The sequence below is a fragment of the Dipodomys spectabilis genome, unplaced genomic scaffold, assembly GCF_019054845.1.
Source record: "Dipodomys spectabilis isolate Male_0828 unplaced genomic scaffold, ASM1905484v1 ptg000042l, whole genome shotgun sequence".
NCBI classification, from domain to species: domain Eukaryota; kingdom Metazoa; phylum Chordata; class Mammalia; order Rodentia; family Heteromyidae; genus Dipodomys; species Dipodomys spectabilis.
In genome coordinates this window covers 9,774,293-9,918,471 of record NW_024870719.1, presented here as the reverse complement: position 1 = coordinate 9,918,471, position 144,179 = coordinate 9,774,293, and positions in this window count along the sequence as shown.

Sequence of the window (144,179 nt, the reverse complement as noted above, 5' to 3'; positions counted from 1 at the left end):
AAACATTTCTGCTTATCTAAGAGTTAAACTAAATATAGCTTCAATTCTAAAAATGGTCTTTGAAAGTGGAGTAACATAATTAGAAGAGTTGAAGTTGATTTACCAAATAATGCAAGGTTGCCTTGAGTCTTGCTTGAGAACGTACCAGTATTTGTTACACAGAAGAGAATTATTAATTATTATTTATACTGCTACCGTGTAAGCTTACATATTCCTCAGACTTTATTTCTTTGAAGCTTAAGCTTTAGGAGATTAGATAGAAAATTTCACTTTTAAAATACACTTTCTTTTAGTGATTTTTGATAAGTTCTTTCTAAAGAGACTAAATTCTTCAAAACTGCTTATCTGAAAGCAGAAAGAAAGAAATACAATTTAATTGAAGGACAAATCTGTTTTTTCTGTTGTTATATCCTCCATTTGGAGCTCTGGAAATCTTAATACCTGACCAATGATAGATGCTTTCATAGAAAAGCCACTGAAGGAGGTCAGAAATAAAACAGAAGTGATACTATTAAACCCAGGAAAAATTACATTCCTCTCAGTATGTATTTAACATTTAAAATGACTAGTCAGTGTAAAAATCATTTGTACCATAAAGTGCAATTCTCTTAGTTATAATCTTAATGAAAAGGCTCTGTTCATCCTCTTTTTATGGAACAGAGGCTGAGAAAGAAGTCGTTATATCAGGGGCTCTCAGAACAGGACACCACCATATTTTCCATAAGGAAAAGATTTCCCAATCATTTGCTGAGATTCCAGAATTACAATTTGATTAAATATATAGTTTGAGTGATTAGTCTATGAGCATTTAGCTCACCAATACCTACTGCACGTATTGAGGTGATTTAAATTTATCATCTAACCAAGGTATCTAGACTGTAAAACAAATCACCAAATAAAGACAGAAAAAGCATGTTTTCCACTCAGATATCCTGTACTTAGGGAGACATTTACTTCTAGATAAACTTTCGCTATCACTATCAAAAAGACTTATGAGAAACGGGGTGCTGGTGGCTCACACCTGTAACCCTAGCTACTCAGGAGGCTGAGATCTGATGATCATGGTTTGAAGCTAGCCAGGCAGAAAAGTCTTTGAGAGACTCTTAATCTTAAAATAACCACACAAAAAACTGGAAGTGGTGCTGTGGTTTAAAGTGGTAGAGCACTAGCATTGAACACAAAGAGGCTCAGAGACAGAGCCCAGGCCCCACAACCAACAGGAAAAAAAAAAAAAGACATGAGAATTTTGATTGTCTCCCCTGAAGCCCAGATTCTCTCTTGTGAAGAAAAGTAAATAGAGAAGTCTGAGGTCTTGTGCTTCCAGACCTGATCCGTAGAAGTTTTACATCAAAACAACAGCAACTCAGGACATAGAATCATTAGATTGTCAAAACAAAATTGGTAAAAATGTAAAGGCTGGTGAAATACACTTCTTTAGCATTACACTTTGTTGCGTCAATGGGATCATGAAACACTGTAAATGGTCTCTGACTCATATTGTCTTGGGCATTTTGGTCTCAATAATTTAATCCAAGTTTTAATCTTTGCAAGAGATGAGAGGCTACCCTGGAGCAGAAATCGTTGGACCCTACATTAAAGAAGATAAGTAAGTGTATATTTTATTACCCCAAATACTTAATATAATAGAATTAGGATTAAAAAAAACAGCTACATGTTAATATTTGATGTCCAAGTCCAGGTTTTGTAAAAAAAGGGAAATAAAATTTTCTTATAAATTCAGAATAAAATTACTCAGGTTAAAATTACTCAGTTTATGGATGAAAGCAATAAAACCACAAGTCTGTTCCAAATGAGAAGTAGAGAAACCAAGTTAGGAAGTTTAGAAAAAATATATTAGGAAAGGAAGAATGAGATTTTTATAGAAAGAATGAGATTGCATATATGTATGTATAAGTGTATAAGACAATAAAACCATAATAGCTACCTTTGTATTTATTTTTATATGGAGCAGAAAAATATTTTAGCATATAAATTCCCAGAAATTTTTTCTGTAGTTAATAGGAAATAACAAAATTGAACAGAAGCACATTTTCTAACATTAGAGAAAAACTATGCCTACTGGACAATTGCTTGTCAGAAATAAAGTTGATTTCTACTGGGATTTGAACTCATGACCTCACTCTGGTTACCTGAGCCATGCTGCCCACATAGCTAGCATTACAGGAAAATGTACCATCATGTCTGGCTCCTTTGTTAAGATGAGGTCTTGCTAACTTTTTGTCTAAGCTTGCCTCAAGCCATGAGTCTCCCCATCTCTAACTCCTGAGAATCAAAGATCATAAATAAAGGTTTATTGGAAGACAGACACACCTATAAGTTGGAGTCCAATATTAGTGACAAAGACTATATGATCTGCAAAACCATCAATTGCCTTTTAAAGTTTGTCTTTTCCTCTGAGTTAAACAATATTAGACTAAAATAACATGCCTTTCCTTTATCAGTATGCTCATTTTTTAATGTTATCCAAAAAGTAATCTTGTTGCCAAGAAATTTGTTCTTTTTATGTACTAGCCTACTTATTTGCAAAGTGTAACAGAGGTGTTAATTGAACACATAATCCTTTATTAGAACATGATGTTAAGCGGCAACTGAGGCAGTAATAACTAACTTCTAAGAAATTTCATTTATGTGTTCTTTGTGATCTTTTAAAGCCTCTATAGTCTAATCTCCTCCCCCAAGCCTGGAAAGCAAGATAAGGAAAGTTCCTATCACCAGACATTGCAGATTTTTGTAACTTCTCTTCTCATTCTCTCCAGGCTTTGCAAAGGTCCTGGCCTGTCTGCAGTCACTTTCTCACCACCTGGAGGTTGAAATTCTTGGACGCCGTGAAACTAGCCTGTTCCCTTGAAGAGATTTCTTGGACGCCGTGAAACTAGCCTGTTCCCTTGAAGAGATAACTCTGTGGAGAATATCTGTGCAAATAAGGTACACTTTTTTCAAATTAACAATGAGTTGATTTATTACCAAACATGATACTCCAGGCATGGCTTTGATTGGAGCATAATAAATTTCCTTAATTATAATTTAGTCTAAAGAATACTAAGCTTTATTGTACTTACATGAATAATGTTACTATGAAAATAATGTTATCATGAAAAATAAAGAGACTGTAGAAACTAATTGTTATCAAATTCTATGGAACCAGTGAATGACACACTAATTTAAAAAATGACACAGTTTTAGAATATGTACTCACTAAGTTGAAGATTAAGAATGGATTAAGATAGACATCATATTTTACCAGAAAATGGAATATTTAAACAATTTCAACAATTTTACCAAATAACTAACAATGAATTTCCTCCAACCTCGTATTTAGTCTTTTATAATGAAATAAGACCTTGAGAAATTGCTCATCTAGATCAAGTAATAGCACTCTGATTTCTAGAAGTGAATGCTGAATTGGAAATAAGTTTTGGAGGTCCCACCTACTACTGTGGCATTGTTGGACATTCATCTACATAGTGGCAGCTTTCAGTTCTGAAACTTAGTCAGTGAGTCTATTTCTAAAATGTCTGTATTCCCTTGGTTTTGAAGAGTATACATGCTTGTGGGAAGGTTTTGTGTAGTTTCTGGTTCTAGTGGTTAGAATAGGGCCCCAGGCAAAGTAACAGAGGAAATGGTGGGCTGTGTGGCTTAGGTAAGGAGATGAGAAGAGAGAGAAATAAACTCCTCCTGGAGAAGATACAGTAAGAAATTAGGTCTGTGCAGGAAGAGGTCCATTGCCAGATGCTGAACTCACAGACACCTTGATCTTAGAATTTTTAGCCTCTGGAAAAGGAAAACAACTTGTTTCTTGTTTATGCTGTCCAGACTGTGGTGTTCTATAATAGCATCCCAAACACACATAAAAAAGTTCACTTCCCTCAAGCTTTCTTGTGGCTCAATGCTGATTCTAACTGAATGAAATGTGTGGATATTTCAAAGTTGCCGAGAGGAAGATTTTCAGTGGATACACTATGAGGGAATAATGATTTATGAATACTGGATATGCTGACCAGCTGGATTTTCTCCTCATTGTGGACATAGATCAAGAATAAGATTGTACACAATCAATATTTATGGCATTTTACTTGTCAAGTAAATTTACAAAGATCATAATATAAAATGAGAGTTCAGGCTTTTTGCTATCACCATAACCAAAACCAAAGCCAAATGTAGCAACAAACAGAGAAAGGAGGAGTTTTTTTTATCATTTCTATTATCTCTAAGAGCTAAAAGATTGTGGAGGGACATTTGTAGATTTAAAAATTTCAAAATAACACAATATTCCATACTTTCATATTTGAATTTTCTTGAATAACTTGAAGGAACCTTTGTAACTTTCACAAAATCATTTTTTAAGTAATTGGAAGAGGATGCATATGCAATGATGAAATGAATAAAAATCAAAACTCTGTTTATTTTACTTATTAAGGAGTATCATAGTGAAATGGTTAAAAAAGGTGCAAATGTTACTTTAAAAAACTATGTAGGAATGGAGCTGGGAAGGTGGCTCAGTGGTAGAAAGCTTGCCTTGCATGCATGAGCCCCTGGGTTTGATTCCTCAGCACCACATAAGCAAAAAGAAAAAAGCCAGAAGTGGCATTGTGGCTCACGTGGTAGAGCGCTAGCCTTGAGCTCAAGAGCTGAGGGACAGTGCCCAGGCTCAGAGTTCAGGCCCCACAACCGGACGCCCCCCCCCCAAAAAAAAAACACAAAAAAACTATGTAGGAATTTTAAATATTGGAATATATTTTAAGATTGCCATATAAATTAGATTAACCATCATGGATTAAGTCTCAAATTTTAAGGATTATTTTACTTTTGTGACAATAACCTGCCAATTACTGATTAATTTTAGTTTTGGGGCTACAATGAATAATAAATACCTAAACACATGTGAATTGTCCTCTGGGATTAGAGTCGTCAGACTGACTAGCTTGTTGAACAGGTTTCTCATATGATCATAATTGCTTCCTATTCCATTATTTTTAAATTTTGATGATCTTTTCATAGCATTTAGCAGAGAGAAGGAGTGTGTTCATTTCACAACAGTGGCTAAAGCAGACCTGGACTTTGTTCCTCTGGAAATTAAATTATTGTATTACAGGTAAATTTCTAATCAAGAAATAAGGGTGAGGACAAGGGATGATGATCACGAAAGACCTTTCTGATGGAGGAATTTTCCAGAAATGTACAGATAAAAGTCACTCAGATATAGAATAAGACAAGGGGAAGGTGTTCAAGATATAAGGATTAAAATATGCAGTGTATCGTTGAAGTGTTTGTTATTTGCAAGAATCTGATAAGGTATAATTTTAAAATGAGAGCATGTGAAATGATGTCTGGATTCAGGGGAGGTTAAAGCAGAAATAGGAGAGCTGAATGGGTGATCATTATTAGAATTGTATATGGATAAGTTATAAAGGAAGATCATGCATCGGGAGATCATAAACTTAATATGATCGAGCTGTGTGTAAGCAAACCAACGTAATTGAGATCTATCATGAAACAATGTCTTTATGGAAAAATGAAATAGCTAAATTGTCTCATTGTAGAAATGAATATGTATTGAGAAGAAGCATTCATGTAGCCTACTTCATATTTAAAATGCAAAACCAGAGGATAAATACAGAGAAAGAGAGACAGTGTGGTACAGATGTTATGGTTATTCATGAAAAGCAATGTAATGCAGGGAAATAAGATTTTTTTTCTGTTTTGTGATGTGGAATTCATGGAGAATGGATGAGGACAGAGAATACAGGAAAGCTTATAGCTTAGGACTAGTTCCACCACAAAAGCAATCTCTCTCAAGCTGTAGTAGGTAACTCATTACAAGTTGTTTTTTTATAACCAGGTTTATTGGAGAATAATTGACAAATAAATATGCATTTAAAGTATTTACATTATGTATGTTATAGGTATTTGAAGTACACAGGAAAATATTTTTTAAAGCCCATCATGAATAGCAAGAACAAAAAAACTCCACTTTCACAAAGTATGCATTATATACCATCCTTATATTGTTTCTTTGAAATGCATTTGTCTAGAGTTGTTGAAAATTCTGTTTTTAAAAAATTAAAGTATTTTACATAAACCTAAAGCATACAAATACTGTTTTGATATAAGTATGCCTTATATAGTGATGTTTTCTTGAAGTCAATTAAGTTCTCCATCAGCTCATGTAGTATCATTCTTCATGCCAGTTGCTGTTGGCTCATGCCTGTAATCCTAGCAATTTTTGAGGCTGAGATCTGAGGATTGCTGTTCAAAGCCAATCCAGGCAGAAAAGTCCCCTTGAGACTCTTATTTCCAATTAACCACTCAAAAACCAAAAGTGGTGCTGTGGCCCAAGTGGTAGAGCACTAGCCTTGAGCACAAAAAGGATTAAGGACAGCACCCAAGCCCTGAGTTCAAGCCACACAACTGAAAAAAAAAACCACCCACCAAAAACGTTATCTAAAAAATGTCACTATTAGAGTTCTTGATTCTAGCCATTCTAACTGGGGTGAGGTGGTATCACAATGTTGTTTTGATTTGCATTTCTTTTATGGCTAGGGAGGCTGACCATTTCTTCATGTGTCTATTGGCCATCCTTCTTTCCTCTTCAGAGAAGTTTCTCTTTAAGTCTTTACCCCACTTATTTATTGGGCAGTTGTTTCTTTGAAGATTTGTTGTTGGGGGATTAAATTTTTTGAGTTCCAGGTATATTTTAGATATGAGACCCTTGTCTGTTGTATGGCTAGTGAAGATCTTCTCCCAATCCGTGGGCTTTCTATTGATCTTGCTAGCTATGTCCTTTGCCATGCAGAAGCTCTGCAACTTCGTGCAATCCCATTTGTCCAACCTTTCTTTGATTTGTTGTGTTTCTGGGTCTCTATTAAGAAAAATTTCAGCCTGTGCCAAGGAGACCTAGGGTTTCTCATATACCTTCCTATAATTTTTTCAGAGTGTCTGCTTGGACTCCGAGGTCTTTGATCCATTTGGAGTTGATTCTGGTGCAGGGTGATATATAAGGATCTAGCTTTAGTTTTCTACAAGTAGCTAACCAATTTTGCCAGCACTATTTACTGAAGAGGCAGATGCCCCTCAGTAGATGAATGGATCAAGAAAATGTGATAAATATATATACAATGGAATTCTATGCCTCCATCAGAAAGAATGATATTGCCCCATTTGTTAGGAAATGGAAAGACTTGGAAAAAATTATATTAAGTGAAGTAAGCCAGGCCCAAAGAAACATAGGTTCCATGGTTTCCCTTATTTGCAATAATAAGTATATGTCTGAGTCAAGCAGAAAAGGTCAGATAAGTTGATGTTAGGGAAATGAACCCTAAGATATGTATTCAAATGTTTTTTTTCTTTCATGCGATTTTTTCTGACACATTTATAAGATTTTTTCTTTGTTGCTTTGTATGTCCCTCCCTCACAGTATAACCCCGGCTTTCAATGTATTTGATGTTGGCGTAATTTGTGGAGGGGAAGGGAAAAAACAAATTGGTTAAATAGGGATACAGGTGGACCCATTGCAACAATGAGATGTATAAGTCGTTATGTTGAAAACGAACTTTACAACTTTGGTGTGTGTGGGGGGGCGGGAGGAGGATGGGAAGGAGAAACAAAGGTGGAGGCTACAGTGCTTGATAAGAAATGTACTCATTATCTTTCCCATGTAATTGTAACCCCTCTGTGCAGTATTTTCACAATAAAATATATCAAACTAATAGAAACAGTTTTTTAAACTGAAATAGCATGGCAATGCATGTTTTCTGGGTGAAGAATTTGACGATAACATTGATTTCAGCACTGGTTTGATCAAGTTTATTATTGTTTTATTTCTTCATTCTCTGTTTTTCAACTTGATGCCCTACCCCTGACAATTTAAAATTTTTATTTCATTTTGCTTCTCCACATCTCTCTCTTGCTTACAATCTAATTTCTGCTCAGACAGTTCTATGAAGATGCTAATCATGAAGTATTATGGTTGAATGCAATCTAAAAAATGAAGATAAGGTATAATCTTCCAAATAGCTAATATTTGGTGGGGACCTGACGTTAAAATTCATGTCATCTTTATTTGTTCAGTTCATAATGCATCTATTGATTTTTAGTGTGTGGTTGGTATTCTTTAAGGCTCCAGGAAATAAAGAAGCAAAACTCTACAGCAGAACAGTATGTAAAAAAATCCTCTTTCAGAAGGAAACATCATTGGCTATGGATCTGACAGTATAAAACTTATGTGAAAAATGTAGATTTTAGGCTAATTATTATGCTCATTCTTAATATAAATAAATATGCTGATGTAGGCTTCTGACAGAAAATCAATAAATTTGTGCAGATTATATGTGGAGTTATGAAGTGGTCCAGTTGAAACTTTCATTATAGATAGCTTGAATTAGACTTGTGGTTGTGGAATTGGAAAGATGCAAGGATTCAACATGGTTCATTGGTCAAAACCAGACTTTTATGTATGTAAAAGTCAGTGTGTTTTCTCTCCTATATTTCTCCTTCCTTTCTTAACCTGTCACATTCTAGTTGATTTTTTTGGTGATTTGACTTCCTGTTGTCACCTCTAGCTTGTCTAGCACCTAAGAGTACAGAATTTATTCAGATTAATGCATTTTATTTTAATCTTGTCTCATCTGGACAACACATCAAAAGCTGACATTCTCTTAGGCTCCTAGTTTTGGCATCTATCTATGATAGACAGACAGACAGACAGATGGAGAATCAGAGAGCAGAATTCAAGACCAAAGTAGAAAGAAAACATATTACAAGAAAAGTATTTAAAAAGTTCCAACTAAGTAGTAATATTGATATCATTTTCTATAGATTGCAAATTTTTGTCCAGTTTCATTGGGGTTGATTATTCATGAATAGATTTCAAAATGAAGATTGGCCTGCAGGGAACATACTGGGTGGTGATTTCTTTGAAGTCATGATAGAGACAATGAAGGAATCAGGATTATGCAACAGAAGGGGTTCTACTAGAATACCATAGTTCTGCAGCTGGAATACCTCTTGTGTTTTGGCATAGAAACTACTTGTCCAGTTTTACATTTCTATCCTTCACTTTTTAGTATATGTGAAATGTTAAGGAGTTTCACCATGGTATTTCATGCAAAAGTATATAATATTTAAACCAGATCCTCTGCTCCAAATTTAATCTCTCTCTCTCATCCCTACCATCCTCTACTATTCAACAGCTTTCATTGACTTTCATTTTGTTATCTTAGTTCAGATACCATGTATGTTGGTATGGTTTATCCTTGGGAGTTCAATTTGTTTTGTTCATTTTTAAAACAGATTTTGGCCTTTTTATGAATGATTTCATTCTTCTCAGATATGAGAGGCCTCTGTTTTATTAAATTTATTTTACCAACTGAAATCCTTGTTTACTTATAAAGTATTTCAGATGAACAGAACACATGTAAAATGTACTTACCTAAAGCTCATCATCCTCTGAATTAAAATAAAGAATGAATATCTATCCAGTTAATAACCAGGTCTTCAGTTAAGTGTAGTTGTGAGAGGGGGGAAAGATAGAAAATGGGAAGGTGAAGTGTGTGTGTTTGATCCAAGTTTTTCTATTTACACATATAAAAATGAAGCTTGTACAGACTGGTTTGAGGAGGTGTATGGGAAAAATGAGGGGCAATTACAGACTGAGTGAGTTTGATCAAGGTGCATTGTATATGTTTATAAACCTCTTGTACAACTTAATGATGCTAACAAAATGTAAGAGACAAAACAAACAAAACCAAAAGAAACTAGTTTTCCATTTGTGGGAACTGGAAGAAAGCTTAACCTCTGGGAAAGAATTCCCTTGCTATTCTATAGTAGGTATTAACTTGTCCTGGTGGCAAGAATAATCCCACCAACCAAGGGAAAGAATGCCTTAATCTAAAAGGATAGAGAGATATAGGCAACAGCTTAACCTTTGCTACTAAATGCTAACCTAGTATCTGCTTGTAATATTTGAATCTTTAAATTACTTTTCTAATTATCAGAAAATCCAATGGCCCTTTATCATACTTACCAATGATTAAAGGTGATACTTGTCTAATGATGTTATAAACAATATGAAAAAAAGAACAATATGATAAAACAGAAGCTATTCACAATTTTCCCTAAAAAAATTGATCACAAAAGTTAACTGTGCCATCAATAAAATTCAGAGATATATTTAAAATTTCAATACAGTGGAAGCAAATTTTCCTCCACTATATTTAAATTAAGTTTTCAAAAAAATGCAAAATTTCTTAGTTTCCTTGATTTTTATTTTTTGAGTGATTTTTTCTCTTTTCCTTAGACTTAACCATTTCTTGCCAATGATTATATGTTATAATAACAAACAAGAATTTAAAAATAATTAATAATAACTGAGAAATAGCATATATGAATACTTAAAAGAAACATAGGAATTATGATGTTATTAAATGCAAAATAGGTAGGAAAATTCATGGTGTATGTAGACTGTTCTTAATGATGTTGTAAGCCCTGGAGTTCTTTTTGTATGTGTGTGGGGGGGGGGGAGTCCGGTCGTGGGCCTGAACTCTGGGCCTGGGCACTGTCCCTCAGCTCTTGAGCTCAAGGCTAGAGCTCTACCACAGCACCACTTCCGGCTTTTTTCTTTTTGCTTATATGGTGCTAAGGAATCGAACCCAGGGCCTCATGCATGCAAGGCAAATGCTCTACCACTGAGCCACCTCCACAACCCCAAGCCCTGGAGTTCTTGACATTGATTTACTTTGAGTGTGACCACTTGTCATTTCAAGCTCTGTTGTTTTGACCCATGTGTTGTATATTATTTCAGCTGAATTAAGACAACATCATCCTCAACAAGATTATACTAGTATATAAATGTATGGTTTTGGTGACACTAACTACTTTCAACTCTATTTCTTTTTCCTGCATCATCATGAGATTTATTTGGATCTCTGAGTGGTTATGTGATCTTTCTGGTCATTTATTCAATATAATTAGATATCTGATTCTTAGATGACAGTCCACCTACCTCCTCTTGAACTTTTCTTATATAAGTACAGCAAACAATAACACTATGCTCTGAAAGAGGGAGACATGTTAAGTTCTTATATGGGTGTGGACAGGGAGAAAGAAGAGAGCATAAATGAAAAGAGAGATGTAAAGAAAACAAAATAGAATGCTGAGGAAAAATGAAGCATTATTTCCAGTTGACGTCTTGTTACAATAGCATTATAAATGACTCTTGTCATCTCTGGTTGAAAGGCTAACACCATTTCTATTAGTATGGATTGTGTGGCTTTAATTCCAGCTAGAACATCTGTGTGCTCAAAATTTATGTACTGATATGGTTAACCTTTTTATTCAGATATCTGATATCAGATGCGCCATTGTATTAAGTGTATTTTTGTGACATACTTAGTAGGCTGCAGCTCAAACAGTGATAAGTGAATGTGTATGTTTGAATTATTTAATATGATAATTATGCTTTCTGGTTTCAAAACAACTGCTGATGGCTTTTCAAGAATGACTTATTCTTTATCATTAGAATGTGTTATTTCTGAAAGCTACCATTGTGTGACCTATACAAACTTTTCCTGATCAGTTTCTTGCCTAACAGAATCATGAAATAGATGTAATATTTTATGAAATAGCATAGCTCCAAACAGTATCTACTGTAACATAGTATTATTTTCACTGCCATATCTACATAACACAGCTAATATTATTCCCCTTAATGATAGATGATTAAGGTTTGTCCATATCATACAAAAAGAAATAAATTGGGAAATTGCAGGCTCATAAAGAAAATGTTAATCAAACCTTGAAATCTTAAGTGCTTATAACTTCATCAAAGTCTATAAAACTAATATATTATTTTGGTTGAATACCAATAATATTTTAGTGGTATACAGAACAGTCTGCCTATTTATTACAGGATATTTAAGTACATGGATCTGTGAGACATATTCTGTAGGTAGAAAGTCTGTGTTAGGATCCACAGTGGTCAGTGGTCATTACTCATTAGTCATTACTTAAGAAAGTGACAGGAAACATAAAGGAAAAGTTAAGAAGAGTTTAAAAGTTGGATGAGAATATATCAACATGCAAGTTCCCAATCATTTTGGCTTCTGTGTCCATGCTGTCCTCACTGAACCATGAAAGTCTTGACTGGAAATTTCAGTGTAATATGAATGATTGGACTCTAACCATAAGATTAATATGTGTAATTTGTGCAGTAATAGAAGTGTCAGCTTGGCAGCTCTTTTGATCCAAGGGCAGTATAGTTGTTTTTCTTTCCTTTTTCTCTCCCTCCTATATTACATTGTTCTGGTCTAAGAGATACTCTTCTGAGATATACCTAGACAATGGAGCTGGACAAAGAGAAGTGTTGATAAAATGCAAATTTAATGCCATGGAATTGTGTTTTTCCACAGAGGGGTATGGATTAAAAGAGTTCTGGTAACAGCAGGACAATGGGTGGTTCCCAGCAAAACTGAACAGGGAAAGGAAGACACTTTTTGCCAGAAAAAAAAGAGAACAATATATTAAAATGACAACGTCAAACAATCATGACATTTTTCTCCTATGGGAATTATGGGAAGGCTTAAACTTAAAGGTTAAACTTAGTTGATTACTTAAGTGTTCACAGAATGTGAAGTATCATTATTTTTATCCATCCTATACTATTCTTATTTAAAAAAAATCAAACAAATTTCTATTGATATTTGTTTTTAAGTGGATGGGTATGGCCAGATTAGAATAATAATTTTCATGAATTACCTCACTTATTATTTATTATCCAAAGTTCAGGAATCCTTTGGATGGAATACTTCCTATGTGTCTACCACTACCTTTTGTGTGCGAGATTTATCACAAACAACGCAGGTTATTTGTTCAGATATTTCCTTAGATTATAAAGGATGTTCTGTCTAGTAAAAGTAAGCATTAAGTCAGATGCTGGTGGTTCATACCTATAATTAATTCTAGTTATTCAGAAGACTGAGATTTGAAGGTTACAGCCTGAAACCCGGCAAGGAAGTCCATGACACTTACCTCAACTTAATACCAAAAAAGTGGACCTGTGATTCTGTTATATGGTGAGAAAATAGAGAGGACACATTTTGAGAGGTCAAATTGGGAGTCTATTAGGCACCAGCGGTCTGGGGATGGACTCCTGGTGTAAAGATCTGCAGCCCAGCACAGAGTTAACACAGAGCTTTTAAAGACCAAAACCACATGCTTGGAGTGGAGAGCAAGCCATCACCAGCTTAATAAGAGTGTTACACATAATACAAAGTAAGCCATCACCACCTAATAAAAGGGTCATACATAGGCAAAACCAACTATCCAGGGGAACATCCAGAAGCCATCAGGATCCCAGTTATCTAGGGGAAGCATGCCTTTCCTGAATCTCAACAACTCATGACTCATCACCAATCCAAAGAATGCCCTCTGTCACCTCTAGAGTTCTCAGAAAGTTCCCATCTTCTATGGAGATACAAGATGGCATTACTTAGATACAGTATCCTTATTTCAATTCAACAGTACCTAGGCTGTGAGTACAAGCCCCAGGACAAGAAAAAAATCAACAGTATTGTACAACTGGGGAGAGGAAAAGTGGGAAAAAATGAGGGAGCTGGTACCAAGTTCGACAAGAAATGTACTCACTACCTTACTTATATATCTGTAAACCCTCTGTTTATCACCTTGACAATGTAATTTAAAAAAACTTAAAAATACTAAGTGTGTATTAAGATTTTATATTCCTCTGGCTACATAATCAGTTTGAAGGTGTTTGTACAGTCAAATGTATCATCACTTTTTTGTTGTAAAGTAAAATTGGGCCATGTGTACTGTCAATCTCTCTCTCCCTCACTTCCTCAACCTTCCTCTCCTTCTCTTTCCCTCCCTCTTACTCTCTCTCTTTCTTTCTCTCTGTCTCTCTCACACACACATACTGCTAAGATTTCTCCTCACCAGATCCCATTTTATGTGTTTTTTTCCCTTATTCACTTTATTTTATGCACGTGAGCATTAATATTATGCTGAACATTTTTCTTATAAACTATTTTTGAAATAATTAGTCTCTATATTAATGAGTTGGGTAAAAGTATTTTATTTTGTTTAAAATTATAGCTTGTGGTAAATCCCAATATACACTTTTAAACTTCTAAGGCATGTATCGAATACATTTTACTCATACAGAATTAGTGATGTTATGCAGTAGAAGGTGGATTAAAACTAAAGTATTAAAAAAAATGACCTGAATTCTGAACATTCTTTTCAGTCTTTCTTCTGAATGTATAAAAGGATAAGTTATGTTCTAAATTATTTTTTAAAAGGAAAAGTGGAGAACCACTTTTAACTATCTCACTTCTATTTACTTTAATCAAAAGCATTAGTTCTCCCGTGGAGATAATTAACATTCATAAGATACATTAAATATTCTGTCTGTTTAATCATCTCTGGAAAAGTGTAACTTATTTTTCTATTTTTTTGCATAAATCAAATAGTCAAGACTATTTTAAATGTATTTTGTATTAGTTTCCATTGCACCTTTACTTCTTATTGTGTATTTTTTTCTGGATACTATAGCCTTAATTTTTTGTAATTAAAAAGAAATATATATAGGAGAAGAGCATACAAAAGAGACAAAAAATCACATAGTACATTAAAAACAACAACAACAATAAAAAGACCTCTGGTGTCCATATCTTGGGGTTTATTTTGCTTAGCATCATCTTATATGGTCATATGTACATAGCTTTTGAGCTTTTCTGTTCATCTGATAAGATTATACTAGACATAAACTAATTATTACAAATAAGGCAAATCATGAGACCTATGTTTCTTTGGGTATGGTTTATTTCACTTAATATGATTTTTTCCAAGTCTTCCGATTTCCTAACAAATGGGGTGGTGTCATTCTTTCTGATGAAAGCATAGCCTGTTGTCACTGTATTTGATTTTGGTACCCTGCATCTTGTATATACATTTATCTAAGTTGGGGAAAGGAAGGGGAATAACAACATACTGAAACAATGACACAGGACGGCCCATTGCAACAATGATACTCACAAGGCACTATGTTGGAAATGAACTTTACAACTTCAAGGGGTGAGGGGAAGTAGTGGTGGGGGGGGGGAAGGTAAGGGATAGTAGGAGTAAAACAAAGGAGGAGGTAACAATGCTCAAGAAGAAATGTGCTCATTACCTTACCTAATTGTAACCCCTCTGTACAGCATCTTTACAATAAAGTAAAATTTTAAGGAAGAAATATTAAATTATTCTACACTCTAGCTTTCCAGCTCTTTCGATCAATTTTGACAGTATAGAAAATACTTCACAGATGTAATTTCATATAGCTAGTAAATATTTAAAAATTATTTTGAAATTAATTTGGACCTCATTGTCAGTTTTTAATCTAAACATGAGTAAATAATTGTTATTGTCACTATTATTTTCTTAGTATTTATTTTTGAATATTTTATAAAAGTGGTGAGTAGCCAGGTGCCACTCACTGGCTCATGCCTGTAGCATTAGCTACTTAGGATGCTGAGATTTGAGGATCGCAGTTTGAAGCCAGGTTGAGCAATAAAGTCTGTAACACCCTTATCTACAATTAACTACCAATCCCCCATCCCCAAAATGTAGCTCCAATGGTAGAGCACTAACTACCCTTGAACACAAAAGCTCAGGGACAGTTCCCAGGCCCAGAATTTAAGCTTTAGGATTGGCAAACACACACACACACACACACACACACACACACACACAAACACACACACACACACACACACACACACACACACACACACACGGTAGAGTAGTTAACATTGTGGAGGATGTATATCGTATATGTATATGGAGAGGAAAAATAGAGGAACTATTCATTCAAATAATGTATAAGGAAAATGCTTTGGGAGGACTTAAGATTTACACTTTTAGTGGTATTAGAATATTTTCTTCTTGAATATATATAAATTCATGTTTATTTTGCTAATCACATGTCATCTAAAATACATATAAGAAATATATTCTATACATACAGTATATTACATATGCATATTTTCTTTTATATACACATTAGTGGTAATATATAACAAAATTATAATAATACAATATTTTATTTTATTTTTAATTTTATTGGAAAGGTGATGTAAAGAAGGGTTACAGCTACATAAATAAAGTAATGAGTACATTTCTTTTTGAACAGTGTTACCCCATCCATCATTTTCTCTGGCTTTCCTCTTCCCCCAACTTCCCTCCAACTTAAGTTGTAAAGTTCATTTCCAACAGTGTCTTGTGAGTGTCACTGTTGCATTGGTTCACCCTCTGTCCCACCATTTCTGTGATTCCTCTTCCCTTCCCCAAATCAGATAAAGCTATATAAAGACAAGAGGTACAGAAATCAAAAGCAGTGTCAACAGGGAATAAATCAAAGGCGGAAAAAAGAAAGAAAAAGAAATAACTGCACACAGTACACTAAGAAAAAAACACCTCTTGTTTAAATATTTTGGAATTCATATCTATAGCATCATTTTTATAATCTTATGCACGTAGCTATTGAGCCATTGTGATCCACTACTAAGAATATCCTAGACATATTCTAGTTATTACAATTGAGGGAAACTATGCAGTCTATGTTTCTTTCGCTTAGTGTATTTTTCCAAGTCTTTCCATTTCTTTGCAAATTAATATGCAACTTTATATATCCAATTTAATAATTGTTATGTTTAGTGCTCATGTGTTTTCTATTACAAATTAAAAACAAAAATATCTCACATGAACACATATCATGTTTTCTTGACAAAATTTCTAGATAATTTTTTGGGGGAGGGTCAGTTGTGAGGCTTGAACTCTGGGTCTGAGCGTTATCCCTCACCTCTTCAGCTCAAGGCTTTACCCCTTGAGCCACAGCATCACTTCCTGTTTTCTGAGTGGTTTATTGGAGATATGAGTCTCAGAGACTTTCCTGCTTGGGCTGGGTTTGAACCGTGATCCTCAGATCTCAGCCTCCTGAGTAGCTAGGATTACAGGTGTGAGCACATCATCCAGTCTCGAAGTACTTTTTAAATGAGATTTTACAGAAATAAGTGGCTAAAATATCAAATGGAGTATAAAAATATTGATCTAAAATAGTGCAACATTGTGCTCTCTCCTCTATGCAACAAGAGAAGCCAAAGAAAGAACTTGCCATGAACGCCAATCATCAGGTGTAAAACAGTATAATCAACAGAGATACACTACATTCATAGCAGATAGATAGGAATAGGAGAGGAGTGGGGCATAACATTATAAATACTGCTGTGTAATACTTATCAGTGATTCTTTGCCAAATAGTAGAGTATTATGTCACAAAAGTTAGAGAATAAGAGTAAATTGAGAATCCACTTATAGTACCAACATAAAATTAAGACCATATATACACATATGTGCACACACACATACATTGCTTAAACTATAGAAAAAATTTAAGGACATCAAGCAATATGAAAAAATTGATGATGGTGTTTAACAGAAGCTAGCAATCGCGCTGAGGCTCAGCTTACTCAAATTGCTTCCATCCTATGTTACTTTTTAAGACTCCATACCAGTTGCTTTTTCAGAAATGTGTTTGCAAAACATTTTTGCCTTGAGCTCTGCTACTTGCACATGTCAAACGCTTTAAGAGCAGATTGAAAATCCCTTAGAATTATGTCCTGATGGCAAACCCATAAATGGTTGACTCCTGTTGGTACTTGATACATTAACATTTATTTTGAAGCTACAATAGATCCTTAGTATGCTACAGGTATATGCTACAGTATGCTACAGCATACATTGGCAGATTTTTATTTTATTGGTTGGTAAAAGTGGGAGAAAGTGAATCTTGATAAAATGCATTTTTAATACTGATTGTATCAGTGCAAAGAAAGTGAAATGCTTAAATTTATTTTTATTGAATAAGTGATATTTATATGTATTTATTTCTCATTTTTAGCTTATATGAGTTTTATGGGGTGGATTTCATTGTTACATCTCCAGTCATATTTGAACATTGTTCCAATCAATCTTATACCCTCTATCACACTCCCTGACAGAAAATTTTATGTAAGTGAAATTAAATAGTTTTTTGTTCAAAATCCTTAGAGTATTAATATTTCCTTAAATAAAAATCAACACATGAAACCTTCTGATGGTCATCTTAATAAACTAAATGCTGACACCTTTGAAAACAGAGAAACATAAAAACTTTCCCTTAAGTCTAAATGAATGTTTTCAATTCTACCACATATATCTCTATCTCTAGCTATCCATCAATTGATCTGTCTATCATCTATCTATTATCTATCAATCAATCTATCTATTTCTTACTTTCATTTACCAAAATTATGATGAGTTAAAAATGTGTTCTTGAATAAGTTTCTTGGCCTCAAAGATGAAATAACATTTAAACAAATACTCTTTTTAATCATTCTTGCATTGAAAAGATTTGTCTTCTCTTTTTGAGATAAACAGAACCAAATTATATTCTTTTACTCTTATGCAAGTTGAATGGGTCCCCAACAATGGGTTATTAAGATTATAGATAAAAGCAGCAAGACTCATCTTAGAATATTTTAAACTAATTAACTTCTTATTGATCATACAATAAAGAGTGACACAAAAAAGCCAAGATTATCTGGTCTCTTTTGAGCTCACTTCAGTTAACTCCTATTAAATAGATAAGACTAAGATACTGGACTCCTAATTTAATTGGTATAATGAAAGAGACATTGAACATTATACTTTATTATATCACTGTATTTGTAGCCTTTTTGGAAATCATAGCAAAAGATTTGAAAGATATAGTTTTCTTAAATCATTATTTTCTGGTGACTATATATAATACAATTTAAGCTAAGTATATTAGTTGAGTCTACTTTTCTATGTGCTCATAACTCAGGTTAATAGAGATTTAAAGATTAGTCATAGACAAGGCATCATCTCAATAAAATGGGCAAGTACCCAAGTATTTTATATTTGAAGAAGAAATAATTAGTACATTTTTTCAGCTTTATGAATCTAGATGCTAGCATGTTATGTTCTGAACAACAGAATAACAGAGGTAAGTAAGCGAGGTGGTTTTTGAGTCAAATCATTTGCATTAATTTTACTTGGGGAAGTTACTTAATGTCATTATTCTGCTTAATTATGTTATTCTCTTTATTTCACTTTATTTTATACACTGTCTCCTCAGTCCCCAAAATTAGTTTCTAATGATTTTTAATTGAACTTCTTGTTTAACTTATATCTTCCTTTTCTCGTTTCATTGATTAGTCCATATGATTTTTGTTGCAGCTTAATGAGCCCACTTAAAACAATGACTCAAATTATTTTGTCAGACAAAGCATAAATCTCCATTTCTTTAGTGGAATATTGTTGTGTTCTTGGAGTATTGTCATCTTTTCTGGATTTTTAATGTCCTTCATAGTAGTTTTGCATTGCTGCTTTTACAAATGCAGGAATAATCTTTCTAGTTTTTAATGGCTGGTTTCAAAAGAAAAATGCACTCATTAATCATACTGGCTAGGGAATCTGAGCCTTAACTAGACCTTCCTGTGAGTATGGCTGCTTCATAGTTTCTATTTTCTTTTGTAGAGAGTCTTCCAGTTCTATAACTTCCCTCCTTCTTTTTTTTTAAAGATTTTAAATGTTTTTTTGAAAAGGTGATGTACAGAGGAATTACAGTTACATAAGTCAGGTAATGAATACATTTCCTATTGAACAGTGTCATTCCTTGCCTCATGTTTTTTCCGTTTTTCCCCTTCTAGCTTCCCTCAAGCTGTGTAGTTCATTTCCAACATAGTGTCTAGTGTGTTTCACTGTTGAATTGGTTCACGTTTTGTCCCAAGATTTCTATGCTTCCCTTTCCCCTCTCCAAATCTGATAAACTTATATACAAGACAAATGATACATAAATGAAAAACAGGGACAGAAGGGAATAAACCAAGCAAGAAAAGGAAAGAAGGAAAAAAAGAGAATGAACCACAAACACTATAATAAAAAACCTCTTGCTTTCATTTCTTAGAGCTCATTTTGATAAGCATCATTTTATGTATCCATTATGACCATGTTCACTGCAATATTGTTTACCATAGCCAAGATATGGAATCAATCTAGATTCTTCTCAATGGATCAAGAAAATGTGGTATATTACACACATTGGAATTCAATGCTTCCATCAGAAAGATTGACATTGCTCCATTCATAAGGAAATGGGAAGACTTGAAAAAGAAATATAAGAAGTGAAATAAGTCAGACTCAAAGACACATATGTTGCATGATTTCCCTCATTGTTAAAATTACAATTTTCCTATAAATGTACAAATGAACCCAATGGATGGTAAAAGACAAATAATTACACCTGGACATGATTAATTAAAACAGCATTCTAAACATTCACACAATGAGAACAAAAGAGGATATTATTACTTAGGATAGGATCACAAGGGCTCAATTGCTATGTGCTCATGACATATACCTTCTGTTTACCCAGAAAAACCAGACCAGTTGCCTCAAATCTTCCATTTATTTTCCCAGAGGTGGTATCTTAAGAGTCTGAATTGTGTGTATCTCCTCCCAGTCTTCCTGGGTTGTGTTAGAAAACCCAAGTGTGTGTGCTTTCTGCCAGATACCTAAGGATGAATTAGCTCTTTGCAGAAGATGCCACCATTTCTTCCATGGCTATGTGCTTGAAGGGCAGGGTAGGGTTGGAAGAAGATTGGAGTTAGTGGAAAGTTTGCAGGAAAGAATTGAAAAAAAATTGTTAAGTAAGATTAAACCCAAAGAAATGTAGGTTGTATGGTTTCCCTCATTTGCGGTAACTAGAATGTGCCTATAAATCTACAAGTAAACCAATTGGATGATAAAAAACAGAAAGATATACACTGGACCATGATAAATTATATAGGTCTCTAGGCATTCACAGGGAGTGAGACCAAAGGAGGATAATATTAGGAGAAGAACACAAGGCACAATAGCTATGTGTATCAATTAAAATAATATTTATCTAAATGAACTCCAAGGAATGTAAATAAAAGGGTTTATTTTTCCCTTTGGTGCTGTTTTTGTTTTCTTTTCCTTTGATCTTATTTCTTAGTTTATCTGTCTTTATGAGGGAAAGGGTGAATGAAATAAAGGGTGAACGTTGGTGCTCATTAGATACTATGTTGGAAATGAACCATACAACTTGTGGGTGGGGGTCGGAAGGAAAAAGTGGGAGAGAACAAGAGAAGGGGTGACATTGTTCAAAAAAGAAATGTACTCTTTGTCTGACTTACATTAATGTACCCCCTCCCTACAATAACAATAGAAAATGCAATTTTTTTAAAAAAGAGCTGGTTGTTGGGGAGTCCACAGGTGGGGGAATATTACCCAGTTGTGGGTAGACTTCCTGATGACATTTGGTACTGTTTTTGGCTTCTCTTTTCAGAAATCTAGGTAAGATAGGGCACACGGAGGCAAGATCCACAGCAAGGTAACAGGCAGTCCTTCGCCATTTACTTTACCTCACTAAAGGTACTCTCTCTAGGTCCTGAGCCACACTGCCTCATACAACAGGTGTTATGAGTAAAGAAGAAATACCCTTATTTTTCTCGTTCCCTTCAATAAACCTACTGGAGGGTATTGAATTTTTTTCTCCAGTCCTTTGAAGCAACTTTTTCGCCAACACTTCCAATCTGCCACAAGGTGCTCTTGTCAGTGGATAGTTGTACAAATGTCTGTTTTTGTTTTTTTTTTTTTGAGGTCAGGGAGTAACAACTGAAAAATCATTGTGCTGTATAGACTACCCCATACTTTTATCTTTCGAATTGTAGATTGTTATTATAGTTATTTTTAAAAAATTCTTTGAAGAAGTAGCTCCTAATATGACTGTGTATCAGGAGAGGATATTTTGGGGAATAGTTAGAGGTTCTTGAGTTAGGGAATCTGATCCTTGGATGGGCATCTTTACAAGAAAGATATATGAATGATGTCACTTCACATCACATGCAGGAGAGTATATGCCACACGAAGGTTGTCTGAAAGAGGGATGCCTGATCAAAAATTGAGCTTGACAGAGCCTCTCTGATTTTGAGCTTGACAGAGCCCCTCTGATTTTAACTTATACCCTCTGGTACTGGGGTAATAAATTTCTTTTGCTTAGGTTACACGGTCTCCAACATTTTCTTATGGCAACACTAGCATACTATTACATACATGATATAAAAGAGAGTCATCACTGTTAACATCTAATACTTGTACTTTTATAAAGAATATAGTGTAATATGAAATGTAAAGGGCATGTCAGATCAAATGAGAGTATTTTTTTGTTTACTGTAAGTCTGAAATATGTGGTGATACTACATATAATTGATAAATTGACCAGAAGTTTTGAAGTTCTTAATAATTTGTTTAAAATAGGATTGTTGCATTTTCTTTCTTAGGAAATTAAATAATATTTACTCAGAAGTCTGGTGTTTGTACTCAAAGTAGGGATAGAATGAATATACACATTCTGGCTAGATTCTGGTTTTGATAACTGATAAAATATAAATAATTTAGTTTCACAAGATGTTCCTTTATTTGAACCTTGAATGTTCTATATATTAGAAACAGCACACATAAAAGTCTTAGCTTTCCTTCCTTCAATATTTAACACATATGATAATCACAATACTCAGTATATGTTTTTATGTATTTAGTCACATTCTTTAGCTCAACACCCTATGTAATTAGTTTCAATCTATGATAAAATTTCTAAAAATAATTGTTATAGGGCTGAGGTACAACTCAGAATTAGCCTTAGGCCCAATATGACTGTCTTGGTAGATAGACTTCAATGCTAATTAGGTCACATGTGGGACCTTAATTGTACTGGTACCCTTACAAGTAAAGGACCAGGTATCAGAGGGCTCTGCTAATCCTCACACACACCACAGGCCATATGACATACAGTGAAGTGGGATAGTAGCTACTTGCAAGTCAAGAAACATAGCTTTTGAGTTTTTCTGCTCATCTGATAAAATTATCCTAGTTGTTGCAAATGAGGGAAACCATGGGACCTTTATTTCTTTGGGTCTGGTGTACTTAGTATGATTTTTTTCTAAGTCTTTCCGTTTCCTAGCAAATAGGGTGGTGTCATTCTTTCTGATGGAGGCATAAAGTTACATTGTATGTATTTTTTTTGTTTCCTTTGTATGTTCTTCTCCTATGGTATATCCCCTGTTGTCACTGTACTTGATTTTGGTACTCTGAATCTTGTATATACATTTGTCTAATTTGGGGAGTGGGAGGGGGCTAACAAAATGCTGAAACAAGGACACAGGATGACCCATTGCAACAATGATACCCACAAAGCAGTGTATTAAAAATGAACTTTACAACTTTGGGAAGGGTAGGGGGAAGGTGGGGAAGGGAATGGATAGGAGGAGAACAACAAGGGAAGGGGTAATAATGCTCTACAAGAAATGTACTCATTACCTTACTCATGTAACTGTAACCCCTCTGTACGGCATCTTTACAATAAAATAAAATTAAACAAAAAAAAGAATGAGAGCTACCTGGCTGCTACCCAATCTTAGACCACGAGAAAGAAACTTCAAGGGGAAGGGGTAGTTGCATAGAGAAATTGTAGGGTGGATGCAGTCATAATATTCAATGTATATCCTATGAAACTGAGAAAATAGAGGGAAGGTGTAAGGTTGGGGAGAATGGGGGAGAATTATATAATTTGAATTATTATTTTCATATGATTTTATCACCTTCTAAACTAAATTTTAGAATGTGAGGGCAGTCAAAACCCCATGATGTTTAGACACAAATCAGAGGGATTATTACAAAAGCAGGACAGTGAGAGTCCTTGTAATTTTATTCCTCTGGATTTGGGAAACTCTGAAGGCTGAGACACTTATTTGAAAAGTTTTGCTTCTTTTCACTGCTGGGTTAAAGTTTTAATGTAGTGACTTCATATCTCAAAAATGTTATACAAAATATTCTTGTGCTGAATACATAGCTCATTTGATAGAGTGCTTGGATAGCTTACATATGTTTACATATACATGTGTATATATATATATATACAGTTATATATATGCATTTATTTGGCAGTACTGGGGTTTGAACTCAGGGTCTTGCATTTGCTAGTAATATTTTCTACCATTCGGCCACAATCCCATTTCTTTTTAGGTTTGATTATTTTTCAGACATCTTGGAGTAAGATTTTTGCCCATCACTGGCCTCTAACCATGAGTCCTTCTTACTGTACCACTCCAGCATTATGGGAGTTCATTTAGGATAGATTCTCCTTTTTTTCCAGGCTGACCTAAAATTGTGATCCTCTCAATTTCTACCTCCTAAGTAACTGGTGATTTGTATAACCATGCACAGTCCTAAAAATTGTAATTTTTATTTGAGACATTTATGGTTTGATGATTAATTTCAAAATAGATGAAAAGTTATATATGACTATAATAATCACAATACAGAAATGTAGATAAATAAATGTATTTTAATTTCTTGGATGGAAAAGTCATCAGTGAACAGAACAACAAAAACTTAAATTATATATAAAACCTATTTTTACACAAAATCTATTTAAATTGTGCAGAGGTATTCATTATTAAACTAGTAATTGCATAAAAGCTGCCTCTGTATTTTGAGAAAATAATTATTTATGATTAGTCATCTTCACTCTATCAGCCTAGCCTCTATATCTGTTATAAGTTAATACAAATAGGATTTTGAATATATAAATAAATAATAAAGAAAAATTAAGCATATTTTCCATGGACAAAATAATGATAAAATTTCCATGCTATTATAACATTGCATTCATCTTGTTGGTTTTGCACATACATTTTTTTTACTGCTGATTTGAAAATTGATGTTGACAGGCAAAAAGAAAGTGATTCCATTTCAATAGTACAACTAAATACTAATTTTAAAAAGTAGAGTTAAAGTTACCAGGGCAACATTCTTCACCAGCCTTATGAAAAGAGCTGCTAGACAATACTCAATTAATTAAGATGTCATCATAGGTCGTTTCTTCCTTCATCCTATTAGCTCAAAATTAGTCATAGAGGAGGAAAGTCCATAAAATTAAATTCTCATTAGCTTCATCACTATTTTTTGCCTTGGTAAAATGGATAGCACTTTTGTTCCAGACTAATTGCTGAGTATTTTGAGCATGTTTCCCCAGCTGTTGAGTAAGAAACAACATGGGAAAATAGAGGGAGAATATTTATATTGTTAAATTATAGGTCTAATTATCTAAGCCAAGAACTGATATGTTTATGCTTCAAATATCATACACTTAATTGAAAATTATTCAAAAATTAGCAGGTACCTACTTGATTTCATAAGTGATGTATCTTATAAGGAAAAAATCATATTAAATGAAGCAAGCCAGACCCAAAGAAACATAGATCCCATGGTTTCCCTCATTTGTAATAATTATTATATGTCTAGAACCATCTTAGCAAATGACCAGAATAGCTCAATGGCTATGTACATATGACCATATAAGATGATGTTAAGAAATGAGATCTAAGACATGGAAATATGAGGTTTTTCTTTGCTATTATTGTTTTTAATATTTTTTATTGTGAACATACTGTACAGAGGGGTTACAATTACATGGGCAAGATAATGAGTACATTTCTTATCAAGCTTTGCAGCCTCCTCCTTTGTTTACCCTTCACATCCCTTTCCTTGTTTTTAATATATTATGTGATTTCTTTTTTCTTTTTTCTTTTCCCTATGGTTTATCCTCTGTTGTCACTATATTTGATTTTGGTGCCCTGGGTATTGTATATATGTTCATCTGGATTAGGGAAGGGAATGGGAACAACAAAATGAGACAAAAGTCAAAGGGTGAACTAAGGCAACAGTGATACTCACAAGACAATACAATGGAAATGAACTGTAAAACTTGGGGGTGTTGGGGGTAGGGAAAATGGGAGAAAAATGAGGGAGGAGGTAACAAGTTCAACAAGAAATGTACCCATTCCCTTATGTATGTAACTGTAACCCCTCCGTACATCACTTTGACAATCCAATTAAAAAGAAAAAGAAATATGTTTTTTGAAAACATTACCGGCTAAAAACTTAGCAGTCATACAAAGTCTTCATGTGCTTATTTATCTGTCATTGCTATAACCTTTGCATTTAAATTGTCAAATTTGGATTCTCTCAATACTCCCATTTGTATTGCTGATAGGTTACTAAAATTATAATCATAATCCCACAAATATTTTAAACATTGGTATAACTTTGTGCATCAATTTATTATATTTGTTGCCATTTCTAAAATTTTAGCAAGTAAAATCAATCCCAGGTTGAAGGCCATCTTTTGGGATGAATTTTTCTTGATTTCTGTCCTTACAGAATATATAGTGAAGAAAACTTACAAAGGCCACAAATGGAAGAGAACAAATAGCACATCACTAAGAATTTTGAAAAGTATATATATATATATATATAATATATGTGTGTTTCTCATTCAATCAAAGTCTTTGAATTTTAAACACAAATCTTTCCTACTATGATGCAATTGAAATGGAGAATGGATTATATTCTTTTCTTTTTCTCAGGAGGAGGCCAGTTAGTGGTAAAAAACTCATACAGTTTTTAATTATTTATTTAGGGCAAAGTCTATTGAAAAAATTTAAATTAATATTACAGCCACTTAGGAAAATTTTTGAGAGAGAAATTAGATTGAATGGCCTGTGTTACTTTATCAAAGTGCAGGCAAGAACAAAAGATCCCTAGGGAATCATGGTCTTGGGGACATCCCACAGTTCCCTTTCAACATGAAATACCGGGGCACAAATGTGAACAACTCTGAAAGACTTGCTCACAGAATATAAATTACTTTTTCTTAGGTAAAACAGAAGAAACAAAAAAAAAGACTTCTAAGAATTTCCCATATGAAAAGAATATGATAGCAAAAGTTGAAGAATTAGGATTTCAATTCACTAAATAGTGATAGTAGAATTTTACATTTTATGAGATAAAAATATTGACAGTACTTTGATGGTGAGAAAAGTCAACAGATTAGCCTTTATTTACAATGTAATGGAAGATGGATTCATAGCTGGCTTCATTAGAAGAAAGGTCAATGCATCTGCATGAGAGAGGAAGCCAGGTTAAAATGCAGGATGCTCTTACCTGAGACCATCATGGAAGGACTACAAGATGAACCATAGACCCACAATTATGTTGGGAGTTCAAACACAAGGAGAAAAGTATGCTGAACTGCTTCCAAGATAATAAGGATGTACAATTGTACATCCAACTTAGGTGAAACAGGAAGTAACACTTGGACTACATTCTTCCAAAACCACATAAGAACAACTAAGCACATTAGAAAATCATCCAGCTTACTAGCTGTGAAGCCATTTATGCAACCAAAGCCAGATTCAACCTCTAGACACTAAGGACAATTCAAATGAATCTGTTTCCTTAGTCAACTTGTTCTGTTGTTGGTATTTGCAATATTTTGAGAGCAGATGCAGCAAAACTAACACTGAGGACAGTGGATGACAAAATGACAAGGCAGTAGAATGAAACAAATTAGATGACTATAGTCTTTATGTTAAAGGACCTGTGTTTACAAGGTTTGTAGTTGTGTCCAGATTATTTTTCCCCAGAGGTTAAATCTGTTCATCTTCTCAATAGCAATGTATGATAACATTCACTTCCTGGCACCTGATCTGATTGGATGTTAAAAACCATTCCATTTTGTCCAATCTGAAAGATATAGAAAGTATCTCATTTTAATTTAGTTTACATTTTCAACAGTAACAGTAAGATAAATTGCTTATTAATGTAACTTGCTCAGATTTCTATTGTTATTTTTCACTCCTTTTCAGTTTTTTAAATCTCTTTGTATGTTAGCAAATAGCTAATTTTTCTATCCCTTATATTGTAATATTTCCTGACATTTTATCTTGTTTGTTGACAATTTTCCTCTTGTTATATATAAATCAATGTGTTATCTGATTATATTAATAAATATTTTTCATATGACTTCTGTACATTTCATTTTGTGTAAGAAATTCATCTCTATCACAAAATCAAAAGAATTATCTGAAGCCTTACCACTTCAAAGATATTAGTTCTTTCTATTAGCACTAATTATACAACAATTTCATTGTGGTATTTCCATATGAGCATATAATGTAATTTGCTCAAATTCATCACCTCTATCATACTTTCTTATCACAATCCCCATCTTTTAAAAATAAATTGTTTCATTATTTTATTTTTAAACATTCATACAAAGTACTTTGATCATATCCATGACTACTCACTCTCTTCTTTTATCCTTCATTTTCCTATTAGCACCCAGCCCCAAACAACCTAAGTTTTACTCATACCATTCATTTTCCTTCAGTCTTAGATATCACATATAAGAAAAAAATGTGATATTTGTAATTGGATGTTAATATGATCATCTTTCACTTAGTATGATAATCTTAAATTTTACCCATTTTTCTGAAAATGACATAATTTCAGTCTTCTTTGGTGAACAAACAATACTGTATTTTGTATCTTAGAACACAGTTTCTTTATCCACTAATAGAAACTTAGGCTCATTCCATAGTTTGGCTATTGGAGATGGTGTTGCCATAAATATGGATATGTAGGTATCTCTATTTTATGCTGATTTACATTTCTTCAGATGTATGCCTGGGCATCCTTCAGAATGATTATATGGAAATTCAATATTAATTTCTGCACTAATTTACATTCCCACCAATAATATATTTAAATTCATTTTCCCTTGTATCCTTACCAACATTTGTTGATATTATTTTCACAATGACAGTTATTATGATTTGGATGAGATAAAATCTCATTTAGATTTTGTATTTATAATGTACTATGTGATTTTTTTTGTTTCTTTGGTATGTTACTACCCCATGGTATAACCCCTGTTTTCACTGTATTTGATTATGGTGCCCTGCATCTTGTATATACATTTTTCTGACTTGGGGAAGGGAAAGGGAATAAACTGCTAAAATAAGGATACAGGATGGCCTATTGTAATAATGAGATGTACAAGGCAGTATGTTGAAAATGAACTTTATAACTTTGGGGTGGGGGGAGGGAGGAGTTAGGGAGGTGGAGAGGAAAGGGATAGTAGGGGAAAAACAAAGGAGGGGGTACAATGCTCAATAGGAAATGTACTCATTACCTTACTCATGTAATTGTAACTCCTCTGTACAGTATCTTAATAAAAATATATATTAAAATTGTTTATATTTGCATTTTTTTATCCATAATGTTTTAAAAAATGTTTTCATGTATTTATTAGCCATTTTGCTCTTTTTCATTTGTAGTACTGAAAATTGTACTTCTTTTGAGAATTTTCTGTTCAGTGCCATTGCCCATTTATTGATTGGATTATTTGTTTTTGATGTCTAATTTTTGGAGTTCTTCTGTATCAGTCTATCTGATAAATGGAAAAGATTTTGTTTCATTGTATAGGTGATCTTTTGGTTCTGGTAATTGGTTTCTTTGCTCTACAGAATTTTCTTAATTTACTATAATTCTACTTGACAATTCTTGCTCTTATTTTCAAGTATTTAGCCTCATATTCATGAAGGCATCATATATGTTATGTCATCAAGGATTTACTCTATGTTTTCCAGTTGTAGTTTCAAAGTATTAGAGCTTCAATTACAAATTATGATGCATTTCAAATTATTTTTTTGCTTAGGATGAGATAGAGGGATCTAGATTCATCTTCTATGTGTGTTTGTTCAACAGTTTTCATTGAAATAGCTTTTTACCTAAATAGGTATTTTGGGTCCCATTGTCAAAAATCAGAGGGCTAGGGCTATGTGGATTCTTTCTGGATCTCCTGTTATGTTCCGTTGGTCTATGTATCTGTTTCTGTTATTGTGACTCAATCATACAACTTGAATTTGTGGTACCTCTAGTAATGTTCATTTTAATCAGGATTACTTTGGATATTCTTTTCAATTCCCTTTTGGTGGAAGTAGACTGTGAAAATCATGTGATCCAGAAGGCTTGAGATTAAAGCTCTCAACCCACAAGCAAATACATGCTAGATTTAGTTCTAAGATTTTCCCACCACTTTTCTTAGCTGTGGAGTTGGGGTGGCTGTAAAAATCATGTAATTTGAAGGATCTGGGATTGAGAACCTCATACCTATTCTGGTCAGGTCAAGAAGCCATAACCCAAAGCCAACCACTGGCTCAGTGCTGTTTTAACCAAGACCCTCAGGCAGTGAGTCTCTCCTCACTAGTTCAGGAGAGGCCTCCACTCACCGTGACCGTCACTGCTGGAGTTCCCTGCTACTTAAACTTCACTGCTGCTCCACATTACAGCCACTCACACTCATAACCACTTCCCATGGGCATTTTACCCCCAGACACCTTGGCAGCTTGTTTGTGATGATTTCTTCTTGCTTTCAAGAATGCTCCCTAGAACATTACAATTTCAAACAATGGGCATCCTTCACGATAGCCTCTTGCTATATATCTTTCAAAGATAAAGGGAGTGACAAAATAAATGTCTTTGTAAACTTAAAGCTAGCCTTCTACAGTGAGGCAGTTACTATTTTTCTAAGTCTTCACACTAGTTTGAGGCTGGCAGAAGGCATGGAATTATCTTGTTTGTCTGTCTCCAGGGCCATCTGGCTCACCTTCTTATTGCTTTATTCTTTGTTCAGGGGGCTGGGGATGGCTCTTGGAATTGTTTTCTGTGTTTCTCATTCTGCTCAGTCTTTCATAATTCCCAAATGCTCTTTGTTTCTTTCTCTCTTCAGAATAGTGTCTCCTTTCAAACTGGACTCTCATTCACAGAGTCAGAACAGAGGATATGTCTAATTCTCTAACTTAAGGAACCCATGGCTAATTCTTGGGAAATTAATTTAAGTTTCATCCTTCTATGTTTAACATTCAAAAAATACTATCATTGTTAAATTTCTACTTTTCTATTGAATTGTTTTTAAGATCATCAATTTTATTTTACATAAAGATTTGTATGGTTTATCTCAATTAATTTTTTTTCTTCTAAATAGGCATTTGCATTTACTACCTTAAATGCTAATGTAATTTCAGGCACACAGCAAAATTTTACAGCAGATACAGAGATTTCCCATTTACTCTCTCTCCTCTCTACCAGAGTGATACATTCTGTAATAACAGACAGACACATTATCACCCCTGCAAAGTTTACTCTACAGCCTACATATTCTGACAATGGTATACCATTATAGTACAGCAAAAAATAGTTTTACTACCCTAAAAGTCCTGTCTGTTTCGCCTTCTTTTCTTCCAGACCCTGGAAGCTAATGATCTTTTACTATCTCCACATTTTTGACTTTTCCAAAATGTTACATAGTTTGAATTATACATTGTACATCCTTTTAGAATTAATAAATGCAGTAAATTCAAGTAAACTTTCTCCAGTCCTTTTATGTCATTATATTTTATTTATCTATTTATTTACTTATTTATTTAGTGTGTGGTGGGGGTGGTGTCTTGGGGCTTGGACTCAGGGCCTGGGCACTGTCCTTGAACTTTTGTGCTTCAGGTTAGTGATGTACTACTGGAGCCACAGCTCCACTTCTGGCTTTTTGGGGGGGGTGGAAAGACAGTGTTAATTGGAGATAAGAGTCTCACAAAGTTTCGTTTGTGGGCTGGCTTTGAACTAAAATCTTTAGAATTCAGCCACCTGAGTAGCTAGGATTATAGCATGAGCCATGAGCACTTGTAATTCTTTCCTCCTTTTTATTTTGTTGTTGACAAGCAAATTCAGGGCCTCATGCATGCCTGGCAAGTGCTCTGCCACTGAGCTAACTCTCATTTCTTTACAATGCCATCACATTGTCTAGACTTTCCACAGTTATCCATTTGCTTAGGGAGGACATCTTACTTGTTTTTGTATGATTGTGAATAAACCACTTCACCGTTTATGTTAAGAATAGTTGTGTGCATCTATGTTTCAGATAATTGATATTTAAAAACTGAACAAGGCAAGAACTCTATCACTGAACCACCTTCAATAGCGCTCCATTTGTTAGGAAATGGAAAGACTTGGAAAAAAATTGTATTAAGTGAAGTAAGCCAGACCCAAAGAAACATAGGTCCCATGGTTTCCCTTATCTGCAATAACTAGTATATGTCTAGGACAAGCAGAAAAGGTCAAAAGCTATGTACATATGACCATATAAGATGATGCTAAGCAAAATGAATCCCAAGGTAGGGACACAAGAAGTTTTATCTTTCTGTAGTTTTATCTTGTTTTATCTTATCAAGTTTTATCTTGCTGTAGTTTTTAATGTATTTATAATGTACTATGTGATTTTTTTTGTTTCTTGGGTATGTTCTTCCCCCATGATATAACCCCTGTTTTCATTGTACTTGATTTTAGTGTCCCGCATCTTGTATATACATTTTTCTGATTTGGGGAGGGGAAGGGAAATTTTAGAAAGCTGAAATAAAGATATAGGTTGACCCATTTTAGTAATGTTGAAAACGAACTTTGCAACTTTGCAGGAGGAGGGAGGAGTTGGGGAGGTGGGGAGGGAAGGGATGGTAGGGGGGAAAGAAAGGAGGGGATAACAATGCTGGATAGGAAATGTACTCATTATATTACTCATGTAACTATAACCCTTGTGTACAGTATCTTTACAATAAAAATATATATAATTAATAAAACACTGAACAAAATTGCTTGATCATATGGTCAAAATAGTATATGTTTTCTAAGAAACCATTGAACTTTTTTCCAAAGCAGCGCTAACAATTAATGATAATATGAGCAATAAATGGGATTTCCTGCTTTACATCTGAGCTAGTATTTAATGTTGCCAGTGCTCTGAGTAGTGTGTAGGATATTTTATTGCTTTCATTTGCATTTCCAAAATGAAAAGATGAAGAGTAATTTCATACATTTGTCATTTGTAAAACTTTGGTAAGGTATCTGTTTAGTTTTAATTAGGTTGTTAAATCTTCTGTTAAATTTTAAGATGTATTTTTCTTTTTTTAGTAGCAGTCATTTCTAAGTAGTCTCTTTAAATTAATTTCTCTCGGTCTACAGATTGCCTCTTTTCTTGGCTGCAACTCCAGTAAACAAGTTTCTATTGTTTATTGTTTGTTTCAGTGCTGGTGAGAAAAACCAAGATGTCTCCCATACTAACAAGAACTCTATCACTGAATTATATCCCAAGCCAATCAGATACTTTTAAAATTTTAATTAAGTCCATCTTGCCAATTATTGCTCTTGTAGTTCTGTTTTGGTGTTACATCTAAAAGGTCATCACTTTTTTCAAAGTTATCTAGATTTTCTTCTACACTTTTTTTCTAAGAATTTTATATTTATATCATTAGTCCATTCTGAGTTAATTCTGGAAGAGTATATGTCTAATCTTGGATTTATTTTTTTCTGTATAAGATTTCTACTTGTTCCAGCACCATTTGAATCATTTCCCTATTTTATTGTCCTTACTTCCTTATAAAAGATCTTTGGATTATATTTATGCAAATAAATATTCTCTATTCTTGTGTATTTTTTATGTAAAATGTTATTTATTCTACTAAATATGCCTAAATTAATTTTCTCTAATATTCAGGTAATTTCTACTTATTCTCAAAGTCTCAGATTCCATTTTGTATTATTTAGCTAATGGTATCAATTGCTTACCTTTAAACAATTCATTATACTTTACGTTTAAACAATTCATTATAATTGCAATTGCTAAATTATTTTGAATATTTGTTTTTTATTCTAAAATAATCTGGATTATTTATTATTTATTATTATTTATTCTAAAATGATCTGGATCATAAATATACTAGGGAGAAAATATAATTTATTGCTACCATAATTGTGTTTTTAACAAGTTTATTTCTTTAGTATACAATAAAAAACAACTGATATATGTGGGCATATATGGTAAAAGTCAGGGTGAAAAGATAACAAACACTGTAGTAGGTTCTAGAAATGGCAAAGTCATAAGGATTATGGGCTAATTTGGAAGTAGTGTATAAAATGAGCAATAGAAGAAATTCTTCAGATAGATGAATGTATTGTTGGAAAAAGATGAAATCTGTACTGATGACATATATTTGTCAAAATTTGAGCATCAGTACCTAAGGATATGGATGCATTTCAAAGAATCTTTGAAATTTTAAGACAAAAGTTATATGTTTTCAACTGATATTCTACATTTTTTTTCTTGAATTAGTAAAACTTATCTCATAATATCACTTTAATAATTCTCTTTCCATTTTCCAAAAATGTTGGTGCCTGTATGTAAAATCTTATCACTAGCCTGAGAACACAATTTTAGTTCCACTGTTTCTTATTTCTGGAGATTTTCATAATCTATATTTTTAAAAAATTATATATATATTATAGTAAAGATACTGTACAGAAGGGTCATAATCTTGTCTTGGTAAATTCTGATGGCTTTCCAAGCAATAGTTAATAGCTCAGTAGAAATTGATCTCCCTGTATAGCATATTAGTCCAGTTGAAATATTTTCTCATTGGTTAACTGGAAAAAAATGTGTGTTTCTGTCTTGATTATACATGGATTTTCCCTTTTTAATATCTACTTAAAATTTAGCATCATTTATATAGACCCTATTTGATGTAGGAAACAGAAGGTGTTAAGCATCCTTTTATATAATTTTATGATTTTTAACATGGATAACATACCCTACTCTTTCTAGAAGGTATTATAGTTCTTAATTTCTAAAAATAATGACATAAAATTCATTAAAATGTCATTGAAGGAAAACGTCTTCTGTAAATTTTTGCCATTTTCAAGCTTGCTTTAAATAACCTTAGAAAATCTGCACTAGAGACAGAATTAACTTTTCTGCTCACATTAGGATGGTGTTCCTTTCCAAACAAACTTATTTCAATATTGTTTAATCCCTAACATCAAATTTGGCACACTTTATGCCCAAGATGTGTCTCTGTGCACTTCAGTGACAAGACATGCATGTGTCATGCTGAGGAGATTGTTCCTATCAGCTAGTTTGCTTAATACTTTCAGCTTTGTTGCATTGTTTATTTCACAGCACTGTTGAATTTTTAATGGCATGGTTTAATAATTAATAGTAAATGTTTCTAGGGTGGAAGACTTAATGATTCTGGTTCTATAAGAAACACTTGAGCATATAAACTTCCACTTGGACTTCTTATGAAATATACCTGATTCTCTTAATTATAACAAGGATATCTTCCTCATTGTGATTATACTGGTACTTTCAAATATTAACTCATTTTAACTTTTTGTCTGTCATAGGATTTGAACTCAGGGTCTGGGTGCTGTCTCTGAGCTCTTTCACTCAAGGCTAGATAGAGCTCTACCACTTTGAGCCACAGTGCCATTTCTGGTTTTTTGAGTGGTTAATTGGAGATAAGAGTCTCACAGACTTTTGCCTGGGCTGGCTTTGGACCATGATTCTCAGATTTCAGCCTTCTGAGTTAGGATTACAGGCCTGAACTACCCGCACCTTGTAATACTGTATCAACTCTTTTGATAGGACTTGTTACCCTAGTATTAGTAGATGACATAATGCTTACAGGAATTTTTTGCAAGTACAAGGGTTTGAACTAAGAGCTTTTCACTTACTAGTTGTGCTCTCTAACTCTTTAGCCACGCATCTAGCCCATTTTGCTATGATTATAACATTTATGTTTATTTTTTCCTTTTCTGGTACTGAAGATTGTCTTGAGAGCCAGGGAATTGCTAGGCAGGCCCTCTAACATTTAAGATCTGCTTCCAGTCAATTTATTCAATTGACTGTTTTCTAAGTCAGATCTCATATCTTGTTACCTGGGCTTCAGTGTTCCTACTTGTACTTCCTTATGTCACTGAAAATGACAGCCATGCACTGCTACACCTAGCCATAGAATTTCCTCAATAAATGGGTTAGCAGTTTTGTGACACTGCTCATTCTTTGATTGAGATGGAGTCGCACAAGCTTTTGATGAGCAGGTTACTCCTTGATTTCCCAAATTCTGCATTCTAAGTACCTGGAAATTATTGGCTTATTGATGATGCCAAGCTTTGTTGTATTGATTTTTAAGATGGGGTATCATATTCTTTTAGGCCAGCCTATGTTTCCTCTGTAGCTTGATAATGAACATAAATCACAATGCTCAGGTATTGGTTGATATGAGGTAAATGCTCAGGTATTGGTTGATATGGGGTCATTCTGGCCTTGAGGATTGAATCCCCCAATCTCTACCTTCCCAATATATTATAGATATGAACCACCAGTGCCTGGAAAGTATTCAAACTCTGGTTTTGTCCCATAACCAAAAAGTATGCTTTTCTTATGGCTACATGGGATTGTAGTAGATAGATCCAGACAGAATAATTCATTTCAATGAACAAAAGCATATTGCAAAGTACTGTGACTGAGAGACAATTTATCAGACACACACATACACATACATAGGTATGACAAATTTATCAGACACACATTCATATATATGTATGATAAATGATCATGTATCAAATTTCAAATATATATCTGAGATATATATAATGCATATTTATTTTATATTTTTATTATATAAAATGTAAATATATAAATATAATAATGTCTAACACATGTTAGTATATAATTAATAGTATAATTAATTATGGTATAATATAAACTATATAGTTATATAAATTATAATATACCATAAATATATAATGTAGTTGTACTTCTAATTAATTACATATTGATATAATTATATAACAAAATAATTTCACATATTATATTGCATATAATATATTATTATAAATAAACATAAATATATGTTTTATTATATATATATATATAAAAAGGTGTAAGAGATCATGATGTAAACACACAAATTTTAAAGCATACACTGCCATCTTTCCTCATTTTCGTCTAAGAGGAAATGAGGAAAATTAACCTTTGTCTCCCAAAGGTGAATTTACTCATAATTCTAGTCATTTTGCAAGAAGAGTTTTCTTACTTGCCCAGGGTATCAGAGCTAGAGTGTAGCACAGCTGGCATTTACACCTGTTTACAAGAGAACATGCATAGGTAGAACTAATACAGTCATGAATTAAAGAAGTATTGATTGCAACCATCTGTGTGTCTGGTACTTCTCTGCCCTCAGCTATAGTGAATTGGTAATCTTGCTGTTTGCTAGGAATTTACTGATAAATTGTGGTAGGCAATATTAAACTGATAAATATGCCAAACATTTTCAGTTCAGTGTAAATGTTATGAAGTTTAATAACAAATGAAACCTTTAGTAATAAAGGAAAAGTATGTAATGTATCCATTAATTGAGAACTCATGGTGTAAAAAGAGTTTTCTGAGGAGGTGCCATCCAAACAGAGCTCCAAATGCTGTGTAAGATGACCTATGTAGATACCTGCAGGAAGAGAATTCCAGGAAGAATTAGTTTCCATGCTGTAGGCAGGTATGTGGTTGGTATAGTAATGAATACAACACAACCAAAGGATGGTCACAACATGAGACAGGAAGTGAATCATTGCAGATGGTCCCTGCAGTAAACTAGGGATGAGATCATGTGTATTGAGTGAGGAACATGGTATTTAGTGCTGAGTGAAAGAGAATAATCAGAGAATTGAGACTAGGAGAATGACCTGCTTTCTGTTTTGCAAGGAATGTTCTGAATTCTGCATGGAACACATAGTTTGGCAGGAGTGGGGCAAGGCAGAGCCTTTTTTTCTGCCTTAGCTCCAATGAGAAACGGTGAGGGCTCCCATGAGAAACGGTGAGGGCTACACGTTAACATGGTGGTGGAAGTAATTCTGGACAGTAATGATTGATCAGTGAGCTCAGTACCATCCTTTATAATACTTATGACCATATAAATCTGCTGCTGTTTTAGCTTTTTATTTCTCTAGAAGTAAACACTAGAGACAATTCACTACGTACTGTTGAATAAATGAATGGCAGAAATGCAACTCTTTCCTATTGTGCAGAACTATTTTCCTTTGTAGTATTGCATAATTTGTCATCTCTTTATATTCTGGCTTGTTCAGCATATTCTGTAGTTCAAGGTCATTTATTTTCTGGGCTTACCAAGGGATCTTAAAATGTGACATGGAACATTGGGTTTAAAAGCAAATAATCTTTCCTTGAAAAGAAAAGTGAATATTATATCTTTGAAATGTCACCAATGCCAACCTTTACTGTTGTATACTGGCCAAATACAATGCAGAAAAATTGTTACATCAGTCTTTATGAGGTGTGGTATGAGGTACAAAGAATTGTAAGGAAAAGAAATAGGACCTCACAGAGCCACATGCCCCAGTCCCCCCAAAAAATTCCAATGATGATATTAACTTTTACCATTTTTAAATTTTAAAGCAGAAACACTTTTCTTGATCCATATATATATATATGCATATACCTCTCTCTCTCTCTCTCTCTCTCTCTATATATATATATATACACACACACTTAGGCAATGTAGGAAGAAAATGAAAAAAAAAGTCTTAAGAGAATCAAATCAGTATTGAAAACTATGCTATTTTTTTCAGTAACATTCCCTCTTTCTGCTTTTTCTATAAGTCAGAGAATCCATAAGGTCAGAAGATGAAGTGTTGTTGATGAACACATTTTCTTCCACATGGGAAAATCTTGCCCGCATGAAAGAAGAACACAATGTAGCAGACCTACAATGAGTAGCCACAGGCCCAACCCATACATTCTCTTAGGCTTCCAGACAATAATATAATCTTATAAAGACTCTGCTTAGTATGAACTTGATTCATAACAGAGAAATTCTTAGAATACATATGATATCTCACATATAAATATGTGATTTAGCAAGCACATTTAAAATGTAAACATTGTACAGTTTTATGCCTTTACAAATAACATGTATATATGTTGAGTTCTGAATTTACAGCCTGAGATTAGACTTCCCCACATTGAATTCATACTCGTCTAGTTCATAAACTCTTATACTCCACATCTATACTTAAATCTGTAATATGCTTTTGAAGTTCATCATTAACATCGAAAATTCATCTTCAATTCCTTTTGCATTCACCATCAAATTCTCCATAATCTGAGCAGTCCTTTCGGAGTGAGAAAATACCATTGATATTTTCTTGCCACACTAATCTCTCATTCCTCACAAATAGAATACTGTACATTATTTTTACTTTTCTGCTAGTACTAGGGTTTGAACACAGAGCCTTGTTCTTGCTTGCTCTACAGGAGCCACAACCCCAGCTCTTTTTTTGTTTTATTTTACAAATAGAGTCTCATGGTTTTACCCTGGAGCCAGCTATTTGTTCCTATCTTTCTATGTCTGTCTCTCCTATGGCTTGGATTATAGATATACTACCACAAAGCACCCATTAGTTCAATACATTGTAAGCCACTTTCCCGGCTTCTGCCATTATCCCTCCCAAAGAATGATAGCATAAAACAAATGTTTCATCATCCTGCCTCTCAGCTTAAAAGCCTTTGATAACTTTCCATTTCTTTCAGAGTAATAGCCAAAGTCAGAAGGATAGATTACAAAGGTTCTGGAAGATTTGCTCTATCCGCAGTCCCTCCTTTTCTGACCATCTCTGGACTTATCCCTTCCCTCTTGGTGGCAGGCATGCTGTCCTCTTCACTGTGTCTGAACAACCTATTCACCAATCACTGCCAGGCTTGTTATTCCCATGATCCAGAATGACATTGACCTACCCAGCCATAAATCTTGCTCTCTCACCTCTATATGTGTCAGGGTCCAAATACTGATTTACGCATTTCTTTTTGGAATTCTGGATATCCATACATCACATAATGAAACTATTAAATCCTGGGAAGAGACAGTGGTTGCATTGTTATCATATCCTGGGGCTTCAGATCAAGGGAAGAGATAAGGAACCACAGACAGTGAATCTAACAGACGTGATAACCACAGACAAGGTAGCTACTGAAGACAGTGTCTTGTACAGTGTCCTGTACCTCCATACTCCCTTTTAGGATGTAGATATCATTGGTTCCAGTAGGTTAGAATGCTTAAAACATAAAGCCAAGGGAGAAAGGATTAGAGTACTGCTCCTGAGGACGAACATACTTGTCTCAGCATGTCTTTATTCACTCTTACTCAGATCTCTGCCTTCACTCTGGCCTTCTCTGATGTATCCATTCAGAATTACATTTTCCTACCCTTGTGGAATTCTGTATTCCTCTTTATTATCCACTTTTCCTTCATGGTATTTGTCATGAGTATTTAGGAAGATGTTACAGTATTAGCTATGCTTGCTCTTTCAATAGACCATGAGGTTCTAAGAACATAGACTGTGGCCTACTTTACTGACTACTGACTGCCAAGCACTGTGGGTTTTCTAGCACTTCATAATTGCTCATTGAATATTTGCAAATGAATAGGTAAAACAAATGTGAAAACAGCTTTCATTAAATTGAATAGCTTGAGCTGGAGACATTTTGTTTAAGAGATGCTTAAATCCTAATCCAGAGCTAATTTATATTTTAGATGCAATTTAAAAAATGTTATGTGAAATTACATTCTGTATCTCCCAAATTCTGGAGAACCAAGTGTACTGATGAAAATGAATCGTCCTCTCAATGTAACATACTTACAGAATAAAGAAACAACCATTCATGTTACTAAAAGTGAAAAATTAAGCCAAAGCCCATTCTGGAAGCACGGTTGAAGTGTATGAGGCCCTAGGTTCAATCCTTAGTAGTGCAAGACAATAAATCCACAATAGTCTGGGTTCACTAGAGAAAGAACCAACAGACTTTCAATGTCATTTATTGCATGATATTGTTAATATTCTCTCAAAAATTGTGTTGCTATGTGATACATATTTATCATTATATATTTATCAAAAATAGGGAATATTACATGATGTTAGTCATTGTATTATCTTTAAGTAGGTTTATGAAGAGGTTTCAGTTCAACATGTCAGTTAGTGAGTATAATGCATCTTGATTAATGCCATTTCTTTCATCATTCCACCCTCTCTATACATAGACTTGCTGTAAGGATTAAATTAAATGACACATATTTCTTTAATTACCTAGAACACTACCTAGCCCAGAGCAAACTGTCATTTTAAAGCTCTTGAACACACTTTTACATAAACCCAAGTACATTTTAATGAGGATAAACACTTGGAAATCATATTTGGTGGGTTAGGATTTTCATAATCAGTATTATATATATTTGGAGGAGGGTCAAGGGTGGTCCTGGGGCTTGAACTCAAGGCTTGGGTGCTATCTCTGAGCTTTATTTTGTTTAAGGCTAGTGCCTTAAACACTAGCTGGAGACACAGTGTCATTTTTTACTTTTTTCTGAATAGTTTATTGGGAGAAAGTCTCACTGACTTTTCTGCCTGGGCTGGCTTTGAATCTTGATTCTCAGATCTTAGTTTCCTGAGTAGCTAGTATCACAGGCATGAGCCACCAGCACCCAGCTATAAAGTATTTTTTTGTGCTGGTCATGGGTCTTGAACTCTGGGCCTGAGCACTGTCCCTCAGCTCTTCAGCTCAAGGCTAGCCCTCTACCACTTGAGCTACAGTGCCACTTCTGGCTATTTCTGTTTATGTGGTGCTGAAGAGTCGAACCCAGGGCCTCATGAATGCAAGGCAAGCACTCTACCATTGAGCCACCTTCCCAGCCCTATAAAATATTCTTGAAGATGCATTATTACAAAATATTTTCATTTCAGATTTTAGTTACTATTTAGGATATAGCTAACTATTTGGGATATAATGGCACATAACATTTTTATTTTTAATATTTCTTTTTTAATATATATTTTATTGTAAAGATACTATACAGAGGGGTTACAGTTACAAGAGCTAGGTAATGAATCCATTTCCTATCAAGCATTGTTATTCCCCTCCTTTGTTTTTTCCTTACCATCCCTTTCTTTCCTACCTCAACAACTCTTCCCTCTCCCCCTCCAAAGTTATAAAGTTCGTTTTCAACATAGTGTCTTATACATCTTGTTGTTATAATGAGTCATCCTGGAATATTATTTCAGCATTATGTTATTTCCCTTCTCCTCCCCAAATTAGAAAAATGTATCTACAAGATGTAGGACACTGGAATCAAATATGGTGACAACAGGGGTTACACTATGGGGCATGAACATACAAAAGAAACAAAAAACAATAACATAGTACATTATAAGTACATTAAAAAGAACAGCAAGGAAGATAAAATATCTTGTGTCCCTATCTTGGGGTTCGTTTCACTTAGCATTAGCTTATATGGTCATATGTACATAGCTTTTGACATTTTCTGCTGTCCTAGAAATACACTAGTTAATTTAAAATAAGAGAAACCATAGGACCGATTTTTCTTTGGGCCTGGCTTGCTTCACTTGCTTCACGAGCTCAAGTCTAGCACTCTACATTGGAGCCACAGCACCACTTCCACTTTTTAGTATTTCCTTAGTGTTATAGATTGCTGATGTACCAAAGAGTATCTCTTCTCTAAATTTTTAAAGATTTTTCCTACTACCTGGGTTCACAAATAAATCTCTGTTATATCTCATGATGACCATTTTGACGTAATTATCTTAAACAAAATCAGTCAAATGCTAATGCGTTACTCTTTTAAAAGTATATGGTTTGGGAATATAGCAATTAACTGGCCTACTTATTTCCCCAAATGTAAGCTTAAAGGAAAATTAAGATACCATTTTGATATAAGACATTAACTTTTTAAAATTTTTATTTTGTTGTAAGGATGCTATACAGAGGATTACAGTTACATGAGTAAGATATTGAGTACATTTCTTGTCAAGCATTGTTACCCCCTCCATGTTGTTCTCCTACTATTCCTTTCTTCCCCATCCCTCTGCCTTTATTCTCCCCCTAAATATGTGAAGTTCATTTCCAATATAGTGTCTAAGACATTAACTATTTTAATGAAGGGTTAACTACATTTTCCATAATGTCTGATTTTATTGCTTGGCATTCCATCATATGAACGTATGAAAGATGTTAAAATGAAAAATCTGCAGGCCTTTCTCAAAATAGAGTGGATTCCATTATTTTCTTGCTTTTTTGGTGGTGGGGATTGAAGCCAGGTCCTCTTGCTTTCCACAGTTTTTCAATTTGTGGAAGAAGAGTGTACCTAAAACAAGTTAAACTAATATATCATTTATTCACAAATGTATCAATGTACTGACCATGAGAAATGAATAACCTGGGTGACATGAATTAGAATGAGAAATGTCTGAGTGTCAAATTGAAACAGAGTAGGGGGAAATAGATTTTAATAGATTATAGTACTAGTTATGCTAAAAAGTAAATAAGACAAGTGTGTTGGTTTGACTGACTTTGTACATTAACAGAAGTGGCCCAGTGCAGAACTACAATTGAACAGCATGACACATGTTAATTACTGCAACAAAGTCTTTAGGAGAGGGGAAGGAAAGAGAAGGAGGGTAGGAGAGCCAATGGCATCCCCTCATTCAATCATGTTAGTTCTTTAATCATATTGGACACCAACAGATATACAAAGTTACTTTGTCTATCCAGGCATCATGGCTTCATATTCTACTTTGTCTTTAATCCTCTTCCACAGCTGTCTACCTGTGCATGTTTTGTTTCATCCTTCAAAACTTCAGCTCAAGCAACACCTTTCATAACACAGAAACACATAGCAGATTCTTTCATTGACACTCCAGGGTTCATGAGCACATGTCTATTGAAATCAATTGTCTATTGAAATAAAATTTCATATTATATTTTTTTTAAAAATAAATATAAAAAATTCACTTACTTTTTTTTTTTGCTTTTCCTGCCAGTACTAGGGCTGGAACTCTAGGCTTCTACTCAGCTTTTGTGATTACTGCTGGTGTTTTACCACTTCAGATACACCTTTAGTCTAGCTTTCAGTTGGTTAATTAAAGAGAGAATCTATTGGACCATTCTGACTAGAATGGTTTCAAACCAAGATTCTAAGGATATTATTTTTTAGGTAGAATTTTTCTTTGTAGTTCAGGCTGATTTCTTTCATGTTATTATGTCTCAGTCATTTGAGTGCTGGGATTACAGGTATGTTTCACCATGCCCTAATTAAATAAAAGATTTTCCTCCATTATAATCTTGGCTGACTTTTTGGAATACAATGTTCTTTCTACTTGAGTGTACAAAATAGCTAAATTTCTACTTGAGTTTATAAAATAAATTTCTATTTAAGTTTAATCAGAGAAAATTCTAAAAACATATGATTATCTTTTTAAGAAACAAAAACCCATTGCCTCCTCCTATTTCCTCTCTTTTGAGTGAAGTAAATCATTGTAATTTTATTTCTAAAATACAGAAATTCATTTATCTTTGTGCCTTATCTTTTTTTTCTGATAATACACATAGTTCTAACAGGAACACAAAGCATTCTCAGAGTGAAACTACAAATAATTTTAAAGGTTAACCACCAAAATGTGAGAAGAATTTAGAGAAACCAGCAATAGATAGTGTTATTCCTGGGCCAGCAAAAGAAGTTTAGATGTTGTGGAATCCATGAATAATTGTTCAGCATCCTTAACCATATAGCTAATGCAAGTTCAAATGTTGAAATTCCAATACACCTCAGTCAGAATGGGATCAGCAGGAAAACAAATGGGGTAAAAGAAACCCTTCTACACTGTTTGTGGAAATGTAAACTAGTGCAGCCACCGTGAAAATCAGTATAAAGGATCCTTAAAAATTAAGAGAACTACCAGGTTATGTGAGCTTGCTATACTACTCCTGGGCACATACCTGAAGGGATGTAAATTAGCATGCAGCAGAGACACATGCATTCTCATGTAGCACTATTCACAATAGTCAAAAAATGGTATCTGCCTAGTGGAAAAAAATGTGCAATACATGCACATGCATCATTATCCAGTCATAAAGAAGAAAGAAGTTATGACATTTCAAGGAAAATGGGTAACACTGGAAATCATTGTGTTGGAAAAACAAACCAGACTGAGAAAATCATATATTATGTTCCATCTTATATGGAGAAGATGGTCCTTAAAAAGAAATGATGGAAGTCTTAAACAGGTCCAAATTGTGGATTGGTACCAGCAGAATAGAAGGCAAAAAGAGAGGGTATTGGGAGGAATGTTGAATGTGGTCAAAATATTATATGTACATGTAAGAAAACAAAACAGTGAAATTTGTTTAAATCATTCCAAGAAAGTGGATGAGAGGAATCACAGAGGGAATAGATTTGAAATGGGTGCAACTCCTCTGTACAGCAAATAATGGTATTAGAACAGGAATAATGAAATAGAATAGTGACAACTATGAAAAGAAAAATAAGAGTTGGCCACCAAAAATAAGGCCAAACTTAGGGAAACCAACAAGAGACAATGTCACTCCTGGGCTAGCAAAAATAAGAAGCCTGTTGATGTCCTAAGCTTACTATCTAACCTGATATTTATCCTGATCCTGCCCCACCCCATCTGATTCCACAGCTAATCAGAAGACACAGAGGAGAGAATGCTCTGATACATTAATGTTCTTCAAGATGTCAGCAGACCCAAAGCACAGACTGTAACAGAAAATAGTATTTAAAAACGCCACAGGAATGAAAAATATCCACAAAGCTCTATTGTTTTATGTATTGTATTGTATTTCATTACATTTACTACACATATGCCAGATAACTTCAGAAAAATGAAGTTTTGATAAAGTAAATAAAATGGTAAAAAAAACTAACCAAATAAATAATTTGGCATTCAAATATATTATATAGTTGACTTCATTAAAATAAGTATTTATTGCAGGCATAATTAAAATAGTCCTAATAACTCAAAGTAGCTTTTAAATAATACTTTATCATTAATTATTCTGCAGAAAATTCTATTATAATTTTTCTGATTGTGCAGTTCTTTGTATTTTACAAAGGAGCTTTGTAACTATTATCTTATTACTAAGAATAACTCAATAGGATGAATGCCAATTTTCTAGATAATACTTCAACTATTTCAATGGAAGAAAATGTCCTAATTGAGTTTCATAGCACACATGCAAGGTTGAATACAAATAGAACATTTTATTGCAAAAAAATTTATTGTATAGAAAAGAATTATGAGGAAAATAAAAAAAAGTCATTTAAAAATCAATAGTGTATATTGTGAAGGATAAAATATATATGTGTGTGTGTATGTATAATTTCAGCAGAGCTATTTTGGGATACTGCTGATTCTAACCAAGAGAAGAATAAAGAAGACATATAAATACTTTTTAGCCATAGTACTATCTTTTTCAAATATAAGACTGCTAATGTCTAAGAACAATCATTTCACATTAAAAGTTGAAGACAATCAGAATTTTCTGCTCAATGGAACATTTTATCCCAGTGGATAAATTATTTTTTTCTAACAGAGACTATTTTTTCAATAGAAATCTTATTGTATCATTAAAATATCACAATTTGATTTTATAATCCTGAACAGTATTTTTTTGTCTGGGTATTTTATATCTTGTTCATCAGTGTGCTGAAGTGTTCTTTAAAAAAATAGAAACATAGAGACTATCCAAAACTTTTCTGATATCCTGGTTCTAAAGTGTTGTAACTCTGAGTCAAAGCAGATGAACTCGATGTTAATCCCTTCAAGATGAGCTCATTTGTCTGAGCTTGGAATACTGAATAAACAATACCTGACCTCATCAATATTCTAAGGATATATTACTCACCCAAGCAATTTTGCTTTTCATCAAGAGACCCATCTTCTGAATATTGCTATATATGGAGACATGAATAGACACATCATCTTGTGTCTTGAGGATAAGGGAATTTCAGAAAGACAGATTTGATAAGGGTGCATCATAGAGAAATGTCACAATGGCCCCGAGTAATTTGACTGCAGATAGTGTGAATGGTAGCAAGGTCCTTTCTATTTGCCACCAATTGTCAGCTTAAGGCCTCTTCTTTTTCTTTCCAAAGAGACTATCCTACACTGCTGTGATTGAAGTCCATTACAAGAGGACCGCTAGGCCCTTCACAATAACTGAGTCCCCTCCAGAGTGGTGTGGTCATTTTCTGGAATGAAAATGGTACTAGTGCTGAGACTGTGTTCATTTGGAAATTTGACAAAGAAGATCTAATAAAGGATTTAAATATTCTTTCCTCATCTTTTAATAAATTGGTAGTGAAGTACTTACTTCCAAATTAAGCATTATAAGAAAACTGAAAACTGCTATCAGTCACATGGATTTATAACTTTTTAAATGAAGAACAATTCATGCTTTTTGAGTTACATCACATTTTAAAACAATCAATAGAGATTGCATAAGCTTTTACGATTGATTATAAACTATGTATAAATTATAGCTTCTAAAAAAATCTCTCCTTGTTCTAGAAGTAATTGTCAAAATATCACACAATCTCAAACTCTTGCTTTAAAAATGTGGTTATATGTGATTAAAGGCTAAATAATATTCAGCATAATCTATAAAGTATTTAATAAAAGTAAACACTTCATGGGAAGAAAATTTTTAAAAAGTTATCTGAATTTCATAAACTATGGTTTCAAAATTGACTGCAAATAATATGGTAACGTATGTTTCTTTGCCAGGGCACATGTGCTTTGAACTGTGCTGTAGTGACACATTCAATAAAACATATTTTTAAATATGCCATTTTCATTTCTGTACTATAATACCCTTGAGTCTAATACCAAGACACTACGTTGAACAACGAACTTTACAATTTAGGTGGGGGGGGGGGAGTTAGACAGGAATGCAGGATTAGAGTGTAGTTGTGGAGGTGGGAGGGAAGGGATGGTAGGGGAAAAACAAAGGAAGAGGTAACAATGCTTGATAGGAAATGTACTCATTACCTTGCTCATGTAACTGTAACCCCTCTGTACAGTATTTTTACAATAAAAAACTTTAAAAAAATTCCATGGTGATCTTTAAGGGACAGATACATGGTTTTATTATTGGAATAGTTCTCTAATAATTTCTTTTTTGATGGGTTGATTAAATACTATAAATGATATTTTCTCTATTCACAATGCTCTTGAAAGCTTAAAAGTGAATTTATGCACAGAATTACATACATGGATATTTATTCTTGATATTCTCTTGAATTCTTCATTCATAGTATTCTGACTTAGCTTAATTTATTCATTTTTTGTAAATATTTATACTTTTTATTTAAACTTGAATATAAGTAAATAGGTAAAATATGTGTCATGCTACAGAATTTGACTGAATGAATGATGATAGCTTCCCAAAGTGGCAGATATAACACATTGTTGTTTATTGTTCATTAAGTTATCACATAGATCTGTGAAAAACCTTCTCAGTATAACGTTACAGATGAGACCACTGAAATACAAATTTTATACCACATATTTGAAGTTATCATGAATAGTAAAGATAAGCCCGAAATCAAAATAGCTATCTGCAGTGATTAAAGAGAATGCTGGAGTGAGAGTAATTGGGCTCAGCTTTTTGGAGATATTTCCATTTGTGGAATGTGTGTCAGTTACACATTGATAAAATAATACTGTGAAACTGACTGCCCCAACACAATAATTTGCACCATTTATTGATCCTTAGAGATCTGGGTTTCTATGAAGGATCACTAATTAAGGCTGGCCTAATCAGGTTTCTCTTGCATGTTTAGGGGCAGCTGATCTGGCTGGACTTGTGGCGGTGGCACAGTTCCATTTCTGTTTCATTTTACTCCAGAATGAACACACTACCTAGGTTTATTTTTCTCCCAACAATATCAAAAGTTCACGAGATCAACAGAAAACCTATATGGTTTCTGGAGAATTAATTTAGACTTTCATTTTATCTGATCTTCCTGACTAAAACAAGCCATAGTCTATACCAGAGTTAGGGTAGTAAAAAATTGGAACCAGAAAAGCTATTTACTTCAGATCTTCCTTTAACAAAACTAATAGTCTTAGCTAGATGTCAGTGGCTCTCAACTATAATCCTATTTATTTAGGATGCTGAGATCTGAGAATAGATGTTTGAGCCAGCTTGGGCAGAAAAGTCTGTAAGATTATTATCTCCAGTTGCAGTGGACCTGTGGCTCACAGTGGTAGAGTGCTAGCCTTGAACAGAAAAGCTCTGGGACGATACCCAGGCCCTGCATTCAAGCCTCATAACCAACAAAAAAATAGATGAATAAAAAATAAGATTCATAGTCTTGTTGAACATCACTGTAGGTTTGCATACATTTAGTGACTAGATAGTGAAGGATATGTAGATAAGTGGACAATCTTATATCTATGGGCAGAAAGAAAGACTGGTGAAATCAGTATAGGATCACTTAAGCTAAAATCTAAAATTATTTTAGGAATAAACAATTCTTTAGAAATTGGGAGAAGGTAAGTTGTGGCAAATAACCTCATCAAGTTTGTTGCATTTATCCAGTCTGGCTGCAGTCTGATTTGAGGGTCCTCTGTGTTTGATGACATCCAACTTGTCCTTTATTTGTTCGATTTTTCTTTTACTCTGATGCTTTGTCTTTCACTTCCTTTCCTAGAAATCTTTTCTGTCAATAAGCTCAGAAATCAGAAATGTAAGAGAAGAAGAATACTGTTAGAAATCCTAGCAAGAGGAAATCAGTCTATCTTTCAATAGACAGATTGAAAAATATGTCAATCGATCTATCTAGTATGTTGCAAGGGAAAGGTAGTGCTGGTGGAAGATCGAAAATATGCCTATTGATCTATCTAGCATGTTGAAAGGGAAAGGTGGTGCTGGTGGAAAGCAGTAAAGGCATTGTGCTGAAAATTACCTGCACGTTTGCCAAATTATTAAACAATCAACCCACAGAAGGTCATTGTAATGTAGTTACTGTGGTCTAGTTCTCAGCTATTTCAAACCAGACTCTGGGTGACATCATGCTCAACAAACACTATTGCCTGCCAAATGTCAGAAGGATCTGATTAAACAGGTTACCCAAGTCCTCATTTTCAAAATTAAAATAAAAAGTACAGAAAAATCTTCCAAAACTTTTAGCTATATTCAGCAGATAATAATCAGAAGTATGCTGTTTTTTATTAAAAGAGAGGCTGCCAGGTAGAAGTTTCTAGACCATTGCCAAATCAAACAAGTCCAGATTTAGGTCAGGAGAGTTTGTTCCAAAGACCATCCAATAAAGAGAATGCTTTAGTTGGCAGATTTGCAAGCATCTATAGGGCAGGCAAAATAATTTCCTTTTGTAGAAAGGAACAAAGAATGCTAGAATATAATATGTATGAAGGAGTGGGAAAAGTAGGCAATGAAAGAACTTGAGCACAAATTGTTCACAAAATCTTGTTTTCAAGAAGTAACTAATCAGCATATTCCATATACATAAAAGCAGAATCCAATATTTAAAAAGAATAATCATCTTTTTCCTAAATATTCCTCTGGTATCTCAAATCTTTTGTTATTTCTCATAGACAGCAAGCAATTTAGTAATTGTGTTCTTATGTATGCAATTACACATGTGGAAAACAACCTATCATGTGATTCATTACTCTACTGCCCTTTGCTTTTAGTTTTTTTTTGAGATGATTAATTTCTAATTTCTTTTGACTGGGGGGGGGTCTTAAATTGTGGTTTTCTATCTCTGCCTCCTGAGTAACTAGCTTTGTAGGTTTATACCACCACACCTTGCCATGAATTATGCTTTGATCAAATAATCTAATTTGCTAAGACAATTTATATTATTGAATTAATATTTGTACCCTACCAATGCCCATGTTTTAATTTGTTGTCTTTGCATGTGTGTCGTGTGTGTGTGTGTGTGTGTGTGTGTGTGTGTGTGTGTGTGTGCATGCGTGCACATGCGTGTGAGTGTGCCAGTCCTGGGATTTAAACTTAGAGCCTGGGCACTGTTCCTGGACATTTTTGTTCAAAGCTCTCATTCTACCACTTGAGCCACAACTTCACTTCCAGTTTTTTGGTGCTGAATTGGAGATGAGTCTCATGGATTTTCCTGCTTAGGTTGGCTTCGAACCCCAAGCTCTGAGTAGCTGGGATTATAGGCACCCAGATGTGTCTCTATATTTCTTTTAACTTTTTCAAAAAATATTAAAGTTTTAAAATTTTTGTGTCTATAAATATCTGTTAAAAAATCTTTAAAATGATGATCCCTTGGTCAGTCCCTAGATAGTTTGACTTGAAAGATAGATAGAGAGAGAGAGAGAAAGAGAGAGAACTTTATATACAAATCATATATTTATAAATATATATGTATATGTGCATATATACATGTATATATATATATATATATATATACATAAAACATAGAGCTGGGTGTCTAATTTTGCAACCTGTGCTACACCTTCATGACATCTTTGAGGACAAATTAAGATCATCATTTAAGAATAAATAAATTGACTAAAATGTGTGGAGCAACACTTCAAATTTGAATGATTTGAGATGAAGAAATGAAGACTGGTAATACCATTCAAAACTATCTTGTTTCTTCCAGAATTTCTCTGTAATTCAGTTACAACACTAAAGAGGCTACTTTGCAGAATTGAGTCAGAGACGGCTACTGGACATTTGAAACTGAGGTTCAATTCCTTAGCACCACATAAGCAGAAAACACCAGAAGTGGCACTGTGGCCAGCCTTGAGCTGAATTGCTGAGAGACAGTGCCCAGGCTAAGAGTTCAGGCCCCATGACCGACAATAATAATAATAATAAGATTGGAGTAATTAGAGTGAGTATATCTAGAAGTATGTCAGTGGAAAGGAAACATAGGAAAAGTCTAATGATCTGTAAAAATGTGAACTAGACATCACTGTTGTCAGGAAAACACCTGTTTCAATAATAAGAAGAATGTGTAGACTGAATGAAAAACCTTGAAATTAACAGTTAGTCCTTTGTGTGTATTCTTTTAAATATAGAAGACAGCTTATAATTACTTAGCATAAACTATATAAAGGTACATAGTAAAGATATTTAACATTTTCTAGTAGTTCACACACATGCATCTAGTTTAGTAAATGAGAAGCAAATCCTCTGCTTACAATAGTTCTGTGATGGTTATTATTGCCTTTTGTGAAACTGTAATGAGAAAAAGTAGACTTACAGCTATTTCAATTTGTGTGAGATCGTATGCCAATTTAATCTGAAATACTATTGTTTAAAAGATAATGCCATCAATATCATGAAACATTTCTTCAATATTCTAGCATAACCAAAAATAATTCAAGTAACAATGAATGAATCACAATTTTTACTGTACTTTTCTTTTTGAATTCAACCTGAATTTAATCTACCATGGGAGAAAATAAGGTTTCAAAAGATGAATTTATGAGGGAAGGAAGGGCATTATTAGAGTGTAATAAGGTGGATAACACAACTCTCAGATTTCTTTTGAAATCATAGATGAGAGCTGTAGAGTTTCAACCTTACAACCAGCTGAATGAGAGGAGAGCCCTTGTAGCAGGAAAATGAATAAATAAGATGCTGGTCACTCCTGAGGGTAAATCAATCAGCAGCATGGAAAGATAGGGACCTGGCATTTTGCTCAGGTCAGACCTGTGTTGTGAATATGTACGTAAGGGTGCGTGACTGTATCAAATAAAGTTTATAAAATTATGGTTTCATTACTTGTGAGTGAAAAAATACTTTTTAATAGCTTGAGTGAATGTAAATTTAACTCATTAAGATAAATTGTATGTAATTTAAAGTGGAATACAGAATTAGGCCATTTCATTCCATAGATAGGTACAAGAGTTGGATAAGATGTCTATGAACTTGGTATTGGTGGTTGAACTAAGCATATACTTTAATACTAAAATGGATGTAGTGAGTAGATTGACTGTTACTCTGTATTTTAAGTTTATCCAGAGATGTGAATATTATCCATTGAACTCATAAATAATTTTGGTAATTTGTGTGATTTGGTGTGTGTGTGTGTGTGTGTGTGTGTGTGTGTGTGTGTGTGTGTGTGTGCACATGTGCATGTGTGGTCCTGGGTCTTGAACTCCGGATTTAGGCACTGTCTCTGAGCTTCTTTTGCTCCAAGCTAGCACTCTACTGTTTGAGCCACAGCTCTACTTCTGGATTTTTTTTATAGTTTATTGGATATAAGAGTCAAAAACTTTCCTGTCCAAACTGAATTACAGGCATTTGAGTTAATTTTGTTAATCTTAATAATTTATTTTTATTGTAATGTCACTTTTAGTATTTATTTTTCCATTATGTAAGCTACCGTGTGGGGGCAGGGCAGAGAGGGGTGTGCTGTCTGATTTGACTCCCTAATTGAAAACTTCCAAATCATCCCTTGAATTCCTGGCTGCCTTTCATGAAAGACTGTCCACCAAGCAGTTGTCTATTCTGCATTCATGCCGGCATCACTTCTTTGAACACTTCAAGGACTCCTTGAGGAAGCAACATCGCAGCTACTTGCTGCTGATGCACAGCTCAAGCTCTGAAAAGCATTTGACACTGTTGCAGAGAGCCAACCCAGGCCTGTTTGGCCATTACAAACCCATATAAACTGTTGCAGCAATTTTCCCTCATGTGAGGATCACTTCCGCTGGAGGCATCCTGTAGGCCTGAGATTGGTGAAAAGAGCCTTGGTATACCCATTTTCTGGCTAGAAAAGCAGGTTGTTCTGGTTCCTTTCTGAAGCTGTTGTGCTTAGACCCATATAATGCTTTTTGTTTTTATTGTGCTGCTACTTGAACTCAGGGTCTGGGTGCTGCCTTAGCTTGTTTTTCAAGGATAGTGCTCTAGACATTTGAGCCTCTACTTCCAACATTATGTGGGTTCATTGGAGATAACAGTCTCGAGGCTGAGTTTCAGACTGAAATCTTAGCTACCTGAGTAGCTAGGCTTACAGACATGAAACACAAGTGTCTGACAAAGGCTTTTCTTTTTAAATTTAATTTAATTTTTTTATTGTGAGAATACTGTACAGAGGAGTTACAGTTACATGGGCAAGATAATGAGTACATTTCTTATCAAGCATTGTTGCCTCCTCTTTGTTTCCCCTTCCCATCCCTTCCCATACATCCTCCTCCCTCCACCCGATCCCCGCCCCCAGCAAAAGTTGTAAACTTCATTTTTCGACATAACCACTTGTTCATCTCGTTGCAATGGGTCCACCTGTATCCCTATTTAAACGATTTTTTTTCCCTTCCCCTCCACAAATTATACCAACATCAAATACAGTGAAAGCAGGGGTTATACCTCTTTTTTAGATATTTTTCTTGCCAATGTCTGTTCTTTGTCTTTGGTAGAGTAAGCTGAGTTGATAACAGGAAGAGCAGATGGCACAAACTGCAGGGGAGCCCTATCTGTGGTGGACACAGCAGTAGCAATGGTAATGGCAGCAGTAGCAATGGTAATGACGCCAGTAGCAATGGTAATGGCGCCAGTAGCAATGAGAGAGTGGGTGAAGAGTTTGTGAGAGTGGCCAGGACAGAAATGACAGAGAGAGTGGACATGGCCGGGACAAGTTTGAGGGAAGAAAAGAGAAGAAAAAGAAACTTTGTATGTCCCTCCCCCATGGTATAACCCCTGTTTTCACTGTATTTGATGTTGGTATAATTTGGGGAGGGGAAGGGAAAAAACAGGTGGACCCATTGCAGCAATGAGATGTACAAGACACTATGTTGCAAAACGAACTTTACAATTTAGGGGGGGAGGGGATAGAGAGGAGGGAGTGTAGTTGAGGAGGTGGGAGGGAAGGGATGGTAGGGGAAAAACAAAGGAGGAGGCCACAGTGCTTGATAAGAAACGTACTCATTACCTTGCTCATGTAACTGTAACCCCTCTGTACATTATTTTCACAAGAAAAAACATTAAAAAATAGAGAAACTGGAGAGCCATAGCTGAAGTGAAAACATGGGCTATGAAGATTAGACACTGGTCCCAGAGAGAGTTCAAGAATGCTGCCAAGACTAAGGGCCAAAGGTCTCAGAAACCTTACACCTGAGAGTTGTAACAGTAGTGGGAGAAAGAGGAGATGAACATTTCAGTATCTGAGGCCTGGTCAAGAGATACATCACTAGCAGGCAAAGTGTGCTGCTGTCTGTCTCTGAGGGTGCAGTCGGTTTTTGTAATAGAGATCTCATGCTGGTTAAAGCCTAGAGCAACGAGCCTCCAAGCTAATGAAATTGTAAATTATTAGAGAGGAAAAAAACACGTTCTTGAATTGATTGGAATAACTATTTTAAGTTCTTGATTCTGATGTTTTATTACTCAAATGACAAAATGGCAAGGACATAAAACTGATGAATATAAAACTTGCACACAGATAGAAGCTTTCTCTGTAGGAGTCAAGATGAAAGTGTCTTATATAAGAGCAAATTGGGGAGCCAATGATTCAAAGGGAAAAATACTGTACAAAGAACCATCCTTCTTTTCAAAGTACTAGGTGACTTTGTTAGCAACACTGGAAAAATTGGCTGAGGTTCCAGATAGCTCACTTCAAAACTGCCTTTTGTTCAGAATAATATTAATAAAATTATTAAATGTTTTTGAGAACTAAAGATACCTTTAACAGATGCTATTCCCTGCAAATACACTGAGATTGAAACAAGTTTTAACCTCACATATTTTGCCCTGAAATATACCAAGGGGGCTTCTAAGAACTTTCAGCTTCAATTACTTCCATGATCCTATTTCTCATTCCTCTCAAGCATTTATCGTCATAGTTTTATTATTCAATCACTTTAAAGGAGTTTTATGAACATAACTCAGCAGTTACAAAGTCACACATAAAAACAATGGTGAAGATGTATAGATTTTTGAGAGATAGAAAAGAATAGAAGAATATAATAAATCGAATCAAATTTACAAGAGACTGTTATATTGCTTACAAATTCATGTTTTAGTGTGTGAAATTTGTATAGTGCTATTTCACACAATTGTCATAAAGATGAAAAATTAGTTCTCATGTTTTATGTATGAAATTGAAAAACAGAAGAAAATAGAGATTTACAATAACAGATGAGTTGAGGGGTGGGTTGGTTTGGGAGAGAATGAAGAAATAGATGATCACCATCAAGATGTATTGTGCTCACAAATTACATGTTCAATTGAAACTCCAATGTACTACTTCTTAGTAGTAAAACATTTAAAAAATAAAGACTATCATGAAGAGCAGGTGAGAAAAGGTACATGTTCAGTCTGTCATATCTGATCTGGGATATTATCCTTAACACTGAGATCCCATGTCATTCCTTTGCCTGCACATTCATCTGATGTTTTCCAAAATCAGCAATTTTCATTTAATGGTGTTTTATTTTATTTATTTTTTTAGGTCCGGTCCTGGGGCTTGATCTCTGGGCCTGGGCACTGTCCCTCAGCTCTTCAGCTCAAGGCTAGCGCTCTACCACTTGAGCCACAGCGCCACTTCCGGCTTTTTTCTTTTTGCTTATGTGGTGCTGAGGAATCGAACCCAGGGCCTCAGGCATGCAAGGCAAGCACTCTACCACTGAGCCTTCTTCCCAGTCCCATAATGGTGTTTTATTTTTTAATATATTTTTATTGTGAAAATATAGTACAGAGGGGTTACAGTTACATGAGCAAGATAACGAGTACATTTCTTATCAAGCATTGTTGCCTCCTCTTTTGTTTTTCCCCTACATCCCTTCCCTCCCACCTCCACAATTACACTCCCCCGCCCCCTCCCCTCCCCTGCCTAAATTGTAAAGTTCATTTTACAACATAGTGTCTTGTACATCTCATTGTTACTGTGGGTCAACCTAGTTTTTCCCTTCCCCTCCCCAAATCATACCGATATCAAATACAATGAAAACAGGGATTATACCATGGGGGAGTGGGGGAGGAACATACAAAACACCAAAACTCACATCGTACCTTATAACTACGTTATAAACAATACCAAGAAAGAACAAACCACTTGTGTCCCTGTCTTGGGGTTCATTTTGCTAACTTCATCTTATCTGGGCATATGTACATAGCTTTTGACCTTTCCTGCTTGTCCTAGACATATAATAGTTATTGCAAATTAGGCAAATCATGGGACTTACGTTTCTTTGGGCCTGGCTTACTTCACTTAATATAATTTTTTCCAAGTCTTTCCATTTCCCAACCAATGGGGAGATGTAATTATTTCTGATGGAGGCACATAATTCCGTTGTGTTGATCCATTCATCTACTGAGGGGCATCTGGGTTGGTTCCATATCTTATCTGTGGTAAACAGTGGTGCAATAAACATAGGTGTGCTGGTAGCTTTAGTGTGGTCTTGTTTGTGATCATTTGGGTAAATGCCCAAAAGTGGGATTGCTGGGTCATAGGGGAGCTCTATGTGGAGTCTTTTGAGGAACTTCCATACTGCTTTCCAAAGTGGTTCAACAAGTTTATAGTCCCACCAACAATGCAGTAGGATTCCCTTCTTTTCACATACCCTCCAGAATCTGTTGTTATTAGGGTTCTTGATTCTAGTCATTCTAACTGGGGTGAGGTGGAGTCTCAATGTTGTTTTGATTTGCATTTCTTTTATGGCTAGAGAGGTTCAGGATTTCTTCATGTGTCTATTGGTCATTTTTATTTTCTCTTCAGAGAAGTTTCTTTAATGGCGTTTTAATACTGATGCTTCTCTTCTTACCTCTTCTTGATATGGCAAGTTATCATCTTTGGTTGACCTGTGTTACAACTTTATCTTCTTCCCCCTCTACTACAAGTTATTTTTCTAGTTCCTCCAGACATTAATTCTCAAACCAACAGTGGCAATAACAAAAAAACATGCAAAACTAATCTAACCAATTATTGATCTCCCCCTAAATACCAGTTTATCTGAAGAGGTTGCTGTGTTTCTTTGAAGTTTTATTTTTCTTTCCTCTTTCATTTGTGTGTGTGTGTGTGTTTCTTTTTGCCATTCTTAAAATACAGCAAACTACTCTTAAAGTATAAATGAAATAGATGTCCATGTGTTTTCACTTATGAAGTCATCACTAAGTTCAGGATAACGAACATCATCCTCTACTGTTGGCTCATGGACTTTGAGATCTGACTCATTTGCTCCTTTGCACTGTGCTGCTATCTCCTGTATTGGAACTGGTTTAAAGAGACAAGAAATAAAGCCTAATGAGAGACACAGAGTAGATAATCTGTATAATAAATCCAGGGTTGTAAATGTAGTGCTACAGCTTTTCTGGCAGGTACAAAACCCTAAGTTCTTTTGAAAGAAAAACTAATTTTAAAATTCCTTTAATTGTCCTGGCAAAATTGATACTATCAATTTGGGGGAGAGGTTAAGAGATTTTTGAGTAATTGGTTCTCAAAGTTCTTTTTTTTTAAATTGTGAAAATACCATACAGAGGGGTTACAATTACATGGGCAAGGTAATGAGTACATTTCTTATCAAGCATTGTTGCCTCCTCCTTTGTTTTCCCTTCCCATCCCTTCCCATCTCCCCCTCCCCCCCCCCCAGCAATTGTGAAGTTCGTTTTTCAACATAGCGATTTGTGCATCTCATTGTTGTAATGGGTCCACCTGTATCCCTATTTAAACGATTTGTTTTTTCCCTTCCCCTCCACAAATTATACCAACATCAAATACAGTGAAAGCAGGGGTTATACCATGGGAGAGGAACATACAAAGCAACAAAGAAATCATCTTATAAATATGTTAGAAACAATCGCAAAAAAGAAAAAATAATGAATCCTTACCTTGGGGTTCATTTCACCTAACATCAACTTATGTGACCTTTTCTGTTTGTCTCAGGCATATACTAGTTCTTGCAAATAAGGGAAACCATGGGACCTATGTTTCTTTGGGCCTGGCTTACTTTATTTAATATAATTTTTTCCAAGTCTTTCCATTTCTAACAAATGGGGCAATGCCATTCTTTCTGATAGAGGCATAGAATTCCATTGCGTATATACACCACATTTTGTTGATCCATTCATCTACTGAGGGGCATCTGGGTTGGTTCCATATCTTAGCTATGGTAAATAATGCTGCAATAAACATAGTTATGTTGGTAGAAAATATGTATTTTGGTTTGTGTCAAAGAAAAATACACTCTACGCTGGGTGCCACTGGCGTACACCTGTAATCATAGCAACTCAGAAAGCTGAGATCTGAAGATCACAGTTTGAAGCCAGCCTGGGCAGGAAGTCTGTGAGACTCTTATCTCCAATAAACTACTCAGAAAAACTTGAAAGTAGCTATTTGGCTCAAGTGATAGAGTATTAGCATAGAGCTAAGGAAAGTGCCTAGGCCCTGAATTCAAGCCCCAGGACTGGCACAAAAAAGGAAAGAAGAAAATACACAAATACATTCTAAGGTCTAAAGGGAGCTAAGCAGTCAAAAGTATATTGAAGAGGAATGGAAAGTGTGGACATCCTTGTCTCCTTTATGATTTTAGAGGAAATGGCTTTAGCTTTTCACCATTAAGTGTAATGCTGGCTGTAGGTTTGTCATATTTACCTTAATTATATTGAGAATGTTTCAGGGATCCCTAGTTTCTCTAGAGCTTTCATCATAAAAGCGTGTTGGATCTTATCAAGTGCTTTTTCTGCATCAATGGAGATGATCATATGGTTCTTGTCCTTGCTCCTATTGATTACATTAATTGACTTGCATGTATTTAACCAGTTTTGCATCCTTGGAATGAATCTTGTTTGATCATAGTGTATAATTTTTATCGATTAGTTGTTGAAGTAGGTTGTCCAGAATTTTATTGAGAAAGTTTGCATTGATGTTCATCAAAGAAATGGGTCTATAGTTCTCTTTCTTTGATGAGTCCCTATCTGGTTTGAGGATGAGGGTTATAATGACTTCATAGAAGGAGTTTGGTAGTGAACTTTCACTTTCAATTTCATTGAAGAGTTGGAGGACTATTGGTTTGAGTTCTGCATTGAAGGCCTTGTAGAATTCAGCAGTGAATCCATCTGGTCTTGGGCTTTTCTTAGATGGGAGGGATATGGGTCTGTTAAGTTGATTTAAATCTTCTTTAGATTTAGTTTTGGCTAACTAGATTTAGTTTGGGCATATCAATATTTGCTAATTTCTAATTCCTCTGTTTCTTCCATATTCTCAAACTTTTAGCATAAAAGTTTGTGAAATATTACCTTATAATGTTCTGTATCTTTGTTGTTTCTACGGTGATGTTTCTGTTCTCATCTCTTCAGCTTGTTTATTTGGGTGTGCTGTCTTCTTTTTCTAGTAGGATTTGCTAAGGGTCTGTCCATTTTGTTAACTTTTTCAAAGAATCAACTTGTTATTTTGTTGATTCTTTCTATGGTTTTTTGGACTCTAATTTATTTAATTCTATTTAATTTTAATTATTTGTTTCTGCTGACTGGGTTGGGGTTTGGCTTGTTCCTTTTTTTCAAGGAGGTTAAGGGCATCATTAAATTGTTGGTTTGAGATTTCTCCAATTTGTCGATGTAGGCACTTAAAGCTATGCATTTTTCTCTGAGAATTGTATTTGCTATTTGCCAGAGGAGCTGGCATTTTGTATGTTTGTTTTTGTTAAATATAATAAATGTTTGAATTTCCATTCTGATCTCTTCAATGACCCAGTGATGATTTACTAGCCATACAACAGACAAGGTCCTCATATCTAAAATATCCTTAAAGCTCAAAAAATTGAATCCCCTCAAAACAAATCCTCAAACAACCATCCCATTAACAGGTGTGTTAAAGATATAAAGAGAGAATTCTCTGAAGAGGAAATAATAATGGCCAATACACATGAAAAAAGTGGTAATAAAAATGTACATCAAAACATCATTGAGCTGGGTGGTGGTGGCTCATTCCTGTAATCCTAGCTACTCAGGAGACTGAGATCTGAGGATCAGAGTTCAAAGCCAACCCAGGCAGGAAAGTATGTGAGACTCTTGTCTCCAGTAAACCACCAAAAAACCAGAAGAGGTGCTGTGGCTCAAGTGATAGAGCACTCACATTGAGTTGAAGAGCTGAGGGACAGTGCCTGGGCCCAACAAAAAAAATCATTGAGATTCTACCTTACCCAGTGAGAATGACCATTATCAAGAAATCTAATAACAACAGATGCTGGTGGGGATCAAAAGGAGATGCCAAATGAGATGTTTACTACAGTACTGATGGGAGTGTAAATTTGTTCCACCACTCTGGAAAGAAGTATGGAGATTCCTCAAAAGACTACACATAGAGCTTCTGTATGAACCAGCAATCCTACTCCTGGGCATTTATCCAAATGACCACAAACAAGGTCATACTAAAGTTAACCATGCCTATTGTAGCATTATTTTCCATAGCTAGAATATGGAGCCAACCCAGATGCCCCTCAGTAGATGAATGGATCAATGAATGGATACACACACACATATACATACATACATACATACATACATACATACATACGTACTTACACATACACACACACACACACACACACACACAATGGAGTTCTATGCTTTCATCAGAAAGAATGACAGTGGCCCATTCATAAGGAGATGGAAAGACCTGGAAAAAATTATATTAAATTAAGCAAAGTATGCCAGGCCCAAAAGGAATGCAGGTTGCATAGTTTCCCTCATTTGTCATAGCTAGAATATATCTATGATATTCTTAGCAGTGAATCACAATAGCCCAATTGCTAAGTTCATGGGACCATATATAATGAAGCATATCAAAATGAAATCCAAGAATTGGAAACAAGAGGTTCTTATGCTCTGTTTGCAGTTATTTCTATTTTTTTTTAGTTTTCTGAACCCTTTGTCTTGTGTATAAGTTTATCTGATTGATGGAAGGGAAAAGGGAATCAGAGAAACAGCAGGACAAAGGATATAATAATGCAAGAATGATACTCACTAGACACTCTGTTGGAAATGAACTTTACAGCTTGAGGGGGAGTGAATGTAGAGGGGAAAGTGGGGAAAATGAGGGAGGAGGTAACAGTGTTTAAAAAAATGTAGTCATTGCCTTACATATGTAGCTGTAACCTTATTTATACCTTTAGAATAAAGTTTTTTTAAAAAAACTAATTGAATATAGAGGTCAACAAAAAGAGAGGGAGAGAGATGATTTTTAATTCTGCAAAAGACAAGAGAATTTTTAGTTCTTAATTAATTTGGTGGAACAATTCTGCAGCATATCAGGGGGTGGTTGATCAATGTACTTAGATCATTTGTGTTTGGTATATCAAGTCACATTCCTACCTATCTTCAAAACAGATATTTAGAGATTAGAAGAAAGAGATTCCTGGAGAGAGAGCTTGTTCTATTAATTCTTCTTTTTTTCTCTCTCTTGCTTCTTCTCTCCCATTTTCCTTCTCTCTTTCCTTTCTTCCTTTTCTGTATTTCTTTCCTCTCATTTGTTTTGTATGGAACAAATACAAAATCATAAATATTCCTGGCATATGACTAGATCTTTTCAAATATGTAAACATTATGGAATGCCTCGGATGTATTACCTGCATACTACTATTTACAGTGAGAACACTTAAAATGAACAATAAGCTTAAAATGTGCCTAGAGTTATTTACTGTAGTCACTGACTACTATGGTCTGGATATGGTTTGTCTTCCAGGATTCAAACATTGGGGTTTGGGTCCATAGGGAGTTGGTGCTAGAGATAGTGAAAGCTCTATGGGGCTGTGGCACACTGGAAAAAGATTAAAGTAGCTTTGTAGATTTCTAAGTTTTGGTAGGAAAGAGTGTTATTGTAAAGTGATGCCAGCTCTCTCATTGACTCTCTCATTGACTTCTTGCGTGGAGATGTGGTCTCTCAGTCTTTTAGGCACTCTTACTGTGGTGATGCCACCAGCTGTGAGGACCTTATCAGGGTTGAGCTGATGCCCGGTCCATATCTTTGAACCACATAATGTGAGCTTTCTTTAGAAATTAGCTTGTCACAATCATTTACTTATATTATATAGAATGAACAAATATACCAATGTGTCATTCCAAAAAAGTTATCAGGAAACAGCTCTATATAACCTGATTGTAAAACAAATAAAATGCTAGGCAAAAATGTATGTATAAATGTGAAAGATATGTACATGGAAACTATAAACAGCAATAAAAGAAATGGAAAGTGACACATAAATGGAATGTTATCCTGATCCTAAATCAGAGCAACTAATATTGTTAGGTTTTATGATATACTGTATAATGTGATCTACATATACAGTGAAATCTTGATCAAAACTCCTGAGTCATATGAAGTGACTTACATTTGTAATCCCAGCTACTCAGGAAGCAGAGATCAGGAAAATTGGCCTTTAAAGCCATCTCAGACCAAAAGAAATTAGAAATACTCCATCTCAAAAAACAGGCCACACATTTTTTGACTAACTGTCCTCTCAATTGCTGAGAGGCATAGAGGTATAAGGTAAGGGGCTCATAGATAGAGATAGGACCAAGGCAAAACAGTGAATCCTATTTTAAAAATAATTAAAGAAAAAATTGACTGGGGGCCATGGCTAAAGTTGTAGAGTCTTCCTAGCATCTATAAGGCCTTGAGTATTAACTCTAGTAGTGACAAAAATAATTTCAATGAGTTTTTTCCAGCAAAATAGAAATGCAATCTCCAGATTTTTATATGATGGAAAAATACTCAAATAATTAAAACAATTATGAGAAAGAACAAAGCTAGAGGCACTACATCTCCAAATTCTGAATTATATTACAAAAGATAGTAATAAAGATATCATGTTACTACCATAAAGAAATACAAATGAATGAAACAGAAAGAAGTCTAGAAGTAAATTCAAATGTTTATTATAGCTGATTGATTTTTTTTGCAAGTTTTCAAGATCATTCAATGGGAAAAGGACCGTCTTTTCAAAAGTGTTGGGAAAACTGCACATTTATAAGCAGATACTGTATAACACATAAAAATCAACTCTAAATACGAAATCTGAATTTGTAAAACAACTGAAAGAAAATAAAGTATACAAACCCATAGCTTGACTAGACTCTCTCTCTCTCTCTCTCTCTCTCTCTCTCTCTCTCTATATATATATATATATATATATATATATATATATAAAATCATCTCAAACTGGATCAAAAATCTAAACATAAAGTCTGTAATTGTAAAACAAGTAGGAGAAAATATAGGGATACAAAGCCATAGCTTGACTAGAAACTATTTCAGAGGAGTGACTCTTAGATCCATGGGTAAGATGTTGTAAAAGGAGCAAAAAGACTGAGAGAGATTTATATTTCAAAAAAGCAGAGAATAGATTTATAATAACAAGTTTTTATAAAACAAACAAACAAATGCTTTAAAAAAGCCTGACTGAAAGCAAGAATTAAGCAAATAATATTCACATAACAAATGACTGCAGGGCTGGGAAGGTGGCTTAGTGGTAGAGCGCTTGCCTTGCATGCATGAGGCCCTGGGTTCGATTCCTCAGCACCACATAAGCAAAAAGAAAAAAACCAGAAGTGGTGCTGTGGCTCAAGTGGTAGAGCGCTAGCCTTGAGCTGAAGAGCTGAGGGACAGTGCCCAGGCCCAGAGTTCAGGCCCCATGACCAGACCCCCTCACCCCCCCAAAAAAGACTGCAATGGGAAAAAAAGAGGAATAAACATCATAAAAATTAATCAACACTAGAAAAGCCAAACAATGTTTTATTCAATTAAAGGAGCTATAAACCATAGTTAAAATAATTGAACTATGAAATCTATATTGATATGGATCAATCTCCCACACTTTATATTTAGTGAACCTAAGTAAGCTTCAGAATATGTAAAAGGTGGTATATTACATGCAAATACATAGATTTTAAAAATGAAAATGGCAATTATAAAGACTGTAGAAATATGTCAAGTAATGTATACAAGTCTCTAAATGCTAAAATCAAGATGTAATATACATTTATTTTTATTTTTTTGCCGATCCCTGGGCTTTTACACAAGGCCTGGGTACTGTCCCTGAGCCTCTTTGTACTCAAGGCTAGCAATCTATCACTTGAGCCACTGAGCCACTATCATTTTGTTTTTCTTTTTCTTTGTCCCCCACTTTTTCCCCTGTTTTTGATCTCTGAACCCTTTTTCTTGTATATAAGTTTATCTGATTTGGGGAGGAGAAGGTAAAGCACTGAAACAGTGGGATAAAAGTTGAACTAATTCAGCAGTGATACTCACTAGATACTATGTAGGAAATGAACTTTGGGTTGAAAGTGGTCAGGAGGGAAAAACCAAAGAAAATGAGGGAGGAAATGACACTGTTCAAAAGGAAATGTACTCATTACCTGACTATGTAACTATAACCCCTCTGTACATCACCTTAAGTATTTTTTAAAAGATGTAATATACCCACATCTGCAGAAAGAGAGAAAGCAAAATGGTTTTCAGAAGGAGTAGGTGGTACCTCTGACTACACCAGCTTATCAGTTCATCAGTCATTGATTTCAATCCCAGTCACTTTGAATTGGTTTGAAATAAGTTTAATGTAAATTTTAAGTGAAAAAAACAAACAAATTGGAGTACTAAAATATATTCTTAAATGACATTTATCAATATACATTACACCCATAAATTGACATGTTAAATTGAAATCCCTTTATACACCTGAGGATGATTAAAAGCAGAAAATTAACTATATATATATATATATATATATATATATATATATATATATATATATATATATGTATGTATATATGTGCAGTTGAATGTTTATTCTCTAATTTGGGAAGGGGAAGGGAAAAAACAAAACGCTTAAATAGGGATACATGCTGACCCATTGTAACAATGAAATGTACAAGACACTATGTTGAAAAATGAATTCTACAATTTAGGTGTGGGGGGGAGTTGAGTGGGGGGGTGTAGTCTTGGAGGTGGGAGGGAAGGGATAGGGGAAGATAGGGGAAAAACAAAGAAGGAGGTAACAATGCTGGATAGGAAATGTACTCATTACTTTGCTCATGTAACTGTAACCCTTCTGTACAGTATTTTTACAATAAAACATATTTTAAAAGGACTCAGACTACATAGCAAAGAGTTGTACCAAGATAATTCTAGAAATAAAAATACAAAAACTAAATAACAGAAGAAGAAAGCACTTGAATAACAATAAAAATAATCAGCACTAGTTAAAATAAAAGTATCTAGTTGTAATATTGAATTACTTAACCTTGTTAATTAGCATACAATTTCCTACCAATAAAAAAGAGAATGTAAGGTAGCATGTACTAAGCTGTTATAATAGTAAGTTAGTTTAAACCTTTAAGATGTAGCTAGCAAGCATGTAGACAGAGATATGAATTTTCATTTTTTCTCCTTGGACTCTGGTTTCAATCTTAATTTTATTATAAAGAAATAATCTAAATAAAATTAAACTCTACAAGTATATATGGCTATGTATGTGTGGTTATCTCTATACATTTTTTCCTTGTTTCAGCATTTGTTGTACCCCTTCCCCTCCCCAGATTAGACAAATGTATATAAAAGGTGTAGGATAACAAAATTAATTACAGTGACAACAGGGGATATGACATAGGAGAAAGAATATACAAAGGAAACAACAACCACATGATAAATTTAAAACAATCACAATAAAGACTGAACTCTTGTCTCCATATCTTGGGGTTCATTTCACTTAGCATCATCTTATATGGTCATATTGTACACGCTTTTGAGCTTTTCAGCTCATCTGATAAGATAATCCTATATGTATACTAATTATTTCCCTTAATTTCTTTTTTTTTCCTTAGGTCTTTATGGCTTGTCTTTTTTTATACTTTTTATTGCAAAAATACTGTACAGAAGGATTACAGTTACATGAACAAGGTAATGAGTACATTTTTTATTGAGCATTGTTGCCTCTTCTTTTGTTTTCCCCCTACCACTCCTTCCTTCCCCACCTCCCAAACTATTCCCCGCCATCCCCTCCAAAGTTGTAAAGTTCTTTTTCAACATAGTGTCTTGTACATCTCATTGTTACAATGGGTCAACCTGTATCCCTATTTAAGCATTTGTTTTTCCCTTCCCCTCCTCAAATTGGAAAACTATATATACAAGATGCAGGGCACCAGAATCAAATACAGTGAAAAAAGGAATTATACCATGCAGGAGGACCATACCAAAGAAACAAAAAAAAACACATAGTACATTATAGATACATTAAAAACAATAGCAAGAAAGAAAAAAAATCCATTTGTGTCCCTATGTTGGGGTTCATTTCATTTAAAATCATCTTATATGGTCATATGTATATAGCTTTTGATTTTTCTGCTTGTCCTAAACTAATACTAGTTATTGCAAATAAGGGAAAACATGGGACCTAGGTTTCTTCGGGCCTGGCTTACTTCATTTAATACAATTTTTCCAAGTCTCATATATATATATATATATATATATATATATATATATATATATCTTTATACTTACAAGATATATTTTCCTAAACAGGTGAAAACATAAGCTCAATTTCATGGCTTTCAGTATGTTGCAGAAAAAGAAAATCTAATATTACTTACATTTTCTTGGAAGAGTTTTTCTCTAGGCAGAGTAGCTTCAGATTTTTGAGCTGCTACATGTAAATTGCTAATGATCAAATAAAGTTTCTTGCATGATTTTTATACCTGATGTCTTATATACACTATTAATGTGGATAGTGAATATTTGGAGACATGTTTCCAGTTAATGAAGATTTATTTGACACTATTAATTCCTAGCTTCTATATCTTCTGGCTTGGTAAATGTTACATGAAGTTAACTATGATCATAGACAAAATGGATGAAGTCTTAGGCATGGAAAGAACAAAACTTACTTGCCAACTAATTAAGAAATATGCTACAGATACTGTCTTCTTCTAACAGAACCATATGGGATCATTTGAAGTAGATTAGTTTTAGGCTTTTATCTACCTATGTATTACAACAAATAGTTCAAAGTAATATGTCATCAAAGTATAATGGTGATATAATATAGAGGATTTTTGTTGCTTTTATTTTTTAAACTAGTCCTTGTGACACAGGCTTAGGTGTACAGAGTTGGGATTTGACCCCGGGAAATTCTTGCTAGAACAGAAGAGTGCAATATTAAGTAGAAAATTGAAAAAGAATACTTCATTATTTTCTTCCACTAAAGAATACTTGAGATTTTCTAAAATTAAGGGAAAGTATGACTTTCAGTGTTCAACTGGTTTCTTTATGTGTAAAGGACATTAAAACAATAATGCTTCAACTAGGAACCTGTTTTTATAATATAATAGCTTTTCTATTTTTTTCTCTCATCTTTTGTTCTTATTTCTTTTTCTTACTGTGGAACTTGATTGGAGAAAAATCTCACTTCGGTAGTCTGCTCTCAAATGAATACCTACGAAAGGAAAAGAACCTTTAGAAGAATAAATCCTTTTGTTCCCTGTTTGACAAAATACAGAAATATAGCACAATGAAACCCCTCAAATGAATACTCAGCAAACAGGGACGAGAAATCTGTTAAAAAGTAATCATTATTTGAATTTTTCCCAAGATTAATGAACTGCCTTTCTTTTAAGTCAGAACCCTCTTTCACAGGAGATGTTGGAAGTTTGTGTAATTCTGGAATTGGTGGAAAGCTTCACATATTATGCTGACAAGCCATGACACAAAACACATGTCCCAGCTGCACATATGTTCTATCAAGTCTGTCCTTCACCAACGCATTCAAAGCTAATTCATGAGAATGTACATTTATTTAGTAACCTAGGGGTGATGTCTACAGATTTTTAGGGATCAGTTTAATCACATAGGCAAAGAAGAAAAATGGAAAGAAATACAAACTTAATCCCCTGAAATTAACACAGCTAATATTTTCATGTTTATCTTTTGTACTTTGCAAGTACTACATTCCCTCATGAAGGGAACAAAAAGAAATTACACTAAGTTTCAGCCACATTTATTATCTAAAACTCCTGTTTCCAATGTTGTGCTTGGTATGCAGTAGTAATAAGATTGCTTTTGCAGGGGTATGTGAGGACTTCAACATGTTTGGTGAAGGACACAATTTAATCAGTAATAAACAACTATGGAAACCTAGAGTAAAATAAAATGTAGTCTTCTGAGCTCAGGAATAAGTCAAGAGAAAGTTCTCATTGTAAATGTCTACTCTGCTTTTTTGAGATATAAACATTCTTTCTCTTTTTATTTTTGGTCGGTAGTAGAGCTTGAACTCTGGGCTTAGGCCCTGTCCCTGCTCTTGCTTCAGCTCAAGGCTAGCGCTCTACCGCTTGAGCCACAGTGCCACTTCTGGTTTTCTATTGGTTTATTGGAGATGAATCTTATGGACTTTCCTGCCTGGGCTGGCTTTGAACCGTGATTCCCCAGATCTCAGTCTCCTAGGTATCCAGGATTACAGGGGTGAGCCACTGATGCTCGGAAAATTCTTTGTCTTTTGCTAGCTTTACAATATGGCAACAGCTAACCCGTGGCCCTGAGAGTCACTCTTCTGAAATATTATCAAAAATGACCGTGTCTACGAAAGCCTATGAGTTGTATCCCTGTATTTTCTTCTAGTTGTTTCAGTTTCAGGTTTTCTGCTTGGATCTTTAATCTACTTGGTGGTAATTTTTTAATATATCATGAAATAAGGATTTCCTTATTTTGCATATGAGTGTACAGCTTTCCCAACACTATTTACTAAAGAGATTGTCCTTTCCCCATTGTACCATCTGACATCTTTAAATTAGCTGTGCATTGATGCTTTAGTAAGAATATAAGAGAAGACAAATACATGAATCAAAACATTTCTTATGTTAAGAATAACATTAAAAACACTGGGATATGATAAACTATACAAGACTCCAGGCATTCACACGCAGTGAGACCAAAGGAAGATACTCTTAAGGGAGGAACACAAAGAAGTAATGGCTATGTGACTGTGATCATATATAAAATAATATTTATTGAAGTGAACTCCAGGAAATGTAAATAAGAGGTTTTTGTCTTTGTTTTAAAAAAAAGAGTAACATTATACCTCTTTAAAATCTAGTTGTATGTACACACATTGGGCGAAGCCTCCATCAGGTGGCTCTCTAAAGCATATTCCCTTCAGCTTTAAACACATATATTATAAGGATGATTCCAATGTTCTTTCTTTCTAGTAACAAACGTGTGGGTCTAGATTACTTTGTTTAATTGGATCTTATCATCCTGGTCCACATTTGCTTGATTTTTCCCAACTGGTTATCGTTGTTTAATGCTATCGCATTCTTAATGTTCTCTTCCGTTGTCTAGTCTTGTATTCTGCTAGATACTTTTGAATGTTGTTCAGAGAAGCAGTTAAATTACTTGAAAATGCTTTATCACTCAGATTCATTTTCAAGTGGATTTGTTAGAATGAGGGCAGCATTTAGATTTCATTTGAGTCTGTCTTAATAATTTGTCAAGATACCTTATCCCTGTGAGTTGGAATGTTTTATTGTCTGACTTGCCCTTTGTAAACACCGGTCCCAATTTCCTCACTGTTTTGGATTTATCAATAGAATACTTTAGAGGTGCTGAATACTTTAGAGGTAGCAAAGCAGATATTTGGAGCTTGTCTTTTAATTGTGATCTTCTCTCTGTAGTTCTCTGAGGTTATCTCCCTGTACTTAGATTCTCAACGCGGGAATCTCATTGCCTTCCAATGGGTTCTTCCCATCTGTGCCCTAGTCTGAAAACTCTGAAAACAACGTACTGTGAAGATCATAAGGCTGCTTATTTGTGCCAGGTTTTCAGAGACCATTATTCTCTAGGACTGATCTCCATTATGTTAAAAATAATTGTTCATATATGCCATCAATTTTGTTTTGGTTTCAGGTAGAAGAGGAACTGATATCCATGTTACAGGAAGTTGTCTTAGAGTGGCATCATGGGCTTACAAAAAAGTTATACATGGTTTGTATTTCATAGTTTACATGTACTTTGGCATAGGAAATTGATCCCAGTGGCTGGTAGACTGACAATAAAAAGAGCCCTGAGAGTAATGGTTTATAATCTGTAGAAAGACACTTGAGAGTGAGCTTTGTCAATACAGAGAAATATTTGAAGTTTTAGAAATTCTTTTCACAGCGATTACCCAGGTCTTAGACTTCAGAATACTAAAAGGTTAAAAACTAGGATTGTTTTCATCACTGTTCAACATTTACCTAAAGAGAAACCAAATCAGCTGTTACATGTCTGAAAAAAGGCCTCAAAGAGAAAATATACATAATTCATACTCATATACATGCACAGACATGTACACACACACTTTGGTTGGAATATATTTTAGACAAAATCTGTAACGAAGTGCAAATGTCAGATCATTTGAGATTTGTGTTCATTTAAAAAAATCTCTAATTTGCTCACATGATGCTTTTGTCTTTTATCAATAAAAGACCACTGGGTCAGTACACACATTAAAATATAGTAGAACCAACTTTTAACATCATTAAAGAAACCATGTGGAACTTTCTTCCTTGTTCTCAGTTGGAGAAACAAGATTTCCATATACTATTTAAAAAAACCATAAAATTCATATAACCTATGGATTTAATCAATAGGTAAAAAGATCTCTCATTGAGTAAGTTCTATGTATGGAACATTATTTTAGACTGTAATATTTAAAGATAATTAGGTTTCTGATTTTAAGGAGTTTTGATAATGGAGAGGAAGGAAGTACTTTAACATATCTATAAAATAACACATGATAGCCAGGCACACTGGTGCACATCTCTCACTATAACTATTCAGAAGATAGAGTTTAGGAAGATCATATTTTGAGGGAAGTCCATGCAAAATGTTAGCCAGCTCAATAAAAAGTTGGTGTGGTATCCTCCTGTCATCCCAGATACAGAAAGGTGTGAGTAGGAGGATCAAAATCTAGGCCAGTTCAGGCAAAAAACTCAAGACCATCCCTGAAAAAGAACTGAAGTAAAAAGGGCTGAAGTTGGGGCTGAAGTAGTAGTAGAGTGGGAGCCAAGCAGATGTGAGGCCCTGTCTTCCGTCTCTAGCACCTTGAAAATGTAAATAACATATAACATTTGCTCTGAAGAAAGATGGAGTCCAAAGAGAAAATGATTCCTGTGCTGAATCTTCAAGGCATAAAGAGTAGTAAAGTGATTTTTAAGGAATGGGTATGTAAAAGGTGTCAGTAGAGTAACTTGTATAACAACCCTACCTTTACCTTCATGTGGAAGGAGACATGTTTAGTTTCTTATACATCTGTATTAGGATGATTTTCAAAACATACTTTTATATAGAAATTTTTAGATTTACATAAAATTAGATAACTTCTACTTTCATGTTTAATTCATTATTCATATTGTACATAGAATATACTTGTAAATATAATATGTGTCCTGGCAGCTATGTTTTTTTTATTGTATAAATATATTTTTTATTGCAAAAATATTTTTATTGTAAAAATACTGTACAGAGGGGTTACAGTTACATGAATAAGGTAATGAGTACATTTCCTATTGAGCATTGTTACTTCCTCCTTTGTTTTTCCCCAACCATCCCTTCCCTCCCCACCTCGCCAACTGCTCCCTCTCCCACTGAAGTTGTAAAGTTTGTTTTCAACATAGTGTCTTGTACATCTCATTGTTACAATGGGTCAACCTGTATCCTTATTTGCATAAAGCTTGCCAATTGCTGAACTCTGACATTTATAAGAAAAAAAACCTAAAGTTTTAAAAATCATGCTCCAAGTTTTTCCATATTCTTTTCATTGATTGCCACATTTTATCTCAAATTTATGTTACTTTCCACATTAAGTTCATCACTAGATTGTCATTATTAAGTTTCTGGCTTTCTCTTATACATAAGCATTTTGATGATACTTGACATCTCCTCCTGGCATTTAAGACTCCATGAGGAACGCTTGCCAAGAATGCGGCATGTTTGAAATTTACCTGGCTCAACCCTTTTTTGTTTTAAAATAAGTGTTTAAAAAAATTTTTTTGTGAAAATACTGTATGTCGGGGTTACAGTTACATGAACAAGGTAATGAGTACAATTCTTGTCTAGCATTGTTGCCTCCTCTTTGTTTTTCCCCTACCATCCTGTCCCTCCCACCTCAACTACACCCCCACTCCCCTCATCCCACTAACCCCCTCCTAAATTTAAAGTTCGTTTGGTGATATAGTGTCTTGTACATCTCATTGTTGCAATGGGTCAATCTGTATCTTATTTAGACATTTTTTTCCCTTCCTCTCCCTAAATTATACCAGCATCAAATACAGTGAAAACAAATGTTTTTTTTTTCTTCCTTGCTATTGTTTCTAATGTATTTAAAAGGTACCATGTGAATTTTTTGTTGCTTTGTATGTCCCTCCCCCATGGTATAACCCCAGCTGTCTCAACTTAACCTCCAAATTTCTACCAAATATTTTTAAAATAAGGTACATCACATTCAAAGCTCACCACCCTAGCTTTCCTCAAGTTCTCTCTACCTTTACTTACTTGTAAAAGTAGATACACTATTTCCAGACTTAGCCATTGCAGTATTCATTGGGTTGCTACTCCTGCAGCATTACCACTGATCCTAACATGTACTTAAGCCCTATCTACCTATGTTACCCATCAGGAGAGCTTTAGTTCATCTCAAGTTTTATTTTCTACTAAGTAAAAATTCTCTATTTGATTACTAGATCTCTTTCATTTTTTAAGATGAGATTAAAAAATATTGTAAAGTGTATGAATAGGGCGATTACAGTTACATAAGTAAGGTAATGGGTATAATTCATTTTAAAGACTGCTATCCCTCCTTCATTTTCTCCCAATTATGACTCCTTACTTCCCTCCCCACCCTAGGTTATAAAGTTCATTTCCAACATAGTATCTAGTAAGTATCATTATTAAATTAGTTCATGCTTTATTCTGCTGTTTCTGTGATTCCCTTTTCCATTCCATCAATCAGATAAACTTATATACAAGACAAAGGGTACAGAAGACTAAAGCAGAAAGGATAGAAATAACTACATACATATAATAAGAAGCCCTTGTTTCTAATTCTTGGAGTTGATTTTGATCTGCTTTATTATATATGGTTCTATGCACTTAGCAATTGGGCTATTGTGATCCTCTGCTAAGAATATCATAGACATATTCTAGTTATTACAAATGAGGGAAACCGAAAGCATTCTTCAAGTTCTGGGAAGATGGCGGAGGAGAAGCTGGAATCTAAACAAGCTCTCGCATAGAAAGCAGTTTTAGAGTTCCAGTGAACAGTCCTAAGCCAGAGAATCACACCAAGTGTGCCATCACAGGACAGAGAGCCAGGACAGAGAGGGAAAATCCAGGCAAGGAGACACATCTGAGCTCTTGCCAGCAGCCGCCAAGGTGGTGGCAGTGGTGGCTGCGGTGGCCACAGCCGCGGCCATACCTGAGCCACAAAGAGTCCTGGACGAAGGAGCCAGACGCAGTGGGCGAGCGGATTCTACTCAACACCAGCAAGAACCGACAAGGAGCAGACATCTTCATCCTGCAGTTCGCAGACCAGAGACGACCCAGGAACCAAGACTCGGTGTGAGTAGAAGCCTGACGTCCTCGCTCCTTCTCAGGGAGCAGAGGAGGGAAGGCCACACCTCCCCCGCCAATACCGGAGATCTCCATCTTGGATACCGACAAAGCTCGGCAGAGCTGCTAGCTCCAACTCAAGCCTTGGAATAAAACGAATCATTTAGCAGGTCACAAGAACTTAACGGCGGCGTGACCTGCCAGACTCAGCTCCACCCAGGGAAAAGTCACCCAGCTCAGGCGCCAGCCCTAGGAGTGGCTTTCTTCACTGGGTAATCAGAGCCAGAGGCTGCCCCTCCCTCTAGCAGCCTTGACAATCAATTGAAATTCAGTAAGCAGAAACCCTGAGAATGGCTCCAGGCTGGGCTCTGTGACCTTTCACAGACTAGTTTCCAGGAAAAGCTACCAGAACCTAGCCTCATCACTGCACCCCCCTCTTTGGTGATACTCAAAGCAGATCTGCTTCTCATTGAACTAGCCTGGGAGGAGGATCGCAAAACCCTGGGTAAAGCAGAGCATTTTTCTGCCTGTTCAAACAAACTGACTTAAGAAACCAATCAAGCCACAAGACCACAAGCAGACCAGAGACTCCAACAAGAGGCTGGTTACGGACACAAGGGAGATACAGGATTTTTCCCACTCCTCCAAAAAAATCAAAGAACTTCTTTTTTCTTCTTCTTCTTCTTCTTCTTTTTTTTTTTTTTTGGTACCTTATATAAAAAAATTTTTTTTCTTTTCTAAAACTTTTTTTAATCTTTAATTTTTGCCTTTTTGAAAAAAAATTGTTTTCCGGTAACTTTTTTTTTCCTCTTATAATTTTTATTTTAGGGATACATGAGTGTGTGTTTTTCTTTCTTTTTCTGTTTTCTTTCTCTTTTTTTCTTTTTTAATTATCTTTTTGTTTTTTGTTTAGCTCTACTGAACGTCTGATCTTTTTTCTTCCTCTCTTATCCTTTCTACCTTTTCCTCTCCTTCGTTCTTCTTTATGTGACTTAATTCTTGTCCTGCACATCCTCACATAAACCCATAGTTGATTATTAGACCCTATCCCCCATTGTGTACACATTTAATCCACAAACTTATTACTCAATTCAAAACCTCTGAGACTTAAATTCCTTAATAGCAGTACTACCTCTTTATAGCTATATAATATTTTAAGGATTTTTATGTTTAAGTTTTTCACATCTCCTTTATATCCCTCCCCTTCTCTCAATATATTCACGTTCTTCTCTAAATAGATTGTTCACGATTCTATATAATATTATTAATTTTTACTTTTCTATTTTTTCTGGTCTCTTTTCTTTTCCCTTTCCCTTTCTTCTTTTTTTCTCTCCCTCTACTTTCATCCTACCCAACCTATTTCCTGCTTTGAGATTAGGACTTAGTTAACTCTCCCTGTGCCTCCCCACATCAATCTATTCCTATTTTTTACACACATCTCTCCCTAACCCTAATAATTTCTGATTTTCCAAATTCTTCTTTGCGGTTCATAGCCCATTAACATATAGTTGTTTGATGATGAATAGATGTATCTGTTGAACTAGATTGTATCTGTAGACTATAGACTGTGCAAATTCAGACTTTGGTTGATGCTTGCTGGTGCTATTTTCATCTCAAATGGGCAGAGTAAGCCAGAAAACCACAAGAAAAATGGCAAGTCCAGGTATCTCAATTCCCAATCTTGATAATCAGGGGACAGAACAGATAATGAATAATCCAGAGGAGAGTTCCCAAATAGTTCTACAAACACTGCTGGCACACATGATAAACGAAAAGATGGAAAACATACAAAGGACTCTGTATGAGCATGATAGGGACAGAGAGGAGGCAATCCAAAAGTTTATACAGGAATATCATAAGCGTGAGGAAGCTACTCAAAAACTGATACAGGATTTGCATGAGCAGCTTGAGAATACTCAAAGAGAAAGGCAGGAATGGTGTGAGCAGGCTGAGAACACTCAAAGAGAACTACAGGAATCCCACGAACGGGAGGAAGCTAATCAAAGAGTAATACAGGAATTGAGAGAGCAGGAAGAGAATACACAAAGATCACTAAAGGCATTCATGGAATACATTAACAAAGAGCTGAAGGAAGTCAGGGAGATCACAAAGGGAATGCTGAATGGAACCCAACAGAAGGAATGGGAGCCCAAGGAAACCATAACAAATCAACTAAATGATTTGAGAATAAACACTGAACACCAAATTAAGGAAGTAAAGAAGTTCATACAAGATCTAAAACAAAGCTTCAACAAAGAATTTGAAGCCATCAAAGCTGACCAATTAGAAGGAAAAGAGATAAAAAACAAAGTAGAAAGTTTTGACAGCAGGTTAGACCATGCAGAAGATCGAATCTCAGGGATTGAAGACAGCCAAGATATATAGAGAAAGAACATACAACCATCCAAGACAAGTCCAAGAAATATGATAGATCTATCCAACCCTTGGAAGACACCATCAGAAGGCCTAATCTAAGGATAATGTGTGTAGAGGAGCACCTTGAAACAGAAGTTAATGGTCTAGGAAATTTGTTCAACAGGATCCTAGCAGAGAACTTCCCAAACATGCAAAAAGATAGGCCTATTGAGATACAAGAAGCTTTTAGAACCCCAAATAGACCAGACCAGAATAGGACATCCCACCTTCACATTATAATCCACACAGGATCAACTCAGACCAAGGAAAAGATCCTTAAAGCTGTCAAGGAGAAAAGCTTAATCACCCATAAAGGGAAACCAATTAGAATCACCTCAGATTTCTCAGCAGAGACAATCAAAGCAAGAAGAGCCTGGAATGATGTATGCCATGCCCTAAAAATGAACAACTATCAACCAAGAATACTGTACCCAGCTAAACTCTCCTTCATAACTGAAGGCCAAATAAAAACCTTCCATAGCAAAGAAAAATTGAAACAATACATCTCCACCAAACCAGCCATACAAAAGATTCTTAAAGATGTCCTACACATAGAAAACCAACAAGACCACAATAAAGGCCAAGAAACAGCACCCAAACTGAGAATTCAAGAACCATAGGAAGAACCCAGTTTTTGCAACCCCCAAGAAGGTGGAAAACATGGCAAGAACTCCCAAATACCTCTCAGTCTTATCTCTTAACATTAACGGACTTAACTCTCCAATTAAGCGACATAGACTGTTTAGTTGGATTAAAAAACAAGACCCTTCTATCTGCTGCCTTCAGGAGTCACATTTTGCCCGTAAAAACAAACACATTTTCAATGTGAAATGCTGGAGCAAACAGCCTCTATAAACAGGCTGGAGTTGCAATCCTAATATCAGATAAAATAGACTTCAAATTAAAATTTGTGAGCAGAGATAAAGAAGTTCGCTACATACTAATTAAGGGATCTCTCCTTCAGGAGGATATTACAATTCTAAATATCTATTCGCCAAACAATGAAGCATCCAAATTTATCCAAGAAACACTACTTTCCCTGAAATCCCATATAGATCCAAAGACATTAATTGTTGGGGATTTTAACACACCACTCTCCCCACTAGATAGATCAACCTGGCAAAAACTCAACAGAGAAACTGCAGATCTAAACAGCTGCATAGATCAACTAGATTTTACAGATATCTACTGAACATTTCACCCAGCAGCATCAGAATACACATTCTTCTCAGCAGCATATGGAACATTTTTTAAAATAGACCAAATTTTAGGCCACAAAACAAGCTTGTCTAAATTCAGAAACATTGGAGTTATACCTTGCATTCTCTCTGACCACAAGGGAATAAAATTAGAACTCAACACCAAAAGCCACCAAAGAAAGTCTGGTATCACATGGAGGCTAAACAACACACTGCTGAATCATGAGTGGGTTATGGAAGAGATTAGAAAGGAAATGCAAATGTTCATGCTATTCAACAAAAATGAACACACAAATTACCACCTCCTCTGGGACACAGCAAAGGCAGTGCTCAGAGGCAAGTTTATAGCTCTCAGCTCCTACATCAACAAATTGGAGAGATCTGAAACCAACAATTTAATGACACAGCTAAACCTCCTTGAAAAAGAGCAGCAAGATAAACCCCAATCCAGTAGATGGAAAGAAATAATTAAAATTAAATCAGAATTAAATGAATTAGAATCCAAAAAAACTATAGAAAGAATCAACAAAACAAAGAGTTGGTTCTTCGAAAAAATTAACAAAATTGACAGACCCTTAGCAAATCTTATCAGAAAAAGAAGAGAACACACCCAAATAAATAAACTCAAAGATGAGAATGGAAACATCACCACGGAAACAATCAAGATTCAGAACATTATAAGGGAATACTTCTCAAAACTTTATGCTAATAAGTTTGAGAACTTGACAGAAATGGACGTTTTCCTAGCAAATATTGACATGCCAAAACTAAACCAAGATGAGTTAAACCAGCTTAACAGGCCCATACCAAGCATTGAAATAGAAATAGCAATAAGAGACCACCCAGCTAAGAAAAGTCCAGGACCAGATGGTTTCACAGTGGAATTTTACAAGGCCTTAAAGCAGAGCTCACACCAATACTCCTCCAACTCTTCAATGAAATTGAAAGAGAAAGTTCACTACGGAGCATATTCTATGAAGCCATCATAACCCTCATCCCAAAACCAGGCAGGGAGTCATCAAAGAAAGAGAACTATAGACCCATTTCTTTGATGAACATTGATGCAAAACTTCTCAACAAAATTTTGGCCAACCAACTTCAACAATTCATTCAAAAAATCATACACCACGGTCAAACAGGATTCATTTCAGGGATGCAAAGCTGGTTCAATATACGCAAATCAATTAATATTATTCATCACATCAACAGGAGCAAGAATAAGAACCACATGGTTATCTCAATAGATGCAGAAAAAGCATTCAATAAGATCCAACACCCCTTTATGATGAAGGTTTTGGAAAATTTAGGAATCCATGGAACATTCCTCAATACAATAAAGGCTGTATATGACAAACCTACAGCCAGAATTATACTTAATGGTGAAAAACTAAAGCCATTTCCTCTTAACTCAGGAACAAGACAAGGATGTCCACTCTCTCCATTTCTCTTCAATCTAGTATTAGAATGCCTAGCTACAGCAATAAGACAAGATGCAGACATAAAGGGGATCCAAATAGAGAAAGAAGATATAAAACTCTCCCTCTTTGCAGATGACATGATCTTGTATTTAAAGAATCCCATAGACTCCACTTCCAAATTACTCAAGCTGATTCAAAACTTTGGCAAAGTAGCAGGGTATAAAATTAACCCCCCAAAATCAATGGCTTTTCTGTATGCCAACAATGAGAAAATTGGGGCTGAAATTAGGAATGCAACTCCATTTGTAATAGCCCCACAAAAAATAAAATACCTAGGAATTAACTTAACCAAAGAAGTGAAGGACCTCTATGATGAAAACTTTAAAATCTTGAGAAAGGAAATCAAAACAGAACTTAGAAAATGGCAAAACCTCCCATGCTCCTGGATTGGAAAGATTAACATCGTGAAAATGGCAATACTTCCCAAGGCTATCTCCAAATTCAACGTGATACCTATCAAACTTCCAACCTCATTATTCAAGGAAATAGAAGAGGCAATCCAAAATTCCTCTGGAATAATAAAAGACCCTGAATAACAAAAACGCTCCTCAACGGAAAGAACACTGCTGGAGGAATATCAATACCAAATTTCAAACTCTAATATAAAGCCATAGTAATCAAAACAGCTTGGTATTGGCATAAGAACAGACCCCAGGACCAATGGAATAGAATTGAAAATCCAGAAATGAACCCACAGACCTATAGACATCTAATCTTTGATAAGGGAGCTAAAACAATAGAATAGAAGAAAGACAGCCTCTTCAGGAAATGGTGCTGGCAAAATTGGTTAACTATTGTAGAATACTAAAGCTAGATCCTTATATATCACCCTGCACCAGAATCAACTCCAAATGGATCAAAGACCTCGAAGTCAAAGCAGCCACTCTGAAAACATTACAGGATGGAATAGGAGAAACCTTAGGTCTCCTTGGCTCAGGCCGAAATTTTCTGAATAGAGACCCGGAAACACAACAAATCAAAGAAAGGTTGGACAAATGGGATTGCATAAAGTTGCAGAGCTTCTGCATGGCAAAGGACATAGCTAGCAAGATCAATAGAAAGCCCACTGATTGGGAGAAGATCTTCACTAGCCATACAACAGACAAAGGTCTCATATCTAAAATATACTTGGAACTCAAAAAATTAAATCCCCCAACAACAAATCCTCAAAGAAACAACTGCCCAATAAATAAGTGGGCTAAAGACTTACAGAGAAACTTCTCTGAAGAAGAAAGAAGGATGGTCAGTAGACATATGAAGAAATGCTCAACATCCCTAGCCATAAAAGAAATGCAAATCAAAACAACATTGAGATACCACCTCACCCCAGTTAGAATGGGTATAATCAAGAACTCTAACAACAACAGACTGTGGAGGGGATGTGGACAGAAGGGAACTTTACTTCATTTTTGGTGGGAGTGTAAACTTGTTCAACTACTTTGGAAAGCAGTATGGAGGTTCCTCAAAAGACTTCACATAGAGCTCCCCTATGGCCCAGCAATCCCACTTTTGGGCATTTACCCAAATGTTTACAAACAAGACCACACTAAAGCTACCAGCACAACTATGTTTATTGCAGCATTATTTACCATAGCTAAGATATGGAACCAACCCAGATGCCCCTCAGTAGATGAATGGATCAAGAAAATGTGGTATATATACACAATGGAATTCTATGCCTCCACCAGAAAGAATGACACTGCCCCATTTGTTAGGAAATGGAAAAACTTGGAAAAAATTATATTAAGTGAAGTAAGCCAGGCTCAAAGAATCATAGGTCCAATGGTTTCCTTTATTTGCAATATCTAGTATATGTATGAGTCAAGTGGAAATGGTCAGATTATGTGATGTTAGGAAAATGAATCCTTAGATATGTATTTTAATGCCTTTTTATTTCATGCATTTGTTTCTAACGCATTTATAAGATTATCTCTTTGTTGCTTTTTATGTCCCTCCCCCACAGTATAACCCCTGCTTTCACTATATTTGATGTCAGTATAACTTGTGGAGGAGATGGGGAAAAACAAGTCGTTTAAGGATACAGGTGGACCTGTTGCAACAATGAGAAGTACAAGGTCATGTCGAAAACGAGCTTTACAACGTTGGTGGGGGGGGTGGGGCAGTGGGGGAGGAGGGAGGATTGGGTGGTTGGGCGGTAGGGGGGAGGTAGGGAAGGGATGTGAAGGGTAAACAAAGGAGGAGGCTGCAATGCTTGATAAGAAATATATCTATTATCCTGCCCATGTAATTGTAACCCCTCTGTACAGTGTGTTCACAAAAAAAATAAAATTAAATTAAATTAAAAAAAACAAATGAGGGAAACCATGCAATGCACATTTCTTTCTCCTGGCTTGCTTCACTTAATATATTTTTTCATGTCTTTCCATTTCTTTACAAATGGGACATGTCATTATTTCTGATGGAAGCATAGAACTCCATTGTGTATGTATACCACATTTTCTTGATCCATTCATCTATTGAGGGCCATCGGGGTTGGTTCCATATCTTAGCTATGGTAAATAATGTTGCAATGAAAATGGTTGTGTTGGTAGCTTTAGAATGGTCTTGTTCGTTGTCATTTGGGTAAGTGCCCAGGAGTGTGATTGCTGGGAGCTCTATTTAACATTATTTTTAAGGGAAATTCCTCTAGCAAATCTCACTTCTACCTGATGGATTAATTTCGCTTTTCTTCTTCTTAAAGCTTTTCAAAAATTTAGCCATCAACCTTGACTACCATTACCCTTTCAAATATTTCCCAAGCACATGTTCCCCTTGACATTTGATCTCCCACAGAAAGATACCCCAGCTTCCCTCTCATATCTATATTATGTTACCACCTTTTTTCTAATTTCAAACTTCTTTCTGCCAATGGTCTCCAAATTGCAAAATTTTAGTGGTCAATACTCAGCGCAAATCATTCTATCTTTTCAGTACAATTCATCAAGTTTGTCATTTCCATTCTTTGGAGCACATTCTTCATTAACTTAAAGTAAAAGGCATCTCCCTCATTTTCTTTCCATATTATCCTTAGCAAAATATCTCCCATATCCTTAAATGCATTAGTACAGCAATACTGAAGGCTTAGGCCCTCTTCTGATATTAAATCCCTTGATGATCAAACTCTTGCAAATTAATATTCTCATCTTCTTCAGCCCGACATGATTGCTTTCCATATTTCTTCACTTATCTTCTGTGTTCCTATGTACTTTCCCCCTTAATGGCACTGGAAATCTGATAGGAATGCTCCAACCTTCATAATGTAGCCTGTGTTCTTCCTTCTGTGTGGACTGCTGTCTTGTGGTTAATTTTATAGTTTCTGCCTCACCTTATGAAAGTACATGTTCACTTGCATCTCACCCAATCAGAAGTTTTCTTTACAGTTGGTTTAAAATTGGTCCCTGGAAGAGTCTAGAGGACGATGGCAGAAGAGAAGCTGGGGGCTAAACAAGCTCTCACTAAACCAGTTTTAGTGTTCCAGTGGAAAATCTAAGGCTAGAGAGTCACACCAAGTGTGTCATCATAGTACAGAGAGTGTGGCCAGAGAGGAAAAATTCAGGCAGTGTGGTTAAGGAGACAGATTTAAGCACTCACCAGTGTCCACAGCAGTGGCAGTGGCTGCTGCTGCAGCCTCTAGATCAATAGAGAGACCCCAGGATAAAGGTGCCAGAGCAGTGTGCAAGCTGATTCTACTCACCACCAGCAGGAACTAACAAGGAGCGGACATCTTCATCTGGCTGACCACAGACAATCAAAGACCATGGATGGCCCGGAAAATAAAGGAAAAGTGTGAGTAGGTCACAGACATCCTTACTCCTTCTCACTGAGCAGTGGTGGAAAGGTAGCTCCTCCCCCACAACTGGAGAAGAACTCTAGCTTTGATACTGACAAAGACTGGGCCAGAGCAGGTAGTACATACATAATTCAGGCCTTGGAAGAAGATAATAGGAGCCTTCCAACAGGTCTAATGAACCTGACCTGTGGGGCTCAGCTCCACTCCTGGAGAAAGTTGCCCTTACCAGGCAGAAGAACCTCCTCAATGGTGGGGTGACTGTCCTCAGTGAGTAAACAGAGCCACAGGATGCCCCACTCCTCTGCAGCCAGGGCAGAAACTCCAGCTGCTAGAGGGTAAAAGAAAAACAATTGGAAACTCATTACACATAAATCCTGAAAATTGCTCCAAGGCTGGGCTACTTGAACCTCTCAGGAGGTACCCTCAGGGTAAAGCTACTGATTGCTGACTGGCCACAGCACTACCTACAACCTAGCTCCCTCACAGCAACAACAAACTAGAAGAAACAGCCATTTCCTTCTTTTGTGATACTCAAAGCAGATCACCCTTACACTGAACTAGCCTAGCAGGAGGGTCATAAAGTCCCTGGTAAGGCAGAGGTTCATTGGGCCTGATCAAACAAACTGAGTTAAGAAATCAATCAAGCCTCAGGAAAACCAAACATCACAAGCAAACCAGAGACTCTACCAAGAGACTGGATATGGGCACAAGGGAAACACAAAACCATGCCCCACCAAAAAACAAAACAAAACAAAACAAAACCCAAAACCCAAAGAACTGATTTTTCTACAAGTTTTTTTTAAATTAAATAATTGTTTTTTTTCATCATTTTTATTTTAGGTTTGTTTTTTTATTTTGTTTTATTTTGTTTTGCTTTTTCATTATCATTATACTCTTTTTCCTTTTGGTCCTTTTATGTTGTTGTTGTTTTGTTTTTGTTTTACTTTACTTAATTGTTGTTCTGTTCATCCACAGATATACACCCGTCTTCGATTATTATACCTTATCCATCATTGTGTGCATATTTTACTCAGGTATCAATTACTCAATTCACAAACTCTCAGCCTTAGCTCCTTTAATTGTAGCATTATTTCTTTATACTTATAAAATTTTTTAAGTGTTTCATTTTAAAATATTTTACTTTTCCTTTTTCCTTTTTATCTCTCTACTCCTTTCCTTCTCACACTTCCCTCTCTCTGAATTTAGGTCTTGGTTATATTCCCTCTCTCACTTTCCCTCCCTACATTCCTCTAATCTTACTTTCTCCTCACAATTTTCCCGAAACCTATTAATTTCTGATCTGCTGTTTCCTTCTTTGATTTTTCTTAGTCCATTGATTCCTCATTATTTGTTGTTGAACTAGATTGTACTGGTTGAGCAAGATTTTATTGTATTCATTTTGACTGTGTCAAGCAATCTGCCCATTACAGGGCTCTGGTTGATGCTTGCTTTAAAATAGTGATCTGGCACAGAATTAGTTTTGCATTCATACCCAAATGTGCAGAACAAGCTGGAGAAATACAAGAAAAATGACAAGTCTGGGTCTGGTATCTCAACTCCCGGTCATTATAATCAGGCAACAGACAGGTGAATGAATAATCCAGAGGACAGTTCCCAAAATGCTATCCAAATACTAATGGTAAACATGATGAATGAAAATATTGAAAGCCTGCAAAGGACTCTGTGTGAGCATAATAGGGAAATGTGTGAGCATGATGAGCCTAACCAAAGATTAAGACAGGAATTTAATGAGCATAAGGAGGCTAATCAAAGATTAATAGAGGAATTTCATGAGCAGGATGAGAATAAACAAAGATTAATAGAGGAAATCATGGAATCCACAAATAGAAAGCTGGAGGAATCCATGGGGGCTACAAAAGTAATGCTGAATGCAGCCAAACAGAAGTAAAGGGAATACAATGAAACTATAACCAATCAACTAAGGGACTTGAGAATGAACACTGAAAACCAAGTTAAGGCGTTAAAGAAGTCCATACAAGATCTAAAACAAAGTTCCAACAAAGAATTTGAAGGCACCAAATCTGATCAATTAGAAGGAAAGGAAACAAAAAAAAAAGTAGAAAGTCTTATCAGTAGGATAGATCATGCAGAAGATCAAATCTCTGAGATTGAAGACAGCCTAGACAATGAACAGACAGTGAAAAGACAAGTATTCAAGATAAATCCAACAAATATGACAGGTCTATTCAACATTTACATGATACCATCAGAAGGTCTAATTTAGCGCTAATAAGTATAGAGGAGGGCCTAGAGACAGAAATGAAAGGATTAGATTTATTTAACAGTATCCTCGCAGAGGACTTCCCAAATATAAAAAAGGTAGGCCAAGTCACATACGAGAAAGCTTTATAACCCCAAATAGACCAACCAAAACAGGACATCCCACCATCACATTGTAATATGCACAGGATTCAATTGAGACCAAGGAAAGATTCTTAAAGCTGTCAAGGAAAAAAGATCAATACCTATAAAGGGAAAACAATCAGAATAACTTTAGATTTAACAGCAGAGAAAATTAAATTAAGAATAGTTTGGAATGATGTATGCCACACCCTCAAGACAAACAACTGTCAACCAAGAATACTGTAGCCAGTTAAACCCTCCTTCATAATGGAAGGTCAAATACAAACCTTCCAAGCAAAGAAAAATTTAAACAATATATCTCCACCAAACCAGCCCTACAAAAGACACTTAAAGATGTTCTATACATAGAAAGCCAACAAGAGCATGATAAATGCCAATAAAGAGCACCCAAACACAGAGTCCAAGAATCATAGGAATAACCCAATTAGCACAGCCCCCAAGAAGGTGGATAACATGGAAGGAACTACCAAACACCTCTCAATCCTAATTCTCAATATAAATAGCCTTAATTATCCAATTAAGCAACATAGACTGCTTAGTTGGATCAAAATGCAAGATTCTTCTATCTGCTGCCTTCAAGAGACACACCTTGCCCACAAAAACAAACATATTCTGAAATTGAAATGCTGAAATAAAATTTACCAAGCAAATGGCCCCTTTAAACAGGTGAGAGTTGCAATCCTAATATCAGATAAAATAAACTTCAAGTTAAAATTAGCCAGAAGAGATAAGGTCATTACATACTAATTAAAGGATCTCTTCTTCAGGAGGATATTACAATTCTAAATATGTATTCACCAAATAAGAGAGCACCCAAATTTATCCAAGAAGCACTGCTTTCTGTAAAATCTCACATACATCCAAAGACATTAATTGTTGGGGCATTTAACACACCACTATCCTCACAGAATAGATAAACCAGGCAAACAGTCAACAGAGAAAACTCAGATCTAAACAACTGCATAGACCAGTTACACTTAACAGAAAGCTACAGAATATTTTATGAGGCAGCATCAGAATACACGTTCTTCTCAGCAGCACACAGAACATTCTCCAAAATAGACCACATTTTAGGTCACAAGCAAAATTTGTCCAAACTCAGAAACATTGAAATTATGACCTGCATTCTCTCAGAAAACAAAGGAATAAAGGTAGATTTCCACACCAAATGCTATCAAAGAAAATCCTGTAACACATGGAGGCTGAACAACACACTGTTGAACCACCAGTGGGGTCATGGAATCGATTAGAAAGGATATTCAAATGTTCAAGGTATTTAACATCAATGAACACACAAATTACCAGTTCCTCTGGGACACAGCAAAGGCAGTACTCAGAGGCAAGTTTATAGCTCTGAGCTCCTACATTCACAAATTAGAGAGATCTGAAACCAACAATTTAATGAGGAACCTGAAGCTCCTTGAAAAAGAGAAGCAAGCTAATCCCCAATCTAGTTGATGGAAACAAGTAATTACAATTAAATCAGAATTAAAAGAATTAGAATCCAAAAACCATAGAAAGAAAAAGAATTTTTTTTCAAAAAAATTAGCAAAATTGACAAATCCTTAGCAAATCTTATCAAAAACTAAGAGAACTTACCAAAATAAACAAGCTCAGAGATGAGAATGGAAACATCACCACAGAAATAACCAAAATATAGAACATTATAAGGGAATACTGATCAAACCTTTATGCTAATAAGTCTGAGAATCTGGAAGAAATGGAAAATTTTCTAGCAAATATTGAGAGTCCCAAACTAAACCAAGATGACTTAAACCAACTTAACAGATCCGTTTCAAGAACTGAAATAGAAATAGAAATATGAGCCCTCCATCTAAGAAAAGCCCAGGTCTGACTGGATGTATTTCCAGCTACAAGGCCTTCAAAGCAGAACTCAAACCAATACTCCTCCAATTCTTTAATGAATTTGAAAGTGAAAGTTCACTACCCAAACTCTTTCTGTGAATCCAGAAGAACCCTCCTCTCCAAATCAGACAGGGACTCATCAAAGAAAGAGAATTATAGACCCATTTCTTTGATGAACATTGATGCAAAACTTCTCAAAAAATTTGGTCAATCGATTTCAACAAGTCATCAAAAAATTATACACCAAGATCAAACAGGATTCATTTCAGGGATGCAAAGCTGGTTCAATGTACACAAATTGATTAATATAATTAATCACAACAACAAGAACAAGGATAAGAAACACATGGTTATCTTAATAGATACTTAAAAAGCATTTGACTAGATCCAACACCCTTTATGATGAAAGCTCTGGAAAACTAGAAATCCATGGAGCATTCTGCAATATAATAAAAGCTGTGTATGACAAACTTACAACCAGCATTATAGTTAACGGTGAAAAGTTAAGCCAGTTCCTCTAAATTCAGTATTGAGACAACGATGTCTATTCTCTCCACTTCTCTTCAGTCTAGTATTAGAATGTCTAACTAAAGCATTAAGACAAGATACAAACATAAAGGGGATCCAAATAGGGAAAGATGAAGTAAAGCTCTCCCTTTTTGCAGATCACATCATCCTATATTTAAAGAACCGCATGGACTCCACTCCCAAGTTACTGATTTGTAATTTTGGCAAAGTAGCAGGATACAAAATTCACCCTCAAAAATCAGTGGCTTTTCTACATGCCAATAATGAGAAGAACATCACTGAAAGCAGGAAAGCAATTCCTTCTGTAATAAGCCCACAAAATTAACTAAAGAAGTGAAGGACCTCTATGATCAAAACTTTTAAAAAACTGATAAAGGAAATTAAGGCAGAACTAAGGAAGTGGAAAAACCTACCATGGGAGAATCAACATAGTAAAAATGGCCAAAGGCTATCTACAAATTCAATGCAATACCCATCAATATCCCAACCTTATTCTTCAATGAAATAGAATAAGCAACCCAAAAATTCATATGAAACAACAAAAGACCCCTGAATAGCAAAAATAACCCTTGGCAGAAAGAACAGTGCTGGAGGAATATCATTACCAAATTTCAAACTTTACTACAAAGTCATAGTAATCAAAACTGCTTGGTACTGGCACAAGAATAGACCTGAGGACTAATGGAATAGAACTGAAAACCCAGAAATAAATCCACAGACCTATGCCCCCTAATCTTTGATGAGAGAATTTAAAAAAATAGAATGGAAGAAAGACAGCCTCTTCAGTAAATGGTGACGGCAAAATTGGTTAAACACCTGTAGAAAACTAAAGCTAGATCCACATATATCACTTTGCACAAGAGTCAACTCCAAATAGATCAAAGATCTCAAAGTCAATGCAGACACCCTGAAAACAAAACCCTAGGACTCCTGGATACAGGCTGAAAATTTCTTAATAGAGACCCAGAAACAAAACAAATCAAAGAAAGGTTGGACAAATGGGATTGCATGGAACTGCAGAGCTTCTGCATGGCAAAGGACATAGGTAGCAAGATCAATAGAAAGCCCACGGATTGGGAGAAGATCTTCACTAGCCATACAACGGACAAGGGTCTCATATCTAAAACATACCTGGTACTCAAAAAATTAAAGCCCCCAACTACAAATCCTCAAAGAAACAACTGCCCAATAAATAAGTGGGCTAAAGACTTAAAGAGAGATTTCTCTGAAGAGGAAATAAGAATAGCCAATAGACACATGAAGAAATGCTCAACTTTTCTAGCCATAAAAGAAATGCAAATCAAAACAACATTGAAATACCACCTCACCCCAGTTAGAATGGCTATAACCAAGAAATTTAATATCAAAAGATGCTGGAGAGGATATGGCTTAAAGAGAACCCTATTGCATTGTTTGTGCGAGTGTGAATTTCTTCAACTACTCTGAAAAGCAGTATGGAAGTTCCTCAAAAGTCTTCCTATGACCCAGCCATCCTGCTTTTGGCTATTTACCCAAACAATCACAAACAAGGCCATACTAAAGCTACTGAAACAACTATGTTTATTGCAGGATTATTCTCCATAGCAAAGATATTGAACCAACCCAAATGCCCCTCAGTAGATGAATGGATCAATAAAATCTGGTATGTATGTGTGTGTGTGTATATATATATATATATATATATATATATATATATATACGTATTTATGTATACCTATACATATATATGCATATATGTATATATGCATATATACATATATGCATATATAAGCGTATATACATATGCATATATGTGTGTATACATATGTGTGTGTGTGTATATATATATATATATATATATATATATATATATGCAGTGGAATTCTTTGCCTCCATCAGAAAGAATGACACCATCCTATTTTTTTAGGAAATGGAAAGACTTGGAAAAAAATTATATTAAGTAAGCCAGGCCCAAAGAAACATAGGTCCCATGATTTCCCTTATTTGCAATAACTAGTATTTGTCTAGGACAAGCAGAAGAGGTCAAAAGCTATGTGCATATGACCATATAAGGTGATGTTAAGTGAAATGAATCCCAAGATAGGCACACAAGAGGTTTTATCTTTCTTGGGTTTTTTAAAATGTACTTATAATGGACTATGTGATTTGTTTTGTATGTTCTTCATGGTATAACCCCTGTTTTCACTGTTTTTGATTCCAGTTCCCTGTATCTTTTTTTAATCATGTTTTTATTGTAAAAATACTGTACAGAGGGGTTACAGTTACATGAGTAAGGTAATAAGTACATTTCCTATTGAGCATTGTTACCTCCTCCTTTGTTTTTCCCCTACCATCCCTTCCCTCCCCACCTTTCCAACTCTGCACTCCCCACCCCCCACCAAGTTGTAAAGTTCGTTTTGCCCTGCATCTTGTATATACATTTTTCTAATTTGGGAAGGGGAATGGAAACAACAAAATGCTGAAATAAGGATACAAATTGACCAATTGTAACAATGAGATGTACAGGACACTATGTTGAAAAAGAATTTTACAACTTTGGAGGGGTGAGGGAGTTGTTGGGGATGTGGGAAGGGAAGGGATTGTAGGGGAAAAACAAAGGATAAGGTAACAATGCTCAATAGGAAATGTTCTCACTACCTTACTTATGTAACTGTAAGTCCTCCATGCAGTATCTTTACAAGAAAAATATACATTAAAAGAAATAAAATAAAATTGGTCCCTTTCACTCTGCCACTTAATGATCTGCTGTCCTTGGTTTCAATATATAACATGAATCAACTAAGTTGCAATGCAGTTTATAAATTTATTTTTAATTTCTGTGTGCACCTAATAGAATGTACACTCTGTGATCAAATGGATTCCTCTATTGTCTTATTTGTTCACTGATTTCTAATGCTTAGAAAAATGCTTGGTAAATGGTAAACACTTAGAAATACTTGATGAATAATTAATTACTGTCTTCTGTCAACTTGCCTTAGTTTTTCTTTCATAGTCTGTAGAGGTAGTACAATTTCTAGAAAGCTTTATCTTAACCTTGTCTTATTATCATGTGTTTTTCTTTCATGAAATAGTAAGAATTTGTGTTGCTTTTGACTTTGTCCATCTTTATCACTGAATTTGATTTATAGGCCAAGAAAGTGTTAGGGCCTGAGTCTTTCTCTTTTTTCTCATCTTTGTCTCTAAGACTTTAGTAGTATTTCTGTGAAAATTAATTACTCAATTATATACATTTTCCAAGATACTTGGCACACTGGAGGAAGTTCAGAAAAGTACTTTCAAACTTGATCAGGATGCGCTGCAATTTATATAACATTTGAAAAACATCCATTTGTTAAAAGTCATGAAAGAAAGGATTTGTTTCCTTATCTATCTTCTCAGACCTTTCAAAAATCCATTCAGGAATGCAGTTCTCATGCCTTAGCAAACATTACTTTTGAGGGTTGAATGGGGACACCAAAGCTGCCAGATGCCCCACCAGGAAAGCTAGAAGTGGATACTCTGAAGATTCGTTCTGACAACAAGGGAGACAGAGCCAGAGGATTGTGGGAAAAGAAAGCCTGGGTGATGATATCATGCTGGAGACTAGTAAATCATGCTCCATTTTAAAAGCCAATTTTGGGGGAAACTAAAAATCACAAGCTTTTTTAGAAAATGTATTTACTTTTTATTATTTTTATGTAGTTGTACAAAGGAGTCTTAATTCAGCATGTTGGTATGTGAGGACAATGCATCTCTATTAGTGTTACCTTTTTCATCATAAAACAGCAACTTTGACATTAAACTTAGATTTTATTTCTAGTATTGAGTTCAACCAATTATAACAGGGAAATGACAAATCAAAAGGGCTATAATAGTCATATGAAATCACTGAGAAAAAAACTGGTTACATTTGAAAATACTCAGAGGTTTGAGTATTGTTGGTTAGTGACTATATAAATTGCTTTGTAATTTGTATAACTATTACAATGAATACATTTACCATAAAACAGGGAAAGAATGAAGCTGTGAGAACATGCCAGTTCATTAAAATTAATGATAATGAGACAACTCATTATTATTTGAGTATATTTTATTTTCTTTATTCTACCTTACATAGGATTATAACATAAACAGACATGCTCTCAAATCATGAACATTCTCCTTTAGTATAATTGTTATTTGAATCATGTCTTAACAGAATATTTCTAATTTGACATTCGTATTATTTTAACAATTTCATAATTATATAAAAGATTTGTGCCTAAGTCTTTGTATAATCTAAGGAAGTATTATATATATAATGATTGTATTAAGAAAATTGAATTTCCTTCAGTATCTTGATTTAAACTGTTAAAATGACATTACCATTAAAATTTATTACTAACATTCCTATTAGTGGTTTAGAGTATTACTTTTCATTATAGGTTGATGGAAGATACACTCATTTTTATAAATCTGCATTTGTTGCTGTTTTTATTTATTTATTTATTTTACTCAGAGTCACCTAGGAAATACTCACATTCTAGGTGGTTAGGTTAAGTATATTTGAAAATCAACCAATAATTTATAATACTCTTTGTGAATTACTTGATTTTCATCCATTGGCTTTGTGGTAATCTTTTTCTTGTCATTCGAAAATTTATGTTAAGGATACTATCCATTTTATTTATTTATTTATTTATCGTGGGGCTTGAACTCTGGTCCTGGCCGTTATCCCTCAGCTCTTCAGCTCAAGGATAACTCTCTACTACTTGAGCCACAGCATCACTTTCAGTTTTCTGGTGGTTTATTGAAGAGTCTCATGCACTTTCCTCCCTGGGCTGGCATAGAACAGTTATCCTCAGCTCTCAGCCTCTGGAGTCGTCAGTGTTACAGGCTTGAGCCACCAGTGCCCAGCAGAAATCCATAAATCATGAGCTGTGAAACCAGCTGGGGACATTTGACAGAGCCTTTTCTTTTCAGATTCATCTACCCCCATGAGAGAAAATGGAACCCAGCTGGGGAGCTGACACTGCTGGAACCCCCCCTCTCCTCCCCTCCCCTGTGAATAAACTAGAGACCTCCCCTCCTCTCCTAAGATGGGCATCTGGGAGTGGGACTCTGTGGTCCTTTATAGGCAGGGGTGTTCTGTTTGTGATTTTTGCCTCCCTTGGGGTTTCTTAGGGAGTAGAGCTCTGTTTCAGGTTCTACAAACAAAATAAATAAAAATAACCAAGACTCCCTGAGATGAGACCCACCAGTGTGGCCAGGAGCTGGCCACCAGGCAGCAGCTGTGGGCTTCAGAGCTCCTTGTCCTCCATTGCTTGGAGATTTTGGGCCTCATAAAAAATTCAAAGCATCATGGCGCTGGTGGCTCACACCTGTAATCCGAGTTACTCAGGGGTCTGAGATTTGAGGATCCCTGTTTGAAGCCAGCCTTGGCAGGAATGTCTGTAAGACCTTTTATTGCTAGTTGAACCAGCAAAAAGCCAGAAGTAGAGAAATAACTGAAGTGGTAGAGTACCAGGCCTTTAACAAAAAAGCTGATAGTGCCCAAGCCATTGAGTTCAAGCCACATTACAAAGCACACACTTTACTGGCTGCATGAAAATTGGGTGCTTCATGTGTTTTATCTCATTCCATTCTTCTCACCTGAAAGAATTATCCACATTCTACAAACTATGAAAGGACGACACAGAGAAGTTAAATGAGTTGTCCAGGAACACACAGGTATTAAAAGTGGTAGAACTAGGGTCTGAACCCAGAGCAAACACTCTTTAGTCACTAGATCCTCCATAGGGGACTGACTTCCTGAGACTGAACCCTGGGAGTTGAATCAAGGAATATGAGAGGACATGATGGAGAAACCCCTGAAAGGGCTGGGAAGGTGGCTCAGTGGTAGAGCGCTTGCCTTGCATGCATGAGGCCCTGGGTTTGATTCCTCAGCACCACATAAGCAGAAAAAAAAAGCCGGAAGTGGTACTGTGGCTCAAGTGCTAAAGCGCTAGCCCTGAGCTGAAGAGCTGAGGGACAACATCCAGGCCCAGAATTCAGGTCCCACGACTGACAAAAACAAACAAACAAAAATCCCTGGAAGGAAACATGCAGCTGAATAAATTATAGATCCTGAAAAAAATGCTTGCGAATTGAACTTAAAGAAGAAAACACATTTTCTCCCCTTTGGGCTGCAGTGAGAAGTGGTTGCAGCTACCTGGGTTTGGAATGACCTCTTTCTTTGGGTACTTTGTGTGATATTTACCCTCATGGCTGCATGAATTCTGCTAATGAATCCAGACTCCTGGGCCTGGAGGAAGGGGGCAGCCAGCCACCAGGCCTGTAACCACCCGCCATCTAATCAGATGCCGGTTCTCTTGAGCACTCTGTCAATGTCCCTTTATTGCCGGGGGTCAGGGTTTCCCTCCCTCTGGGGTGGAAGTGGTGGCTTTGTGTAGGTATGTGTTGTGTGCTGATTCTCACTGGGAAGCATGGGGGAAGGAAGGAGAAGTGAGATTGTTATTAGTATCTAAGAAATATCATCTTCACAGGCATGTCATTTGCATCCCGTTTGTCACTCACATGTCACATGTGACACATATAAACTATGTGTCATATATCACACATGTCACAATACCACATGCATGTCACATTCATGCACATGTGTCACAAATATATGGGTCACATAAGGCATATGCCACATGTGTCATATTTATCATGCATGTTACGTGTCACTTGCACATCACATACATGTCATGTGTGCCTTACATTGTGCTTAGATACCTAAAATCTTTGCTTAAGTTTTGCTGGAGATGGTGGTGGTAGTGGTGGTGGTGGTGTGGTGTGTGTGTGCGTGTGTGTGTATGCGTGTGCACTCCAGCACTGGGATTTGAACTCAGGCATTTTGAACAGCTATTTCAGTACCTTGAGAGTCACATCAGAGCCTAGAATCATCAAAGAGCTCTTTAAAAAAATCTTGTCAAGTCGCTATGTTGAAAAACGAACTTTACAACTTTGTGGTGGGGGGGAGGAGACGCCCCCCCCCATTCCCTCCCGTGGGGGAATGAGAAGGGATAGGAAGGAGAAACAAAGGAGGAGGCAACAATGCTTGATAAGAAATGTACTCATTATCTTGCCCATGTAATTGTAACTCCTCTGTACAGTATTTTCACACACAAAAAAAATTAATGAGAAAAAAATATCTTGTCAGCTCTAATGATTTCTGATCTACTGAGAGGCACATGTTTAGACAATGAAAGACCTGGACACCCTAAAGCAAAATCCAGAACAGGGATTCTTGTTTGTCCATGCACCTATGCTTTTCTCCTACTGTTTTATTAATTTACTGATTTATACTTACTAATTCATATCTTTTAACAGCTAAATGCTCCTCTAATGAGGATGAATAAGAATGTATTTATAAGAATAAACTTAAAAATATAAAATAAACAAATAATAAAATAAAAATAAACAATAAAAAATAAATTATTAAATACTTTAACAAAATTTTATACTCCTATCAAAATTTAAAGCTTAAAAAATCTATAAGAAAATCTGTTGAGTATTCATAAAATGATTATAAATCCCTTGATAGTATTTATGAGTTGATAGGAAAAAGTATAATCGATCAAATCAATCTCTAAGCATTGGCTTATGGTCAAGACATGATTTTCAATGGAGTTACACTTCATTTTTCCTTTTTGCAGTGATAGATGAGAAAATAGATATTATCATTTCTTATAATTCCCTCAACTATGTAATTTTTTAAAGTTCATCTCATTTTATTTTGAATTTGTTTGTTGCCTAAAATTGTTCATTTTTGCTTTATCTGAACACCCAGAAATATTACCAGCATCTCCTTTACTTCTTCAATTTCAGCTTTTGCATCCAAATGTAGATATTTCATTGATGTAAATCATTTTGTAATATTGACAGCTTAATGTTTTACTGACATATAACTCCACATCTTTATTAGACACAGCACAAAATTTATGTATATTTATACAGTGGGTATTGATAGATCAAGATATTTAGATTCTCTATTATTGTAAACCTTTGTCATTTCTTTGTGATATAAATATTCAAAGTCTTACCTGGAGTTGGGCACCTGTGGCTCACACATTTAATTCCTGCTAATCAGGAAGTTGAGACCTAGCCTATGGATCCTGACTTGAAGCAAGTCTGGGCAGAAAATTCCAGAGGACCCCCAACTCTAACCAGTAAGAACAGGGATTGAATTATGACTTGAGTAGTAGAGTTCCAAACAAACAACCCTGGAAAACTTGAGGTCCTGAATTCAAATTTTATTACAGGGTAAAAGTCCTCTCTAGAAACTATTTTGTATTATGTCATATAATATAATTCAATATAATCCCCTTTCTTTGTAATAGAACCCCAAACTTATTCTTCCTGTCTAGGTATGACTGTTTATACATGAACCAAGGTTGCCTCATTTTCCTATATTCTCCATATCTCCAAACTCTAGTAACCACGATGATGCATTGTATTCATGAACCACTTTGTTGAATGGCAACTTTTTTGTACAACTACTTAAAAATAACAAAAAATATTTTTAAAATGATTATATGTAAAAAGTAAATTTTAAAAAAATTCTTGAGACAAGTAAAATTAGAAATACATCATATCAAAATTGATGTTAGGTGAAATGAACCCCAAGATAAGGATTCAAATGGTTTTTCTTTCATGCGATTGCTTCTAACATATTTATAAGATGATTTCTTTGTTTCTTTGTATGTTCCTCCCCCACAGTATAACCCCCGTTTTCACTGTATTTGATGTTGGTATCATTTGTAGAGGGGAAGGGAAAAACAAATTGTTTAAATAGGGATACAGTGGACCCATTGCAGCAATGAGATGTCAGGACTTTATGTCTTTATGTAGAAAAACGAACTTTACAACTTTGGCGAGGGGGGGGGGAGGGATCGGCAGAGCTGGTGATGGGAAGGGGTGGGAAGAGGAAACAAAGGAGCAAAGGACGAGCCAACAATGCTTGATAAGAAATGTACTCATTATCTTGCCCATGTAATTGTAACCCCTCTGAACGGTATTTTCACAATAAAAAAAAATCAATGATACACAACAAAAGTAAGGTTACAAGGAAAATGTATAGCAGTATATATACCTACATTGTAAAAGGAGGTTTCCTATAAAAAGAACAATCTAATAATAAAACCAGCATAAGAAAAAAAAATTAGTAAAAGAGTAGAAATACATGAAAACTAAAAAGTAATACAAAATGTCAATAAAAAAGAAATTAATTTTGAAAGATAAAACTGAAAAATCCTTAGCTAGACAAAAGAAAAGGTAAAAACAAATAGCAACAGCAACAAAAAAACCTAGAAGACACAATTTAAATAAAGTAAAAAATCAGTTACTGGTTGCACATGCTGAACCTGTGCAGCATCTCCAAAATAATATACAAAAAGGTGAGTTGAAGGTGAGGCCCAAGTGGGCCTGAGCAAGTAAGTCAAGCACGTTTAAGCACCAAAAAATTAAAAAAAGAAATAAAAAATGAATAGAAAGCCTGATTTTTCTCATTAGTAAATGAATCCAATTCTGTGATTCCTTTTCTAATGTAGATAGCATTAAAAGTAAAAGCTGCCAGATATGAAATGCCATCAATAATATTTTCATTATGTCAGGGATAGTTGATTTACATAATTAAAATATGTGTAATTGAGAATTCTTGGGTATAATTTTCAGGATTCTCAGGCCATGGATGGAACTGTGGCAGAGATCAGATCAATGATTTTCCCTTTATAAGTAACAGGAAACTTGCCTAATTGTTGTAAGATAGAATTACTCCTAAAACATTATTAACATAGTTAAGAAATATATGAATAGTGCAAAGAACATCTACACCACTCTTTTTCTTCTTAATTAGATAAAAGTTTCTCATTAAAAACATAAAGTCTTCTTCCATTAAAAGGTTTTGTAAGATGTGACATTATTGAAATTAATGGAAGACAGTATCTCAAAATGTAAAATATATGAATTGCCCTACATTTAGAGCTCCTTTGAGCTCATGTTTTTATATTTCCTGCCTCCATGATAACATTGATAAAATCCTGTTTCACTTTTGAGAGTTATATTAGAGAAGCCTAATGAATAGCTACTATTAGGGATAGAATACCATATGGTCTATAAGTGTCTACTGTGAGTCTGGCATGGTGGCTGAAACTTCTGAGATGGAGGCAGGAGTTCATGGCCAGTCTGGACAAAGTTAGCAAAAACAAATAACAAAGGGCTAGGGGCATGGTTTAAATGGTGAGAGGCTCCGGATTCAGTTCTCAGTACCACAAAACCAACAAACACAACCACTTCTTAACAGTCTTGGACTTGGAATCAAGAGAAAATGTTCAGTTCTTTTAGTGAGTAGTCACTGATAGTATTTATCCTCTCTATCTGGTATCTTCATGTGTTAAGGTATATGAACTAGTAATATCTAGGCTTTTTCAACCTCTAATTCTGTGATGCTTTTTTAAAATACATTTTTATTGTAAAAATACTGTACAGAGGGGTTACAGTTACATGAGCAAGGTCATGAGTACATTTCCTATCAAGCATTGTTACCTCCTCCTTTGCCTTTCCCCTACCCTCCTTTCCCTCCCCTCCACAACTACACTCCCCCTCCCCTGTCTAAATTGTAAAGTTCGTTTTTGAACATACTCTCTTGTACAGCTCATTGTTACAATGGGTCAACCTGTATCCATATTTAAGCATTTTGTTTTATCTCCTTCCTCTCCCCAAATGGAATTCTATGCCTTCATCAGAAAGAATGACATCGCCCCATTTGTTAGGAAATGGAAAGACTTGGAAAAAATTATATTAAGTGAAGTAAGCCAGGCCCAAAGAAACATAGGTCCCATGGTTTCCCTTATTTGTCTGGGACAAGCAGAAAGCTTGTGCATATGACCAGATAAGATGAAGTTAAGGGAAATGAACCCCAAGATAGCGACACAAGTAGGTTTTTTTCTTTCTTGCTATTGACTCTAATGTATTTATAATATACTATATGATTTTTTTTGTTTCTTTGTATGTTCTTCCCCCATGGTATAACCCGTTTTCACTGTATTGGATGTCAGTGCCCTGCATCTTGTGATACTCTTTTGAAAGATGTTGAAAGAATAATTTTCTTTTTATTATAAAAATACATTTATGGTATTTTATACAGGTTTTGCAAACACGAAGCATTAAAAGTTTAATACATTTGAAAGATGATAATATATGCTCATACATCACATATCCCATTTAATCCAACAGTCATGTTTCTATTTTATTTAGATTACATTGATACAACATAATACTTGAGAGAAGAAACTATTATATATATATATATATATGTAAAGATACTGTACAGATGGGTTACAGTTACATGAGTAAGGTAATGAGTACATTTCCTTTCAGTTCCTTTTCAACACAGTGTCTTGTACATCTCATTGTTACAATGGGTCAACCTGTTTCCTTATTTCAGCATTTTGTTATTTCCCTTCTCCTCCCCAATTAGAAAACTGTACATACAAGATGCAGGGCACCAGAATCAAATACAGTGAAAACAGGGGTTATACCATGGGGGAAGAACATACAAAAGAAACAAAAAATCACATAGTACCTTATAAATACATTAAAAAACAATAGTAAGAAAGATAATACTTCTAGTGTCTCTATCTTGGAGTTCATTTTGCTTAGCATTATCTTATATGGTCATACGTGCATAGCTTTTGAACTTTTCTGCTTTTCTTAGACATATACTTGACTCAGTATTTGTTGAATGAGTAAAATTTACAACACATCAGTTATATGCCTTATTTGCTTTCGTTATTGGGAAGAAAAATTACTCTAAACTGTAACTATTCACCTACTCAATACATTTTCTTTGATAGCAGGATACATTTTTATTTGTTTTAGGATATGGCTAAGTACAGAGGAGCAAAAGTATTTAAAAAAACAACAATGCTTGAAAGCTCTAAAGATGTCACAAAAAAGTTATTGCCTGATATGGATGGTTTATTGTTGTCCACAATTTATAGAAAGGTAAACTTAGGCTAATCTATATCTAAGTAAAATTATTAAGTGTAATAGATTGTATGTTTGTATTTTTATCATTTACATTTTAGATAGCAGCTAGAAATTGTATTTTCCTGTGTCATCTTGAAAAATGTATGCATTTTGATGCCATTTTGTATGTATGCATTTGATGTCACATGGCATTTGATGCCATATAAATGAAAGTTATATGTTGGACTTCTGCATTTTTGAACTATGAACTGCATACTAGGAAGAAGCTACATCCATTTAACATCAGGTAGTGATTGAGTCTTTTGGCATGGTCCACTTAAAATAACTGGTTTCACTTGATATAATCTTTTTATCCACAGGCATATGGTTCCAAAGAGACTACTACTACTACAGAAAAAAAAATTCACAATATCTTAGGATGCATAAAGTTTGGTCCTCTAAAATTATTCGTTTATCTATAATGTACTTGCAATGAGTCTGAGTATCTTAACTTGAAAGCACTTGCAGAAAGCTATATCATTACAATAAAATTATTATTGTGCACAATAAATTGTATAGCTCCTTAAAACCTAGTTCTTATTTTGTGCCTTGTATTTCTAATATCTCAAAAATGAATGGTTGAATTTTGTTTCCTATCTGACCACGTTCTTACTCGATATGTGGCACCCTTTCACAAACTTAAAATTTGAATTTTACCACTTAAGCATATTACGTGTTGCATTTCACTTGGAAGAATTACAGAAACTTTTGCCTTGCTTTGGGGCCACTATTTGTTTTTCTAGAGGGATGTTTTCAAAATTTAACCCCAGCTGATGACAATGAGGGAATGACAGAGCTCTGAGCTGTGTAGTGCTTAAGAATTGGAACTTAAAAATTAAATATTTGAGATTGCTTTTAATTTTTTTAATTAATCAGTTTATTACTGTACTTGGTTAAAGCCTTACACAATAAATCTGCCAACAAGGTGGACCTACTGAATCTTTCTCTAGGAAACATCTAGTTTAGGTGACCTCCAGGAGCCTGGACATGAAGTCTCAGATCAGAAATTCAGTTTCAGTGAAAAGGTCATCAAGGGATTTCTGTTCATCTCAAATATATACTGAGAAATTTAACCACACTGCAAAAGAACTATTGTAAAGTAGACTTGAACATCAATTTATCTTTCTCAAGCAGGGTCTGGATTATGTATAGTCTATTGAAATAAAAAATAGGAAGCCTTAAATTTTAGTTGGCAGCTAAGTTAGTTGATTAAACTAGGATTGCTTTATAAAAATGTCAAAAGCTCTCTGAAGCTTGTTTCATTTGTTGTTCACATGGAGAATGGAAAAATACATTTCTTTAAATTGTGTTTTCTCTGGTTTTGTAATGGGATATGGTATATGGGTTCAGAAATAGTAAGAACAAAGGGGGAAAAGTCATCAAAATATGTAGTCGTGAGCCCATTCCCATAGGATCACATGTCTTCTGCTAGCGCAACCTTATAAGAAACACAAAAACAAAACCCCACAAATCTTCTAAGAATGAGATATGCTTTTATTCTTGAGTTAGTTTGTAGTCAAGAAGTTTGAAATCAGAAGATAAATGAGGGACTATCTAGGGAATTGCTGTCAAGAGGTGAACATTGAACCTACAAGAACAGAATGAACAAGTAATAAAACTAAGTAGGTAGTTCTATTTTCTCTAAGAAGATGATGGAATAGTACAACAGGATAGTCATTATCTCAGTAACAAACACAAAACTAAATGCTTATATTGTAAAAAGTATTGGTCATAACATTATTTTTTTCTGACTTAGAATATAAACTACTGAAAAGATTAAGCAATGATAAAATTTGAAATTCCTAGTTCTTGGCTGAAAGCAGAGATTACAATGCACTAGATTTTGTTGTCAAGAACACTCAGATCTACAGAAATTGTTTTCATACTGTCTGATAAATTGTAAGACCAAGATTTAAGAAGTAATCACTTATGTGATTACTTACTGGTTATTAACGCACTTAAACTTTCTTATTCTACTGTTCATTTACACATTAGGATAAAACGTGGGAAGTATGGAAGATGAATTATGAAGGAAAATACAGTATTCTAGAATTTTTTAACATTTCTAAATTGGTTTATACTTTGAGAGAAAGATATACATTTCTTCTATTTTATAAAAGGAAAGATAAAATTGTGAATTTCACACACACAAAGAGGTAGACATAAGTTCCTATGGCACAACCCAATGGTAAGCTGATAAAAGGGGCTCTCTCCCACCAGGATTCTCACCTTATGATGTCTACATTTTTAAAAATTTAGAAGTAATTTTAATCATTAGAAACTTGAAACTGTATATGCATGTACATATATACACACACACACACATATATATATATGATCTATAGAATTTACAAGCAAGTCATTATTTTGTTGCCTTTTGGCAAAATACTTTAAAAATAATATTAAGATAAAATAATATATGTTCCATCTTTACAAAAGACCCACTAGCTCATGTTTATGCACAACTGTTTTGGAATAGAACTTTGCACTGAAAGAAAATGATTGACAACCCAAAACTGTGGAGAAAATCTTTTCAGATATTATTAGCTTTTTTACCTCATTTGAAAGATGTAGATATCATAGGTGAAAATGAAAGACTAAGATAGAGATGAAATTTTCCAGTCATCTACCTACTTCCCTTAATATAAGAGAACACCAGTGGTTCACATGTGAACACTAGCATTGTAAGTCATTTCTAATATTTCTGTGGATGATAACCACATACATATTATAGTCATTATTAGGAAGGTTTACAGTTAAATGAATGGTCAAACATTACAAAATGAAAAGACGCAATAGAATATGCTTTAGGATTCCTTTAGACATTTGTTACATTGTTACTAGTTGCTAATTCCAAGATTGGAAACAAATGAAGAAATGATGAGAAAGAAAAGATAGAGTACTTTTCCACAAATTAGTCTATCCCATGGACAGTTCAAATAAATAGGAAACAGCTGAGGAAATATGCAACAGAAGAGGAACAATAATCATCATGTTTGGAGACATTATTTCAAAAGTGAGCTCTCAGTTTCGATGTTTCAATATCTTGATAGAAAGTAAGAATGGGACTCTGTAATGGAGGTGAGATTGCAGGTTATACAGACGAAAGAACAGTTTTTCTCTAAAGTTTTTTTAAAAAGTAACTTTATGATGTTCAGTGAATCTTTATACTGAAAATATGTGAAAGTATGAAAGCAAAATGAGAGTTACAGGAAGGTCATCTTGAAAAGAGAGAATAATGAGATTTACAATCTTCTTACAACTTGACATTGCTGCACTAATGAAATTTGATATGGAGTTCCATGACCATACCCTTGGAGAACTTGCTCAGGGGAAGTTGAGACAAAAACATTCAGTGTTACAGTGGGAACAAATTACATTTCTTTTCCTTTCCAGGAGAAAGGTCATTACAGTATTTATTCCACTATTAAAAGTAAATTAGGCACTCTGAATTATTAAAGTAGCACTAGGGTAAAGCTTAAAAGTATAGAAATGGGGTTTAGTGCTACCATATAACTCTTACCATAAAAGAGAAGGCCTCTGTTCTATTTTCCATGTGCTCAACATTTTTGCCTTTGATTTGGCATTTATGGAGGTCTTGATGGAAAGGCTCTCATTTAGATTTCCATTGTAGATTTACAAAATGAATAAATCTAACTCTGCCTTAATTCTAAGAGAACACCAGTGGTAACAGTAGTAAATGGTAAGTACAATGGTAAGTAAATATTTCAACTCTTCACCTGAGAGATGGTATGGAAGACATTCATTCATAATTGTTGTACTTGGAAGAATGCAGCCATTGACCCCAGCCCTAGTCTGTTGAAAAAGCTTAAGGGTAAAACAAAGGATGAATTGAAGGAAATCATGGAGAAATAACACTAACAAGAGAAATATTCTGAGCAAACATTCAGATGTATGAAAATTAATGAATGTTTCATTTTTATTTTGTTCAGGAAACACTGACTTGCTTGATTATAGATCACAAACAACATTAGAAGTCTGCAGCATTTTAGACTGAAATTCAGTAGATTCAAACTGTACACCTATGTTTAGATGGTGAAGTATTATGATTAATAAATTATCAGAGCCCATTAACATTGGTCCCTCACTCCTTTGTTCCCCAGAACCATCCTTAGGATTCACTCTGCCTTTCCAGAATATAATACTAAAATTACTCCCATTTCCCTGTACAGCAAGGATCTCAAGGATGACTCTTTAGCTCAGGTTTATTTGTTCTTGTAGTAATTTACATAAATTAGTTGAACGAATCCGTTTCATTGTGGTATCTACATATATGCACATAATGTACTCAAACCAAATATACCCCCTTCAGTGGCTTTTCTTTCTTAACCTCCTTCCCTCTTTCACAGCATTTTTTTTTATTATCCTTGAGCTTGAACTGAGTGCCTGGTGCTGTCCATAAGATTATTTTGCTTAAAAAGTTACCAGCACAACTATGTTTATTGCAGCATTATTTACCATAGCTAAGATATGGAACCAACCCAGATGCCCCTCAGTAGATGAAGGGATCAAGAAATGTGGTATATATACACAATGGAATTCTATGCCTCCATCAGAAAGAATGACATTGTCCAATTTGTTAGGAAATGGAAAGACTTGGAAAAAATTATATTAAGTGAAGTAAGCCAGGCCCTTCCAAAACACAGGTCCCTTGTTTTCTCTTATTTGCATTAACTAATCTATGTCTGAGACAAGCAGACATAGATTGACATAGACAAGTTGATGATAGGCGAAATTAACCCCAAGGTAAGGATTAAAATGTTTTTTTTCTTTCTTGCGATTGTTTCTAACATATTTATAAGATGATTTCTTTGTTGCTTTGTATGTCCCTCCCCCACAGTATAAGCCCTGTTTTCACTGTATTTGATGTTGGTATAATTTGTGGAGGGGAAGAGAAAAAACAGATTGTTTATATAAGGATACAGGTGGATCCATTGCAACAATGAGATGTATAAGATGTTTTGTCGAAAAACGAACTTTACAACTTTGGCGGGGGGGGGGGGGGGGGGGGGGGGGGTAGGGAAGAGCAGGGAGGATTGGGATTGGGTGGGGGGGAAGGGAGAGGATGGGAAGGGATGGGAAGGGGAAACAAAGGAGGAGGCAACAATGCTTGATAAGAAATGTACTCATTACCTTGCCTATGTAATTGTAACCCCTCTGTACAGTATTTTCACAATTAAAAAAAAAAGATAGTGCTCAGCCAGGCATTGAGGGCTCATGCCTGTAATTCTAGATACTCAGGAGGCTGAGACCTAAGGTCACAGTTCAGAGCCATCCTGGGCAAGAAAGTCTGTGACTCATCTCCAATTAACCACCAGAAAACTGGACGTGGCACTGTGGCTCAAGTGGTAGAGTGCTAGCCTTGAGCTAAAGGGACAGCACCCAGGCCCAGAGATCAAGTCCCATGACTGACAAAAAAAAAAAAAAAAAGATAGTGCTCTACCACTTGAGCCACAGCTCCACTTCTTCCTGTTTTTCTTCTTTTTGTGTAGTTTATTAGAAATAAGAGTCTCACAGCTTTCTTTCCTGCTTTAAACCACAATCTTCAGCTCGCAGCATCCTAAGTAGGTAGAATTACAGGTGCGATCCAACAGTGCTTGGCATTAAGTGGGATTTATCAAGATATTTTCATACATACATATGTATATAATGTGTTTTGATCATATATACCCTTCACCACCCTCTCCTTTCCCCATCTCCACTTCTACTTGTCACTGCCAAGTAGTTCCCCTTTTTAATAATGCATTATTGTTATTATTATTTCTAGATCACTCTAGGTGAATTTAAAAGATAATTTCTCTCTGAATTTGGTTTACCACACTTAATTTGATCATCGGTTTTATCCATTTTCCTGCAATTCATTCTTCTTTATTTCTTAGTTATGCTCCTTATTTTCTATATTCACCATTTGTCAGATACCTGGTTGGATTCTATACCTTTGACTACTCTAAATATGCTCTTATAATCATGGATGTGCAGATATTTATGTTGTATGTTGACTTAATTTTCTACTTAATTCTTATCAGTTAGTGATTTAAGAATAATGGTCTTCGAGTTAAAAAAAAATAGTTCCTGGATATCTAGATTAGAATGCAAGACATCTGGGAAGAAAAATGAGGATAAAGTATGAAGAAGGATTCTGAAGAACTTTAATCTTTGGTGAGAAGTGGGTGACATGATGAAATAATGTAACTAAAAATAAGCCAGTCGGAAAGACAACAAATGCATGCATTTAATATTGGATATTTGTCTAGTTTGAATAAGATAAAAGTGTAACTAAAGAGACATAGGTGGCATCCCATATCATCCAATTTGTTTCTGTTAAATCTGTCTTTTCCTTGTATGTTTAATGTATTTTGTTTTTAATTCTGTTTGATAGAACTTTTGTTCACATTAGTGATGAATTTGTATAAAGTGCAAAAGACTAAATTTATAGTAGGAAAATAAGTTTAAGTGTAACAAAAGAATGAATCCATGGCTAAGTTCACCTTTACAATTATGGGGTTATCAAAGGATTAAAACAATTAACAAGGAATTCTTCCTCTCTATATAATATATAATACCAGCTCTATGTCTTATACAGTATTTTTGTCAAGTAGAATTTCAATAGAAACTTTATCTTTGGTAAAGATTTTCACCATTTCCAAGACATTTCTTTCTTTTTTTCTTTTATTGTCAAGGTGATTACAGAGGGGTTATAAGGTAATAAGTACATTTCTTGTCGAATTTGTTATCCCCTCCCTCATTTTCTCCTATTTTCCCTCCCCTCTCAATCCCCCCAAGTTGTACAGATCATTTCCAACATATTGTCTGGTGAGTATCACTATTGTATTGGTTCCTCCCTTCCAAGACATTTCTTTTTTCAATTAATTTTCTCAGTTTAAAGCCTAGACCATCTCATGACAGAAATAATTGTACTTGTTTGCTTCACTTCTTATTATGTCTACCCTCTCTTGACTATGATTAAACTATACCTTGCTTGAAATTATAATTCATATGGTGATTACACTTTTGCTGACATGGTTCTAACTCCCTCATTTACAGTCCATCTGGGAGTTATTTGACTATCCTCAGCAACTCTCTGCAACTATTAGAACAGTGATCAGCATTGCATTAAGCTAGTGAATTGACATATCTTTAGGGATTAACTCCTGCCTAATCTATTTCATACTTATTATGGCTTCTAGAGTAGGCTGATTAATTTAAGGAGCTGACTTTGCCATCTATGAGAGGAACAAATCTCAGAATGATGTTATGTTGATATTTTGAAAGCAATATATATTTTCAAATGAGAGTGGCTAGGGAAACTTTGGCCAGATAGCAAGTATTCTGTGTCCCTTACAAGATACTACATCAGCACATTAAACTGGTTCCATATTTTGAAACTCTACCTTGTAGGTCTAGAAAATACCACCTGGTTGGTTTCTGAACAAGAAGATTTTTTATCAATTCACCAAGGTATCAAGTAGAAAAACAGAAGCCAGTCTATCAACTACCACTGAGAGCTTTAATACTTGTTTCCAGCACTTTATACTCTCTCTCTCTCTCTCTCACAACACACACACACAATCAATCAATCAATCAATCAATCTATCTATCTATCTATCCACCCATGCATTCTCCATCTATCTATGGCTAAGTTTTAAATTTAAGGTCTTACACTATCTAGGGAAGTTCTCTGCCACTTGAATTATGCCATAACACTTTTTAATTTGCTTCTCAGATAGGGTCTCCTGCTTATTTTAACAGAGTTTATATTGAACCACAACCCTCTTACCTCTTACTTCTGCTTTATGAGTAACTGAGTTAATAGGCATGTACTACTGAACCCAGCTTTGAACAAGATTCTTGAGAAGCATTCTGACTTGTATACTATTTTTCAAGTGTTGTTGTATAAGGCATTATACCTTCACTGGCTCATATGTTGTGGAAGTCACATATGGCAGACTCTATCCATATACAAATATTGAACAATGAAAATATGGCTACTGGGAGAATTATTTGTTTTGTTCTGGAAAGCCTTGTTTTTCAATTGGTATATTCATCCTTTAAATACACAATTCCAGTTTAATCAAGAAATACTTCGCACTTTTTATGGACATCAATTAAATTAAATCTCATTTGGTACATTTACCTTTATAGATTAAACGAGAATAATGTTTATGCTTTTACATTTTCAAATTTCTGAATGAATCACCAACTACTGTGCTTAGTATTTTAGAGTTACAGAGAAAGTTGAAGAAGTAGTCAGGTGACACTAGCAAGAAATTCTTTACAAAGAAGCATGGATGTAGCTGAATCTAGCTTCTATGTTTGTAATAGATTTATCATCACTAATACATAATTTTGTATCTATAAAATTCATTTGTTCATTAACACATAGCCTGTACACATACATTCAACATTTTGGATGTCTTAAGGTAAGACAACTTAGTCATGTCTTTCAGTATTAATTCAGAAAGAACTTTGATGAGTATTCCTTATGCTGTATTGCATTGGGCTGAAGCTATGGGCATGTCTTTGTTCATCAGGAATGAGATGATTGACAGCATTCTAGGGTGTGATGCTAACACTGGAAATAAACTCTGTTTCATGTATCAGCACTTTGTGTAGCCATTAGCAAATATGAGTTCCTAAATTTTATTTGCAAGACTTTTTTCTAATAATAATGACTAAATTTACTATTACAACATTATTTTTCACTTTGGGAAATTACAAAATTTTTAAATAGCCATGATATATGAAGCTTTCTAATGGAAAATGTTATTTTATTTTAATAACCAATCATATAGCAGTTAAAATCTGAGGAGTAATTATCTTCAATTTCCTTTTCAATTTAGATTATGGGCTAGAATAAACTTCCTATAAGCCCTGAGTTAAGTGTTAATAAATGAAGTATTTAAATGTATGATACGTTTTATATCATCATAAAAACATAACTTATCAAACCTTGCCTCTTATTAGTCCTTACTATGCAACTTCTGTTCACTGATACTTTCTCTTCTTATTGTTCCATTCTGGGAAGATAGTATAATATGTTTTTTAAAATGTAGAGAGATGAGATATAAATCTAAATTGAAATTCTTGCTAGCTATCAATGGTAGAAAAGCTATTAAATATCCCTCTGAAAAATGTCTTTTACTACAATGAGGTGTACTAGAGATCTAATAGTTTTAACGGAATTAAAGTAATAAATTCACATAACCAATAAATGCTTTCAAACCATGAACTACCTGCCAAGCCTGGTTTTAGATACTAGATATATAACAATAAATAAAACAGATAAAATCTCCAGCTATTATTGGCCACAAATTCTAGTAGAAAAGAAAAATAATAAATAATGACAACATCTAAGGTAGTAATAAATGCTATGGATAGATAAAAATAAGATAAAGGATTAATAGAAAGTGGGGCTACTATTTTCTATGTAGGTATCATGAACAGCCTCTGTAAGGAGGTAACATTTAAACAGAGGTCCAAATCAAGTAAAAACAACCAAATGGATGTCATATGGCAAATAGTACTATGTTTCAAAGAAAGACTGTCAAGTGAAAGAAGATGTTGACTCAGGAGCATGCTTGTCACATTAAAGACTTGTAATAAGGCCAATGAGAGTAGACCACAGTTAGCAAGCAGGGAGTGGGTGAATGTTAGATAAAGGCGGTAATGGGAGAAGTGCCGAACTATGGTATTTTCATTTTACTCTAAGTCAGGGAGGGAATCCTATAAGGTTTAATGTGGACCAGAGGCAAAATCTATCTTTGGATCTTACATAATTGTTTCTCTGCTTGCTTGGGGACAGAAGTGACTTTAGGAGAAAAAGGAGAGATACAGCAAGAGAAAGTAGAAGACTGCCAGAATGATCCGGGGAGACATTATTGTGGTTTAGACTACTGATGGGAATTGAGACATGTTTAATTCAGGATATATGCTGAAAGTATTAAGATGTCACCACGCTGTTTTTACCCAAATTTCTACAAGAAGAGCTTCAACATTCAATGGGTTAAGAGAGGGCTAGTGAAAAGTAAGTTGCTGGCAATGGTCGTTAATGCCTGGGACATTCTCATTACTGTCCCACAGAAAGAAAACAGTAAATATCAGCTGCTTTATTTCAGCATACATGTTGTTTCAAATCCTCTGTACCTTTAATTTGTTCTTGCTTCATGCTGTACCATAGTCATTATTCCCTACAAAACCCAGCATGACGCTTAACGTTGGTTCTCAGCCTATAATCTTAGTTACTCAAGGGGTTGGGGATTGTGATTTGAAGCTAGGCTGGGCAGGAAGTCTGTGAGATTATTTTAATTTAAATTTTATTGTAAACATGATCTACAAAGGGGTTACAGTTACATAAGTCAGGTAATGAGTACATTTCTTTTTGAACAGTGTTACCCTCTCCCTCGTTTTCTTCTATATTTTCCCCTCCTGACCCCCTCCTCTTAAGTTATAAAGTTCATTTCCAACGTAGTGTCTACTGAGTATTTCTGTTGAAGTGGTTCATTTTTTATCCCATAATGTCTGGGCTTCTCCTTCCCTTCCCCAAATCATTTAAACTTATACGCAAGACAAAGGGTACAAAAATTTAAAAAAAAAAAAAAAAAAACAGGGACAAACGGGAATAAACCAAAGGAAAAAAATGAAAGAAAAAGGAAATAACTGAAAACAATAAATTTAAAAATCTCTTCTTTCCATTTCTTGAAGTTCATTTTGATAAGCATCTTCTTATATGGTTTTAAGGTCCCCACAAACAAGTTGGAAAATAAGTCTGTGAGATTCTTATCGACAATTAATCACCAAAAAAACCAGAAGTAAAGATATGGCTCAAGGGAAGAGTGCTCACCTTGAACAAAAAGCTTAGGAGCAGTGCCAGGCCCTGAGTTCAAAACCAGGGACAAGCACAAAAAATATGAATTTCATATCTAATACCTTAATAATCTTTATCTTCAATGAAATATATTTGGGGGTTCAGTACTGGAGTTTGATCTCTGGGACTTGCACTGCTAGGTAGATATTCTACAACTTAAGCTATGCCTCTAGGCCTCTTCTAAATTTTCTATTAACATATATTGCATAAAATAATAGTTTCTTGATAATATTTTCACACATGTACTTTGATAAAATTCACTTCCTTTACCACCCTTTGTCCCTTTTCCCACTTCTACTGGTTCTCTTTATCTCTCCAGAGAGAAAGCTTAGCTATAAGTAATCTGTACAAGATTTTCTTTTATACCGTTCTTGTTGCATGTAAAATTGTGATTGTGCATAAGTGATTGAACAAATGCTTCATACTCAACTTTTCTGATGATTTGGTATCAGGCATACCAGCCAAAATAATAAAATGCCTTAATCATTGGAAAAGGAAGTAGACATAATCTTGAAATTTCATTTCTTTATGTAACTGGTAACTCTTCTGTTTTAAACATTTTCAAACAAACAAATCAAAAGAGAATGCTTGAGAAGGGAAGGTATTGAGGGGCTAAAGAGTGGCAGTGTGTGTGTGTATGTGTGTGTGTGTGTGTGTATAAAAAATGGTTGTAGACATTTAGATATTAGGTGAGTCCATAGCCATATGCTTAAATGTCTATTAAGCACTTGGGTTTATTGAAAAGGATGATTTCTCTGGGAACATATTGTCAAATTTTTCCTAAAACATATTTATACATATATCACAGTCTCTGTAGAGGTTTTCTGTTTGGAATTAGCATGTGATTAAAAATTATATGTCACTAAAGTCTACTGATACAGACGTACCTACCTGTCTCTTTCTCAAAATATTTGCCGTCTAATTTTTCCAGTGTGCAAGCAATCAGTCCATTTATTACTACTAGAACTACTCCTGAAATAGGTGTCTTGTTATGTTCTATGCACCTTCCTGTCTGGAACAAAAACTAGAAAGAGTAAAACAGGATAAAACCAAAGGAGTTTCCCATTGAGCTTATAAATCTCTCTCATTTCCTTGGTTTGTAAAACTAAAGTTGAATTTCTGTTATCAGTATTTCAGTGGGGCAGCTAACTTTTAAGACTGATATTTGTTACTGTTTTCCTGATTATGGAGATGCTTATGAAGAATTGGATTAAGGGCTTAAAAAGGATAATTATCATGGTTGACTAAGTGCTCCGTGCTATCAAACTTTATTAGTAGAAGTGGTCTATATCAGCACTTTCAAATCATTAGCTCTTCATATCCCTCTAGAAAATATAATTGGCTGTGTAGGTTAGTGATTTTTAGAGAGAATAAGAGATCAATGGCTGTACTCTGTACTGTTCTATACTGTACTTTACTCCCTGTTGTCACGGACCCTCTCCCAGCTTTCAAATCTAAATCCCATAACTGAAATCCTCTCCATGGCTTTTATCATTCATAAAATTTCAAGTAATATATGCTTTACACCTAAATGCATTTTAGCTTAACTAGTTCCTTACCTGAAATCTTGTTTTGATGTTGACAGCAAAGTCCTGAAATTGCAAGGTATTAGTAACATTGTGATCATGAAAAATGTCTACAAAATGCTGTAGTGTTTCCTCCAGTGTTCATGAAAAGACGGGAGTATTAACCTTGGCTGAAAAAATAGAACAGCTTTTTAGGGAAGAAAGGAAAAGTAGGAGAAAAGCTTTGGATACATCTTAGTAAAGACCTTAATAAAACGAAAGATATACAGATCTGATTTTGCATTTTATAGATTATCCTAGCAGAAGAATTGACTGTCTTATGTGTCTTATGCAATGCAGCATTTAAATAGAAGGTCTACTTGGAATAAGAAAAATCAACAATGTTATGTGCTTGCCAGCCTGATATTGTACTACAACAGTTCCTTTATAGATTTGCTAAAATATCTTCCGGAGGAAAATCAAATACTTGCTAAGGAAAGGAAGTCTATTCCTGTTTATATTTCCTTAAAAGAGCACCATGGATGAAATTCACCCTCAAACAACTAGTATAAGCCCGAAAGAAAAGAAGATCCAAAGGAGAGAAAACATAATTTTTTTATAGTTAATTTTTGAGCTTTTTGTATATTCTGTATTGTAATGCTTTTTTATTTTTCTGGTGGCTATCTGGCAAAGCATTTTTCCCATTCTGTGGATTGTACCTTGCTTCTTGTAATTGTTTCCTTTGCTGTGCATTAGCTTTGTATTAATATTGCAATGTATTCATGCACAGGAATATGACAATGAAGTCCCTTTGTACTGTATACTGAGAGGAACAAACAGAAGCAAGAACAAAAGGCTGGCTTCCTGGTCTCAGTGACAGTGAATTCTGGCTTTGAAGAATCATTAAACTAATATTTTGAGTGAAATGACTAAGTCTTAGAATTAACATGTCTTCAGTGACAATATTGGAATAAAACTCTTCTTACAAATTTGTATCTGTTTGGACAACAATCAGTTTTGAAATACTTATTCTATAGCTTCTTAACTTGGATAATTTATCAAGCTTCTATAATGCCTCACTTTTACTATCTACAAAATCGAATAAAAACTTTTTGATGCCTAATGTATTTAAGAAATTTTTCTTAAATTTGTAATTGTATTGTAATATACATATGATTTATTTAAACAACTTTCATATTTATGAATATCACAAATATATGATTAATATCTGAATAATAAATCTTCCTTTACTCTTGTTTGCCAAGTACTACTATCCAATGTAATGTAAACAGCAGATATATTGGCAGAATCAAAGTATATTTTACAATAAGTAAAATGACTAACATCATTTACCATATTCTTTGAAGACAAAAGTGCTTCTTAAAATAAAGGTACAATTTTCAGATAATGTCTTTTTTCCTTCATTATAGTAATATTATATCCTTCCTTGTGTGTTAGGAAAGCTAAGAGTTTATAAAAATCCCCAGGTCTCACACCAATTTATTATTATAATATGAAGTTGTTCAGAAGCTGATGAAATATTTCCTTCATTTTCATTGTATTCAATGTAATAGATATTCACAGTTCATCAGGATTTATGATCCGTAATTGGTCTGTTAGGTCTATCTTTCTTGGATAATTTCATTGGCCTCACAATGTTCTGTTTTCCCTTCAATTTAGCTCTGATTTAGTCCCATATTTGCATTCATTTTGCTTCCTTTTAGATGGTTAATGATGGGGTGGGGTGAGGAAAGGGATGGTAGGGGAAAAAAAGGAGGGTGTAATAATGCTTCATAGGAAATGGACTCATTACCTTGCACTTGTTACTGTAACCCCTCTGTATAGTATCTTTTCAATAAAAACATATATTAAATTAAAGAATGACTGTCATCTTGCCTTTCCTACAACAGTTTTTAAATTTTATATTATTGTAAAGATGCTATACAGATGGATTACAGTTACATGAGGAAAGTAATGAGTACATTTCCTTTTTTATACATTTTTTCATTGTAAATATACTGTACAGAGGGGTTGCAGTTACATGTGCACGGTAATGAGTACATTTCCTATCAAGCATTGTGGCCTCCTCCTTTGTTTTTCCCCTACCATCCCTTCCCTCCCACCTCAACTACACTCCCCCTCCCCAAATTGTAAAGTTTGTTTTTTGACATAGTGTCTTGTACATCTCATTGTTGCAATGGGTCAACCTGTATCCCTATTTAAACATTTTGTTTTTTCCCTTCCCCTCCCCAAATTAGATAAGTGTTATACAAAATTCAGGTCACCAACATCAAATACAGTGAAAACAGAGGTTATATTGTGGGGGAGGAACATACAAAGAAACAAAAAAAACACATGGTTCATTATAAATAGGTTAGAATCAATAACACCAAAGAAAAAAAACCACTTGTGTCCCTATCTTCGGGTTCATTTTGCTTAACATCATCTTATCTGGTCATATGTGCATAGCTTTTGACCTTTTCTGCTTGTCCCAGACATATATGAGTTATTGCAAATAATGGAACCATGGCACCTATGTTTCTTTGGGCCTGGCTTACTTCACTTAATATAATTTTTTCCAAGTCTTTCCATTTCCTAGCAAATGGAGTGATGTCATTCTTTCTGATGGAGGCATAGAATTCCATTATACACACACACACACACACACACACACACACACACACACATATCTCACATTTTCTTGATCCATTCATGTACTGAGGGGCATCTGGTTTGGTTTCACATCTTAGCTATGGTAAATAATGCTGCAATAAACACAGTTATGCTGGTAGCTTTAATATGGCCTTGTTTGTGATCATTTGGGTAAATGCCCAAAAGTGGGATTACTGGGCCTAGGGGGGGCTCTATGGAACCTCCATACTGCTTTCCAAAGTGGTTGAACAAGTTTCCACTCCCACTAACAATGCAGTAATGTTCCCTTCTGTCCACATCCCCACCAGCGTCTGTTATTATTAGAGTTCTTGATTAGAGTCATTCTAACTGGAATGAGGTGGAATCTCAATGTTGTTTTGATTTGCATTTCTTTTATGGCTAGAAAGGTTGAGTATTTCTTCATATGTCTATTGACTCTTCTTACTTCCTCTTCAAAGAAGTTTCTCTTTAAGTCTTTAGCCTATTTATTTATCGGGCAATTGTTTCTTTGAGAATTTGTTGCTGGGGGTTTAATTTTTTGAGTTCCAAGTGTATTTTAGATATAAGACACTTGTCTGTTGTATGGCTAGTGAAGATCTTCTCCCCTTTCTATTGATCTTACTAGCTATGTCCTTTACCATGAGGAAACTGAGGCTTCATGCAATCCCATTTGTTCAACCTTTCTTTGATTTGTTGTGTTTCTGGGTCTCTATTAAGAAAATTAAGGTCTGTGCCAAGGAGATCTAGGGTTTCTCCTGTTTCTTCCTGTAATGTTTTCAGGGTGTCTGCTTTGACTCTGAGGTCTTTGATCCATTTGGAGTTGATTTTGGTGCAAGGTGATATATAAGGATCTATCTTAATTTTCCCCAGGTGATTAATCAGATATGCCAGCACCATTTACTGAATAGTCTGCCTGTCTTCCATTCTATGTTTTTTAGCTCCCTTATGGAAGATTAGGTAACTATAGGTATGTGGGTTCATTTCTGGGTTTTCAATTCTATTCCATTGGTCCTCAGCTCTGTTCTTGTGCCAGTACCAAACTGTTTTGATTACTATGGCTTTGTAATAGGGTTGGAAATTTTGTATTGATATTCCTCCAGCACTATTCTTTTTGTTAAGGATGGTTTTTGCTATTTGTGGTCTTGTATTGTTCCACATGAATTGGATTGCTTCTTCTATTTCCTTGAAGAATGAAATTGATATATTGATAGGTATTGCATTGAATTCGTAGATAGCCTTGAGAAATATTGCCATTTTCATGATGTTGATCCTTCCAGTCCAGGAGCATGGGAGGTTTTCCACTTCCTAAGTTCTGCTTTGATTTCCTTTTTCAGGTTTTTAAAGTTTTCATCATAGAGGTCCTTCACTTCTTTCATTAAGTTATTTCCTAGGTATTCTATTTTTTTGTGGCGCTATTAAAAAAAGGAGTTGCTTTCCTGATTTCAGCCACGCTTTTCTCATTCTTGGCATACAGAAAAGCCATTGATTTTTGAGGGTTAATTTTATACCCTGCTACTTTGCCAAAGTGTTGAATCAGCATGAGTAATTTGGGAGTGGAGTCCTGGGTTTCTCTAAATACAAGATCCTGTCATTTGCAAAGAGGGAGAGTTTTACTTCATCTTTCCCTGTTTGGATCCCCTTTATGTTTCCATCTTGTCTTATTGTTGTATCTAGGCATTCAAATACTATATTGAAGAGAAGTGGAGAAAGTGGACATCCTTGTCTTGTTCCTGACTTTAGAGGAAATGGCTTCAGTTTTTCTCCATTAAGTATAATGCTGGCTGTAGGTTTGTCATATACAGCCTTTACTGTATTGAGGAATGTTCCATGGATTCCTAGATTTTCCAGAGCTTTCATCATAAAGGGGTGTTTGGTCTTGTCAAATGCTTTTTCTGCATCTATTGAGATAACCATGTGTTTCTTATCCTTGCTCTTGTTGATGTGATGAATTATATTGATTTGCATACATTGAACCAGTTTTGCATTCCTGAAATGAATCCTGTTTGATTGTGGTGTATAATTTTTTGATGTATTGTTGAACTTGATTGGCTAAAATTTTGTTGAGAAGTTTTGCATCGATGTTCATCAAAGGAATTGGTCTATAGTTGTCTTTTCTTGATGAGTCCCTGCCTGGTTTTGGGATGAGGGTTATGATGGCTTCATAGAAAGAATTCAGTAATGAAGTTTCTCTTTCAATTATATTGGAGGATTATTGGTGTGAGTTCTGCTGTGTAGGCCTTGTAAAATTCCATTGTAAATCCATTTGGTCCTGGGGTTTTCTTAGATGGGAGGTCTCTTATTGCTGTTTCTATTTCAATGTTTGATATGGGTGTGTTAAGTTGGTTTAAGTCATCTTGATTTAGTTTCAGCATAGGAATCATCCATTTCTTCCAGATTCTCAAACTTATTAGCATAAAGGTTTGAGAAGTATTCCCTTATAATCTTCTAAATTCTGGTTGTTTCTGTAATGATGTTTCCATTCTCACCTATGTGTTTGTTTATTTGGGTGTATTCTCTTCTTTTTCTGATAAGATTTGCTAAGGGTCTGTCAATTTTTTCATTTTTTAACTCTTTGATTTTTGATTGTATGTTTTTTTTTTAAAATTCTAATTCATTTAATTCTGATTTAATTTTATTTAATTGTTTTCATCTACTGGATTGGGGTTTAGGTTGCTGCTCTTTTTCAAGGAGGTTCAGATGTGTCATTAAATTATTGGTTTCAGATTTCTCCAATTTGTTGATGTAGGAACTCAGAGCTATGAACTTGCCTCTTGAGTACAGCCTTTGCTGTGTCCCAGAGGAGCTGGTAATTTGTCTGTTTATTTTTATTGAATATTATGAACATTTGAATTTCCTTTCTAATCTCTTCCATGACCCACTGGTGATTCAACAGTGTGTTGTTCAGCCTCCATGTGTTATAGGACTTGCTGCAGTAGCTTTTGTTGTTGAGTTCTAATTTTATTCCCTTGTGATCTGAGAGAATGCAGGGCATAACTAGAATGGTTATGAATTTGGACGTTTGCTTTGTGACCTAAAATGTAGGCTATTTTGGAAAATGTTCTCTGTGCTGCTGAGAAGAATGTGTACACTGAGGCTGCTGGGTGAAATATTTGGTAGATGACTGTTAAATCGAGTTGATCTCTGCAGTTGTTTAGATATGAAGTTTCTCTGTTGAAATTTTTTTCAAGTTAATCTATCTAGTAAGGATAGTGGTGTGTTAAAGTCCCCAACAATTAATGTCTTTGGGTCTATGTGAGATTTAAGGTAGTGTTCATTGGATAAATTTGCATGCACCGTTGTTTGGGAATAGATATTTGGAATTGTAATATCCTCCTGAAGGAGATATGCCTTAATTAGTGTGTAGTGACCTTCTTTATTTTTTCTCACTAATTTCAACTTGAAGCCTATTTTATCTGATAGTAAGATTGCAATTCCTGCCTGTTTGTGTGGGTCGTTTGCTTGGTAGATTTTATTCCAGCTTTTCACTTTCAGCATATGTTTGTTTTTATGGGCAAGGTATGACTCTTGAAGTCACCAGATTGAAGGATCTTGCTTTTTAATCCAACTAGACAGTCTATGTAGATTAAATGGAGAGTTAAGTCCATTCATACTGAAAGTTAGGACTCAAAGCTGTTTGGTAGTTCCTGCCATGGTATCCACCTTTCTGGGGGCTGAGACAACTGGGTTCTTCCTAAGGTTCTTGGATTCTCAGTTTGGGTGCAGTTTCTTGGCCTTTATTGTGGACTTGTTGGTTTTCTAGGTGCAGAACATCTTTAAGTATCTTTTACAGGGCTCGTTTGGTGGAGATATTATTTCAGTTTGTCATTGCTATGGAAGGTTTTTATTTGACCTTTGGTTATGAAGGAGAGTTTAGCTGGATACAGTATTCTTGGTTGATAGTTGTTTGTCTTTAGGGCATGGCATATATCATTCCAGGCTCTTGCTTTAATTGTCTCTGCTGAGAAATCTGAGATGATTCTAATTGGTCTCCCTTTATAGTCGAATGATCTTTTGATCCTTTCCTTGGTCTTAATTGATCCTGTGTGGATTATAATGTGACGGTGGGATGTCCTATTCTGGTCTGGTCTATTTGGGTTCTAAAAGCTTCTTGTATCTGACTAGGCCTATCTTTTTGAATGTTTGGGAAGTTCTCTGGTAGGATCCTGTTAAATAAATTTTCTAGACCATTACCTTCTGTCTCTAGGTGCTCCTCTACAACTATTATCCTTAGATTAGGCCTTCTGATGGTGCCTTCTAAATGTTGAATTTATCTATCATATTTCTTGGATTTGTCTTGGATAGTTGTGTGTTCTTTCTTTATAATATCTAGGCTGTCTTCAGTACCCGAGATTGGATCTTCTGCATGGTATCTAACCTACTGTCAAGACTTTCTACTTTTTTTTGTTAGTTTTTGTTTTTCCTTTCCTTCTAATTGATTGGCTTTGATGGCTTCAAATTCTTTGTTGGAGCTTTGTTTTAGATCTTGTATGCAATTCTTTACTTCCTTAATTTGGTTTTCAGTGTTCATTCTCAAATCACTTAGTTGATTGGTTATGATTTCATTGGACTTCCTTTCCTTCTGAAGAGCTCCATTCAGCATTCCCTTTGTGGTCTCCCTGGTTTCCTTCAGCTGTCTGTTTATGGATTCCATGAATGCTTCTATTGATCTTTGCCTATTCTCATCCTGCTCACACAATTCCTATATTACTCTTTGATAAATTTCCTCAGGCTTATGCAATTCCTGTATTACTCTTTTACTGTTCTCAGCCTGTTCATGTAATTCCTGTATTAATCTTTGATTATCTCCCTCACACTCACGAGATTTCTGTATTAATTTTAGTTAGCCTCATAATGCTCATGAAATTCCTGTATTAATCTTTGTCCTTATCTCACTCCCTATCATACTCACACTGGGTCCTTTGCAGGCTTTCAATCTTTTCATTAACCATGTTTACCAGTAGTGTTTGTAGAACTTTTTGGGGACTCTCCTCTAGATTATTCATTAACTGCTCTGTCATCTGATTATCATGAATGGGAGTTGAGAGATCTGGACTTCCCATTTTTCTTGTGTTTCTCTGGCTTTTTCTGCCCATTTGATATGAACCAATTCATATAACACCAATTTCATGGTAGAACAGTATTTTAAGGCAAGCATCAACTAGAGTCCTGTAGTTGCACAGTCAAAATGACTGCAGATACAATCTAGTTCAACAGATTCAATGTATTCAACCTCAAACAACTATGGATTAATGGGCTAAGAATGTCAAAGAGGGATTCAGCAGACCAGAATAGGTTTAGGGAGAATTGTGGGGAAAAATAGAATTAGAGCAATGTGGAGAGGTAAAAAGGAAGAGTGAATTTAACCAAGTCCTAATCTCAGAGTGGAAATGGATAGAACAGAATGAAAGGAAAGAGATAAAGAAACAAGAAAAAAAACAAAAATTTAAATTGAAAAAAATGAAACACTTAAAATTATGTAAGCATAAAGAAATAATACTGATAGAAGAAAAAGGTAGAATAAGGAGAGAGATAAATAGGAAAAATGAAAAAAATTAAAAAATTAAAAAAGGAATTCTTAAAAATTATATAGGTATAAAGAAATAATACTACTATTAAAGAAGTTAAGCCTAAGAGGTTGCTAATTGAGTAATCTATTTCTGAATTAAGTATGTACACAATGAAAGATAAGGTCTAATAATCGACAGCAAGTATATATTTGGGGATGAGCAGAGCAGATGATAGAAAACATTTTTTTTTTAAATTAAAAAGAAATTAGGTAGAAAAAAGCCTTTTTTGGGGGGGGGGGGGGATCTTGTATCTCCCTTGTGTCTGTAACCAGTCTCTTGGTGTAGTTTCTGGTTTGCTTGTCTTGTTTGGTATTTCTGTGGCTCTATTGGTTTCTTAAGTCAGTTTGCTCAAGCAGGCAGAAAATAGCTCTGCCTTACCCAGGACTTTATGATCCTCCTCCCTGGCTAGTTCAGTGGGAGGGAGATCTGCTTTGAGTATCACAAAAAAGGGAAATGGATGTATCCTCTTGCTTGGAGTTGCTGTGATCAGGCCAGTTCTAGGTAGGATTGAGGCCTATTAGCAATCATTGGCTTTTCCCTGAGGGACTAGCTCCTGAGACACTCAAGCAGCCCAGCCTGGAGCCATTCTCAGGATTTATGTTTACTGAGTTTCAATTGTTTGTCTTTTACCCCTCCTGATGCTGGGCATGCTGCCCAGGCTGCAGTAGGGAGGGGCAGCCTCTGGCTCTGTTTACCCAGTGAAGAAAGTCACTCCTCTGGGGGTGGAATTTCTCTGCCTGGGAATGGTGACTTTCCCCTGTTGGAGCTGAGCCAGGAAGGTCAGGTCAGGTTCCTGTGACCTCTGGAAAGGCTCCTATTGTTTTCTTCCAAGGCCTGAGTTGGAGCTAGCTGCTCCAGCCTGGCCTTTGTCAGTATCAAAGATGGAGATCTTCTCCGGTGGTAGGGTATGGACTACTTTCCTACTGCTGCTCGGTGAGAAGGAGTGAGTATATCTTGGGTGTACTCACACCAGCATTTTGGTTTCTGGGCCATCCATGGTCTGTGATCAGCAGGATGAAGATTTCTGCTCCTTGTCAGTTCTTGCTGGTGGTGAATAGAATCCACTCATACATTGTGTTTGGTGCCTTTGTCCTGGGCTTTCTCTGTTGATAAGGTGTCCTCAGCAGTTACCACTGCCTCGGACACCGGCAAGTACTCAGATCTGTCTCCTTGACCAATCTTCCTGGATTTTTCCTCTCTGGCCAAACTCTCTGTACTGTGATGGCAAACTTGGTATGATTCTCTAGCCTAGGACTGTTCATTGGAACTCTAAAACTGCTTACTATGCGAGGCTTGTTTAGCCTCCAGCTTCTCCTATGCCATCTTCCTCTGTCTCATGAGTACATTTCTTATTGAACATTTAAAAAACTAATTTACCTCTTTCTTAAGTATGAGTTCACATTCTCCACACAACTGTTATCTGTTAGAACAGAATTATCCATAGTTTCCTGAGTTTACATGTGGACACGCACCATTGCAACGTCTGAAGAAAACTAGTCTTTGTCTCATTTCTATTTCATTTTGAACATCAGCCTATATGGCATTGTAAAGAGAACTGGCTCAAGCCTGTAATCATAGCTTCTCAGGAGGCTGAGATCTGAGGATCTTGGTTCAAAGCCAGACTGGGCAGGATAGTCTGTGAGACTCTTATCTCCAATTAACCACCCGAAAACCAGAAGTAGTGCTGTGGCGCAAGTGGTAGAGTGCTAGCCTTGAGATGAGGAACTGAAGGACAGCTTTCAGGCTCCGTGTATAAGCCCCACGACTGACAGAGAGGGAGAGAGAGGGAGAAAAAGAGGGAGAGAGAGAATGAGAGATAGAGAGAGCTGGCAACTCCATTTCTGTTGCCACCTGACCTTCTTGCAAAGAAGGTTGGAGTTGATCTCTTCAGTATGTAGATGTAATTTCTTTAGAACAACAGCCAGTTGATTTAATCATTGATTAAATACATTTCTTATTAGTAAGAATATAGTCTATATACTGAGTGTATTTATGTTATAAAGTCTATTTGCCAAGAAAGTTAAGATTTTATGTGAATACACAGATAAACTTAACAAAACAGAACCTTTACTTAATGGTTCTTCTATATCTCCACCTCACATAAATAGAAATGGACATATATGTTAACGTTACAGAAGAGGATTTGGAGTCCAGGGCTCACGTTCAAACTTGGCTGTGTGTGGGTATCTTCAATCACTGGTGATGTTTGGAAATTCCTTGTTTAAAGAAAACTAAAGGTGGAGTCCATTAAATGACATGGACTGAGTTGATGGAGAGTCTCAAAAACCTTACAACCAGGAGAAGGTATGTTTCTAGTAATTTAGTTGAAGTATAAGTTAAATGCCTAGAATGATGACTGTCTTGGGGACAAAAGCAAAACGCTGAGAAAAAGGAATTTGGGCAGAGACAGGAACAGCAGACACACTACAAGAACTTTCAAAGGTCTCTTCCCTATTGAGAATTAGGCTTCCGTCCTCAATGGTGAGATTACTTTTGTATTGAACTTTCTTTATAAATAGTTTCATTCATTGTGCCACTTGGACTTATTATCTCAGAGAATAAAGGATAAGAATAATAGAGGAGGGAAATCTTTTCATCTAGTCTCCTCACTATCTTTGGTAGAGAAGCTGACAGAATTCTTGTCAGTGAGCCAAATTTCAGGAAAGTTGGGTATGGTTATTTGGCAAAAGACTAAGAAGTTTTCTGAAGTATGTGTACAGATGATAACCATGACAGGGGAATCTGATTTTCTTTTTTTTTTTCCAGGGCTGAGGACGGAACCCAGGGCCTTGCACGTGCCGGGCGGGCGCCCTTCCACTGGGCTAAAACCCCAGCCCTGGAAATCTGATTTTCATAACCATATGACAACGGGCAGTTTGCCTTGATAAGGAAGAAAGGAATGTTAGTGAAGTACATTGTGGCATCTGTATTATATGGTGTTCAAGATACATTATATTCCTATAATTATTACAAAAGTTAAAAATAATCTTTCCAAGTTTCCATAAAATTTGTGTGTCATTAAGATGGTATCTATTTATTAAGCATATTTTGTCACCAATATATAGTGGGTTTGTGCAGAGTGCTAAAGGGTTACCTCTGATAATAAATCTCTGCTATTGAACTTAAGTCTCATTAAACTTTTTAACTGACTTAGACTTCTTGCTGGATTGCTTAGGCCAATTATCTACCCAAACAATATAAGAGAGACACAAAAGGTTTTCTAATTGAAACATGTATTTTAAATAAAATGCAGGTTGAATAAAAGTAACACAAATTCTTCTAGTTCTCAGTTAACTTTTCTTTCTAATATTATCCTCTTCAGGATCAACTCTCCAGACCTGTACATTTTGACTGGTCTGAGATGTTATTTGTGTGTGTGTGTGTGTGTGTGTGTGTGTGTACATGCACACCAGTCTTAGGACTTAAAATCAGTGCTTATGCACTGTCCTCGAGCTATTTTTGCTTTAGGATTGTGCTTGACTACTTGAACCACAACTCCACTTTTTGGGGTCTTTTTTTTTGTATTGTTGTTAATTGGAGATAAGGGTCTCATGGACTTTCCTGACGGCTTCACACTGAAATCCTCAAATCTCAGCATCCTTTTAATTTTCAAGGTGATCTATAGAAGGGTTACAGTTACATAAATAAGGTAATAAATAAGATCTATTGTCAAACTTGTTCCCCTTCCTTCTTCTCCTACTTTCACCCCATCCTACCACCTGTCAGATGGTTTTGTTGGTTTTTTGTTTGTTTGTTTTTAATCTCTGGTCTATAGCATCTACATTGTGAAGAACTGTGAAGATTCTTAAATTCTTTACTATATTACTTGCTGAAAAAGTAAGCTGTCACAGATGCTGATCTTTGAGATACAGTACCCTTGAGACAGACACACTGAACTTTTCCTCCTTATGAACTTTACTGCACTTGGCCCAACAAGCTATATGAGCTTCACAATTTCATTATTGTTCCCCTTGCCCCTAAGGCTCACAGAGAAGACACAGTGACATGAACATCATTGCTGTTTTTGATGCTGCCCCTTAAACATAAGATGACTTCCAACTAATTTTTCCTATCACTTCCAATTTGGCTAGAAATGAGTCTGTAATATGTGAACACAATTATGTCAGAGATATAGAATGACCATCAAAGGGAACTGAGCAAAGATAATGCATATAATAAATATTTTTGTAATAAAGAGTTGACTCCTCCTCCTGTTCTTCCATTTCCATCTCTCTTTCCCCTCTCTCTTTTTTCTCCTCTGTCTCTCAACACACAATATAATTCTTCATGCTCTAGAAGGTATGAATCATGTTAAACCTCTATCAATGCCAAGAATGGAATGAAGCAGAAGATTTAAACAATTTCATATAATGTCATGTGTTAGCTTGGAAGAAAGACAAGAAATATAGACAGCCTGTTTGGAATTGTCTCTGATTTTGTAAATATGGAGAACAGCATAATTTCTAGTTGTTCTTTCTCTCTAATTACAAGAAAATGTGCAATAAGCATGAAACTGAGGTATCTGAATAATGAGAACAGTTGCAATGAAAACTTAAAAACATTCAAAAGACTAGGGTTTATTGATAGCTCACTTGATGGACTGGAATAAAGATATTCCTTTATTTCATTTACTAATTGTTTACCAGAAGGTTACATATGTATGATTTCTTCTTTCCTCTTGAATCTCCTTCTTTCTTCTAAATCAGGGATGGCAAAAGGAATTAAGACTTAGTTTATCTTTCAACACCAAAAGTAGGCCTCTTTAAGAACCAAGTGCTTATTTTAATTGACCTGGCAAATTAAAACTAAAGGTAAAATTTTACTAAGTGCTGGAGTGAGTTTAGGGATTGGATACTATCCTGAGGACATTATACTACACATAATCAGTTCAAATGCTTTTTCCTCTGGGAAGCTTTTCTAGGTAAAACACCAAGCCAGAAATAAATGCACTTTCCTAATTAAAGATAAGTACATACCACTATTATAGTCCTTATTGCTTGGCTGTAGAATTGGGCTTTTAAATTGCCTGTGCTTTAGCACACTTGTAGCTTCTTTAGGCAGGGATTACACATTTCTTCCTTCTTTCTTTCTTTCTTTCTTTCTTTTGTTCTTCTTTCTTTCTTTCTTTCCTTCTTTTCCTTCCTTCCTTCCTTCCTTCCTTCCTTCCTTCCTTCCTTCCTTCCTTCCTTCCTTCCTTCCTTCTCTCTCTCTCTCTCTCTCTCTCTCTCTCTCTCTCTCTCTCTCTCTCTCCTTTGCACTCTTTCTCAGGCTTTACCTCACTGTTGGAATTCTACCATTTGAGCCATTCCTTTGCTTCCAGGTTGTTCTTCTGTTATTTGGAGATAAGAGTCTAGAGCATGTTTTTTCTGTATGGGTGGGCTCAGACCCACAATTCCCAGAACTTATCCTCCTTATAAACTAGGATTACAGGAATGAGCCATCAGCATATTTTTCAAAGTTGGGAGCTAGAGCTAAACCTTGCATGTATTGCAGCTTAATAAATGTTGATCAAGAGAATGAATGAATAGCAGAGGGAAAGGAATGACTAAAATTATTTTTAAAGATAAGTACAATAGCACATTGTATTAGCAATTTATTTAAGGCTACCTAATGATTGATTAGTAGAAAAAAGTCACTGATTATGATCTGAACTCAAAACATAGATGCTTGCACACTTTGTGATGTGCCACAGAAACCTAAAATGGAGTAATGCAATTTTGTTCTAGAATACTGATTTTCCCCTTCTGTACAACTATACTATATAAAACTGTTATAAAATAAATAAGTTGATAATATTAAAGAAATTAATATAGTATGATTTGTAACAAAAGCAAGACAAGCAATTATTTTTAACATCTTGTTCATTTAACCTAAGATGTCATTTTATGTCACATATAATCAGATAATTGATTTAAATTAATTCATCTATATGTGTATATATATATATTCTGAGAGCTGGCATTTGATGAAAGGATATAAGTAATATTGAGAGTCTGGAGGAAGATGGTGGAGGAGAAGCTGGGGGCTAAACAAGCTCTTGCAAAGAAGCCAGTTTTAGCGTTCAGGTGGAAAATCCAAAGCTAGAGAGTCACACCAAGTGTGCCATCATAGTACAGAGAGTTTGGCCAGAGAGGAAAAATTCAGTCAGCTTGCTTAAGGAGAGAGATTCAAGCACTCACTGGTGTCCATGGCAGTGGTTGTGGCTGCCACCGCAGCTGCCATATCAACAGACAGAGCCCTGGACAAAGGTGCCAGTGATGGTGTGTGGCCATATTCTACTCACCACCAGCAAGAACTGACAAGGAACAGAAATCTTCATCCTGCTGGTCACAGACAGTCGGAGACCATGGATGGCCCCCAAACCAAGGGAAAGGCATGAGTACCCCACAAGACAGTCCCACTCCATCTCACAGATAACTTTGGGAAGGTAACCCATCTCCAACCACTGGAGAAGAACTCCATCTTTGATACTGACGAAGATGGGGCCAGAGCAGCTAGCATGTAACTCAGGCCTTGGAAGAAGATGAGGGTAGCCATTCAACAAGTCAAAGGAACCTGACCTTCAGGGCTCAGCCCCACCTCCAGTGACAGCTGTCCTTCTCAGGCTGAGGGAGAACAAGGGCATGGCAACTTTCTTCACTGGGTAAATAGAGCCAGAGATGGCCCTGCCTCTCTGCAGCATGGGCAGCAATTCCAGTTGCAAGAGGGTAAAAGTAAAAAAATTGGAAATTCAGTACACATGAATCCTGAGAATGGCTCCAGACTGGGCTGCTTGAGTGTCTCAGCAGCTAGCCCCTCAGGGAAAAGCTACTGATTGTTGACAGGCCTCAACCCTACCCACAACCTAGCTCCCTCACAGCAACTCCAGCTAGAGGAAACATCCATCTCCCTCTTTTGTGACACTGAAAGGAGATTGCCCTCTCACTGAACTAGCCTGGGAGGAGGGTCATAAAATCCCCATGCCAGTAAGGCAGAGCTTCCTTTTGCCTGCTCAAACAAACTAATTAAGAAACCAACCAAGCCACAGGAAAACTAAACACCACAAGCAAACCAGAGACTCGACCAAGAGAGTGGTTACAGACACAGGAGACACAAGATTTCCCCTCTCCCACAAAAAAAATCAATGAATTCATTTTCTACTTGTTTTTTCTTTATTCTTTTATGGTAAAGGTGATGGACAGAGGGATTACAGTTACATAAGTAAGGAAATAAGTACATTTCTTGTCCAACTAATAACCCCTTCCCTCATTTTTATTCTACTTTATTCTCCAAATCCAGCCCCCCCCCAACCAAGTTGTACACATCATTTACAACATATTGTCTCATGAATAATGTTGTTGCATTGGTTCTCCCTTTGTCCTTTGCCTCACCATTCTTTGGACTTGGGACTCTTTATTTCATATATTTTTTATTATAAAAATACTATATAGAGCGGTTACAGTTAAATGAGTAAGTAATGAGTACATTTCCTATCGAGCGTTGTTACTCATACTTTATTTTTCCCCTTCCATCCCTTGCTTCCCCACCTCCCCACCTCCTCCCTTCCCCACTCCTCCAAAGTTGTAAAGTTCATTTACAACATAGTATCATGTACATCTCATTGTTACAATGGGTCAAACTATATCCTTATTTCAGCATTTTGATATTTCCCTTCCCCTCCTCAAATTAGGAAAATGTGTATATAAGATGCAAGGCACCAGAATCAAATACAGTGAAAACAGGGGTTATACCATGATGGAAAGAACATGCAAAAGAAACAAAAAAATCACATGGTACATTATAAATATATTAAAAACAAAGCAAGAAGGATAAAACCACTTGTGTCTCTATCTTGGGGTTCCTTTCATTTAGCATCATCTTATATGGTCATTTGTACATAGTTTTTGAGCTTTTCTGCTTGTCCTAGACATATACCAGTTATTGCAAATAAGGGAAATCATGGGACCTATGTTTCTTCGGACCTGGCTTACTTCACTTAATATAATTTTTTTCCAAGTCTTTCCATTTCCTCACAAATGGGACAGGGCAATGTCTTTCTTTCTGATGCAGACACAGAATTCACACACGCGTGTATGTGCATGCACCCCCACACACATACACATAGACCTATGTATCACATTTTTTTTATCCATTCATCTACTAAGGGGCACTTGGGTTGGTTCCATATCTTAGCTATGGTAAATAATGCTGCAATAAATATAGTTGTGTTGTTTGCTTTAGTATAACCTTGTTTGTGATCATTTGGATAAATGCCAAAAGTGGGATTGCTGGGTTATAGGGGAGCTCTATGTGTAGCCTTTTGAAGAACCTCCATACTGCTTTCCAAAGTGGCTGAACAAATTTACATTTCCACCAACAATGCAGTAGGGTTCCCTTTTAGCCACATCTCTTCCCGCATCTCTCATTATTAGATTTCTTGATTATAGCCATACTAACTGGGGTGAGGTGGAATCTCAATGTTGTTTTGATTTGCATTTCTTTTATGGCTAGAGAGGTTGAGCATTTCTTCATGTGTCTATTGGCTATTCTTATTTCCTCTTTAGAGCAGTTTCTCTTTAATTCTGCCCACTTATTAATTGGGCAGTTGTTTCTTTGAGCATTTATTGTTGGGGGATTTAATTTTTTGAGTTCCAAGTATATTTTAGGTATGAAACTCTCATCACTTGTATAGCTAATGAAGATCTTTTCCTAGTCCATGGGCTTTCTATTGATCTAGCTTTAATTTTCTACAGGTGAATAACCAGTTTTAACAGCACCATTTACTGAAGATGATGTCTTTCTTCCATTCTATTTTTTTAGCTCCCTGGGTTTTCAATTCTATTCCATTGGTCCTCAGCTCTGTTCTTATGCCAGCCAGTACCAAGCTGTTTTGATTACTATAGCTTTGTAATAGAGTTTGAAGTTTGGTATTGATATTTCTCCAGCACTATTCTTTTTGATAAGGATGGTTTTTGCTATTCGGGGTCTTTTATTGCTCCATATTATTCTTTGGGTGCTTCTTCTATTTCATCAAAGAATGAGGTTAGCACATTGAATTTGTAAATAGCCTTTTGCAGTATTGCCATTTTCAAGATGTTAATCTTCCTAATCCAGTAGCATGATGTTTTTCCACTTTCTTAGTTCTGTTTTAAATTCCTTTTTCAGGTTTTTAAAGTTTTCATTGTAGATTCCTTCATTTCTATAGTGAACTCCTAGATATTTTATTTTTTGTGGGGCTATTACCAAAGGACTTGCTTTCCTGATTTCTGCTGCGTTCTTCTCATTGTTGGGATACAGAAACGCCCTTGATTTTTGAGGGTTAATTTTACACCCTGCTACTTTGTCAAAGGTGAGTAATTTGACAGTGGAGTCCACAAGGTTCTTTAAATACAAGATGATGTTATCTGCAAAGAAGAACAGTTTTACTTCATCTTTCCCTATTTAGATTCTCTTTTTCTTTACAGCTTGTCTTATTGTTCTAGCTACACATTCTAATATTAAACTGAAGTAGAGTGGAGAGAGTGGACATACTTGTCTCATTCATGAGTATAGAGGAAGTGGCTTTCGCTTTTCGCCATTAAATATAATGCTGCCTGCAGGTTTGTCATACACAGCCTTTATTATAATGAGGAATATTCCATGGATTTCTAGAGCTTTCATGATAAAGGGATGTTAGACCTTGTCAAGTGCTTTTTCTGCAGCAATTGAGATAATCATGTAGTGCTTATCCTTGCTCTTACTGATGTCATGAATTATATTAATTGATTTGCGTATATTAAGCCAATTTTGCATCCTTAAAATGAATCCTATTTGATGGTGTTGTATGATTTTTTTGATGAGTTGTTGAAGTTGATTGGCAAATATTTTGTTGAAAAGTTTTGCATCGATGTTCATCAAAGAAATGGGTCTATAGGTCTCTTTCTTTGATGAGTCCTTATCTGGTTTAGGGATGAGTGTTATGATGGCTTCATAGAAAGAGTTTGGTAGTGAACTTTCACTTTCAATTTCATTGAATAGTGGGAGGAGTATTGGTGTGAGTTCTGCTTTGAAGGCCTTGTATAATTCATCTGTAAATCCATCTGATCCTGGGCTTTTCTTGGGTGGGAGGTCTCTTATTGCTGTTTCTATTTTGATGCTTTATATGGGTCTGTTAAGTTGATTTAAATCATCTTGGTTTAGTTTGGGCATGTTGATATTTCCTAGAAATTCATCTGTTTCTTCCAGATTCTCAATCTTATTAGCACCAAATTTATCCAAGAAAAACTATTTTCCCTAAAATGCCACATAGATCCAAAGACATTAGTTATTTATATTTTAACACAACACTATTACAGCTAGATAGATCCAACCCAGCAAAAACTCAACAGAAAAACCTTGGATGTAAACAACTGCATAGACTGAAAAGACTTAACAGACGCCTACAGAATATTTCACTCAGCAGCATCATAATACATATTATTCTTTATAGCACATGGAATAATCATTCAGGTCATGAACATTTTAAGTCACAAATTAAATTTGGCCAGATTCTAAAACATTGACATTATGCCCTGCATTCTCTCAGACCACAAAGGAATAAAATTAGAATTCAACAGTAAAAGCCTCCAAAAAAATCTTGTAACCCATGGAGGCTGAACAACACACTGTCAAGCCACAAGTGGGTCATTGAAGATATTAGAAAGGAAACTCAAATATTCATGATATTTAGTGAAAATGAACACACAAATTACCAGCTCCTCTGAGACACAGCAACAGCAGTACTCAGAGGCAAGTTTATAGCTCTGAGTTCCTACATCAACAAATTGGAGAGATCTGAAACTAACAATTTAATGAGGCACCTGAAGCTCCTTAAAAAAAGAGCAACAACTAAAACCCAATCCAGTAGACAGAAACAAATAATTACAATTAAATCAGAATTAAGTGAATTAGAGTCCAACAAAACCATAGAAAGAATCAACAAAAGAAAGCATTGGATCTTTGAAAAAATTAACAAAATTGACTGACCCTTAGCAAATCTTATCAAAAAAAGAAGAAAACACACCAACATAAACCAACTCAGAGATGAGAATGGAAACATCACCACAGAAACAACTAAAATTCAGAATATTATCAGGGAATACTTCTCAAACCTTTATGCTAATAAGTTTGAGAATCAGGAGCAAATGGACGAATTCTAGCAAGTATTGGCATACCCAAACTAAACCAAGATGATTTAAACCAACTTAACAGACATTTATATAGAAGTAGCAATAAAAGACCTCCCATCCAAGAAAAGCCCAGGACCGGATGGATTTACAGCTGAATTCTACAAGGCCTTCAACACAAAACTCACACCAATAGTCCTCTAACTCTTCAATAAAACTGAAAGTGAAAGTTCACTACCAAACACTTTCTGTGAATCCATCATAACCCTCATCCCCAAACCAGGCAGGGACTCATCAAAGAAAGAGAATTATAGATCCATTTCTTTGATGAAAATTGATGCAAAACTTCTTAAAAAATTTTGGCTAATCAACTTCAACAAGTCATCAAAAAATTATACACCATGATCAAACAAGATTTATTTCAGGGATGCAAAGTTGGTTCAATATATGCAAATCAATTAATATAATTCATCACATCAGCAAGAGCAAGGATAAGAACCACACGATTATCTCCATTGATGCAGAAAAAAATATTTGACAAGACCCATCACCCCTTTATGATGAAGATCTGGAGAAACTAGGTATCCATGGAGCATTCCTCAATATAATAAAAGCTGTGTATGACAAACCTACAGCCAGCATTACACTTAATGGTGAAAAGCTAAGCCATTCCCTCTAAATTCAAGAATGAAACAACGCTCAATAAGAAATGTACTCATTACCTTACTCATGTAACTGTAACCTCTCTAGTACAGTATCTGTACTATAAAAACATTATATAAAAAAAGAAATATTATGAATAACTGGTGTCCACATTGGTTTTTGACAAAAGATGCTATTTTCCTTTGCTAGAATTATGTCTGAAGTTAAAAGCTGTTTAAACCGTCTCTCCACTTCATTTGATTTTCTTCTTTCTGCTGAAAGATGATAACCTATTAAAAATGTCAGACACATCAAGTGCCTAGTATTTTAAAGAAAGTACAGTTCAAATTCTGTATGCATTCAACGGGATTTATATTATGAAAGCCCTCAGAGTTCTGCAAGGATACATTCGAAGCAGTGACAGTTGTAGGAACAAGGAAGAAAGTATGCTACTGAGTGTATTTTTAGAATTCTTTCAGAAAAAAGTATGCTCTGTGTCCTGCGGACCATGGTCTTCTTTATAGGTAGGTGGGCAGAAAAAATATGTAGAAGAAAGCTTCAAGTGAAAATGAAACTTTATTGATCCCTGGTGGGTTTCTTTTTATTACAAACTTTTCAGCTATTCCAAATATCTGAACCAATCGAAGTGAATTCAGAAATGACATTTCTAGTAGCTTTGCTTTATTCAGTAAGAATTACAAGATAAAGAAATACTTCAAACCTCAGCTATAGATGACATATTACTTTTTATTGGTAGTGTATTTTACTTCATGCTGGAGATAAGCATGAATCTATATACTTCACTGCATATCATGCAAAAACACAGACAGGCTATTGAAAAATAAAATGCAGGTAATTGTCATGTTTACTTAATAAAAGTTATCAGAATTCTATTATGTATATCAATTTTTTGATTCAAAGGCTATGGGGGTATAAAATATGATATCACAGTCCTCAGTGTCAAGAGCTTACTTTAAGATAAAAGAATAAAGGAACACGAAAAAAATAACAACAACAAAAATATTGGATGTTTCCAGAAAACGGAGAGGACTTTTCACCTATGAAATCTGTTGATAAATCAAAACATCTAAATACAGATATAAAACATGAAAAACTCCTTTAGTAAAAAAATCACTTCAGTTTTTGTGTATGGTTACTCATTGCTTCAAAATACAGTACTTTCAGTGTGTTATCACATTTATGTAACACAGCAGCTGTGAGAGTGTGATTTGCCTACTGCCTTTTTCTCTCTTACAGATGACGAAAATAAAGCTCACAAAGGTCATAGTCACATAGTAAGAAAACACATATGGTTTTATCGCAACTGTTGCAGTGTGATAGAACTGATACTCAATCTGAGATAACTTGCCAGTTCCCCTTGTGAATACAAGTTCTTTTCTAAGTAGTGGGGATATCAACAGCAAATTCACAAGGCAGTGTATCAGCTAATAAGTATTCAACTATCCATGCCAGAGTGTTAGCTTTTTTTATTTTTTATTCTGTTTGATGAAAATGGCTGTAGTTTGCGTCTGCAAATCAACACTGTCACTTAAGTCCTGGGGCTTGTGTTTATTGTATTTCCAGAGGGTTTACAGCATTCTCCCCTCAGGTACCGCATCATGGAAGCATTGTGGCAACAAACAACCACATAGGAAAGGATTGTCCTGCCTAACTTTAACTTCCATATCCAGGTCTCTCCATGAATGTTCTCCATGCTTTCTGCAGCACAGGAGGCATGACCTACTTCAGCACATTGTGACTGACATCTGGTTTCTTCAAACAAATAAAAACCAGAAAATTGGAAGGTGATGAAAGAAAGATATTGAGGAATCCATTTCCCTTTCCTTCCTCCATGCCAGGTCATTTTGTGTATGATATAATACATATTACATGGTTAGCCCTCTTGACATAATTATTTTAACCAGGAAGTAGTATTTAATGCACCTTCCTGCTTTTGCAGACCTCTGGCAAATAGTTTATCTCATATTCATTGTAAATGATACAGAAAGCAATTACTTTGCAAATTGCTTGATATCTACCTACATTGGGATATTGGGCTCATTATAATCAACCTATCCTATTCATATATTGTAATATCATGTCATATTATATAATCTATCAACATATAATCTTATATCCATGTAGTATTGCATGCTATTATGTAAACAATTTCTTCTCGAAATAGAATAAATTAAAATTAAGTACATAATACTGAAATTTTATAAAACATCACGACTAGGTATGTAAACAAAGAAAACTCTCCACATGACTAAAAACTGTAACCAGAAACCTGATTATACAACCAGAAATTTCTTTATATCTAATTATAAATAAAATTTGTGTATATAGTGTATTATATATAAATAAACACAGAGTAAGAAATAGACAGAGAATACAAGAAATTTACTATGTCTCCTAGGATTTTTACTTTCCCATATAAAATAAAGACTATGGAATAAATACTATAGATATTCTACCTCTCCACTAATAGCCTTATAATTGAGATGTATATTTCTTATTTCTTCTCTATTATAATGTATTTTATATATATATATATATATATATATATAATACAATGCTGCTTTCTTGATTCTACATGGTTTTAGAACTGATAACACATTTTCCCTCCTTGTGCTTAACAGTAGTGTAACTAGACAAACACAGTTTAGCAGTTTGTCCTAAAATTCCTATTACCAAAAGACTAGGAAAAGAATAAAACCCACCTAGCTTTTAAGACAAATAATTTGCTTATCTTTAAGAGTTGCTTCAAGACTCATGATATCCAATGAACTAAAACTATTATATTGTAAAGTTTCTAATCCCAATCTATTTTTTAACCTTGCAGAATCTACCTTAATAACATCCAACCCTGTCTGTAAGATCCTTTAAGTGTATTGCCCCAAATTTAACCTTTTCACATACTTCTAAGATTCAATTAACAAATACTCTTTCTTCCTATGATGAGTCTACATAATGTGGTCTTCATCAGTTATTTTCTTTTTAGTTGATTTTTGAGAGTTCATCCTTTGACAGCTTCCACCTTATTCTTTTTTTTGGGAGGGGGGTCCGGTTGTGGGCCTGAACTCTGGGCCTGGACGCTGTCCCTCAGCTCTTCAGCTCAAGGCTAACGCTCTACCACTTGAGCCACAGCGCCCTTCTGGCTTTTTTCCTTTTTGCTTATGTGGTGCTGAGGAATCGAAGCCAGGGCCTCAGGCATGCAAGGCAAGCGCTCTACCACTGAGCCACCTTCCCAGCCCCTCCCACCTTATTCTGAACTATGGTGGCATCTTACTCTGCCTGCCCACACAGAGAATGCAAATTCTGGAAATCAAACAAGAAGTACACAGTGTGAGGTTTTAGAACTGTGCATTTGGTGATTTGGAATTTTATGCGTGGGTCTAGTACAGCAGAAAGTTCTGGAAAATTAACCAGGGTTGGATTTTTGTGTTTGAAAGTACAACTTCATGTCAATGTATGTGCACAGTGCATCCTGATCTATGGCACACCTTCTATTGTTATTCCACCTTCCCATCTCAGCCAGCCCCAGCCATTATCTCCACTTTCATGAATGTACATTGAATATTATGTCTATATTTGCTTCTAATTTTCTCCTTGTTCCAAACTACCAGAAAGTAAGAGGTAGGTAGAAGACCCAGCTCTTATTTATTTTACTAGAAAAGGAGACTCAGATTAAAATATGTACAGAAATGGTGAGCAGAAAGACATTTTATCAAAGAAACTGAATGATTATAAATATATACAAGTATAACATTATGGAAATAGTTACAAATCATTATACAGTTACATGTGCATACATCAATGTATTTAATTATATAAGCCACGTTATATTTGTAGCTTTCTTTTTTATTTTATTTTAGTTTTATTGTCAAGGTGATGTACAGAGGGGTTACAGTTACATAAGTAAGGTGGTGAGTACATTTCTTTTCTAACTTGTTACCCCTCTTCACTTGCCCCCCAATTCCCTCTCCCCACGTTGTACAGATCATTTCCAACATATTGTCTAGTGAGTATTTGGTAAAATACCCCAGTGAATATTTTGGGAATGTATGTTTTGATGTGCTTATTGGCTTTTAAAAGATGTTCAGTTATGTATATCATGGAAGATAGAGTTTAATCAAGATAAAAGCAAAATTTTATTTGAGCTAATTCACAAATTGAATAAAATAATTAAATAATCTTACTTTCATATCTTTTTTTCCTGACTGATTCAGTAAATGTTTTAGCATCAGATTTTCTTGTCACCTACAATATTGAAATATATTAAAAGTGGAAAATAGTTTTTACATTGCACAACAAAAATGTGTGTGGTGACCAGGTCAGGAAGACTTGTTAGTATGCTGCAAAACCTAATATTCAAGTTATAAGACCATCATGGAAAAGTTCAAGAATGATTTTCAGGGAAAAACTGATGTGCCATTTTGCCATTTTGTATACATTTAGGTGATCATTCAAGGAAAATCTTGCAAAAGATTCCTATGCTAAGAATATTTGCTAATTTCCTTTCAAGGAATGTCTTCTTTTCAAGGAATGTTGGTGTCTACAATGAGGAAACTATCATCCATGTATATAAAAACATGAAAGTGTTACAAATTTTAGATTAAGTTGTTTTTGGAAAATAACATCTAAACTGAAAACAAAACATCTCAATATTTTTAGCCCAAATTTCAATATTTAAATCTTAAAAGGCAGCGTGAATATATGCATTTTGAGCAAATCCTCACTCTTATTTCCAAAGACAATCTTGTAAGTAAAACATTTGTCTTAGCAGTTTTGGTTGACCTCATTTTTTTTTTCCTTTGTGGGAGCCTGAATATAAATATTTCATAACACCAAGTGTAAAATATTTAAACACGTTCATTCCACATCACTATGTATGTGAACTATATATGTGTGTGTGTATATATATATATATATATAAGTGTTTATATATATATACATTATATGTGTATATATGATTGTTCAACAATTCTTTGATTCTGGTTTTCTGTATGTTTAGTACAAATGTTTATATACACATATATCTGTAGGACTTTCAATGTGTTATTCATAATTCATTTTGATTCTATAAATTAGACACATTTTGGTACCCAGTTTTTAGATAAATGTTCAAGATTTTGATAGAGTCAGCAGGTAATTTGTAATGTTTTATAAAACTAGTTACCATTATAAATCCTAAAATATTCAGGTATTTATCATTATTCATGAAATATATGTAGCAAAGTTGTAATTCATTAAAGAAGCTACTGGTTTATGTACTTCCAAGAAAAGAAAAGAAATATATCAATAATCCATGAAATATTAATATAGGAAACCCATTTTGTGAGATGTTATAATGAAAAAAGCAAAACATCCAAGTCTTAAATTTCTTCACAATAAAATAGAATATTTTATCAAGTTTTAGTCATGATCTACTTTGCTAAAACATCTAAATCGGAAGTGGCATTGTGGCTCAAGAGGTAGAGCGCTGGCTTTGAGCTGAAGAGCGCAGGTACAGAGCACAGGGCCAGAGTTCAAGCCCCATGACCAACCAAAAAAAAAAGAGAAAAAAAGGCTTTAAAAACATCTAAACCATAATACTAATTTTATAAAACCATTTTTTAAAAAATTCTAATTAGTATATGTTATTTCTTATACTTTAAATCAGAAACATACTTTTTCTGGCAGTCCCATGGTAATTTTATTTATTTTTACCAGCTGCTACAGAGAAAAATCTAAGTTCTTTTTCTTTGTATACAACATATCTGATCAATTTTCTCATTGTAAAGTAAGAAGCTTTTGTGATTTTCATGTTATATATAAACTGTGTCACTGAATTCAAAACAGAGCAGATGCTTTTTCTCTTCTATATTACTTATGCTAAAAAATATTCTGAATTCGTGACTCTAAACAGGATTCTAACAGTAGGTCAAAAATGTAGATTTCTCAGAGTAGACAAAATAGACTATATAGAAAATATATTTAAATGTAGTCTATAACATTAGTAGCATCCAGAAATGAGTTAGCCATTTTGACAGAAGTGTAAAGACTTTGGCATGTCTTGTAGCACCCAGAACTGAATTCATACTCAGGGGAAGAAGTATTGAAATTCTGAAATGAAGTGGTCTGACAATATATTTGTGCCTTAATGACTATACTTCACAAACTGATAAAGAAGAGATTCTGAAAAAAAATAGAGAGGGAAACTGAAATAGTTTGGAAAGGATTTATTTCAGAAGGTAATAACATTTGGGTAAGATGTCAAGTTGAGTTTTCATCAACAAATATCAAGTAAGATATTAGGACTAAATGCCATCTGCATTGTTCTGGACATCTTGGTTTAGTTCATGTTGTAGTATGACACAATCTCTAAATTTTTGTAAATTAAAGCAACAAAAAGAAGGGAGCAAAAATTGGATGGAAGAAAACTAGAGAGAGGACATTAGGTGGGACAAGGCAGAGATACTTAACTGTGTATCAATAATAATAATAATAGCAGCAATAGTAGTAGTAGTAGTAGTAGTAGTAGTAGTAGTAGTAGTAGTAGTAGTAGTAGTATGGCAAAAAGAAAAAAAAAAGCTATGTGTTCTGGAAAATGCCTGTAATCCCAGCTAGGCCAGAGGTAGTTCTAGGACATCCTGGGATAAAACCAAGAGATCTTATATTAAAAAATATGAAGTAAAGCAATAAAAGGCTGGAGGTACTGCCACCTAAAGTGATCCTTAAAGCTCAAAACCAGCTATCTGGATAAAAACAGATGATCAGATAGTTTATCTCTTCTTCACTCCTTAACCCCAATAACTATGAGGTCAATTCTATAGCATAACTCAAAATGCTGGATGTTGACAATAAATGCTAGGTCCAAATTGTTCATAATGGTTTTTTTTTGTTTGGCATTTTTTTTATCAAAACACAAGTGCAGAAGCCATAAGTATCCTTCAAGCCAAACTGGATGTTTCTGCATGTGGTGTGTAATACTTTGAATGGCAATAAATATTAACCTCAATCTATCACCACATAATTACTCACTTTGTTTGTTTTAAAATTTCTTTTAAAACAAAGACTCTACTATTTGCTCCATGTCCTCAGCTCTTTGTGCTTATTTTTAGAGTAGGTTTTCTTCTCTTCGTTTTGTGGAGCCAGGTGCTCCACCCAGTCTCATACAGCCATCTGATATGGGGCCTCATACACTTACTTGGGAAACAAAAGTGTTGAACTCAGCCAGGCACTAATGGCTCACACCTGTAAATCCTAACTACTCAGGAAGCTGTGATCTAATGATCACAGTTCAAAGTCAAAGTCAGCTTAGACAATAGCTAGGTTGGGTTTTTTGTTGTTTTGATTTTTTTAAATTGTATTCTATTGTAAAGATGCTGTGACAGAGGGGTTAGTTACATGAGTGAGGAAATGAGTACATTTCTTGCTGAGAATTGTTACTCCCACCTTTATTGTTCTCCCACTATCCCTTCCCTCCCCCACCTCCCTCATTTCTCAACATGAAGTGAAAAAAACCCAGATAGAAATAAAAATCCAAGTCAGACACGTCTAACAAACTGGTATTGAGCAGATCCATACGGCACTGAGACACACAGCTTAGAAAAGTGAGATGTGAGGGAGTCTTGGTGAATTCTAGCAAATAAAAACTTCCACTAGGAAAAAAGAAAGTAGGTTTTCATATTTGTATCCAAATTAGGCTAGATGTCAGTCCTGCTATTTACACTTCTGTGTAGCTAAGATGATGGGTATGTGCCACCTTGTCCAGTTTTATTAGAATCTTCTGAACTTTGTATTTCACCTGTCCTTGAACTTTGATTCTATTGTCATAACCTTTTCTATTGCTGGGATTACAAGCATGAACATCATGCTAATCCTTAGTTTTGAGATTTTAAAATTTATTTGGAATTTTCAAACAAGTTTGATTGTATAAGATTTAATATGTGTATCAGGATGCAGATATAGAAAGGATAAAAATTTTTGTTTTCGGCCTGGGAAGGTGGCTCAGTGGTAGAGCGTTTGCCTTGCATGCATGAGGCCCTGGGTTCGATTCCTCAGCACCACATAAGCAGAAAAAATTTTTAAAAAGCTGGAAGTGGCACTGTGGCTCAAGTAGTATAGTGCTAGCCTTGAGCTGAAGAGCTGAGGGACAGCGCTCAGGCCCAGAGTTCAGGCCCCATGACCGGACCCAAAAAAATTTTTTTTGTTTTCACTTAATATAAATTTTCCAAATCTTTCCATTTCCTAACAAATGGGACAATGTCATTCTTCCTGATGGAGGGATAGAATTCGATTGTGTATATATACCACATTTTCTTGATCCATTCATCTACTGAGGGGCATCTGGGTTGGTTGCATACAAATTGTTTAAATAGGGATACAGGTGGACCCATTGCAACAATGAGATGTACAAGACATTATGGTGAAAAACGAACTTTACAACTTTGGTAGGGGTGAGGGGGCAGAGGTGGACGGGAAGGATGGGAGGAAAAAAATAGGAGGAGGCAACAATGCTTGATAAGAAATGTACACGTTTGTATGGTAATTTCACAATAAAAATTTGTTTTCTTTATATGCATGAGGAATTTATTTTTATATTTGATATTTTGTATATTGAGTAATTCAAGATTTGATTCAGTTTATCAGTAGGTAGATAGCTCTGCAATGTTTGAATCATGTATTTATATGTGCAATATAAGAATTTATTTGGATTTCAAAGCTTTTGTACTTTGAGGGAAAAAAAATCAAAGAAAAATTGTGGTGTTTTAGGAAAAAATGACTAGGTAAAGGAAAAATTCAAAAAGTAATCATAAAATTATGCTTCCTGTTCACACTGTACAGTTGTAAAAATTACTATTTTTTCCCCTCAATCCAGATAGGAATTGCAGTCCAGAAATGGTGGGTTATGCTCATAATCCCAGGTACCTGAAAAGCCAGTAGTTTGAGACTATCTAGAGATATCAAAGTGAATAAGACGCTATCTAAAAATAAAACAAAAGAGCTGGAGGCATAGATAAAATAGGGTCTAGAATGTCTGAAACCCAGGGTTCAATACTCAGTACCGAAGAAAATAATTAAAGGAAGAAAAGAAGAGAAAGACAAACAAATCACATACTGGCAAGAGAAGCTCCCTTAGCCAGTGAGTAAAATGTCATGCCTAGGAATACAAACCAAGTCTTTTAGCTCTAAGACCTGAGAACTATAGGCTTATTGCTTCAAGCTTTCAAAACCAGAGGGGTAGTGCCTAGGCAGAGAATGCCAGCACTCAGTGCCCAGAGCTTTGGCTCTTGAACTTTAATTCTCAAGACTCTCCATTTCTTTTCTTTTTATTTATTGTGAAAATACTGTATAGATGTTACAATTACATGGGCAAGATAATGAGCACATTTCTTATCGAGCATTGTTGCCTCCTCCTTTGTTTCCCCTTCCCATCCCCCCCAAAGCTGTAAAGTTCGTTTTCGACATAATGATTTGTACAACTCATTATTGCAATGGGTCCACCTGTATCCCTATTTAAATGATTTATTTTTCCCCTAGTATATGTCTGAGACAAGCAGAAAGGGTCAGATAAGTTGATGCTAGGTGAAATGAACCTCAAGATTATTCAAATGTTTTTTCTTTCTTGCGATTGTTTCTAATGTATTTATAAGATGATTTCTTTGTTGCTTTGTATGTCCTTCCCCCACGGTATAACCCCTGCTTTCACTGTATTTGATGTTGGTATAATTTGTGGAGGGGAAAGGAAAAGACTCTCCATTTCTTAACCCTTGGGCAGCTGTTTTGAGCTTTTCTTATGGAGTCTTCATAGTCTGAGTTCCCACTTTTGACACTTCATAGCTTACTGTACTCTGTACTGAGGTTTTCCATATTGCTTTCCTTCACAACACTTTTGAATTCCTTCTTAACTTCTTCATGCTCTGGAAACCTTCAGTTTCTTCCTGATGTTACAATGAAAGATTTAGTTATCAAGGCCCAGATGCTGGGTATGGGGGCCCTTGGCTTTTAGTGGCTCTGTGAGCTCACACTGCCTCTCAGTGTCATAGCTGTGAACACGGATTATTGGGCCCTACTTAATGACACTCTAGACTCTTCAGCTGTTGAGTCAGTGACACTACAACTTTTTCTGTATCCACCCTGATTTTTTTTCTGCTTTTCATGCAGCCAGCTCAGTCCTCTCTACTGTCGATGAATACCACAACCTGACAAAAGACCATTTAGAAAAAGCATGATTGGGCTTCAGATCACCACTCCATGGAGTATACAAGAGGAGAAACTCCACAAATGAATGAAAAATAGAGAAAAAGAGCTTGCTTATAGTTAGAAAAGGATTGTGACTTTCCTGTGCACCAATTGTTATTCTACCAGTCACAGCACAACTGGCAGTTTTACTTATCACGGTCCTCACTGAAAGACCACTCCTGTGGCCTATAGGAGAATCGATCACAAACCTTGCATAAGCACGTGATCTTTTTTGTCAATCACATGCTTTTGGTTTGATGGCAAAATTACAGAGCTCTACTATAAGGTCTGCAGGGTCAGCAGGGGGACCCTGGAGAACAGCTGCCACTGGAATCATCTGATGTCATGAGACTGTCAAGGCTAACATAAAGTTTTGGTGCTGGCAGGGCTGGAGCAGTTGTGACTGGAGCAAGGCCTCTTGATGCAGTCATGACAACGTGATCTCTAGGTGTTTTGTTGACTGCTCTCTGCTAATGGCAGCAGGGCTTAAGTGAAGGGTTTACTGTCATCTAAGACCAAACAGCCTATTTCCTGCATGTTTGCTCATTTATGGAAAAAGTAAACATTAAAGAGTGCTTACAATGAAGACCCAGCAGAATTAACATTCTCAGCAGTATTTAAATGTGATTAGTCTGTACCTAAATACTTATAGGACGAGTTGTTTTCCCATGTCATGTTGCATAATCATCTTGACTGCTAGAATTCTATTTCTTGTCCATTCACATTGATCTCTTTATGACTTACTTCTTCACAGGGATCTATGACTGTGAGTACAAAAGAAACCAGAAACAAACAGAAATCCTCAAGAATTTGTGTTTTAAATATAGTGTCATTTGGGATAGTTTTGCCCATTTAAGGTCTACCTGCTTGACATATGCTGGAAAACTAAATTCAACATCTGTTAGTCATATATTAGGCAAAATTCATTGGTATAAGAGACCCCATGTTATGACCTGGGAGCGAAACAGTCCATGGAGGCACAGTTAAAGGTGACAAAAGGCTTTTATTTATACTAGAAACGGCCTCCAACCACCTTGTCCTGGGCTAGCTATCCAGAACCAAGAGCCGGCTCAACTTTCAAACCTCCAAAGCTCCAAATGACAGCCTCGGCCTTTATTTGCGAACCTCCTACTAGTCAGTCTGCAAACCTCCAAACCTCCAAACCTCCAAAGGGGCAACCTTCATCTTTATTCCACCCTCCCTCCTTCTGTGCAGGCCTCCTGGCCTCTCATCTTCCAGCAGACCTCTCCAAAGGACTCTCACCTTCTCATAGGTCTCTTGTTGCTTCTCTCTCTTCTTTCTTCACCCATGTCTCTCTTCTGTCTTCTTCTGTCTCCACCACCACCACCCACACCCTTTTTTTGTTGCAGGCAGCCCATACATAGGTTGTGCCACTGCCCCTACTCCAGCGGTTATTCCTCTGATTGGTCTGCCTCAAGCCGCCCATTGCCAAACCTCTCCTCCCATTGGCCACACCTCAAACCTCCCCAAGCCCAACTGCTCCTAGACTGGAGGTGGGGGTTGGCCTGGCCCATGGGGCAATGATGTCAG